This window comes from Lissotriton helveticus, chromosome 2_2 (assembly GCF_964261635.1).
Source record: "Lissotriton helveticus chromosome 2_2, aLisHel1.1, whole genome shotgun sequence".
NCBI lineage: Eukaryota > Metazoa > Chordata > Amphibia > Caudata > Salamandridae > Lissotriton > Lissotriton helveticus.
This window is the reverse complement of record NC_136060.1, coordinates 23,922,961-24,067,139: the sequence shown is the minus strand read 5'-3', so window position 1 is coordinate 24,067,139 and position 144,179 is coordinate 23,922,961. Positions and strand designations below refer to the sequence as shown.

At 47.4% G+C, this 144,179-nt stretch overlaps 1 protein-coding gene across 4 annotated transcripts; it reads right to left on the bottom strand.

Moving 5' to 3' along the window:
- Nucleotides 1-27,102: 27,102 nt before the first annotated feature.
- CDKN2AIP (CDKN2A interacting protein) lies at nucleotides 27,103-118,559 on the bottom strand. 4 transcript variants are annotated; one of them, XM_078677993.1, is made up of 4 exons: nucleotides 118,226-118,432; nucleotides 91,383-91,525; nucleotides 86,527-86,657; nucleotides 27,103-30,210 (listed from the first exon to the last, which is right to left on the bottom strand). In XM_078677993.1, the coding sequence occupies exons 3-4, from the start codon at nucleotides 86,639-86,641 to the stop codon at nucleotides 27,875-27,877; spliced, it is 2,451 nt and encodes an 816-aa protein (XP_078534119.1). In that variant the 5' UTR covers nucleotides 86,642-86,657; nucleotides 91,383-91,525; nucleotides 118,226-118,432; the 3' UTR covers nucleotides 27,103-27,874. The 4 variants fall into 4 exon arrangements, with proteins under 4 accessions (XP_078534119.1, XP_078534118.1, XP_078534121.1 ...); XM_078677992.1 differs by lacking the exon at nucleotides 91,383-91,525 and having other exon boundaries at nucleotides 118,226-118,559; XM_078677995.1 differs by lacking the exon at nucleotides 91,383-91,525 and having other exon boundaries at nucleotides 86,558-86,657; nucleotides 118,226-118,555.
- Between the last annotated feature and the right edge of the window lie 25,620 nt (nucleotides 118,560-144,179).

Below are 144,179 nucleotides of genomic sequence, written 5' to 3'. Positions count from 1 at the left end.
TAAAGTATACAATATGCTTCTTGGGGCCTACAGTATACCATTCACAATGGCAAACAAAAGGACATTTAGGTTCTTTCGGGCGTAGTTTTTACATATGGGTTGTTAGAGAGGTGGAAAATCGAATTTCCTCTCACTTGCTATAGTGAATAACTGCAGTATTCAGACTTTGGGTTACTCACAACCACAGATTCCTGCAAACTCTGGCCATTGCTGAAACCAAGGCGCCAAAAAGACTCTCCGGTGTTGTTGCTTGCTTACATCTGTTGTCTTACCCACAAAACCCTACAAGCATTGAACGTTGGCTAAAATCATCCACTTTTATCACATTTCAGTGAGGGAAAGTTCTGGAATCTCTATGGATCCACAAAATTCCTACCACCCAGCATTAGTACCCTCCCCATAATAAACACAGTGCTCCCACTTGTGCATATTTGAACAGTGCCAAATATCTTTCACAAAATGGTAGTTTAGGGTTTCATATGAACTATATTCTTAATCTGTGACTGGGTTTAGCACACTTGCCTGGTGGCAGTCAGAATGGGTGGTTGATCAAGCTTGAGTTTACTCCTTTGTGCCAAAAAAAATCTTCTTTTCGAGGCAGATCCCCTTACGAAGTCAACTGGTAACTTCCAAGTCACTTCTTCCTACAGCCAACTGGTAGAAATTATCAGTTCAGCCGTTGACCTGGATTTCTGTTAAAGTATGGTCAAAGATATTTCTAGATTAATCTTGTTCTCATTTTGAATATTTTGGTAGATACCCTTGGCATAGCTCACTAACAAAAAAAAACCCAGGCCTCTAAACAAAGCCATGCAACATGCCACATTTAGCTCCTCCCAACACGCCACTCCCGCTTGATAGGTCCAAAAACAAGCTGTTACCTTAATCCCAGGGCAAATGAAAATTGCAGACACAGGTGCTTCCAGGAAGAGCAGGTATTGCACCGAGCTAAAAACGCAAAAGTGTGATTTTTTTTTTTTATCACTACACGCTCCCCAACTAACAAGTTACTTAACTTCTGTAACACTCTTTCTGGTGGATACTCTAGCTAACCGCAGACGCCTCACCTTTTAAATATTTCCAAGGAGTCAGGCTGGATCTGGAAAATCATTAGCAGAACCCCCTGTGCGCCGGTAGATAGCGGTTTGCAGCTCGGCACAAACATCGTTCCACTCTGGAAGTGACATGTGGGCCCACATACAAGCACTAACTATGTGCACTGACGTCAGTTACTTTCTGGATTGTCCGCCCTTCCAGATACAGAGCCCAATAGCAGATTGTATGTGACCAGTGTACTGATCTCTAGACTTGGAACCTTCTTAGATGAAGAAGAGAGCCCAGATCACAGAACAGTGAGGAATCTGTGGTTAGAGTATTCAATAAAAACAATATTACCAAAGGTAAAACAACTTGCCAAAAAGTCCTGCAAGACCAAGTCAGCAAAGTGCTCCTTATGATGAACCTGGCTATCCAGGCAGTAGTTCTTCATAAACATATGAAGAGATGCCCAAGTAGTAGCTAGTGCAGTGGCAACAGCCTTGGCTCTGGTTGAAATGAGCCCGTAAGCCTTCTGGGTGCTGCTTCTTTGTCAATGCATATATAATTCCAAGGGTTTTTGCCCTAATCCCCCAGCACATCTGGGCAAAAAGCAAACACACAAGAAGATGTGTGGGAATCAATCAAGAAAAAATATAAGGTAGGAAAAAATTATATTAACTCCTCCACTTGGGAGCCCAGTCCCCAGGTAGTTACTTTAAATAATTCTACCACTCACCAAACTTTCCATAATTCTTTCAAAACAATTTATATGTCTTTTTTTTTTTAAAGATATTTTCACATAGACCAAAACATCACACATAAAACATCAGAGCTCGATGTTCAAAAACCAAAAAGTGTCCCTAGTCCCTTTGGACAGATAATGTCAAAATTTGCTGAGAAGAACCAATAGTGCTCTCCTCCTCTGTGTCTGGCCATTGCAATCATACGGTCTAGAACTAAGTAGACAACCATGCTTTTAGCAGATGTGCTCATCACCTGCTAGGTGTGTCCCGTATGATAGTAGTCTACATACACCCTGTAGAGATCTACTCACGGTGTTTTGTAAGGAACATTGACTTCAGGCTTGCTCAGATCAGTAAAACCTGAAAGGGCCAACAATTAGACAAACTAAACTCCCAGTCAGGAGCCTGTAATATGCCTCGTGTTCCTGATAAGTACCTCAGTGTGTGACTACCAGTAAGCATGGGCGTCCGCAGGGGGGGGGGCAAGGAGGGGCGCTTGCCCCCCTACCCACCCTGCCCAGAGCACCCCTCCTTGCCCCCCCCTGCGGACGCCCATACCACTATGCATTACACAAGGTCACCGGTTAATTTGTAAAAAAATAAGTGCCAGGGCTCTCATAAGGAGGTAGCATGCACCAGCCAATTTCTTCTGTTAGTACCGCCTAAAACAAAACCAACTACTAACCATGAAAATGGTGACAGTATGAGGCATATTGGCAAGATCTGCCGATTTCGGAGCTGGGCAACGAGGTTCAAGCCACGACGTTGTCTCACAACCCTGTGAAAGGCAAACCCCTTAATCTCCCTGTGCCATGAATGTGTCCTTAACTGGTACTCATGAAAAACTCTGGTGTTGATGATTAAGTGCTGGTGCACAACACCAGAAACTACCGACTTAAATTAAGCACTGGTTCAACCAAAGGCCCATAAGGAAGCTCATCAATAGGACAGATCTAAAGCCCCACTTCTTGTGTGAGTTTTATGAATTCCTTCTTTCTGATGACAGGAGCTCTGTCAGACAGTTAAGGTTGTTTGTACAAGGGCATCAAATGTGTCAGTACATACTTAAAGTGCAATGTTACTGGATCTGTGCAACTGAGGTATTTTTATGGAACAGTCTCTTGCTGTATCGTGTATCATGTTGGGTTTCTTAGCATTGTACAGCTATGTTATCCCCAGTCTAGGGTGTGCTCTCTTCTAAAACATCCCAATTATATTTACTGCGCACTTACCATTAGCTCTGAATCGTGAATAAAATACCTGCTGAAAGTATTCTTCAGGGAGGTATTTGCAAACCATCCTATTTGAATCTAGTACCATCTGTACTTCTCATTGCACCACTAATTATTGATAATCGATGCTAATAATTATTCTATCCCAGCCCGAAACAGTGTGCATATTCTCATGATTTTAGTCGTTCGATAATTAACTTAATAACAACTGATCATCTGACTGGTGTTTGAATCGTATGTATATATATTACGGCGGCCATCTTGCTCACTTTCAGGAAAACATCTGAATGAGCACATTATTTAGATTGTTTTCAATCAGTCACAAAAACATGAACAAATTCTCATTCATAGTCCAGCCGAATATTGTTAAATGGCAAGTTATTAATGAGTAGGATTATTAACCCCGGGCGATCGTGTTATAACTAAGGGTGCGGCCGGCGGCAGCTACTAGGCCAAGCCAGGCAGTGCAACGAGTGCATCTGCATGATCATCATATTAATGATCATCTAAGACAGAGCTATCTTCAAAACTGACACAGTACAATAACTAAATACCAAAATACAGAATAAATATGGTTCACGAAAATAACTTTACACCTAAATCAGACTTTGAAGTGCACGTGGTACTGAACAGTATTTGTTAAAAAATGCATGACTTCCGATGACCTTCACGCCACCACACTCCCAAAAAAAGCATTGGTTTTGCATGGTAATGATGGCATATTATTGGCATCATGGCTACTACTTAACTTAGTACTTAATTTACCTGTACTCGTGTTGGGCAGGGCAGGCAGGCGCCTACCGGGATACACGCGGACTGGTGCCTCCTGGTGCTGCTATGAACTGTTGAGCGGATGACTCGCATTGGAGTAGGGTGTGCGCATGCGGGTATGCTGGGGCGCTGCCTGCTGCTGCACAGCCCCTACCCCAAAAAAAATCCAGCATAATGAATCAGTGTTCTGCGGCCCGCCCACTGGGCACCGGCAACACTGAACTAAGGGCCGTGCCTCCATCAATAAACATTTCACGAATCTCCTACTGGCTGCTCGTCTCAGTCTCACAGCCGCAAGGCCCTCAACACCACTATTGACCGGGACACACTAGCAACGGAAGATTGTCATGAGAACACTCGGTGGCTGCGCGGAGCTAAATAATTAAATACATCAATTCAATATGTGACCACGTGCAGCAGATGGGTGTATACTCAGAGTGTAGACCCGGCCCTGATAAGTTAGTGCCGGTGCTAAGCATCGGCACAAATTAAGCACTGCACATAGTGCTCCAGCCACTGTTCCTCTCCAGCTCGCACTCTCTGTTCTAGTCTGAAGCGCCTCTGCGTCCCAAGGCTCAGTAGGATAAGACACAGAGGCTGTGCTCGGTGCTCCCTTTTCCTGAGCCGTCCCTTAGCACTCTCTTTTAGGTGAACTCCTCTGCATCTCATCGCACGTCACATCATGACAACATCCTTTTTCAACTTTGGGCTGAATCTCTTTTTCAGTCCATCTGTTCACAGTTGTTCTTAATCACAGTGAAGAGTTGTAAATGGCCATGGCACATGTTTTTATTTTTGTATACATTTGACACATGCAGCCAACTAAATTGCCAGTAGGTGCTTAGAAGAATGTAGGGTCTAAATGTAGTAGTTGTGAGATTTGCATTATTGAGGACCCCTATTCCGAGATCCTTCGCATACATAGACCTTCTAGGCAGGGGGCGTCACAATTTGTAACTAACACCCCAAACCTCGGGACAGGAAGAATTCCATGGTAGCACAGGTACTGGTCCAGTACCCGAAGCACAAGTTACTACTTGTGTAACGATATATCTGTAAGAGACATTAGTTAGTGATAGATTCCTTACCTTAGAATATCCCCAGGCGTCAGACTGGATCCAGAATTTTTTTGCGTAGCAGTACCCATGCGCGTCGGTAGGCGTCGTCCGCGGCTCCGGGTCCGTCGTCTGCGTCGTGGGCGCCGTGATGAAGTCGTCGGAGTACTTAGATGCCGCCGCCGCGTGCGGACGTCAGTTCTTATACACAGCTTTTCCGCACCAGAAACGCAGAGCCATGATAAAAACCAACACTGGTGCCATGAAACCAGGGCCCTGAAAGGGGATGACCTTAACCCTAGATATCGGTTCGCAGAACGGGGAGGATGGGTGGGTCAGTAAGGAATCTATCGCCAACTAATGTCTCTTACAGATATATCGTTACACAAGTTGTAACTTGTTCATCTGAAAGAGACACGTTAGTGATAGATTCCTTACCTTAGAATAGATACCCCAGCAATACCAACCCCGGTGGTGGGTCTGCGAACCAATAATCACACCAGAAAGTCCTGGAGGACGGAAAGGCCAAAGAAGCCATCCCTCCGGACTTGCCTGTCCAGGCAGTAGTGTCTTGCGAACGTGTGCAGCGAGGCCCACGTAGATGCCTGACAAATGTTCTGTAAGGGGACTCCCCGGCCCAGGGCAGTAGTAGTCGCCGTGGCCCGAGTGGAATGGGCCCTCAGCCCAACAGGTGGTTCCTTTTTAGCCAAAGAGTAGCACCCCTGGATGCACAACACGATCCACCGAGAGATGGTCCGCTTGTGCACCGCCCGTCCCTTCTTAGCGCCCACGTAACCAACAAAGAGTTGGTCATCCACCCGTAACTGGCGTGTGCGATTCAGATAGTATGAGAGCACACGTTTTGGGTCCAGACTGTGGAGCATCTCTTCCTCTTTTGAGGGATGCGGAGGCGGAAAGAAGGTTGGCAAGGTGATGGACTGCCCAATGTGGAAGGCTGTGACTACCTTGGGCAGGAAAGAGGGCCTTGTCCGCAACACAACCTTGTCCGGATGGACAGAAAGGAAAGGTTTAGAGGAAAGAGCCTGGAGCTCACTCACTCTCCTGGCAGAGGTGATGGCAACCAGGAAAGCAGTCTTAAGCGTAAGAAGACGGAGAGGACAGTTATGAAGCGGCTCGAAAGGAGCGCACATCAGGTAGGTTAGAACCAGGTTCAAGTCCCACTGGGGCATCACGAAAGGAACAGGAGGGAACATATGAGTGATGCCCTTTAAGAATCTGTTAACAATCGAGGACTTGAACAAAGAAGGCTGATCAGGTAGCCTTAAGAAGGCGGAAAGGGCAGAAAGGTAGCCCTTGATAGTGCCCAGAGCAGAGCCCTGCTGGGCAACAGAAAGAAGGAAGAGGAGAACCTCAGAAAGGGGGGCAGAGTGTAGATACACAGCCTTTGCTGTGCACCATGCCACAAATCTGTTCCACCTGCAGGCGTATACCGACTTTGTGGAGGGACGCCTGGCTGCCAGAATCACATTACAAACTTCAGGAGGCAAGTCAAATGGCCTCAACTGTCGCCGCTCAATCTCCAAGCATGGAGGTGGAGACTGGACAGGTTCGGATGGAGGACCGTCCCCTGTTGCTGCAACAGAAGGTCCTCCTGAAGAGGCAGACTAATCGGGGGATCGACAGACATGCTGAGTAGCTCTGGATACCAGTATCTTCGCGCCCTGTCCGGAGCCACAAGGATAACCTGGGCCCGGTCACGCCTGATCTTCTTCAGCACTCTGGGCAGAAGTGGTATAGGCGGAAAGGTGTACAATAGACCGCAACTCCACTCGCGACGAAAAGCGTCTCCGAGGGAGTGCCGCCTTGGAAATTCCAACGCGCAGAAGTGATGACATTGTGCGTTCTCTTCTGTGGCGAATAGATCTAACCAAGGCTCTCCCCACTGCTGAAAGAGGCCTTGCGCCACATCTGAGTTCAAACGCCATTCGTGACCCATCATGCACCGACGGCTGAGTTTGTCCGCCCTGGGGTTCAGCGAACCTGCCAGGTGTTGAACCACCAGGGTCACGCCCTGATGTTCCAGCCACTGCCAGAGGCGCAGAGTCTCCTGACATAGGGTCCACGACCCCATCCCGCTATGTTTGTTGCAGCACCACATGGCGGTGGTGTTGCCCGTGAACACCGGCACTACACTCCCCCGGACAGAGGGGAGGAATGCCTTCAGTGCAAGCCGGATCGCCCGCTGCTCCAGAAGGTTGATGTGGAGCCGGGACTCCGCCGGACACCAGAGGCCTCTGATCTCCGCCTCTCCCATGTTGCCCCCCCCAGCCCTGGAGGGACGCGTCCGTCACAACTACGTGCTCCGGTTGGGGTAGGGAGAGGGATCTACCGCTGATCCAATCGCGGTCCGGGAGCCACCACTGCAACTGTCTTGCAGTGCCCTTCGAGATCAAGACACGGTCGGACAAGTTGCCCTGATGCTGGGCCCACTGAAACTTCAGGTCCCACTGCAGAGCCCGCATCCGCCACCGGGCGTGATGCACCAGAAGGATACAGGAGGCCATCAGCCCCAGAAGCCGCAGCGTCAACCTGACCGAGACTCAGGACAAAGGCTGAAAGATCAGAACCAGAGCCTGAATATACCGAACCCGCTGTTCGGGAAGATAAGCCCGAAACTGCGCAGAGTCTAGAACCGCTCTGATGAAGAGGAGCTTCTGAGAGGGACACGGTGTGACTACGGCACATTGATGGAGAACCCCAGCAGGTGCAGGAGGTTGGCCGTAGACTGGAGGTGGCTGACGACTGTCTGGGGCGAGCCCGCCTTCAACAACCAGTCGTCGAGGTAGGGGAAGACTGAAACCCCTAACCTGCGCAGATGAGCTGCGACCACCGCCATCACTTTCGTGAACACCCGTGGGGCGCTGGTAAGGCCGAAGGGGAGCACGGTAAACTGAAAGTGCTCGTGGCCTACCGTGAACCGCAGGTAACGCCGGTGGGCCGGCAGGACAGGGATGTAAAAATAAGCGTCCTGCAAGTCCAACGCTACCATCCAGTCTCCATGGTCTAGGGCAGCTAAGACCATGTCAGCATCTTGAAGTTCTCCTTCCGGAGGAAGCTGTTGACGTTCCGTAGGTCCAAGATAGGGCATAGGCCCCCTTTGCCCTTCTTGGGTACCAGAAAGTAGTGGGAGTAACAACCACACCCTACTTCTGGCCCAGTAACGCGCTCGATGGCCCCCTTGGCCAAGAGGGCCGTAACTTCCTCTTGTAGAAGTTTCAAGTAATCCCCCGACACGCCGTGGTACTGCGGTAGCATGGCTGGAGGGGACGCCTCGAAGGGGAGGGAGTAGCCCCTTCGGACGATTTGCAGCACCCACCTGTCCGAAGTGACAGTGCGCCAGTGGTGGTGGTGATGGCGAACCCTGCCCCCACTGGCGTCAAATGGGCCTGAAAGCACAGACTAGGAGGGTTTTGAGGCGGATGCTGCAGTGGTAGGTGTGGACTGGTCCCCGACCGCCGCCACGGCTGTCTCCACGTCCGCCACCACGCTGGATGGTAGTCTGCCGCCCGTGGCTGGCAGGACGTGTGGGGGGGGAGGAAGATGAGAGAGCAAGTGGAGGGGTGGTGGGGGGGTCTGGGTGAGGGAGAGCAGCTTCAGAGAAGTGAGATCTGTGTCCTAACTCCGCCAGTGAAGACAGCGAGTCCAAAGGAGAAAAACCAGGCCAGAAAGAGTAGGTCCAGACAGTGTGCACGGAGGCAAGTTCGGTGGGTCTGAAGAGGGACAGGGCAGGCAGAACAGCTCCCGAGAAGGGCGAGCATAACAGGACCAGGGCGAGAAGATCCGGACCAGCAGAACCTCCTGAGCATGGAGACGGCACGATACACAATCAGAATGAAGTGTTCAGCTTTTGGGGTGCCAGGGAGTAACTTTAGGGTTCAGGGTGGGAGTGGGTTTTTTGGGTGCCAGGGAGTCCCTTTTAAGGTTCAGGGTGGGTTAGGAATTGGGGTGCCAGGGGGATAATTTTAGGGTTCAGGATAGGTATGGATTTTGGGGTACCAGGTGGTAAATTTTGGGGTTCAGGGTGGGTACGGGTTTTGGGGTGCAAGGGGAAATTTTAGGGTTCAGGGCAGGTATGAGTTTTGTGGTGCCAGGGGTACACCTTTAGGGGTCGGGGTGTCAAGGGGGTTATTTTAGGGTTCACGATGGGTATGGGTTTTGGGGTGCCAGGGGGTAATTTTAGGTTTCAGGGTGGGTATGAGTTTTTGGGGGCAGGGGTAATTTTAGGGTGGGTATGGGTTTTAAGGTGCTAGGGGGTAATTTTAGGGTTCAGGGTGGGCATGGGGTTTGGGGTGCCTGGGGCCTAATTTTAGGGTTCAGGGTGGGTATGAGTTTTGGGGGGCAGGGGTAATTTTAGGGTTCAGGGTGGGTATGGGGTTTGGGGTGCTAGGGGGTAATTTTAGGGACCACGGCGGGTATTGATTTTGGGGTGCCACAAAAGAAAGATGACTGTGGCACAACAACCCTATGGCGTATGAGATCATATGCGGCCTGCTTCCTACCCTCCATGGCTCCTCCTGTGCCCCAGTGTTTCTTGTGCCCCACCTGGCACACATGTCGGAGGATGGTGATGACGTTAACATTTTGCACCCCCCCCCCCTCCGAAAAATTTCTGCGGACGCCCATGCCTGTAAGTACCTGGAAGTGTTATGGCTGACCGTGGTGGCCTCTCGCATTATTCATCAAGATTGTGGTATATCAGGCTCAAAAGGGGCAAGTCTTACCTGGGATAAACTTCTTAGCAGCCAATTAGGGCAGAATCAGTTGGAGCAGGAAAATCCGCAGTGCGGGCAAAAACGTCCACGTCAAAGAAAAGATTTCTGCTGGCAATATGTTCGGCATATACATCGCGCTAAATACGTAAACCAATCGGGAATACTGCAAACTTCTGCAAGGGAGTGTGTATAAAGATCTAGAACACCCTCTAATCTCCAGGGGACAGCTCAAAACAGGCACCTTTGGCTGTCAGGCAACTTTATTCAACTTGCTTGTGCCTGCAATAACAAGTCATGTACTCATGGGAAAACTACACGCTTCTGCAAGGGAGTGTGTATAACAATCTAGTACACCCTCTAATCTTAAGAGGCCAGCTCAAAACAGGCACCTCTGACTGTCAGGCAACTTTATTCAACCTGCTTGAGCCTGCAATAACAAGTCAAAGTAATCACTAGAATGTCAGGCCCCCCGGGGGCACCTCTATTAGTCCCGCTACTTTATTAAGTCAACTCGTGCTTGCAGCAGACACTGCGTATTGTAAAGGAATGTGTATCTAACACCCAATATTAAAAACACCACCGAGGACACAACCTGAACAGATATTATTGATCAGACGTTCGTCACGTGTAGGAATAAAATTAACAAACATGGCAGATTCCACATTGGATATTGTCCAAATTAATAAGGAGCCATATTCAAGCTGATACGTTTGCTGCTACTTCAACAACATAGTACACCAACCAGCATCCTTTTTACAGATCTGCATAACTATATATTGCAACAGTCATCACACCCATATAGATTCACCTATGGTAATGGAAAGACTTCATCAGGGCATTAACAATACTATCCTTAGAACCAATGATGACATCAAGCGAGACACTAGCCTCAATAAGCCGAGTTCCTTATATCCACAATGTAGCGTGGCAAAATTCTAAAGGATCTAAGATTTCATCTTCAATGGTGTACGAGTACAGTAGAAAAATTATCCTTCGGTTGCAGCATCACGAAGTATACTCGAATTAAGATACCTTCACAAAATACACAGTGTCACTATAGACCGAAATATCCTTGAATCGGCATGCAGCAACAAGTCAAATGTGCGAGTCCTCATTGGCGTCTGAGTATTGTTAATGCCCTGATGAAGTCTTTGGCTAATCGCCTTATAGACTAAACACGTGTTGGCAATCTTGTGGCTTGGACAACATATATCAAGAAGCTTGGACTTTGTGGATGCTTTGATCTTGGAATAAAAGAGAAAATTAGTTTAACAGAGATTTGTAAATGTATATGTGTGCTTTTACTTCATATGTTTGTTGCTCAGGCTTTCAACGGTTAACCTGTATTTTATGTAGAGTTTGCTCCTCATTTTTACAACGTAGGGCAATCGCTGTACGTTAGCCTTGAGCATTTGCAGCTCTGTGATTTTGAATTGTGATAATTTTTACACTTTCCTGCACATGTTTTCCCCTACTGCCTTCCCTTGCTAATTCCTGTTTATTTGTAAAGTGGCCTTGGTCGTATTTTGTACCACTAGCAATATTGAACACTGAATGTCATTTTCATTGTGGCACAATTGTTGGTAATGTTGAACCAATGGAGCACCTTGTGTTCCACATCTTATTCTAGATTTATGTTGTTAAGATGCATGTTTTTACCAGTTGTGTAGTTTGTCCTTTATAGAACAACTCCTAGGGACACTTGAGGCAATAAATTATGTTCTTCGTATTACAATTATAAAAAACTAAAATTGATGGTGTTCTTTGCCATTTAATCATGACGCATTTGGAATCCTCAGTCATTAGTCATGCAGTACAGTTATGACATTTATAATGACCAATTACAGGAGGGAGACCTAACATTCCTCTGAGGTCTTTATTTCTCCAGGTCGTGCGGCTCTGACCACTTGTTAGCAAATATTATTTCCTTTACGCCAAGCAAAGAGCAGCTGAGGGATATCTAGGTGACTGATCATTCTCCAGTTCCATTGTATAATCCTTTTCAGTTTGTTAGCTTTCGGACTAAAAGTCAACACACAGATCAATGGATTAGCTTCAGGGTGAGTTTTTGGTACCAAAAGCTCCTCCCTCGGTGTAAACTAAGCTCTTTTCAGAACATTTCTGACAAGTTTTTTAGGGTAACCTTGTTCTACAAGCTTAGCTGTAAGGCATTCTGCATTCTGAAAATAGTCTGGCTTGTTGGTACAATTCCTTTGAATTCTGAGAACTTGCCAATAGGGCAAATTTTCTTTCAGACTTCTCGGGTGCCCACTAGTGAAATGCAGGAGTGTGTTCCTATTGGTGGGCTTGCTGTATAGGCGCACCTCCAGTGTGCCTGCATTATTTAGAATCCATACATCCAGAAAGTTGATTATTTCACTACTATGTGAAACTGTGAAATTAAGATAAAATGTTCTGGCATTAGTCCATCCATGAAAAAGTTGCAGTCTTATGGTCACCATCTCACAACATCAAATTGTCGTCAATATATCGGAACCATGGAAGGGATTCTCTAGACTATAGATCCACTTTTTCCCCAAAACAATCCATCAGTAGATTCGCTAACTCAGGTGCGAAGCAACATACCATTGTAACCCCCTTTATTTGGGGGGGGGGGGGGGGGAAAGCATAGTGGCTAATGCTGTAACAAAATCGGCGGGCACCAAATGTGGACGTTGTCTCTGATTTAGGGTATTTTTCAACATAATCAACGTCTCGTCTTGCTGAATATTTGTATATGACAAAAGAGGGGCTGGGCCCAATATCACACCCAAACAGGGCCTCACCAATAGTTTATTGGAAAAATAAATGTGAGGTTGTATGTCGCAAATTACTATCATTTTGACAAAAACCACTATGGCAAATAGAGTGGTTTAGTGGTTTGGTGTTTTTATATTTATATGTTGGTATAAAAACACCAAACCACTAGTTGCCATAGTAGTTTTCGTCGAAATGATATTAATTTGAGACACACACCCTCACATTTTTTTCAAGAAACTATTTTTTTCCAATAGAATATTTGTATATACAGCTTTTATGTCAAATGACACCAATAGCTATTTCTCCGGGTCAAAAGGTAACTTTTCTATTTTAGTGATGAGATCCATTGAATCTCTCACAATCTGCAAAGTTTTTGTCACAAAAGGTCTTAAAAAGGTTCCAATATACTTGGCAAAAGGCTTCAAAATTGAGCCACATGCTGAGATAATTGGCCTTCCTGGAGGATTCTCTATACTTTAGTGGGCACCCTTTTCTGTAGTACAAGTCAAGAACTCGTAATCTAGTTTACAGATCCAACCTTCAAGTACCTGTGTCGTGAGGCTCTTTATTTCCGACTTGAATCGCTAAGACGGGTTATACTCTATGCGTCTGTGGAGCGAGATGTTGTCAAGCAGGCAGTGCCTCATCACCTTTGCATCATAAGCTGCACTGTCCCAAATCACAATTCCCCCGCCCTTGTCAGCTGACTTTATCACTACTCAGGTTGCCTACATATTTGTATTGTTTTGCAACCGGGAATAGAATAAATGGGTAGGATGGAACTAGGAACACTTTTTATTACACATCGAGTTCTCATGTTTTATGTGTAATGTTTTAGCTGTGTGAAAATATCTAAAAAAATCAAAGACATAACAATTGTTTTGAAAGAATTGTGGAAAGTTCGGTGAGTGGTTGAAATATTTAAAGTAACTACCTGGGGACTAGGCGCCCACGTGGAGGAGCTAATATAATTTTTTCTCACCATATTTTTTTTCTTGATTGATCCCCACACATCTTGTGCGTTTGCCTCTCTTTGCCAATGCATACCAGAATTTGCTACAGAGTAAAATCCAACAAGAGATGGTTCTCTTCTACACAGCCTTGAACATTTTTGCTCTGGTGAACCATCCAATAAAGATCAGATTGTTCAATCAATGGGGTTTGGTACAATCAATGAAAAAGCTGAGAGCTCCTTTATGATTCAACTGATGTAGCCTTTCTTCCTCAAAGGGATGAGGTAGAACGAAGAACGTTGGGAGAGTGATTTTTTGTCTATGTGAGGATGAGGAGTCTATGCTTTTGAAAGAAAGGAGGCTTGGCTCCTCAGGACCAACTTGTCCAGAAAGAAAGTTTATGGTGGTTTCACAGAGAGGGCTTGTAGCGCTCTTGCATGCCACTCCAATGTTATGGAGATAAGTAAAACAGTTTTGAGGGTGATAAAACATAATGGACAGTTGTGCTGAGGTTCCAAGGGCGTGCACTTAAGGAAAGTATGGCCTAGATTTTGGTTCCACTGTGGAATAATACCTGGGATTTTCAGGAGCCACACTCTCAAGGCCCAATCCAGTGTCACTAGGATGACTTGGGCTTGGCTGTTCTTGTTCTTCAGAACACTGGGCAGACGTTCACGGCATAAAGCCATACAGGAGTCCCAAGCTCCACTCCGGACGGCATGAGTCTCCAAGAGGAAGCAGTCTGGTAGACTCCTGTGCACAAAAATGTTGACAAAAAGATCGAACCAATGTTCTCCCCATTTGCAGGAGATACATTGTGCATCTCCAGGTGCAACTACTATTTGTGATTGACTAGGATTCAGCGGCTAAATTCATCCACCTGCCTTGCTTGACCAGCAAAATGGCGGAAGCCATCAGTTCCAGTAATCTTTGGCACATCCAAACCGCAAAATGGTCTGAAACATCTAGATCATAGTTCAAATGTCCAGGACTCTCCGCTCCGGGAGGAAGGATCAAAACGGCACCATGTCCAGAATAGATCCGATGAAAGGGAGAGTCTGTGAAGGAGTCAGGTGGGACCTCAATAGGTTGACGGTGAACCCAAAATATGTTATAAGGTTCTTTATATCCTGGAGATGGATGAGGATTCCCTGGGGAAAACTAAGCCAGTTGCATAGGTAGGGGGGTGTGTGTGTGTGTGGGGGGGGGGGGGGGGGGGCGGGGGTGGGGTTGAGGTAGAGGGGGTAAGCTGGAATCCCAGGCCTCCGAAGATGCACTGACACCACAGCCATCACTTTTGTGAATACCAGAGGTGCCCTAGTGAGAACAATGGAGAGTACAATTAAAGTTCTCCTGCACCACTGTGAACTGCATATAGACATGTGGGCCTACAGGATGGAATTGTGGAAATAAGCGTCCTGCGTGTCCACTGCTACCATCCAGTCTCCAGGGTCAAGTGCAGACAAGGCCTGGACCAGAATTAGCATCTTTCTTCAACACCAGAAAGTAGCGGGAGTTGCAACCAGAGCCTACTTTTGATTTCAGTACCCTCTCTTATGGCCCATCTGGCCAAAGGTGTCTGCACTTCTTGCTGTAAGAGGCACAGATGATCCTCCGTCAGCCACTGCTAAGGTGGTAGAAGGTGCACATGGTGAGGTGAAGAGAAATGGAAGGGCATAACCTAGCTAGATAACTTGCAGGACCCACTTGTGATGGCTTGCCACTCTGGGAGAAAATGTTGGATCATGCCTTTGGCCTGGTGACTGTGTGGCTTTAAGGACACACTAAATAGATTTTGCAGCTGCAGCAGTTGCAGGGGCATTTGAAGTTGGCTGTACGCTGCCCCGGTTGTCCACATGGTCGGTGGGAAAAGCCGCTTCGGCCACAAAAAAGATGTAGGGTTTGCTGGGCTGGTTGCATGGGTGGGTGCTGGCGGTAATGAAAGCCTCGGCCATTGGCATAAAGGGAGAGAAACTACATGGTGGAACCAATGCTCTGGGTAAACCGGCCGATGGAGGACTTTGTGGCCCTGCTCTCTTTCAAGTGCTTGGGAGCTTCTTGCCAAAGAGGCGAGAACCATGTCCACTAGGGAAGGCTCACCAATCCGGAGAAGCCACACTCCTAAGTGTCACACTGCTGCAATTGTCTAACCAAAGCAATCTGTTAACCAACCCCCAACTTATTGTTAATTTTGTCACATCGCGACCACCCTGAATGGCGTGTGCAACGTGCGGTGTGTCATGTCGTACAGCAGGCAGGACCTGAGTAACGGAATCCCAAAGGGCACGAGTACAGCGGCCCTGTGAGCAGCTGGTGCTGACAGATTGTAAGGCGCAAGCTGGTTGCAGAAAACATGCGTTTCGAAAAAAGGATTCAAGGTGCTTCGCTGCTGTATCCAGTGTGTTGGTAGGAAAGCCAACGGGGTTGACCTTGCTGCTGGATACCTGAAATGTTAGGAAGGCCAGATTACCCAGGGCAGGGCGGTGGCACTGTGCTATCTGCTTGTTCACTGGGGTTCGGAACATGATGTTTGCCCATGTCCCAAGAAGAGGGTCTTTGAGAGAGTCTTTGAAATGTAGTAGGGGTGTTCCTTTATCCAGGTTGATGGACGTCAGTGAGGACATCGGTTTTCACCTACATGGTGGGTAATTAGAGCAGTCCTCAGAATAACTACCACGAAGGAAGCACTTTTTTCAGTATCCAGCCCAGGTGTCTAGAGAAGTATCAAGGCAACAGGCATTTCAAAGCTCATCATATCCGTTGCTAAAAGTATAGGGTTGAGTAAATTTGTCCCATTCACCATAATGCTTATCAGAGTCTGTGCCAAATAGTTTATAGATGATCTGGGCCCTTCTTTGAAGCAAGGTTCAATGTATCACATTTGAACGGGTTACAGGAAGTCAGCGGCACAGTGGGATTAGGGCGCGGCTACGGTCAACGTGGAGACAGATAGCACTAATGATTGCGCTTCGTCGTTCAGTGTTGATGCACCAGGGTCTGGCTGTGGTTGTGGCACTAAGACAGTTGTGAGCACCAAAGCCAGTATGGGGCCCAAACAGGCCCATAGGGTTCAGCAGACAGAGGATGGACCTGCCAGCTTAGTTCCAGGTGGTGGTCTTCGAGGTTCTTTGAAGCCCAGATGGAGCCAGCAGCACGATGAAGAGATGCAGCACACTCCCCCTGAATGGCGATTGAAACACTTGACCTATCTGAGCAGATAGATCAGGGGACTACATGTTTGTACTATATGGTGGCTTCCACTCTTTGGATACTTTCCTGCTTGATTTCTGGAGTCTGATACCCTACATGACTAGATGCTATTTGCTACTGAAAGCCAGATAATGGAGCGACATGTCTGAGGGAGGGGGGTGGGCAAGGGATGAGGTGGGAGAAGGGAGGGCGAGTTTTGTTATTTTTATTGTTCACTGAGATTGTCATGAGTGAGGACTGGAACGGACAATTGGGATGCCGATCCCCTGGTGCAAGTGCATAGAGCATGGCTCGCCTGAGAACTCGGATGGGACTGAAGACTATAGTTCCCCTTTGAGAAGAGGGACGTACGTGGCGAGAAGCTGTGAATGACAATGTATGACTAATAACTATGACTGGTGGTTGATATTACCAGAGTAAGATTGTCACTCTTATATCCCATTGTATTGCTTCTACTTAAGTTGGTACAACTGAATAAAATTTGTTTACAAAAAAAATAAATGAAGAGATGCAGCACAGCTTTGTGTAACTCATAGATGTGCTGTGGCAACATTGATGGACCCGGAAAGTCGGGTTGCCCCAGAACGTGAGTAGGAATCGGCTTTGAAGGAGACTGAGTTGAGATAGGAGAAGTAGGAGAAGGAGAAGCCTCCACTGTTGCTTTAGTGGATGCAGGAATGTGAGCGAGGGTGAGGGGGCGGCGCGCCGGGGTCTGGAGGGTTGGTGGAAATTCAGCAGTAGTTGATGTCTGCCGGTCCTTGATCATGCAGGGCTTTGTAGGTGTGTGTCAGCATCTTGAAATTACACCTCTTGTGGATGGGGAGCCAGTGGAGCTTCTTGAGTCATGGGGTGATACAGGTCTGTCTGGGGAGGTCGGGGATGAGTCTAGCCGCCGAGTTCTGTATGGTCTGTAGTCTCCTTAGTATGTTGGTGGCGATTCCTGTGTAGAGTGTGTTGCCGTAGTCCAAGCGGCAGTTGACGATGGCTTGAGTGACAGTACATCAGGTGCTGATAAGAGGTTTCGAAGCATGCGAAGGGTGAGGAAGCAGGCAGAGACTGATGACCTGGTTTTTCATGGTGAGTTTGCTATCCAGGACTATGCCAAGGTTCCAGGCATGGTCTGTAGGAGTGGGTGAGGGTCCTACTTTAGCAGGCCATCGAGAGTCATTCCACAGTGAGGGTTTGTTCCCGAAGATCAATACTTCGGTTTTAGTCTGTGTTCAGCTTGAAGCATTTGTTTTGCATCCAGTCAGTGACCCCGGTCATGCACAGGAAGCATTTGGCCTTTGCGGTGGACGGTTCTTCTTATAGAGAGAGGATGAGCTGGGTGCTGTAGGCGTTGGATATGTATGATGTTCAGTCCACGGATTCTAACAATGTTGGCCAGGGGGGTCATGTAGGCGCTAAACAGAGTAGGGTTGAGCCTTGTGGGACACCGCAGATGTCTTTTGATTCTGAGATGAACAGAGGTAGACGGATTCTCTGGGTTCTTCCGGGCAGGAATATGCGATCCATTTGACGGCGTCAATCTGGATTCCGATCTGATGAAGCCTCTTGATCAGTGTGTGGTGGGATACGATGTTGAAGGCTTATGAGAGGTTGAGGAGGATCAGGGCAGCCATCTCTCCTCTGTCTAAGAGGGTTCTGATGTAGTCTGTGGCTGCGATAAGGGCAGTTGCATCGACTGATATAATGAAACGATTTCTGGAGCGGGAACAAGACCTTCCCTTAGACTTCAACCAGTCACAGTGCGCAGCAATCTGGTAGTTGGTAACATATAACTTTGCAAACACAAGGAGATGATGGACGGAGTGCTGAAACTTTTCAGACACTGTTAGAAAGGCGAACCCGGGGAGGCAGAAGGTTTCTGACTGACCACCCCTAGGTCTACCCCTCCTTCAGAGAAGGGACCGAGCGATGTCGAGAGGCCTCCGACAGGAGGGCCCTCTCCTAGAATCGTACAGCAGAGTAACCACGCCACTACAAATATACACCACACGTAGATAGAGTTTTCAATCTTTATCGGGCAATTAGCATCGTTTCAATATATACAGCAGATCCCGAGATCTGGAAAGTCTTGTGGCAAGGGGCAAGGTAGCGGGACAGTCTTATAGATGGTCGGTTGCAAGGAGACCCTACGCACAGCTCTCAATCCTCGAGCTGGGGGGTTCCGGAAGGTTGGGCCGCGGCAGCGCCAGCAGGCTCCAAGATGGTTCAGCGAGTGTGGACCACGGCAGCGCCAGCAGGTTCCAAGATGGTTCAGCGAGTGTGGACCGCGGCAGCGCCAGCAGGTTCCAAGATGGTTCAGCGAGTGTGGACCGCGGCAGCGCCAGCAGGCTCCAAGATGGTTACAGCAAAGATGGACCGCGGCAGCGCCAGCAGGCACCTAGATGATTCAGCGAGTGTGGACCGCGGCAGCGCCAGCAGGTTCCAAGGTGGTTCAGCGAGTGTGGACCGCGGCAGCGCCAGCAGGCTCCAAGATGGTTACAGCAAAGATGGACCGCGGCAGCGCCAGCAGGCTCCAAGGTGGTTACAGCGAAGATGGACCGCAGCAGCGCCAGCAGGCTCCAAGGTGGTTACAGCGAAGATGGACCGCGGCAGCGCCAGCAGGTTCCAGGTAGAGCAGCAAAAGGAGTTCGTCTCAGGGTCAGCCGCGACAGCGTCAGCAGGGCTTCTCGACTCCGGGATACAACTGCCGTCCTACTCCGGGGCTGGCCCAGATATAGGTCTGGAGTCCTTTGATGTCCGGACCCTCTCGCCTGGGGGTCAGAGGGGCCGGGATGATGGTGTCCAGACACCCAGCAGGGGTTGGGGCCAGCGCTCAGGGAGGCCGGAGGTCGATCGAAACCAGGCATCCAGGGACGGTTGGAGAGCCATCGAAACTCCCCTTTCCTTGTCTCTGGTTGAGTGGCCAATCTACCACCCGGAGGGTTCATGGTGCCTCGATGGCGGGCTCGCTGGGGCCGTGGCTGGTCCGGGACCACGTGTCTGTGACGTGATGGGCCCAAGATGGCGTCGGGCCTGGAATGTGGGTCCGGGGTGGGCACCGGACCGGTAATGCTGGGGCGGCCAGAGTGTGCCGTGTCAGTGGTTGTGGGCCGCCGGGTGGCGGATCTGGTGGTTTGGAGGGCGTGCAGAGGTGTGCCCGAGACCGACCCGGGCTGGATGGAGGGCCGATGTCATCCGGGGCCCGCCATGTGGGAGGGGTAGGACCATGCCACGAGGCCGGGTCCAACACACGTCCCCTCCAGCTGAAGGCGGGGGAGAGTCACCCATCTTCTTGGGGATTCTCCTCGCCAAGGCGGAAGAATCTGGAGAGGCCGTCAGCGTTGGCGTGGTCGTTGCCAGGGCGATGCTCCACGGTGAAGTTCATCCCTTGGAGGGAGATGGACCAACGTAGCAACTTCGGGTTCTCGCCCCGCATCTGCATCAACCACCGCAGGGGCCGGTGGTCGGTCTGTACTCGGAAGTGGGTGCCGAAGAGGTAGGGCCGGAGCTTCTTTAGGGCCCATACGACGGCGAATGCTTCCCTCTCGATGGTGCTCCATCGTTGTTCTCGGGCCAGCAGGCGCCGGCTGATGAAGGCCAACTCCGTCAGAGTTCATTTGGGACAGTACGGCCCCAATGCCGTGTTCCGAGGCGTCAGTTTGGACGATGAACTCTCGGCTGTAGTTGGGGGCCTGGAGCACCGGGGCGGTGCACATGGCAGTCTTTAGTGTCTCAAAGGCTACTTGGCACTCGGGGGTCCAGTGCACCTTCGGGGATAGTCTCTTGGAGGTTAGTTCTGTGAGGGGTCCCACAATGCTCCCATAGTCCTTTATGAACCGCCGATAGTATCCAGTGAGCCCCAGGAAGGCTTGGACGGCGGTCTGGGTGACGGGGGGCTCCCAGGCCTGGATGGCGTCGATCTTGGGTTGAAGGAGAGCCACTTGGCCGCTCCCCACTTGGTGTCCCAGATAGGTCACAGACCCTTGACCGATCTGGCACTTGCTGGCTTTTATTGTTAGTCCGGCCCGTTGGAGGGCCGTCAGGACCTTCCAGAGGTGGGTCAGGTGCTCGTCCCAACAGAGGCTGTACACTGCAATATCGTCCAGATAGGCGGCACTGAACTCTTCCAGCCCTGCCAGCACCCGATTCACTAGTCTCTGGAAGGTGGCCGGAGCATTCTTCATGCCGAAGGGCATTACGTTGAAGTGGAAGTGGCCATCGGGGGTCGAGAAAGCGGATCGTTCTTGTGCCCCTGGCGTGAGGCCGATTTGCCAGTATCCGGCCGTGAGGTCGAAGGTGATGAGGTACCTGGCAGCTCCCAGGCGATCGATCAGTTCATCCGCTCGGGGAATGGGATGGGCGTCGGTCCTGGTGACGGCATTCAGTCCCCGGTAGACAACACAGAAGCGCAGCTCCGGGGGCACCCCGGGGGCGGCGGCCTTAGGGACCAGGACGACGGGACTGGCCCATGGACTGTCTGAGGGCTCGACTACCGCTAGGGCTAGCATCTTGGAAACTTCGGCTTGGATGCAGGCCCGGACTCGGTAGGCTCGGTGCCGCACGGGCAGACTGTCCCCGGTGTCGACGTCGTGAACACACCACTGGGTGACTCCAGGGGTGAGGGAAAATAAGTTTGCAAATTGACCCAGCAGTTTCTGGCAGTCCTGGCGCTGTTTGGGTGTCAGCGCGGGAGAGAGGGAGACTCCCTCGACGGAGCCATCTTTCTCGGAGGTGCTCAGGAGGTCTGGTAGAGGCTCGGAGTCGTCCTCTGCTCCGTCATCGGTAGCCAGCAACAGGCTCAGTTCGGTGCGGACAAAGTGGGGCTTGAGCCGATTGGCGTGTAGGACCCGGAGGGGGTTCCGGGGGGACTCCATGTCCACTAGGTAGGTGACGGGGCTCTTGCGCTCCACCACGTTGAAGGGCCCCGTCCATTTGTCCTGGAGGGCGCCGGGGTCGACCGGGGACATGACCCAGACCTGCTGGCCCGGTTCGAATTCAATGGACGAGGCATTTTCATCATACCAGCGCTTCATCTCCTCTTGACTGGCCTTCAGGTTGGTTTCGGCCAGTTCCCGGAACTTCCGAGTCTGGTTGCGGAGAGTCAAGAGGTATCGGAAAACATCGGGCGGAGTATCGGAGGCGGCCAGCTCCCAGCCTTCCTTGACCAGGCTGAGGGGGCCTCGCACCGGGTGTCCATATAATAGTTCAAAGGGGCTGAACCTCAGGGACTTCTGGGGTACCTCCCGGTAGGCGAACAGGAGGCATGGCAGCAGAACGTCCCATTTGCGCCAGAGGGGCTCTTCTAGGCCCTTGATCAGTCCTTTCAGGGTCCTATTAAATCGCTCCACTAGTCCATTCCCTTGAGGGTGATACGGGGTGGTGAACTTATACGTGACCCCGCACTGTTGCCACAGGACCGCATATATTTCGATATAAAGTTTGTGCCCCGATCACTGACGACCTCTCGGGGGAAGCAGACTCTGGAGAAGATCCCCATTAGCGCCCGACCCACTACGGGGGCTGTGATAGTCCGGAGGGGGATAGCTTCTGGGTAGCGGGTGGCATGGTCCACCAGGACGAGGATGAAGCGGTGCCCCTGAGAGGTTGGAGGATCCAGGGGCCCCACGATGTCGATCCCTACTCGCTCGAAGGGAGTGGTCACCACGGGAAACGGTTGGAGTGGGGCCTTGATTTTCCCCCCACTCTTTCCGCTGGCTTGGCAGGTCGGACAGGTTCGGCAGTGGTTGTACACATCGCGGCGCATCTTCGGCCAATAAAAGTGGGTCACCAGGCGGCTGTAGGTTTTGTCCTGCCCCAGGTGCCCGGCGAGGGGCACATCATGTGCCAGGTTTAAGAGAAAGTCTCTGAAGTGGAGGGGGACGACTAGCACTCGGCCGGCCCCCAGCTCGGCAATCTTTTGTTCACTGTACAGGAGGTCCTGGTCCCAATAGATCTAGTGGGACCCAGAGGAGTCTCCTGTGGCTTGCGTGGCGGCTTGTTGTCGGAGTCCCTCAAGGGAAGGACATGTCTTTTGTTCCCGACGGAACTGCTCACGGGTGGGGCCCCCTTCTTGGCGCCACTGGGCTAGTTCGGGAAGGGGCCCGAGCTCGGGAAGTTCTTCATGGCTGGGGCCCTGCGGCCCCAGTTCGGGTTCGGCCGTGGCGGGTGGCGGAGGTGCCGGCCATTCAGGTTCTTCGGGCAGATTGTCTTCGGTTGTGACGGCGTCCCGGGTGGACATGGATCGGGTCGTTATGCAAACCCATTCAGGAAGGCCTAGCATCCCCAGATGCTCTCTTCGCTCGATCTGTGCCCAGGGGGAACTTTCCAGGTCGTTCCCTAGGAGGCAGTCCACCGGGGCATCGTCTCGGACGGTGACTTTCAGCATGCCGGACACTCCTCCCCACTCGAAGGGGATGCGAGCCATCTGGCACAGGCTCTCGGAATTGTCCGCTGACCGGACAGGGCACAGAACGTGGGGCAAGATTTGTTCTGGGGTCACCAGATGACAGCGGACGGCGGTTATGCTGGCCCCCGTTTCACGGAGAGCCTCGGCCCGGCGTCCGTTGATGGTGACCCACTGGCGGTACTTCTGGGTGTTGATCGGAATCTGGTCTCGGGGGATCATGTCTTTGTCGCCCAGGGAGGCGAGGCACATGGCCGCGGACTCCCATTCTTCTGGTTCCAAAGGGACCTCTTCTTCTTCATCCTTTTCATCGCTCAGAGCAGCTGCAGTGATTTGTCGGCCGGGGGGCCCGGTGGTGCCGGGCCGCTGGTTCATGGGGCAGAGAGGATCATTGGCATAGTGACCCAGCCGCTGGCATCTATGGCACGTAACGTTGGGGCGTGGCCCCGGTCGGGCTGGATGGGCACCCCTCGGGCTGGAGGCTGGTGTAGAGGAGGCGGGCGAAGATTCCGGCGGGAGGTCTCGGCCGATGCCAGACCCGCCGCCTCGCGGCCGGTGGTTCCCCGGGGACCCTCGTCCGTATTCTCTTGTGGTGTTCCAGTGGACGCGGTTGCTCGCCCACCGATCTGCTTCGACCGCTAGCTTTCGCGGCTCGGTCAACTTGCTGTCGAGGAGGTGCTGTCGTAGTTCAATGAAGCAGTTGTTGGAGGGGTGCTCCCATAACATCAGGTCGACCAACTGCTGGTAGGTAGTGACCTGACTGCCTTTGACCCACCCCTCGAAGGCTCTGCTAAAAAAGTTCACATATTCTACCCAAGTCGAACCGGAGATTTTTTTACAGTCTCGGAACCTCTGCCGGTACATTTTGGGGGTGAGTCCGTAGCACGTGAGTAGGGCCGTTTTCATGTGTTCATAGGAGGTCATTTCGGTGTCAGGGAGTTCCAGCAGGGCGTCCCTCCCTTCGTTGACGAACTTCCCCCACAGGCCGGCGCCCCAATCCTTCCGGGGCACCCGATGGGCGGTCATGGCCACCTCGTAGGCTTTGAACCATTGTTGGATATCATCGTTCTTGTAGTATTCTTTGACTACATCTTTCGGTAGGTGAACCTTGGTGTCCACGGGAGGGGCCGAGGTCTTGGCCCCGGCCGCGCTATCTTCGTTGATCTTGGCCTTGATTTCTAGTTCTCTCAGGCCTCGTTCGTGTTCATATGCTAGTCGTTTTTCTTCGAGGTCACGTTGTCTCCGTTTCTCTTCTAGATCCCCCTCCAGCCGTAGTTGCTCGAGGGCTATCTTTTTCTCCGCTAGCTGGAGTTCTCCGTCTAGCCGGAGTCGTGCAAGCTCCACTTCGTGTAGCCGGTTGCGCTCTCGTTCTCGAGCGTCTTCATAGATGAGGTCCGCGTTTAGTGTTGCGGTTCTTTCCCCCGTTGGGGGTGCGCTGGTTTCCTGTTGCCCGTTCGGGCCATTCTCCTCTTGGGGTGGTCTGTCTCGGGTTTCCACCCAGGCTTGTAGGGCCGATTTGAAGTCCTCTTTTGTGCTCAGGCCAGTGGTAGCGATACCTATGTCTTTACAGAATTGTTTTAGTTCTTTGTGGCTGTATTCTTCTATCTTCTCTTTCTGGAATTCGGCAGGTAGGTTGGTTCCTTGGGTCGTCATGGTCTCTGTGTGTTTTTCCGTCATATCGGGTAGATCACTCTCTGTACGATTTTGTGTTGGCTCGGATCCCACCGCTGCCACCAATGTTAGAAAGGCGAACCCGGGGGAGGCAGAAGGTTTCTGACTGACCACCCCTAGGTCTACCCCTCCTTCAGAGAAGGGACCGAGCGATGTCGAGAGGCCTCCGACGGGAGGGCCCTCTCCTAGAATCGTACAGCAGAGTAACCACACCACTACAAATATACACCACACGTAGATAGAGTTTTCAATCTTTATCGGGAAATTAGCATCGTTTCAATATATACAGCAGATCCCGAGATCTGGAAAGTCTCGTGGCAAGGGGCAAGGTAGCGGGACAGTCTTATAGATGGTCGGTTGCAAGGAGACCCTACGCACAGCAGGATCCAAGATGGATCAGCGAGTGTGGACCGCGGCAGCGCCAGCAGGTTCCAAGATGGTTCAGCGAGTGTGGACCGCGGCAGCGCCAGCAGGTTACAAGATGGTTCAGCGAGTGTGGACCGCGGCAGCGCCAGCAGGTTCCAAGATGGTTACAGCAAAGATGGACCGCGGCAGCGCCAGCAGGCTCCTAGATGATTCAGCGAGTGTGGACCGCGGCAGCCCCAGCAGGTTCCAAGGTGGTTCAGCGAGTGTGGACCGCGGCAGCGCCAGCAGGCTCCAAGATGGTTACAGCAAAGATGGACCGCGGCAGCGCCAGCAGGCTCCAAGGTGGTTACAGCGAAGATGGACCGCGCCAGCAGGCTCCAAGGTGGTTACAGCGAAGATGGACCGCGGCAGCGCCAGCAGGTTCCAGGTAGAGCAGCAAAAGGAGTTCGTCTCAGGGTCAGCCGCAACAACGTCAGCAGGGCTTCTCGACTCCGGGATACAACTGCCGTCCTACTCCGGGGCTGGCCCAGATATAGGTCTGGAGTCCTTTGATGTCCGGACCCTCTCGCCTGGGGGTCAGAGGGGCCGGGATGATGGTGTCCAGACACCCAGCAGGGGTGGGGGCCAGCGCTCAGGGAGGCCGGAGGTCGATCGAAACCAGGCATCCGGGGACGGTTGGAGAGCCATCGAAACTCCCCTTTCCTTGTCTCTGGTTGAGTGGCCACTCTACCACCCGGAGGGTTCTTGGTGCCTCGATGGCGGGCTCGCTGGGGCCGTGGACGTGGCTGGTCCGGGACCACGTGTCTGTGACGTGATGGGCCCAAGATGGCGTCGGGCCTGGAATGTGGGTCCGGGGTGGGCACCGGACCGGTAATGCTGGGGCGGCCCGAGTGTGCCGTGTCAGTGGTTGTGGGCCGCCGGGTGGCGGATCTGGTGGTTTGGAGGGCGTGCAGAGGTGTGCCCGAGACCGACCCGGGCTGGATGGAGGGCCGATGTCGTCCGGGGCCCGCCATGCAGGAGGGGTAGGACCACGCCACGAGGCCGGGTCCAACACACACTCACCCCCAGTCACAGATCTGGGTTCAATCCATCATCGTTCTTTAGCTCACTTCGCCACCCCAGTTCAGAAACAGCTATATGCAAATCTGTTTTGACTCTGTGCTTCATAGGAACAGTACAGCCCGACCTGCCATGTCTTCCCTGGACTGGAAACAAGCATCCTGGACTGGAAACAAGAATCCTGGGCTTGGTTTCGGGCTAACAGCCCTCATTAGTCAGGCTAGCTTGAATCCAGTGGCAAAATAAACCAGGGACCCACGTCTGGGCAATCGGGCTGGACGGTTCCCATGAATGAGGCACAGGATCAAGACTGATTTGCTTATAGCTGTGTCTGAACTAGGGTGACTGGGGGTGAGTGTCTGAAAAGTTTCAGCGCTCCGTCCATTATCTCCTTGTGGTTGCTTTAATCGCCCTAAGTTGGAAGGATATGCCCATATGTGGGTCCCTTGCTCACTTTGCCATTGGATTCAAGCTAGCCTGGCTGAGGAAGGATGTTACCCAGAAACCGGTCCCAGGATGCTTGTTTACTGTCAAGGGGAAACCGGGCTGGACTGTTCCCATGAGGCAGAGGGTTAAGACTGATTTGCATATAGCTGGGTGTGGACTGAGGTGGCGAAGTGAGCTAAAGAATGAGGATGGATTCAACCCAGATCTGTGACTGGATGTGAGTGTCTGAAAAGTTTCAGCGCTTCGTCCATTATCTCCTTGTGTTTAACATATAACTTTGCATCAAGATCCATAATGGCTTTTGGATTCATCAAGGCGAAGTGTTCCAACCCGAGCATCAAAAGTACATCTAATGTGGATCCGTCACCAACATTTGCTTGTGACAGTCAATTTCAACTGGCACGCTGCAAACCTAGATCTTTATCTTGATCTACCCGAGTTTACATGATATTTTGTTTGAATGAGTACAGAATGTGCGAGGGCTAAACCTTGAAAAAGCATAACACAAAGTAACTGAATTACGTTCTTTAGTGAGTGTGCTCAAATAATCAGTTGTTAGTGCTACGTTACATTGTTGCTTCTGAGTGACAGTAACGCCATACCACAAACAGTCTATTAAACCTAGAACTGGGAAACAAGGTAAATTAATTTGACTCTTTTAGAAACAATGATATTAATTGAAAAAACATTTTAATGGCATTAATTCCCAAAAACATTTTCCCTGCATTTGGCAACAGTGCCATCCTGCCGTTTTCTGGCAATTAATCAGATTCACAGATGTGTTGGAAACATTAAACATCTGTGCTTAAAACTTAACCAGTCCAAAAAATCCTTTGCTATTGAGACGATCCAGTTTAGGGAAAACTATATCAACTAAGTGGATACTTCTTCATTTATTTTGTTTAGAATTGTATCTATTTGTATGAATGCATTAATGTTGATTGTTTAGTCACTTTCACTTCATTAAAACAAGACAAATAACATTATCTTTCTATTTGAATGCAAAACTACAAATACTTCCACACCTTCATTAAAATTAGGAAATAAAATAAGCATTTTATGAAATAATGTACAGTATTCTGCCACTGAGGCATAAAATTAAATAGATGGTACCCCATCCTGCAGGTCAGGCTCTGAAGTGGCCATGTTAGCCAAAGTGAATGCCTACCATATGAAGAACAAGCCATCATTACTGGCCCTTCTCTGTGGCACACAACCTACAAGCAAGCAGAACTGGGTCCAACTTTTATTTTTAATAAATTATTTTAACTGCCAAGGAGTAAGAAGAACCAAAATATATTTTTTCTGTAAAATTGGAAAGGAGGAAGCAAATACAAAATATCTTGAAACAAATTTGTCTACAAAACAAAAACCAATCATTGAATTTCCCCTTTATCCTTAGACTATAAAACACTCACAGAGCAACATATATGATTTGGGTTACATTACAATAGATCCTGAGGAATTCTCAACGCAGGAGGCAAGCCTATGGGTCGAGCAACTTCATCAAGAAGCACAAGGTCTTCAATTTCCCGCCCGCAATACTTTCTTTTACAGATTGTAACTACCACCTTCTTTTTGAGAAACACCTTTAGAGCTTCCCTTCCAGCAACAGCTTTGGCATTCTCCTTACTCTTCCCACAACCTGTACCCAGATACACAGACTTGCATCTCAGTTCACACACAATATTCTCTTGAGAAGTTTTATTCTGAGGCAAATCTGCCAGTTCTTTAAGTGGGACAAAATCAACATCCAATGTAGATTTCAGAGACTCTATTGCTGCTCTTAGGATCTCCACATGATTCACAGAGGGGCTAAAGCCCCCAACAGAAACAAGTTTCCAAGCAACACTTTTATAGAGCTTGTTGAAGAAAGTCTGTTTTTGTTTGGTGTCTTCAGCTGTTAACTTGCGAGGCACCTTAACAGGACTGACCATAGTTTGAGAAGTGCTTTTAGATGCGGATTCATGTGGGATATTGGAAGAATGGATAATTTCATTAGCCACAGCATTTAGTTTTGATCCACTGTATTGTGCTGGGCGATAACTTGATGTAGATTCGATGCGAGGCAAAGCTGTTACTGTGGATTCATTCCTAGGTAATGCCCTTGCCACAGATTGGATCAGATTCAACGCTGTTGTTGTGGAGTCGTTACGAGGTAAAGGTGCTGCCATGGATCCGCTCTGTGGCAAAGGTGCTGATGCTGACCCACTTAGAAGCAAAGGTACTGCTGTGGAGTTGCTCCGAGGCAACGGCACTACCGCAGACTCACTTCGAGGTACCAGAACGGACTTAGACTCACTTCGAGGCAATGGCTCTGCCGAAGACTCAGTTGAAGGCAATGGCACTGCTGCAGGTTCAATCAGAGGCAGAGCCGTTGCTGTGGTATCAATCAAAGGCAGAGCCGTTGCTGTGGAGTCAATCAAAGGCAGAGCCGTTGCTGTGGTGTCAAACAAAGGCAGAGCCGTTGCTGTGGTGTCAATCAAAGGCAGAGCCGTTGCTGTGGTGTCAATCAAAGGCAGAGCCGTTGCTGTGGTGTCAATCAAAGGCAGAGCCGTTGCTGTGGTGTCAATCAAAGGCAGAGCCGTTGCTGTGGTGTCAATCAAAGGCAGAGCCGTTGCTGTGGTGTCAATCAAAGGCAGAGCCGTTGCTGTGGTGTCAATCAAAGGCAGAGCCGTTGCTGTGGTGTCAATCAAAGGCAGAGCCGTTGCTGTGGTGTCAATCAAAGGCAGAGCCGTTGCTGTGCTGTCAATCAAAGGCAGAGCCGTTGCTGTGCTGTCAATCAAAGGCAGAGCCGTTGCTGTGCTGTCAATCAAAGGCAGAGCCGTTGCTGTGGTGTCAATCAAAGGCAGAGCCGTTGCTGTGGTGTCAATCAAAGGCAGAGCCGTTGCTGTGGTGTCAATCAAAGGCAGAGCCGTTGCTGTGGTGTCAATAAGAGGCAGTGCTGTGGTTGTCTCAATCATAGGCAAAGCTGCTGCAGAGGGCTCAATCAGAGGCAGAGCTGTTGCTGCCGTCTCAATCAGAGGCAGAGCCAAACCTGCAGGTTCAATCAAAGGCAGCACTGAAGCCACAGGTTCAATCGGGTCAGCTTTTGCCTCAGGCTCAATCAGTAGCAGAGGGGTTGACACAGGCTCAGTCAGAGGCAGAGACTTTGCTGGGGCTTCAATCAGAGATGTTGCCTCACTCTCAATCAGAGACAGAGCCGTTGCTGCAGGCTCAATCAGAGGCAGAGACATATCGGCAGGTTCAATGAGAGGGAGAGCCAAAGCTACAGGTTCCATCAAAGGCAGTGCTGGAGCCAGAGGTTTAATCAACTCACCTGCTGTTGCAGGTTCAACCAAAGGCAGAGCTGTTGCCGCAGGTTCAATCAGAGGCAAAGATGTTGCTGTTCGTTCTTTACTGGGCAGAACTTTTGCAGCAGATTCAATCAGAGGCAGAGACGTTTCCGCAGATTCAGTAGTAGGGGAAGCCATTACTGAGGATTCAAGAAAAGGCAGCGTTAGGGCGTTGTCAGACTTTTGACATCTGTCATCTTTTTCATCAACTGGGCAACTTGTCCTGGCTGTGTTCAAACACTTTTCTTCATAGCCTGAATTCAAAGATGACACGTCCGAATTTAGGCTTAGTTGTGAATCACATACTTTACTAACTTTTGTTTTCTGCATTAACTCACTAGTGAAGCCAGAAACTGTCTCTCTTTCATCTTTCAACGTACTAGGAATAGTTTTAGCAGATCTACATTCTGTAGACATTTTTTTCTTGCAAGGTTCCTCGTGCTCTTCTGTAAAAAGGAGAAAAATAGTGTTACTTGACACCAATTACATGCGTGTAACATTTCAAAAATGCTTCACAGAACAGTCATTTTACACTTTCCTTTCAAAAAGGACTAGATGAAAAATAACACATTATGAAGTGGAAATTCATTTGTAGGCACAGATGTGCTGAACCAGGTTATTCTGGAAGCAGAATCAAACTACTGTGAAGAAGAAACTGGGTCGGATGGTTAAGAAAGTATAGGAGTTCTTAGGTGAACAACAATGGCAGAAGAGGGAGGGGGAAAGGAATAAAGGTTTGGATCCGTTTTTAGGTCTTGCCTAGGCAGTGCTTGCCCTGTCTTTTCGAGACATGCAGTATTCAGGTATGGATTTTAAGCTCTGCCCATCTGTTTAATTTGCTACTGTTACTGTCCGTTGTAAATGGTGGCTTTTGATTCATCAATGGGTTTAGTACCTCCTTTTCTCCTGTTGTAACCTCCCATGAGGACTGCCCATGTTACATGTATTGTTACTCTGGATGTTTTAATTATAGTCTGTTAGCAACATTTTCTTAAATGACTTTCTCCTGCCTGCTGTTGCAAGCAGGATAAGCTCTCCTGCAAATGCACCACTTTGCCTCATGATTCAAAATATTAAAATAATGGCATGGCATGCCACTTCCGGCGTGCAGTGATACAAAAAGAAACCAGCTTTTCTTTATTATTTATTTTCACCACTGTGAGCGAGCATTTGTTGTTAGGCTTTTGTAGCCTTTTCAGTATGCTGCACTTTAACTTAAAATGTACAAAAGCGCGCCATGCCGTCAATGGTAAAAAAGAAATTAAATACACAACAAAGGAGGGCCGCTGCCTTTACATCATTGTCTGCATTACCCGGTTAACATGGCAGCCGCCCGCCTTTAATTTCTATTTATTTACTTTTCTACCATTGAGACAGCACTGCACTTTAACTTTAAACATATAAAGTTCAAGCGTGCTGCAAAGGCTACAAAAGCCTAAAAATCAAATGCTCATGCTCGTTCCTTAAGCCACTGGGTAATGGAATTTAAATATTAGGTCTGAAGGAAAGAGTGCAGTACCACAGGCTGTTACTAGGTGTGCCCCGGATGCCTATTAACAGCCTGTGGTACTGCACCCTTACCATAACATCTAATATAGTAATTCAATTACCCAGTGGCATAAGAAACAAGTGCGAGCAGTCACTGGGTAATGGAATTGGCATGATGGTGCCAAGCACCTGCTATTGTGATAGTCACTTTTTTTTTAATGTCCATGAAACAATCGCCCACATTCATATATTTCTGCCTTTCATAACGAGTCTCAAAACTACAAGACATGCTCCAGGTAACAGTAAAAAATGATTGACAACCTGCTACAATCACAGCCAGTTCTCCCCAGTCCAATACTTTGGAGCCAGAAATTACATTAGTTGACCCATATTTTGGTTACCTCTTAAGCGTGAAAGTATTTCTCCCTTCAGTCTTCTATTGTACCAACAAACACCTTTTAAAGTCCTGAAAATTCTTATGTTGACTAGAGAATAGAGCTTGTTCCTTAGCAGGAGAGAGGTAAAGGGGTTCAGTCTTGATTCTTTGAGGTGAAGAGAAACAGCAGTCATCCCTCGAATGTGCATGTACCCTGCCAGTTGTTAACTTTTGGATTTAGACTATTTAGAAGGAAATCTGATTAATGGCAATTCGTACGGCGGACACACAAGTCATACTTTGGACAGACTAGGCAGATTTATTCACAATCCTTCACAAGTGGACTCTGTGCCTAGCAGTTCCAGAGTTATTCAAGTGTTGTTACCCTTTGGGTGTATTTGTGGATAGTGTATCCAACCCGGGGACTGGCCGCCCTGAGCTACATAGACTAGTGACACCCAGCACGCATAATTGAGCATGCAGTTCCCATCATTCTAGCCCTGTACATGCACCAGCCGTGGTCTGAGCAGGTAGCAGCGGTGTGGCAGTGTAAGGGGGGATTTCGAGAGACGATGTCAAGAGAAAATTAATTATTTATTTAATTTTCCCTCTGGATCATCCCTGGAAATCCCCCCATACATGGCCCCCCGCCCAACTGCTGTTACCTGCACAGACCGCGGCTGATATGCACCCTTTGTCTCGAGCCTCAGTATATGTAATTTACTTATATTATTAGAGGGAAGATTCCGAAGACACGTATCAGATCTCATCAGATTAATATGCAGCTTTGACTAAGGGGAACAGGGTGGGGAGATTGGGGCAAAATAACTGTACGGTTCTTAAATGACTGACAGATGAATAACGACTGTATAGAATCTCGTGACTGGTGTATAAAATCCAATAAAATCTGTTTACAAAAGTGCTGAGTTACCCTATTGACTTGTTTGGAAGCTTGAGTTCACTAGTGTCTTTTATTTACATAGTCCTTGGAATTATAAATTGATGCCCAATTAATTGTTTGCTGCGTTGTCACACGATCTGCCATCTGCTGCCTAGTTCCAGTTTAAAAGACTGCTGCTAGCTCAAAAGCATCTGAAGTTTGTAACTGCAGCACGTACAATGCAGTTCAGTAGTGTCACGCTACAGACATCATAAAGAACAGAGGAATTCCATTACCCAGTGGCTTAAGGAACGAGCGCTCATTCCTTAAGCCACTGGGTAATGGAATTAAAATCTTAGGTCTTCAGGAAAGGGTGCAGTACCACCAGGGACACCTAGTAACAGCCTGCAGTACTGCATCCTTTCCTTCATTAGTGGAATTGCTTTTCTTACTATGCTACTGCTGGCATAATTTAAAAAACAAAACAAAAACATTAGCATTTGCAATGCCAAAAGCTCACATTTTCACTAATGCGAAACCTATCGCATTGCAAATGCTTGTCTTTGTTGGAATTTGATTTGAAAGATAGAAGAAACAGAGCGATGACTGCCATTAGATTTGGTTTTAATACTGTACATCCATATAGAGCATTTTCATCGAGCAATACCCCTACATATAATCATTTTCATGTAGTTACCCATGAAAACAGATCATGCACAACAGGAGGCACAGGCGATGTGCATCAGTATAACACTGGAAATTCTAGACGGAGTTCAGGCGCAGAGGAATAGTCATAAGAGTTATAGAGCAATATGAAACCCACGTAGAACATGAAATGTAGAAGCCAAGCTTCAGTGAACTTACTTAGCCTATGGAGAAACAGCAAACCGTATCGCATGTCGGCAGAAAACGCAAAACCAGCACCCGCCCCCCTCAAGTGCTTTGTACTATAGGCACAGTCCGATACAAGTTATATCCTTAACAAAGGGCTCCATAAGGAATGTAACATTGTAACTTATGTTTGATATGCACAGGACCTTTACAGTAATTGGATCTCTGAGCATAGATGTTCTTTAGGGAGACATTATAAATTGAGGATTAGACATCAATTGAGGTGTTTCACTAAAAGGAAGAAATCCTACATTTCAATCAGCAAAACCTCTTTTGCCTTGATGAGTTGTTGAAACTGGATTGATGCAGCCTTCTCTTTTTAAAATCAGAGGGATGTAGTTATTATTGAGTAGTTCTACAGACCTTTGCATTCACAACCTGTTTATACAACAATGGAGTTTTTTTTAATCATTAACATTGGTTTGGGGGCGTGGTTTCGATGCCGATTATGGCGGACGTGTTAGCAGCCAGCTCCAACCAGCCCAGCGATTATCCTGCTGCATTAGCTTGCTGGTGTGGCCATAGCAGGTTCTGGAGGACTCGGTAGGTGGGCCCTTCTACTCTGCCATTGGTATTACGGACGGGAGGGGAGCTGCCGAAAAAAACTTAGCAGCTTTTGACATTGTAAACCATACGGTGTTCATAAATAGGCTGGGAGTCAATGGCAAGGCCCTGACCCTTCTCACATCTTTCCTCGATTCCAGGGAACAAATAATACACTGGGATGGCCTGAGATCGGAACACTTCACCCTCCTGGGTGGAGTCCCCCCAAGGCTCGGAACTTTCGCCCACATTGTTTAACATCTATGTAACACCATTGGCTAGACTAATTAAAAGCCATGGTCTCACGCTTGTGTCTTACGCCGACCACACGCAACTGGTGGTGTCGGTCACTCAAAATTACAGTATGTCAGCGGGACGGGTCCGTGATTGCCTTTCCTCTGATATCATGGATGAATGTCAACTTTTTAAAACATAACACCGAAAAAAACTAAATATTGGAATTTGGCAAGAAACCTTCAATCTGGAGCCAGTGTTGGTGGCCCCCTGAAGCCGGTACACGTCCGTTGCTGGTGTCTCAGGCTAGAAACCTCGGTTTTCTAATTGATAAAGATCTCACTTGGGCCCCCAAATAAACCAAGTAGTCTCTGTCTGTTTTTTTACAGTCAAGATACTGTGCAAAATGCTCCCATTCATCCAGTTTTCCCTCAGGAAAACGGTGGTTGGTGCCCTTATCCTATCGAGGATTGACTATTGAAATGCCCTTTACATGGGCGCTGGAGTGAAACAGCTCAATAAGCTTCAGTCACTTCAAAATGCTGCAGCTCGAGTTCTGTATGGTCTATCCAAGCATCACTCCACTTCGGCCAGCGTTCAACAACTTCACTGGCTTCCAGTGAGACGACGGGTGGAGTTCAAAGCTCTATGCCTAGTGCATAAAGCCCTCTATGGAGGTGGGGCGGAAGACGGATAATTACTATCCCCCGATACATTCCATCACGCTGCTTAAGGTCTATGGACACTGGGCTGGTTCTTCCTCCCAAGATGAAAAGGGTCAATTGGGGAGGGAAACGTTTTTCATTCCTGGCAGCCAAATTATGGAACTCCCTCCCAGTCACGCTCCGACTTTAGCCCTCATGCACCATCTTCAGGAAAGCTATTAACCACATCGCTGCTTAAGAGTTTCCCCTGCTGTGCTGGAGAGCAACGAAAACGGGTGTGGTCATGACGAGCTCAGCTCGTCATGAGCACCTGAGAGGTATATGCCATGACGAGCTGAGCTTGTCATGAGCATGGAAGTGGTTAAAACCCGGCTCTTTACACAATGCTAATCTTAGTGCAACTCTCAGATCACTCTACCCAGTGCCAAAATGCCTCAGCATAACTGTGCTCTACAAATACCCTCAGTCAGTCAGTCAGAAGTGCGGTTAGAGCAGACTGGTGATGGGCAGCCTCCTGTCGTGGCAGCCTGGGCTCGCCTGCAGTGGGGGCAAGACTCACAGGAGTGTGGGGACCGCAGCGGTCAACAGAACGGCAAATAAGGAGGATCTCTCCTGCCCATGGCCATCAGAGTGCGGCTATTTGCATCTAAGCGCAGAGGAGGCCCGGTGCAGACTGCGGAGCTACCCACGGACGGAGAGGGCCTGTGGCAGCCACCGTGGATATTGCTAATCGGCGGCAGGCCCAAGAAGCTGGAGGCGTGAGAAGGCAGAGAAAGGGCACGACGGAGCCTCAGCAGGAGGCAGGCTCACAGGACCCGAAGGTGAGAGTACTGCAGCAGCATAGGAGGTTGGGGCTAATATAGAGGCCTGTGTGGGGGATGGATGCAGCACAACAGGGAGGTGTGTTTAGATTGGGGCCTGAGGACACTGCCTTCCTGCCAGAGGAGGATATCGTGAAACAATGTGAGCCTGGGCAGAGGTCCAGGGAGCTGCTGGGCTGAGTATTGAGAAACGTACATGAGGCTTGAGAACCACTGGCCTTCCTAGGACGGGGTTAGATTTTCAAATGGAGTAGTGACACCCTTCCCTCGTGAAAGACAAGCGGGTGAAGAACCCTTCCCCCCGTCAAAGACAAGCGGGTGAAGACCTTGGGGGGGCCTGATGCTACACCTTCCACACCAGCGGACGACTGGGGCTGCGAAACAGCTGGGAAGAAAGGTGTGGCCTGGTGCCCATAGAAGTCTAGCTGAGGCCCATCAGGTGCAAGGCAAGACTGTGGGGAGGGCACCAGAGGAAGATAATACCTTTATGTAAAGAAGGTGAGCTTGTGAGGACCAGACACCTGGACCTGGGTAGTTTGGGCTCAGGTTACCACTGATACTGGATCTGATGCAAGGGCATACCCCAGGTGTTAACTATACCCGAAGGACTGCCACTCAGCTAAATGTTTTGGAGGTGAAGCTCACTTACCTGGCACTGGAGTGCAGGGGTAGCTAGCCCAGGACAGCAATTGCTACAAAGTCTGGGAGTCAGGCGATAAGGTTAGTGAAGCCTAGAGCAGAACATTATCAGAGTGCCTCATTGAGTTCCCGACTATCTAGAATTGGACCCCTTTGAAAAGATGGTGGCCATCATGGGTAAACTGAAGAATAGACAGGGGAGCACACAACAAGAGGCGAGTAACCCCTCACCGGCTCCCTCGGGGTCTAAAAAAGTAGAGAATAGTACTACAGACGCCTCGACATATACCCACGTGTTAGCTGCCATAGCAGACACAAAGGCCACACTACATCAAGATATCGGAGCGGTTTCTGTGGGCCTGGGACTGTTGCAAGCAGAGCACTAAGCTGGTAGACCGGGTGAAAGTTGTGTAACATTCGGTGGAGGTCAAACCGGACCAAAAGGCAACATCTTGTAAAATAGATGAGCTCGCAACGAGGGCGACTGTGGGAAAGTGGGTCTATTGTCTTGCCATTCACTCTGCCATTTTGATTCACTCCACCATTTTGTGATGTGCCTTTGTAACTGACCTTCTCTCTGTATCACAAACACTCTCGAGCTCCACTTTTGACCTGCCACATTCCACCCTGTTCGTGCTTTGGCCTGCTACAAACTGACCAGCCCGTGCTCAACTAGTCGGACAGGGAGTTTCTCAGATGTTTATCGTCCTCATTCTGTACATTACGCCCTGCAGGCGTCCATCAACAGGGCTATTCCTGCTTGCTGTGTAATCATACCTCTCACCTGTGCCCTGCAGTGGTCCAAACAACTAATATTTGTGGACTTATTTGTATAAACATGCTTTTCACCTACACCCTGCAGGGGCCTCACCTTTACCTGTGCTTACCAGATTAACCTTTGTTTGACATGTAATCATGCTATGCCCTGCAGTATCACCTAATCAGATTGACCTCTGTGTACTATGTAATTATAATGTTTTGCCCATGTCCCGCGAAACCCCCAAAAGCTACTCACCTGCTGATTCTCCAGATTGACTATTGTTTAGGAATGTAATTAAGTATTATTGGTACAACTCCCTTACATGCCTGGGGCAGGATAGAGGGTATATAAAGTGCAGAACCAAAGCACTGATCAGACTGCCTCCTCAGACAGCTGTGTGTGTCTGTTGTTGATGCACCTCTCCATCTCATGAGATTGCAATAAATATCCTTTCTCTCTGGCTCCAGCGTTGGTCTCAGTTTGTATTCCGGGCGCGTGGACTATAGGGTGATCCTGCACCTTTGGTGGTCTGCCAAAAGACCCCCAAATCCACAATTGGCGCCCAACGTAAGGCCGATCAGAGACGCGGTTACCCGGTCATGGGGTCCCAACGAGGAAGTTGAACAGACGGTGGTGGGGCCGGCCTACGCGAAAACGACCCTCGCCCTCGTAGCCAACACCAGACCTTCACTACATCCTAAAAGACCCCTGAAGTGGCTCTGGTCCTGACTCGGGCCCTCGATAGACTTGGATGATATTTGCAGTAAAGAGACCACCTGGAGAACGAGACAAAGGATTCTGGTAGGGGCGCTGATTTGCGGCACCTTTTTGTTTTTACTTTGTTTTGGTTGTCTGGTTTGTTTAATTTCACTCTTTGCAAAGATTGAAGATAAAACGGGTAGTGTGGAATTTTTGTCCGACCTTTGAAATTTGTAGAAATATTATTGAAGATAACATAGAAAAGCATGCCGTACTTGGTAAATCCGTTTGATAAGGTTGTTGATGACACCTTTTTTGGTATTCTAGTTATCCAGACTTGGTATTTCGATATTTGCAAATAACGAAAGTTAAGCGGGTAAAGTGGATTATTTGTCCATTTTTCTAAAATTTGTAGAGCCGTTTTCAAGAAACTAGAAATACATGCCGGCGTTTAGTAAATTTGCACGATGGTTAGGTTGTTGTATATCTTGATCGAGGGTGCTAGAAGATAGTCAGCCAGCTCCCCCGGAAGGAACCTCAAGTACATAAAGTTCGGTATTTCTCCCATAATGTTTCTCCCATAATGTATAATTCATTATGTCATAAATACACGTCCAAGGATAAAGAGACTCAGTGGCCCATATATGGTTCTTTTGAATCTCACAAAATTGAAGCTGTAGAAATCCAGCTCTTTAAACGAAGGTCACAACAAGCTATGTTTGACGCCCTAGGCCAATGGAAATAGGACGGAGCTGAAAGAGAGAGAAGGGCTCAGGCAAGGTTACAGAAAGAGGCTAGAAAAAGCGATAAACAGAAATTGATAGAATTACAACAGGAAAAAGTTGCATCCAACCTTGTGTGTACAGATAGAGAACACAGGTTGAATGTGTCTGGTCAGTATCCTGTGCGTCACACACCACTAGCGCAAGCAGACCCACATGAAGAGGAGCTTCTCCTCCATCCATTACCACCACCATACTATGGCCCTTCCCATCCTATCCCACAGCCGGCCGATGGAAATGTACCCTCCGAAAATGCCCAACCCCTACCTCCCGATCCCACTGCCCCTCCCGCTCAATCTGATCCAGAGACCACAATTTCTGAGCGATCCCACACACCCTGCATCACATCTGCACAGAAACAGGCCTTGGATGGTCTAGTTCGCACCTGCCTGGAGGATCTTTTTACCTGTAGCCAGATAAGTGCTATCTATGAGGCTTATGCACCACCTCAAAAGGGCTACTTCCTACAACAGTTTACTTATGAAATATTCTCTCTTTATGAGAAACGCCACGAAGTGACACCAGCAGACCATGTTAGAGGATTGTATCGTAAGTTGACGGAGGGGAGAGAAAGTGCTGAGGAAAGCAACAGTTTGTTAGCGCTCACTCTACAAATGATGGAGGGTCTAAGAAGAGACCAGGAGGAAGAGGAACAACCACTAGTAAATGAGGGTGCGACTGGAGGTCATATGGCACCAATAAGGGAAGCAGCTCCAGTTTTTGTCCCCTCTCGGAGGGCAGGTACTGCTGATGGACTGGATAGTCCAGATGCCAAAAGTAGGACATTATATAATTGGGTGTACACTCTGTGGCTTCGAGCTGACATCTTCGCTTTCAAAAAGGACTTTCCTGACCCCCGGAAGAATCCTATCGGATTCTATGAAGGGTTGGACACGGTTATTACTACCTATACCATGACACTGACTGACATAGACCAGTTCTTTGGGTTAATTCTACCCCCAGATATTTGGAGACCCATAAGGAAAGTTGACGATGAGGCCTTGTTCAAGCATAAGTGGGAAGATTTGACGACAATAGATAGAGATAGAAAACCAGGTTAAAGGCCTGCAGAAGCTATTTTAGAGCTGCCAGGTAATATAGTAAAAAAATTGAAGGCCACAATTCCAGCTAGGAAGGTAGATTGGACAGCTATCACTGCTTGTAAACAAAAACCTGAGGAAACTACATCCGACTACTTCTCCCGCCTCAGCAAGGTGTTTATTGACTATAGTGGACAGGACACGACGACTGAGACAGGTCGACACTTACTAGTTCAGACTTTTGTTAAAGGATTGTTGCCACCCATCTCCACAAAGTTAGTTAGAGTAGAGAAAGCACATTGCCTGCTGCAACACCCACAGAGATCTTGACTATGGCCCAATATTATGAACGTTTGCAGAATAAGATAGAGGAAGAAAAAGTTAAGAAAAGAACTCAAAGAAAAAGTAATGCTTTCCCAAATAAGCATTAGAGGGGGAAGAAACGGTAGAGGTCCACAGTATAATGTTATGCCCGAGCCTACCACAACCTCACACAGTGGATCGTCAACAGCACCAATGCCCTTGCACCACTGAAGAACCCTCCAGGCAAGCCCAGCAACCGGAAAACAACATGGTTCACAGACTACCTCAAAGAATCGAAAAAATCCTGCCGAACCCTCGAGAAAACCTGGCGCCGCGAACAGACGACAAAACATGACAGCCCTCAAGAACGCCACTCGCAAACATCACCAGCTGATCCGCACCACCAAAAAGACATTGTTCAAAGAACGGTTGGACAACAACACACACAACAGCAAGGAACTCTTCAGCATCGTAAAAGAGCTCTCCAATCCCAGCGCCAGCAGCAACGACATCACACCATCGCAAGACCTCTGCGAGTCCCTCGCCACGTTCTTTCACCGCAAGATCATCGATATCCACGACAGCTTCGGCGCCCAGACCCCGCCCAAGACACCGAACTAACGCCCCCTACAACAACCATCAGCACCAAAGACACCGCCAACGCTATTAACACCATCCACTCTGGCTCTCCCTCAGACCCATGCCCTCACCACATCTTCAACAAAGCCAACACCATCATTGCTCCCCACCTACGGAACGTCATGAACAACTCCCTCGCATCCGCCACCTTCCCAGAGAGCTGGAAGCACGCAGAGATCAACGCCCTACTGAAGAAATCCACAGCGGACCCTAAAGACCTCAAGAACTTCCGCCCCTTTTCACTTCTTTCCTTCCCTGCAAAAGTTATCGAGAAGATAGTCAATAAACAGCTGAACGCATTCCTCGAGGCCAATGGATCCCTCAACCCATCCCAGTCCGGATTTCGAGCCAACCACAGCACCGAGACCGCCCACTTTGCAGCCACCGACATCAGGACCCTGCTTGACAACGGGGAAACAACCGCCCTCATCCTCCTAGACCTCTCAGCCGCCTTTGATACAGTCTGCAATTGTACCCTAATATCCCACCTCCACAACGCCGGAATCCAAGATAAAGCCCTGGACTGGATCACCTCGTTCCTCTCCGACAGAACCCAGAGAATCCGCCTCCCTCCCTTCCACTCCATGGCACCAAGATAATCTGCGGCGTACCCCAAGGCTCGTCGCTCAGCCCAACCCTCTTCAATATCTACATGAGCCCCCTCGCCACCATCGCACGCAAACACAACCTCAACATCATCTCATACGCCGACGACACCCAGCTGATACTCTCCCTCACCAAAGACCCACCCACCGCCAAACTCAACCTCCAGGAAGGAATGAAAAACGTCGCTGAATGGATGAAACTCAGCTGTCTGAAACTGAACTCAGACAAGACGGAGGTCCTCATCCTCGGACCATCCCCATCCGCTTGGGACGAATCCTGGTGGCCCACACCCTGCGCATGATCCGCAAGATCTTCTGGTGGATCCCTACCGGAACTAGAAAGATGGTCACCCAGGGCCTCGTCACCAGCAGACTAGACTACGGAAACGCCCTATACACAGGAACCACAGTCAAACTTCAGAAAAGACTCCAACGCATACAGAACTCCTCCGCACAACTCATCCTCACATCCCCCGCCACAGCCACATATCAGCCCACCTGAGAGACCTACACTGGCTCCCCGTCAACAAAAGGATCACGTTCAGGCTCCTCACCCACGCACACAAAGCGCTCCACGACATTGGTCCCGAATACCTCAACAACCGGCTCACGTTCTACACTCCAACATGCAAACTCCGCTCTGTCAGCCTCGCCCTCGCCCCACAGATCCGCAGAACCACCGCCGGAGGAAGATCATTCTCCTACTTGGCGGCCTAGACATGGAACTCCCTCCCCGCCCACCTACGACTGACCCAGGACCACCTCATTTTCAGGAAACACCTCAAGACCTGGCACTTCGCGCAGTAGCGGCTTCACAGTAATAGACCTCAAGAACGCCTTCTTCTCCATACCAATACATCCTGATTCACGCCATCTTTTTGGTTTCACCATAAAAAATAGATCGTACAGATTCTGTCGGGATCCTCAAGGGTATACTGAAAGCCCTAGTATCTACAGCCAGACCCTTAAACAACAGCTCAACCAGATACAGTTACCACCCGGCGCTGTTCTCATCCAATATGTCGATAACATTCTGTTGGCTGCAGACACTCCGGCCCTGGCTTGCACTGCCTCTCTTACTACACTACGCTTTTTGGCATCACAGGGCCATAAGGTATCCAAGAATAAGCTACAGTATTGTAGACAGCAGGTGACCTACCTCGGCCATCTGCTGTCTAAGGAGGGACGTACTCTCACACCTGACCGCATCCAAACAATACTACACCTTTCCTCTCCCACCACCCAAGAGATGTTCGTGCACTAATAGGACTCACTTCCTTTTGTCACCAATGGATACCAAATTTTTCCCTCATAGTTAAGCCACTCCTTGCTTTGCTTACAAAAGATACATCCACACCTCTTCCTTGGACACATGGACACGACCAAGCCTTTCAAGACTTACGCCACGCTCTTTGCTCTGCGCCAGTATTGGGCACACCTGACTACTCTAAATCCTTCTGTTTCTACACCCATGAGCGCTCAGGAGGTGCTCTCAGTCCTGACCCAAATTCACGGCACCAAACAACGCCTATGCGCTTACTTTTCCGCCACCCTAGACCCTGTGGGCAGAGGTCTGCCCTCTTGCCTTAGAGCAGGTGCAGCAGCTGCCGTCTCTATCCGAAAAAGTGAAGGGATTGTGTTGGGATCTAGATTGACGCTATTAGTCCCACACGCAGTCGACATATTACTGAATCAGACAAAGACACAACACCTCACCAGTGCACAACTAACAGGATACGAACTTACGCTGTTAGCAACACATCACGCTAAAGAGATGTGCGACCCTGAACCCTGCCACACTCCTGCCCACATCAGATCCTGACATCCCAGACATCCCACATGACTGCCTCTTTCGAATAGAAGAACAGACTAAGGGACGGGTAGACTTAAAAGACACCACTCTCACAGAACAGGATGGGCAATTGTGGGTGGACGGGTCTTGTATTTAACTATCAAACTGTACCACATCTCCTGCCTATGCTGTCACCACTACTAACACCACTGTTGAGACTGCACGCATACCTCAGAAATCAGCCCAGGCCGCAGAACTTATAGCTCTCACCTGCGCTTGTATCCTTAGCCAGGATCTCGCTGTCACCATTTATACAGACAGCCAATACGCCTTTGGAGTAGCCCACAGTTTTGGTATCCTTTGGAAAGAGAGAGGGTTCTTAACATCACATGGTACGCCCATTCAGCATGGTGATTTAGTCACTGCATTGCTCCAAGCCTGGACACTACCCAGAACATTAGCTATTGTTAAATGCAACGCACACAAGAAGGTCACAGACGAAATAGGGTTAGGAAATGCTTTTGCTGATGAGACAGCCCGGGCTACTGCACAGGAAAGAATACATACCCTTATGTACATAGTAAAATCCCAAGCAGAGAAATGGCATGATGTTAGACAACAGATTAGGAACATCCAGTCCACTGCCACCTCTGAAGAACTTCAAAATTGGGAGAAGGAGGGCATGCTTGATGAAGAAAATTGTTGGCGATCCTAAGATGCAAAACTTTGGAAATTACCAAATGCTTATCTACTCCCACTGTTGAACAGGACTAATTTGCCAGCACACACCAATGCTGCCACCATGCCTAAATTATTACAGTAGTGTGGGATAACAACCAACTTCGGTCTACTGCCTCCAAGCTGGTCCAACAGTGTTTGGTTTGTCTCCGCTACAATGTAGGCAAAGGGACTCGGGTACCACGAGCAGGATATGCCATCCCTACATCACCTTTCAAAGTCCTGCAGATGGATTATATCCAAATGGAACGATGCAGCAACCTTAAATATGTTTTGGTGGTTGTTTGCGTGTTCAGCAAATGGGTGGAGGCTTACCCGGTCAGAGACAACACTGCCCTAACCACTGCCAAGATATTGCTGAAGGAATTCTTTCCGCGCTACGGCCTTTGCCGGGTCCTATGGAAAGACAGTGGGAGTCACTTCATTGGAGAAATAGTCAAGCATATACTATCAGGATTAGGGGGTTCAACAAAAATGTCATGCCGTCTTCCACCCCCAATCAGCAGGCCTAGTGAAAAGATACAATGCCACGATCAAATCCAAACTAGCCAAAATAGTAGAAACTACAGGGCTAAAATGGCCAGATGCGCTACCACTGGCCCTTCTATCAATAAGATCTGTCCCGCATTCCCGCACCTCATTGACTCCATATGAGGTGGTCTTTGAATGCCCAATGAACATCTGGGGCGCACCCCCCACTACCACATTGTCCGATTCCCCTTGTGAATTATTGAGTGATTATTTGTCAGTACTTACACGAACCTTGTCTTCCATTCATCAGCAGGTCCAGGAAGCATTGCCTGATCGATCCACCGGGAGGGACACGCCATCCTACCCAGGGATTACGTACTGGTAAAGAACTTTGCCCGCAAAAAGACGCTGGAACCCCGGTGGAAAGGACCCCTCCTAGTCCTGCTGACCACCAGAACGGCCCTGCGAGTGAAGGCAAGAAATCTTGGATCCATGCCATACACTGCCGGAGGGTCCCCAGCATCACTCAAACTGATCCCACCTTGTCCACCTACAAGGAAGTTTTAACGTGCAACACCCCTGTGTGTGGTCTCCCAGAACCAGAACTGGAATTGTTCAAAGATAACACCGTGCCAACTAAAGAAAGATACAATCTCCGCCCATGCACGGCCTCTGGGGCTCCAGCGACCGGGCAGGGGAGGTGAGCCAAAAAGTTGCAGGGCGGTAGTATTATCTGGAAGGGTGGATTGGTATTCCAGGGTAGCGGAGTACTGAGAAGCCTAGCCAGGGAAGCAACCACCAGCTACCGGCGACGCGTAGGGCTCACCTTCACTTTCCAACAGCTGTAGACCCCAAAAGAAGACTGATTATGACAGACAATGAAACAAATAAACTTTCCAACAAGAAGATAGTATTAGGTAACAAACTGCATGATAACAGGTCAATAGCTTTAACGACAGTTCTCCTTCTCACTATTATCTTCGCCATACTCTTCTGGATCATAGAGGAAGGGGCACCAGCCAAGGATACCATATTCCCACTGATGCCAAGCCTCCTGAACACTCCCACATCTCCTTGTCCCCTGATCACAAAAATGGGCAACAAGAGTTTTGGAACAACACCTTCATCCAAATGTTGAATCAACATAATGAGGTATTGAATAAAACAAACTGTTGGGTCTGTGGTCTCCTGCCTCACTCCACAGAGAATAACATACCCTTCCTACCTTACTCTTACTCTATACAGGCCTCTTGTGCTGCCTGGATGTCGCTCATCATGGGCGCCCATCGGTCCAGCTGCCTTGCCACCATCACTCTCCAACAATTGCAAGATGAGTTGTGGCAGGACAAAACGGACAACGCTGTTTTCCCAAAGAACAGTTCTACAAGCATGTCTAAGGACGAGAAGGAGGAAATGCTAGTATTCGACCCTACCAATAGAATACACTTCTCCAGCTTCAAAGCAAGGACACTCGCCAAGAGGACCCCACCACTAGCTGTTGTTCGCATTCTGGACTAATGTGTATCAGAGGCTTAGGTATGGAGTACGTTGGGGACAGCTCTTGTTCCACGACAATGACTCTGAATACGACATCTCCACCGCCCCTTGTTGCCTCCCCAAACACCTACTTCGTGTGCGGAACAAAGGCGTACACTTGGCTTCACGAGAACTGGGGAGGCACATGTTACATAGCTTTCCTCCTTCCCCTTGTCTACATTGCTTCTCCTCTTCATCATTGCACCTGCCGCAGCAACAATGTGGCCGAACAAACAGACACAACCTCTCAACAATTCCTGGATGCCATGAAGGGCATCCTTCCCTTCTGGGGACCGATGGCAAACAGTGGAGCCATTCGCCATCTCACCAGAGTCATGGAAGCCACCGTCAACATCACAGCTGGTATTCTGGCCAACAATACTGCGGAGCTCCAAGTGGTACGCCTCGTCACTCTTCAAAATCACATGGTCCTTGATGTCATCCTAGCTGACCGCGGAGGAGCATGTCGCATCATTGGCACCAGCTATTGCGTATATGTTCCGGATCATTCATCATCTGTCTACGAGGCTATTTTCACACTCCATCGAATAGCCTCCGACCTTCATCAAGATACAGGCTCATGGTCTCTTGGTTCTTGGATAGGGCAACTCCTACTGACATGGGGATGGAAGGTCCTAATGATTATCCCAATACCTCTTGCACTGATCTTCTTCTGCTGTATTTGCCTTCAATGTGGCCCCCCCACTCTGCGGCCTATGTGCAAATGCTATCAAACCAGTCCCCATGAAAGCCCATGTCAAAAACAAAAAAATAATGACTGAATGTTAGACACAGCTATTGATGAACATTGTAATTGACTAAAATGGTTTCGCTTATGGCAAAAGGAGGGACTGTGGAAAAGTGGGTCTATTGTCTTGCCATTCACTCCGCCATTTTGTGATTCACTCCACCATTTTGTGCTGTGCCTTTGTAACTGACCTTCTCTCTGTATCACAAACACTCTGGAGCTCTACTTTTGACCTGCCACATTCCTGCACGGACACTCACACCCTGTTCGTGCTTTGGCCTGCTACAAACTGACCAGCCTGTGCTCAACCAGTCAGACAGGGAGTTTCTCAGATGTTTATCGTCCTCATTCTGTACATTACGCCCAGCAGGCGTCCATCAACAGGCCTATCCCTGCTTGCTGTGTAATCATACCTCTCACATGTGCCCTGCAGTGGTCCAAACAACTAATATTTGTGGACTTTTTTGTATTAACATGCTTTTCGCCTACACCCTGCAGGGGCCTCACCGTTACCTGTGCTTATCAGATTAATCTTTGTTTGACATGTAATCATGCTGTGCCCTGCAGTACAACCTAATCAGATTGACCTCTGTGTACTATGTAATTATAATGTTCTGTCCATGTCCTGCGAAACCACCCAAAGGCTACTCACCTGCCGATTCTCCAGATTGACTATTGTTTAGAAATGTAATAAAGTATTATTGGTACAACTCCCTTACATGCCTGTGGCAGGATAGAGAGTATATAAAAAGTGCAGAACCAAAGCATTGATCAGACTGCCTCCTCAGACAGCTATGGGTGTCTGTTGTTGATGCACCTCTCCATCTCATGAGATTGTAATAAATATCCTTTCTCTGTGGCTCCAGCGTTGGTCTCCGTTTGTATTCCGGACCCGTGGACTATAGGGTGACCCTGCACCTTTGGTGGTCTGCCAAAAGACCCCCAAATCCACACGACTACCCTTGAATGAAGGGCTGATGATTATCTCATAATATAAGAGTGATGGGAATGTCCTAGGGAACAGAAGTACCGGACATGGTAACTTACCTGGAGGACTGGCTCCTCATCACAGTTGCCCTGGGCCAGCTCACACAGTTTTTCACTCTTGAAAGGACTCATCGGTTAACAGGCGGGGCGGCCCTCCCGCCCGGTGGTAGCATGGCTTCTCTATTATAGGGACAGAGTCTCCCTACAGCTGACCATCTCTGAATATTTCCAATTCAACTAGGGCATGGCTGGCACCCCACGAGTCGAATGGGATGCCTTTAAAGAAGTGGTAAGGGGTAATTGTATGGGGGAGATGGTCAGGGTGAGAAGAGAATTACACAGGAAGCTTTCTATGCTGGAGAGCAATCTACACAAACTGGGCAATGAGCGGAGTTTGGCGACCCCCACTCGGGCACAGTTCACGGAAACAAGAAGCAAATACAATGCTGCTCAGGAACGTCTATGGTGCCTTGATCTATGAGACTATCAAGTGAGAGTGCAAGATGAGGGAGGCAGATGGGACAGACTTCTGGCATGGCTGGTGGCTAGGTCCTAAAGGCTTAGTAGACAAACAGGGACTGTTGTTGGCGAGACTTCTTCATCGAAAAGTGGCTATCTCCGCACTGGGAATCCTGCTGCAGGTGGTGCTGAAATGTTGGCGGAGGTGCTTATGGTCTACGTCCAGACCCCCTATCTATACACCAGATCTACCCTGGTGGGGCTTCCACATGGTGAGACCATCTCCCCATTTTCGAGAGGCAAATTGTCAGAATGGACATCAGCCGGCAATATCACGGTGCGTACCTGTTTCCAGGATGGAGAGCTCGTCCTGTTGAAAGACTTCTTATTGCAGTATGATCTGCCCCCCTGGCAAGTTTTTGACTTATTGTGCACTGGTGAGAACATTTGGAGACTTATGGCCAGGTAGCAAGCAAGAACCCAAGACACATGGTGTTCTCCAGGCACTGGTGATTCTGGGGGCGGCAAGCCACCATGTGAAATGGTTGTACATAGCACAACAGGAATTGGTCACACAGCCTTTAGATATGACTCAGGAATGGTGGGGAGGGCTTTTGGGTAGGGACTGATCAGACATGGAATGGAGTAAAGTGTTGGAGAGCCCAAAGCGTATGTCTAGGAATACCAAATTTAAACTCATCCAATGTAATTACATACACATGACCTATCTGACCCCGTACAGATTACAGGTCATGTATGAGGGTGAGGAACAGTGTTGTCTCAGAGGTGGGGAGTTGGATGCAGGGTTTGCGCAGAGGGCATGGGGTGCCCGAGGTTGGTAGACATTTGGAATAGGGTAGTATCCGCGATCAACGGAGTGTTGGCTCACCTGCTCCCCTGCACTGTAGAGGTTTGTGTCCTAGAGCGAACACTAAAAAATTAGGCTCAAGATTTGCGGACCTTGCTTTGGTCCTGGCACGGCGACGTGTAGCATTGAAGTGGATGTTAGAGACAGGCCTCATAACGGTGGCTTGGGAACGAGATGCTGAATTGTGGGAAACAGCAGAAGAGAGGGCATTGATGAGGGAGGAGTAGCAAAGGGTACAACGTCGCCCGCTGGCGGGACTGTGGGCAAAGGTGATGCGAGCCTGGGGTGGCAGGGGAGAGTGCAGTAATGATAAAAGCACTAATGAGGCACATCGATCCAAGGGCTGTACTATTACCCCAAAACACACTGCCACCTTAATGAGGTAGACTTTGTAGGAAACTATGGTTATATACAAAACTCAGAATCCCCCTCAGGCTTATTAAAGTATATAAATTAGTGTATTAGGAAATCACCCTATTAGAAAAGTAGAGATCCTAATGATTTAAAAAAAATATATATTTTTATTGCCATTTAGATTAACATCAAACGGTAAACAGGCATGACTAGGACGCTGTTCTCAACTTTGACCATATCATAACTCCTAACAACCTGGTGGGTAGCATAAGCCCAGGAGCAAGAGTCTGTGGCAATTCCCACATAATTGTGGCAGCCCAGCACATTGACTAATATTGATAACATTTACAACTTTCGATTATATGCAACAGGATATGGGACGGGGACCTCAATGGAAAGTGACCCAGATTATAGAAATTAGAGAAAAATTAACTATTAACAAACTTTCTGTGCAGGGGGTTAAGTTATGTACAAGCATTTCAAGGAAAAGGAAGAAGGCTTGGAGGATGCGGCGGGCAGGGAGGGTGACCAGTCAATCCTGGTTCATGTCAGTTTGGGGGACGGTCTTTCTCTCCAAATCTCAGACAGGTCAGGGGGGTGACTCACCAAGGAGGCATCACCTATTCTTTTCATAAGTGCCCATGTGACACCGACTTCCTCGCGAGTATTTCTTTTACTCCCCGTTTTAGTCATTGGCCCGATTAGGGTCTCCAGCTACCCGGGTGTGTTTTTCACCCTATTGAGAACCGTCTCCGCTTGCCTCTATTCCATTAGGATACCTTTCGGGGTTCTCCCATTTCTCAAGGACCTCCCTCCAGGGTTCCGCCATAGGGCGGCATCTCAGTACCAGTGCTTCTTCCCTAGCCAGGGCCCTTCCCTGCGCCCCTGCCTAGTAGCTCACATCCCACTTCCAGTTTCCGATCGTGGGGCCACTGGCAGATTTCCAGGCTAATGCTAGCCTCCTCCTAGATAGGACCAAAGCTAGATCCAGAAATCTAGTTCCCACTTTCCGTTTAAGTGGTTGGGGGAAAATACCTAGCAGGCAAACTCCAATCGTAGGTTTGAGCGCACACCCCACAGTGGCACCTGCAATATTAAGCACTTCTTCCCAGAACCTGCTTATTGTAATACAGCCCCAGGTCATGTGCATGACATCAGAGTCGCTATAATTACACCTCTGGCAGTTACGTATTTCACCACAGTAGGCGACATGGAGCCTATGGGGTGTCATGTATGTCATATGTCTAGAATTAAACTGCATTTTAATGTATTTTTAAGTATTTCATCCTGGTATTGTGGGAAACCTTTTTGAGGTATGCTAAAATTCTGCCCCATTCTGGATCTGAAAGTTCCCTATTTAGCACTGCCTCTCATCTACCACACAGCTCTAGTAATGGGGTACAGGACATCTGACCGTGAGGCAAAAAAAACCTCACACTGGTGTTTTGCCACACCCAAAGTAAGCATAGAATGCAACACCACATGTGTCATAGGTTCTTCTTGTCCTTTACTCCACAACACCCTGAATGTCGGTCCACAGCTTCCTTCTGCAGGAACTGGCCCAGCTGAAGCCCAAAGTCCTCAACCAGATTCTCCAAGGGGGCAAGGTCGGATTGCTGATAGCAGTCCCATACTGTTCCAGTCCAACTTCAACCAGGCTGACAGTTGTTTAGGGGTGAATGGCGTTCAGGTGTTGCAATATGGTAAGCCTATCAGGGGCAAGGCCGCGCATACAAGGGTGCCTCTGCTCTCTTACCGACACAGCGTTTCCAACGCTGCAGGGCCATTGTCTGTAGTAGGGATTGGTGAGGGATCACCATAGCTGGATCAAGCATTCAGACTAGCAATAGTGTCACGCAGTCTCTGTAGTCCATTAAATCTGTCCCCTCTGGGCCTATGCCATCCAACCATTGTGCTAGCCACTGTGTTCAAAGTTCGGCACCCCCAGACCACCCTCCGTCATGGGGTGCTGCAGAGCTGCTAAGGACACCCTCAGACACTCCTTCTCCCATATAAGACCCAGCAACACAGCATGTAGCTGCTGGAATCACCCCACAGCTAGCACAGTCGGAATATTAATAAAGAAATATAGTAAATGGAGGAACATGACTCTCTTTGATGGAGAATCTTGGGCCATACGTGGGAGGCAAAGAGCACTAGAAAGGAACACATGATCTAAGAAATCTAAGTGCTCTCCCAAGATTCCCCTCTCTCAGATCATCAAGTGAATGGAAGATGTGAATCCCTAAATATCTAAAGGTGGATGGAGCCCAATTAAGGTCTAGTGGAAGGTCTATGGGGTGCAAAAGGGCCACAGCCATGGGAAACAGGTAAGTCTTGTTTTTGTTAACCCTTCAGCCAGACATGAGCTAAAATCTTCCCAGGTCTAATGCCACTGCAGAGCCCATTACAGCATCCCTAAGATATATCAGGAGATCATCTGCATAAAGAGAAATGATAGGATCATGCCCCCCCCCCCAACCACAGCCAGACCCACTCCATCGCCTCCCTGTCGAAAAAGCGCAGCTAGCGATTCGATCACCAGAGCAAATAAGAGGGGTGTTAGTGGGCATCCTTGTCAGTTGCCACGGAAGACTCCATATTGAGCACTGTTTTGCCTGTTGTAGGACTTGGCTCTTTTGGCAGGTTCACCCCTGAACTTTTTGCCTTAAGCTCCGACATGGTGGTAGTGATTTTAGACCCCTGGGGCCAGTGTAAAGTGTGTGCGCTCTCTGAGTGCGTGTGGTGAGATTGGCTTGCCTTCCCATAGGAATGCATGGGGGATGTGTGTCCATGGTAATTCCTGGTATGAGGAGCACATGGTCGAGTTTAGTGTGAATGAACCCGTGAGGGTAAATGCTGCGCAATGGTGTGCTGTATGTCTGCCTGCCTGATGTGAATTGCAAGGCTGGCTTGTGATTGACAGGAGCCGAGAGGTGTGGCTGGCTCCAGGAGGAGCAGGATGAGACAGCTAGGCTGAATGGGACACCTGGGCTGAGAGTGGTGGGAGGAGAAATCCACTGACTGAATAAGACTGTGCCCAGGCGGTACAATGCTGGCTCCGCCCCCTGTGGTGTGTCTGATCACTGAGCCCCCACCTGACAGACGGGAAGAGGAGCTTTGAAAACAAAGTGCTCCAAAGCCCCTCTAAACCAGTTCTGACTGGTATACCCAAGCCTTGTGCTGTGACACAAAGGGAAATGTTGATAGAAATATAGGGGCTGTGACCCCGAAAATGTTCACTTCTTGATCCTGTACTCGTGGGGGGCTTTCTGCTGATGGGGCCCAGGAGGAACCGCCATGGGGGCTGCCTCACTGCTGGAGGGTCCTATTCGCTGGTCTCCCTTGGCCCAGCTATGCACCTGAACCTCTTCTGGACTTTTTTTATAGGAACTGTGGCTCCTGGCCCCAGGGAGCGATTTATTTCACTTACACCTTGGAAGAGGAGTGTGGGCTGCGCATCGCGGCGCTGCCCGGCCCTGTTGAGGGAATCCCCCATTGGAGGGATTCCCCCGTGATGGCTGCCGAGCGGGAGCACACCCTGCGTATTGATTTGAATTACGAGGGAGCCTGCCCCTCATTGCCGCCAATCGAAGACCGCCACCGCAATCCGCGGCCCGCCTGGTTGTGGGCGGGGCCAGACGGACGGAAGCGGGAGAAGTGTGGGCGCAAGCTTAGCTGCGTACTGGGGAGGACGGGAGCCTACTTCCGAATGCCGAGTCAGAGGTCCGAGGAGGGGGACCGGGTGAAGAGAAGAGGCGGCAGGTGCGGGGCTCCCAAGAGTGAAAGGAAAGCCTTGCGCTGCATGAGAAGTGCTGCCAGTCCTGCAGCGCAGAGAGGAAAAGACCGGAGGCCTTGCCGGCCCCGGGTTTTGCAGCAGGACACCGGACGAACCCTCCCCAGCGAGAGTGAAGGTCCCGATCCTGAGCCCCAGTGAGAAGGGGCTTGGCCCTAGTATGATGGTGCCTTTCGAGGCACAGGGTCGGTGCTTGGGAGTGTGCTGAGCGGACCCGCCGCTTGGGGGCACGTTCTTTTTCAGAGCCTGTGTGGCTACAATGAGGGGCATATTTATTGTTAAAGGGCCCAGAGGGGCCCATGCTTGCCCGTACCTTCCTCAATTTTTCTCAGCTGCCCCGCCAGACAGTGGGCAGCTGCAACGATTAGCATACTTTTACTTGAAGTCCCAGAATGGGGCTGGGGGGTGGGGGGGGACAGCTCTTGACACAGTTGTGGTGCCGGTCCGAGGGCACCAATGTGCCAGGGCCGATTTGCTTTATTCCCAGGTGCGCCGCACCAGCATGGGCAGCTGCAACGTTTCTACCTACTTGTCCAGAGGACACATTGAGTGTCCAGGCCTCATTTTGATGTTCACAGCTGCCCAGTAGGTAGTGGGCAGCTGCACCGTTTAGGCTATTCTTTCTTCGGGGCATGCTTGAAGTTAGGAGTGAGATGCACTCCTGTGCCCCATACTTTCGAAGCTGCGCGGCACTTCGTGCCAGCTGCAACATTTAGGTCTGCGCAATGGCGCACCCTTGACTTCTGCTGCATTGGCAGCGCTGCCTGACTTTTGGACATAGGGCATTTGAGGCTCTTTGAGATGGCCAGTTGGCCAGGGGGGATGTTAGGTTAATAGGGCACCAGGCTCTAATGTGATTTATGGGTACACTACCATTACTACGCGCCCACTACTTCGAATAACCATTTGTACGCTTCTTTTACTTTGCAGCTACCATTACTACGCATGCTTCTAATATGAAAATACCGTTACACGCAACTAATAGCATGCAGAAGTAGGTTCTGTAAGTCCGTGAATTAGATTTTTCAGAGCAGGTCTGGCTCGGTTCTCATAAGTTGGGTCTGTGTGTTTCGGAAGAACTAGTAGTCTGAAGTTATCTTTCCCGGCTTCTTAATTGGACTAAACGGGTGACTCTCGACACAGCTCTTAATATGCAACTAATAGCATGCAGAAGTAGGTTCTGTTAGTCCGTGAATTCGATTTTTCAGAACAGGTCTGGCTCGGTTCTCATAAATTGGGTCTGTGTGTTTCGGAAGAACTAGTAGTCTGAAGTTATCTTTCCCGGCTTCTTAATTGGACTAAACGTGTGGCCCTCAACACATCTCTTAATATGCACGTATTTCAATAACAAGCATTGAAAATGCAATAGGTCTCGCAATAGAAGAGTTTGACATTTTTCGTTTTGCAAATGGATGAGTGGCGTTGCGTGGATGAGTGGCGCTGCGTGGATGAGTGGCGCTGCGTGGCTGAGTGGCGTTGCGTGGCTGAGTGGCGTTGCGTGGCTGAGTGGCGTTGCGTGGCTGAGTGGCGTTGCGTGGGTGAGTGGCGTTGCGTGGGTGAGTGGCGTTGCGTGGGTGAGTTGCGTTGCGTGGGTGAGTGGCGTTGCGTGGGTGAGTGGCGTTGCGTGGGTGAGTGGCGTTGCGTGGGTGAGTGGCGTTGCGTGGGTGAGTGGCGTTGCGTGGGTGAGTGGCGTTGCGTGGGTGAGTGGCGTTGCGTGGGTGAGTGGCGTTGCGTGGGTGAGTGGCGTTGCGTGGGTGAGTGGCGTTGCGTGGGTGAGTGGCGTTGCGTGGGTGAGTGGCGTTGCGTGTGTGAGTGGCGTTGCGTGTGTGTGTGGCGTTGCGTGTGTGAGTGGCGTTGCGTGTGTGAGTGGCGTTGCGTGTGTGAGTGGCGTTGCGTGTGTGAGTGGCGTTGCGTGTGTGAGTGGCGTTGCGTGTGTGAGTGGCGTTGCGTGTGTGAGTGGCGTTGCGTGTGTGAGTGGCGTTGCGTGGGTGAGTGGCGTTGCGTGGGTGAGTGGCGTTGCGTGGGTGAGTGGCGTTGCGTGGGTGAGTGGCGTTGCGTGGGTGAGTGGCGTTGCGTGGGTGAGTGGCGTTGCGTGGGTGAGTGGCGTTGCGTGGGTGAGTGGCGTTGCGTGGGTGAGTGGCGTTGCGTGGGTGAGTGGCGTTGCGTGGGTGAGTGGCGTTGCGTGGGTGAGTGGCGTTGCGTGGGTGAGTGGCGTTGCGTGGGTGAGTGGCGTTGCGTGGGTGAGTGGCGTTGCGTGGGTGAGTGGCGTTGCGTGTGTGAGTGGCGTTGCGTGTGAGTGGCGTTGCGTGTGTGTGTGGCGTTGCGTGTGTGTGTGGCGTTGCGTGTGTGTGTGGCGTTGCGTGTGTGTGTGGCGTTGCGTGTGTGTGTGGCGTTGCGTGTGTGTGTGGCGTTGCGTGTGTGAGTGGCGTTGCGTGTGTGAGTGGCGTTGCGTGTGTGAGTGGCGTTGCGTGGGTGAGTGGCGTTGCGTGGGTGAGTGGCGTTGCGTGGGTGAGTGGCATTGCGTGGGTGAGTGGCATTGCGTGGGTGAGTGGCATTGCGTGGGTGAGTGGCGTTGCGTGGGTGAGTGAATGGTTAGCTGTTGCTTATGCGACGTATAGCACTTAATACTAAAGTAGGCAGACCTTAGCCTTTGTGAGAATAATAGCAAAATAAAAATAAAAACCAGATCAAGTCAAGGACGCAAACGGCACCATGCTATTGTTTATTTACTCAGATGATTTGCATAAAAATGTAACTTGTGAGTACGTTTCTCTAACTCTCCAATAATCCCATTACAACACTGCACAAATGAGATTGGGACTCATCCTTCCGAAGTCGAGAAAAATGTGCAACGCTGTGTTGTAGTTAATTTTTTTAATTAACAAAATGCAAATAATGTGGAGAGATTTCAAGTGATTCAGGAATGGGCGCCCGTGTAAAGAGAAAGTACGGCCGGCCTGGGCGGTGATGGTGACCAATTAATGGCACTTAAGACAACTTAACGAAAATTTCTGGAAAGGTAGAGAAGAATTGAAAACTTTAACAAGCAGTGAGACATACAGCTTATATTTTGGATGCACTCTGTTAAAACGCAGCAAATTATTTGAAAAGCGCAGTAAACATAGCGCAGCAACATGTACATGTTGATACAGTCTTATGTCCGGTAAAATATCAACATTAACCTTGCCTCATGTGTGGCTGATAGAGACGCCGTCGGGCATGTGGAATTTCTTTGGCAGCGGAGACCTACATGATAAATTAAAGTATCCGATCCACTACTGAGCATAATGCCGAATGAAGCAAGCATCGCGTAAAAGTATTGTGAGCACGTTTCTCTAACTCTCCAATAATCCCATTACAACACTTTGCACAAATGAGATTGGGACTCATCCTTCCGAAGTCGAGAAAAATGTGCAACGCTGTGTTGTAGTTAATTTTTTTAATTAACAAAATGCAAATAATGTGGAGAGATTTCAAGTGATTCAGGAATGGGCGCCCTTGTAAAGAGAAAGTACGGCCGGCCTGGGCAGTGATAGGGGAGGAGGGAGGAGAAATGCAAGTCACGGCAGCAGCAGCCTTTGATGTGCCTGCCGGCCGGCCGTGAATAATTAGGGGGTGAGAAATGCGCTCGGAGGGCTGCCTTTGATGTGGTAATGCGAGGCAGGCAGGCAGGCGGCTGGTGGCATTGTGCACGCGCTTTTTAGGGCTTGCGCAAGCGCAATGACCTAAAAAGCACATGCACTTGAAGGAATCGCCAGTGGAATCGCCAGTGGTGGTTAACCTCTGTTTAAGCCACAATAGAGCTTCGCCAGCTATGCGCTGAAGCGCATCAGCAGGCGAGCCCTAAAAAAGATGCAAACAGGGAATCTCCAGTATTAAGCATAACATGTATTTGAAAAATCTTAAATGTAATAATTACGTCTGCTCTTCGAATCTCTGCTCACTCTCCAGGTGTCCTTCTTAGCACCCTGAAGTCTGTCCGCCCTGCTACGGAAATATAATGGATGTGGCACAGATAAGGTGGTTGCCCCGGATTGGCTGGTGTGTGTTTTCTCATGGAGGTGTCTCCCAGCAACACGCTGCTGTCCAGGTCTGTCTTAGTACTGGTGGGTTTATGTCACAGGTTGGGCGGTTGTTATACATCGGTTCTGATCCTGCAGTGGTCTGGTTCAGGAACAAGGATGGGCAGATTCTTGGGTGGTGGAAGTTCCTCTATGGTGGCAGGTAACTAGTTTACCAGGCTCAGGTTCAGTACTTCTCTCATTCTGTCCCAGGCTTGACTAGTCTTGGTGGGTGTATGGTGGCGTCCTCCAAATCTACGATGACCCCGGAACTGTCACAGGCTGGTGTCTGGGTCAAGGCAGTGCCCCCTACGGGTGGCTGCGCCCAGCCCCTCTGGAAGTTGCGGTGAAGTTCGTGCTGTCTCCACTTGCAGGATTATTCTATCCGCGTGTGAAAGGAAGGAGCCGCTTGACGTAAAATAAAGGAATGAGCACGCACCCCTCCCGTCTTTCCTAAGTGCCCTCCCTCTCCACGCACAGCACCCTCAACTAGGCTTGATGAAAAAGAAAAAAGAAAAAGGACAAATAAAAATAATATATTAAATTAACACTCCCCCACCCAAAACCCCAATTTCCCTGGCCTCCCGTCCCAGGGGATAGGTTAATAAAACCATTAAATTATTAAAATAAAATAAAAGGCGTTGTAGCTGTTTGCGTGATATTTAATTGCGTAGTAATAGCATTTTTAAAACATCTAAAAAGGAGTTGCAAAATAAAAGCATGAGCAATAAAAACGTGCGAAGTAACGGTATTTGCAAAGGAATAACTTCGTAGTAAAAGCTTGCAAAGTAATGGTTTACGAAATAACGAGTCATATTCGATTTATATGGTGCTAGAGGTGATTCATGTAGTATGATTTACGCACCCTGTCTGATGCCTCTAACTGTGGTTCAGGTATGAGGTTATTTGCATAATATGGTTTATGCTTGGGAACCCCTCCACTGTGATTTATGCCCCTAATGTGAGTTATGCTTAGGAGGTTAGGGTCTAATGCGTTTAGACTTATGAGATGATTGCATAATGTGTTTATGCTGGTGAGGTTGGCACAGAATGTAATTCCCGCCTAATGTGATACTGTCCATAATGTAGTTTATGTTACGGACTGATGCCGAATACAGTGGTTACTAGTGATTACTGGTTGTACGTTTATGATATGTTTTACTTCTACTAAGTTCACCTTGTGATGGTTCTGACAGTGGTCCGGTGGGCCCTGCCAGGTGTATATAATCCCTTGTCGATAGGACCTAGTACCAGGTGGCACCATGTATATTATGGGAGTACTATTCTAATGTGTTATGAGAACACAACGGCTATTTTTGATATAACCTTGTGTGGAGTTCCTTTTGTGATGTGCCTGGGATGTTGTTGCTGTGTGCGTGCGCAAATGCTTTACACATGGCCTCTGGGAAAGCTTGACTGCTCGTGCCAAGCTACCAAGGGGGTGAGCAGGGGTTATCTTTGGCGTGCAACTCCCTTGCCCTGACTAGAGTGGTGGTCTCTGCCTGGCTTTGGCACAAGCCTTAGCCAACCAGAGATCCCATTTCTAACACCGGTCTTGACTCTTGCCATGAGATGTTCATAAAGCACCTTCACCCATTTCACCCAGGTATCCCCAAGACCCATGTGCCCCATGGTCTCGAACAGGTAATCCCACAGTACAGTGTCAAAGGCCTTTTCCAAGTCTATTGACAGAAGGGCCACCTGGGGGAGAAGCCTCACTCCAGGGTGATACAGCCCGAGTATAGTCTGCGTAGGTTAAATGAGTTACTCATGGCCGGAATAAAGACGTTCTGGCCAGTATAAATCAGTGTAGATATATATGGGAGTAGACAGAGCGCCAGTATCTTGCTAAGGATTTTAAAATCCATGCACAGTATGGAGAGTGGTCGGAAATTTGTAACGCGTGCCCCCTCAGTAGTCGCCTTGGGGAGCATAATCACGAACTCTTCCCGGGCTGACCCAGGGAGCTGCCCGTGCTGCAAAGATTCTGCTTATAGGGTTTCCAGATGGGGAGCCAGTTTCTAGGCATACACAAAGTCAAATTCTGTGGGAAGGCAGTCCAGACCTGGGGGTCTTAATTTTGGCCGTACAATAACCACACAGATTTCCTGAGCTGTCACCGGTCCACCTACCATTTTCCTCGCTTGTTGGTCCAGTGACTTAAGATGTAACAGGTCAAAAAAACTCTGCTGCTGCTCTTGGGAAACCTGAGGAGGCACTCGAACAAAGCATTAATGGCCTCTTGGTCACGGACAGAATCTCCAATACTAGTTTGAATGTGGGTAATTGAGGATCATCGTATCTCTGGTCTAATTAGCCACACCAGTAATCGTCAAGGTCTCCCTTCTTCCTCTTGCACTTTGGTAAGGTACCACCAAAAGTCATGACAATTCAGCCTTTCAAGGGCTTGATGATATAGTGCTTGTGTTTACTTTAATAGTCCCTGGTCTGTAATTTCGGATACCTGTGCATTGTCCAACCCATGTAGCCTGTCCTCTAGTTCTCTCTGTTCCTGGTACAGTTCTCGCTGTGCCCCCATTGACTGTCCCAGGCAGTGCACCCTTGTCACCACCTTAAATGCCTCCCACTCCACCAGCGCTGTGGATGCCATTTGTCATGGTAGAAAAGTAGGCATCAAAGCAGACACACAAGGTTTTCTTAAAACAAGGGTCTTTTAACATCAGCAGATTGAGTCGCCACCAGAAGGGGACTATGATCGGAGAACATGTGTCCCAGGTACTCTGTATAGGTGATAAAATGTCCTAGGCCGAGGAGAATAAAAAAGCATCTAACCTTGTATGTAACTGATTTATGGATGAGTAATAAGAGTAATCTCTATCTCCCAAAAGCTGTGTTCTCCAATCCTCAGTGCCCCATCCAATCCCTGAATCTCACCGCCGTGCGGTAAGGCTGGGCTCCATGGTAGTGGGGGAAGTGACCGATCTAGTGTGGTACAGTACACTATAGTGGTGGTCGTGGCAGTATTTTTTGAGACAAACGATGGAAAAGCATTCACCACTTATAACTTCAGTACGATGCTCAAAATCAGGAATTGAATTCCAAAATTAGACAGGCGTTGTATGCAATATAAAGTCAAAGCATTAATGATTTACAACACAGTTGCTCCAATCAATAGTAGTGCAATCAATATTTATAGTGCTCTTGTTGTGAAGGAAAGGAAGGGTAGAGTAGATGGTAGTGAGTGTGTAGGTAGGGACAGGGTAAAGGTATAGTGACATACACACATTTCCAATCAATAGTAGTGCAATCAATATTTACAGTGCCCTTGTTGTAAAGGAAAGGAAGGGTAGAGTAGATGGTAGTGAGTGTGTGGGTAGGGACATGGTAATGGTATAGTGACATACACACATTTAATAATACATAGAATTAAACCTTTCCGGCCTAACATAGGGGGTCTTTGTCAGGACAGGGCTGGGAAGAGCACCTAAGAATAATCGAAAATAGGGTCAGTGTAGTGGTGGTATGTATGTTAACGGTGAATGCTAGGAGAGGTAGGTAACTATTACCTACTTGCAGAGGGAAGTACGGTCAGTGTGCATTCCCGTGTGGGCTATCAAGTAGCTCCTGAGATCTAAAGGAAAGTAAATATATCAATGTAAGATGTCAACAGTGGTGGTGGTGAATGTGAGTGAAAAGTGCACTGAAGTGTTACACTATTCAGACTAACCCGATATGTGTGCTATGTTGGAATAATGCCTGCGAAGCATTTACAATGAAATAATGAAAGTGGCCTAGCCCCTATCCGGCTGCTAGGACTCCAACACGCTACTACGATTTGAAACAATTTTCAAATTTAGCAATTTAATGCATCTTAAATCAAATACATCAACATGATCATCATACTGTTACAAAGAGAATTCAGTGTGTAAACATTATTTTAAACGAAATACAAATACATGAATAATCAAAAACAGTCCACTTTGATATGAACTCAATGCATTTCGGGACTTGTTGTCCCTTCATCAGGGGTATTCTGTGGAAAAGAAAAGGAAGCATTCAAAAGATGCACATGTCAAATATTATACAGAGTTTTGTAGTTTACAATGTACGACATTCAGCTATGTATCAGTGACTTTAACATCATCTAGCAAGGTCACTATATGTATTAGCCTCTTTAGTTTAAAGCTTGCAAAGGAAAGCAAACAAAATCGGTATTTTTACAGGGTCTGACAGAGTAGAAGACACACGATAAATCAACAGAGTTCGCTGGGTGACGGACACCTTAAAGAGGTCAGTTGAAGTATGTGTACGGTAGTACTCGAAATACGCATTAACACAGAGTGAGTGTGACAACTTTCTCGACGTATCTTTTCACACCGAAGTAAACGATCAGTGTATTTAATGTTTCATAGATGTACGGTTAAACACAGGAGATTGTTCTTGAGAGCTAGTAGATATATGTGTAAGAGGCTAATCCATATAGTGACCTTGCTAGATGATGTCAAAGAGGTTGTGGTGGTTTCCAACAAGCTCCTAGGGGTAGGGGACGTGGTGTGTTTCCCCAGAATGAGCGTTCCTTTCACCCTCAGAATTCTGCGAATTATTTTGACGGACAGAATGTTCCGACTGTTCAGTCTGCTCAGCACTACGCTGATGATTATTGTGTCGAGAGTGAGAGTACTGGTTATAATGATAGTTAGGACAGACAAAGTGAGGGAGTAGTGTCAGTTCCAGTAGACCAGAGTGGACCTTATGTTGAAGTGATTACATCAGGTGTGGCAGAACCTTATCTTTTGGATACTGGTGCGACGAAGAGTTCTATTATGCACTCTAAACTTCCTGGTGCACCTTTGTTAGGCTTGACCAATGTTTCAGTAGGATTTTCTGGCGCTCCAGTTCGTAATCCGGTTTCTAGTCCTTTGCCCCTTTCTATTGGTCCTTGTGAATTGGAAGCTCCCCTTATTCTAACGACTGGTTGTGGTGAGAATCTGTTGGGTTTGGACTTGCTGAAAAGATTGTATGCGACATTACATTGTTCTCCTTCGGAGTACATCTTACAGTGGGTAAGAAAGTGATTTCTCCGATGTATTTGTCTAAAGATTGTCTTCCACTGGAATTGCGTTCTCTTCCTGACACACTTTGGGCTACAGGTCCCAATGATGTTGGTCTTTTGCAGATTTCACCCTATGTTGTTACCCTTAAGTCGAATGCTAGGCTACCTCTTATTCCCCAATATAAAATATCTAGTGATGGCGAGAGAGCTCTTTTAGCGATTATCTATGATTTGGTTGAGAAGGGTGTAGTTGAAGAAAAGAGAGGTAATGTGTGTAACAGTCCTGTTCTGCCTGTCCTTAAGTGTACTGATGCTTCTCAGCCACCTGTGTATCGGTTTGTGATCGACCTTCGAGAGGTTAATAAAATTGTTGTGCCACAGTTTCCTGTTGTCGCTGACATCACTGCTTCGTTGACTCTGATCCCTGCTTCAGCTGCTTGGTTTTCAGTTATCGATTTGAAGAACGCTTTCTTTAGTATTCCGATTGCTGAGGAAAGTAGGGATATTTTTGGCTTCTCTTTAGGAGGTCGAAGCTTTCGGTTTAAACGTGCTCCTCAAGGTTATTGTGAAAGTCCCTCCATCTATAGTCAGGCGTTGAAAACTCAGCTTGATGATTTTGTATTGCCTTCTGGTGCTACTCTTATCCAGTATGTTGATGATCTGCTGGTTGCTGCTGATGACGAAGAGATTTGTAAAGAGGTTACTCTTTCTTTGTTACGACATTTGTCTGACCTTCATCATAAAGTGTCACCTTCAAAGTTACAGTATTGCCGCCAAGAAGTAACCTACTTAGGTCATCTCTTGTCGAAGGAGGGAAGACGATTGACCCCAGAACGAATTCAAGCAATTGCCCAAATGAGTGTGCCATCCACACAGAGAGAAGTGCGTGCTTTTTTAGGTATCACTTTGTATTGTAGACAGTGGATCCCGAATTTTTCTCTATTAGCAAAGCCTCTGTTGGCTTTGACTCTTAAAGATACTCTGCATCCTCTCCCTTGGTCTGACGAATGTCAGAAAAGTTTTTCTGAATTACGTGATGCATTGTGTTCTGCTCCGGTGTTGGGTACCCCAGACTACAGTAAACCTTTTACACTGTATGTACACGAGAGAGAAGGTTGTGCATTGTCAGTGTTGACGCAACAATTTGGAGACAAGCAGCGTCCATGTGCGTATTTTTCAGCTACGTTAGATCCGGTAGCTAGGGCGTTGCCGAGTTGTTTGAGAGCTACAGCGGCAGCGGCTGTTTCTATCCGACAGTCTGCTTGTTTGGTATTGGATAATACGCTGATTGTGATGGTCCCACATGCAGTGGATACTTTATTGAATAGGACTAAGACACAGCACCTTACTAGTGCACGTTTGTCAGGTTATGAGTTGACGCTTTTGGCTAGCCATGTGCACATCAAAAGGTGCAATGTGTTGAATCCAGCTACGTTGTTGCCGATTTCTGTAGAGACAGATGTTCAGGAACAACATGATTGTCTTCTCCGGACAGAGGAGGAAACGAAGGCTAGAGTTGATTTAAAAGATACTCCTCTTCCGAATGTTGATGGTACTCTATGGGTAGATGGTTCGTGTTTTAAGCTTCCGAATGGAGAGACGACGGCAGCATATGCTGTCACAACTTTACATACAGTTGTTGAAACAGCACGTATAGCACAGAATTCAGCACAAGCAGCAGAGTTAATAGCATTGACTAGAGCGTGTGTGTTGTCAGAAGGAAAGCGAGTGAATGTTTATACTGATAGCCAGTATGCGTTTGGTGTGGCTCACAGTTTTGGACGCTTGTGGAGAGAGAGAGGATTTCTTACTTCCCATGGTACGAAAATTCAGCATGGGCAATTAGTGAATGAACTTCTTGAATCACTTACTCTACCAAAGCAGATTGCAATTGTGAAGTGTAGTGCGCATAAGAAGGTTGTGGATGATGTGGGCAGAGGAAATGCGTTTGCGGATGAAGTTGCGAAAGAAACGTCGAAGGATATGATGAGTCGAATGTATGTTGCAGGCCCTGCTAACTGGGTTATGGCTGGTGGAATCTGTGAAGACACAATAGAAAGTGTGAAGTTGATTCAGGCTGAAGCTACGGAAAAAGAAGTGAGTGTGTGGAGAGAAACTACGGGTATGTTGGATTCGACAGGTTGTTGGGTTGAGTTGTCGGTGCACCAGCGATGGTTGTTGCCTGATGCGTATGTGCTCCCAGAGGTTACTATGGCTCATGGAATGGCTCACATTAGTTCGAAAGGGATATGCAAGTTGTTGGCTCCGGTATGGCAGAATGCTGGAATTCCTAAATGTGCTGAGAATGTGGTGAAGCATTGTATAATTTGTCTGATGTATAATCCTGGAAAGGGAACTCCAACTGCAGCTGGTCATTTTGCTCCTCCAACGTATCCCTTTGAAGTGATACAGCTCTATTACATTCACATGGAAAGATGTAACAACCTGAAGTATGTCCTTGTGGTTGTTTGTAACTTTTCCAGATGGATAGAGGCCTACCCCCTAAAGGATAATACTGCCTTGTCTACAGCCAAGGTTTTGCTCAAAGAGTACTTCCCTAGGTATGGTTTGCCGAGAATTGTATGGAGTGACAATGGAAGTGAATTTGTGGGTCAGATCATGAAGAAAGTGTGTGCGGGTTTGGGTATCAATCAGTAAATCCATGCTGCGAATCACCCACAGTCTGCTGGACTTGTCGAGTGCTATAATGGCACTCTGAAATTGAAGTTGGCTAAAATACAAGCGAGCTCTGGTCTTACATGGCCAGATGCCTTGCCGTTGGCCCTTTTGTCAATGAGGACAACAGTCCATTCTCATGTGGGACTTAGCCCTTATGAAATTGTTTTTGGTCGTCCGGCCAATGTTTGGGGTGTGCAGAGGCCTAAAAAGTACAGCGATATCGAGTACCCTATGATGGTGGATTACTTACATGACTTGACTGCTAAATTACGTGTTCTCCACCAACAGGTCTATGACAGTTTGCCGACAGCGACTGCGGATCCAGGCCACACGATTCAACCTGGTCACTATGTTCTTACCAAGAATTTTCAACGAACTAAGAACTTGGAGCCAAGATGGACTGGACCGCGTTTAGTCTTATTATCAACTCGGACTGCAGTTAGGGTAGCTGGTAAAAAGAATTGGGTACATGGTACCCATTGTAAAAAGGTTCTGTTGCCCTTACTGTATGACAAGTGGGTGAGGGGAGGTATAGCTGATTCTGAATGTGAGAGAATTCCTAGATTCGTACCTTTTAGTGACGCACATTTGGTATGGACTCAGTCAGAACGTGCAGACGATGAAATTTTGCAAGCTGCTGTGCCATCACATCGAAGGTTGAATACCACGGATCCGGAAACACTTTTTCAAGAGCAAACTGTGCCTGGCAAAGAGCGTTACAACTTGAGACAGAGAAAGGACAAATAAATGGACAAATAAAACTTGAATTTTTTTTGTTGTGAATTACACCTTTTCAGATAAAGAGACTATTTTTCTTTTTTGAGTCACCATCTGGACTCCACTGCAGGGTCGCGGTACAGTCTTAAGGGGTGAGCCGCAAATTGACGAAAGGTCTGTGGTTCCTGGTCGTTAGTACGATCTTGACGCACACTTAAGTGAAGAAGATAATAGCCGTGAGCAGCACGTTAGAGGATGGAGTCTTTTGAATCTGATAAGGGTGTTAAGAGAATTGATTCTAAAATGAGAATGTGTACATTGGTCCGTAGCAAATGTTTTTTGATATTGTGTTTTTAATGCTTTTGAATATTATATTGGCTTGTGTGGGTTGGATTGTCTATGTTACACAACAGACGCTTGCATATACGTCCCAACCTACTCTTTCTTTTTCTACTGTTTCTCCACATGAATTTCACACGTTGCCTGAACATGAGCAGACACAAAGATCAGATTTTGTTAATTCATTTATACAAATGTTGCATCAGCATCAGTTATTAGTAAATACCACGAATTGCTGGGTATGTGGTCTTATGCCGCATACGACAGATAAGGGAATGCCATATTTAGTTTTGCCTTTTTCGCCTAATGGGTCAGTATGGGCACTCCAAGCAATGTTTATCTATGCGAATGAAGCATCTCCTGTATGTTCCGTTAAAGATAATGCGAGTAATAATGCATTGATACAGGGAATAGTAGATTTGATCAGAGCTATTGATGCGTATAATGCTATCCCTAAGGATGAGGTATGAGCATATATTGGTTGGAACAAGACTGGATATAGCATTAGCCTGACAGAGAAGGAGAGACGAAAAAGGTCTCCCCCTATTTGGATTGTACCCCACCGAGGTCATTTTTGTCTGCAAGGTAATGGTCAGAATCCGAAAGCTCAGCTTGGTAAGAGTGTGTGTGTTCACACCTATGTCTATACATCCCAGAAATTTCCACCGTTCGTGCCAGCTAAAGGTACGTATTTTGTTTGTTACGACAGAGCATATACATGGTTGCCTCCTGATTTTTCAGGCACATGTTATGTGGCATTTTCGCTTCCCCCTACATACACTGCTGCTTTCAATTACCATAAGACAAGATATGGTAGAGGTGTCATCGATGCGAGAGACACTGTCGCACAAGAAGTTGGAGACTTCTTTAAGGGTTTCGTGCCCTTTTGGGGTCCTATGGCTAATAGTAGGAATATTTGTCAGCTTACGAGAGTGGTTGAGGCCACTATAAATGAAACTGCTGGTGCCCTTAGCAATATTACAGCTGAGCTTCAAGCGGATTGTCTTATGACATTACAAAACCGTATAGTTTTAGATATTATACTTGCAGATAGAGGTGGGGTATGTAAATTGATCGGGTCTAGTTGCTGTGTTTTAATACCAGATAATGCCCCGACAGTGTACCAAGCCATCTTGAAGTTACATAACTCCGCTGAGTCTATACATGTAGACGAAGGGAACTGGTCATTGATGGGATGGTTTTGGGGACTGTTGTCCAGATGGGGATGGAAGATTCTGATGTTCCTTGGTATGGCTTTAGCTATCCTTTTCCAGTGTTGTTTATGCATCCAGTGTGGTCCCGCCCTTTGTAGTCTTTGTGCTACGATGTGTGTGAGAAGACCTATCCCGAGAGAAGCAAAGGATAATAAGATGATGCTACAGCAACACCTTGATGACCTGATGAGAATAGACATAGACCTGGATTCAGATTGACACGAGTTTAGGTTATTGCCTACGTAATGGCAAAAGGAGGGTCTGAGGTTCCGTGATTCTCGGGACCAGACTCCATTTTGTTTGAGTTGTTCGTGACGCCATTTTGTGTTGCCCTCACTTAGGCCGTGGAGGTAACCGAACGAACAAAGTTGCATTGGCTTCGTTGTTCATGTACGCATTAACTAGGCCTTTTCTGACTTGTGAGTGAACTGCAGGACGCTGACCCCGTCACCTGAAACTGACCCTTTTGCGAGGCCAATTTCTCTAGCTGATCGTTGTCTGAGATTGCCAATCAATGTTCAGGAGATCGTTAACTTTAGTTTCCTTGCACATATCTTATCCTATTCAGCATCTGAATTGTTTCTTTTCTTACGACTTTTCATTACATGGGTAGTGCTTTCAATTATGGGTTTGTCCGGCTTGTGGAAATTGAATTTGGGACATTCCTAATAATTAACTTGTGGGTTGGTACAATGTAAATCGAGCTTTTGCAATGTGATAATGTGTGGGAAAATTTATTTCATTCGTCAGTATTTGTCGCAGTGGGTGTGCATTTATAATGAGTAAAATGTGGATAAAAAGTGATGTCTTGCTCTAAGAAATTGAGCAGTTTCCTGAGTTGTACACCGTGTTGTATTGCTGGGATTACTGTTACTAGCTGCAGCTAATAAATTTGATCTCTGACGCCACCTAGAAGTATTCCGTGTCTCTGTATACCAAGACAGCTGAATCCGAAGACTTTGGGCGTGCCCCTGGCGCCGCTGGGTTCTAAAACCCGGTTCTTCAGGAAGGCCAATGGTAGGAGAAAGGGGCGTGATTAGCTGTTGAGCAAAAGCTCCCGTAACACAGTGGGTAAAAAGTCTCATGGTAAAACCATAATTTTAGGACAAACGTAAAATCTACTGAGGCGGTTTGGCTAATGCACAAAAACACTTATCATCGAAAGTTTCAAATATGCGGACCTGTATGTCCTTCTCCGGGTACTGATCTCCCCGTGATTCTCGGGTTGGAATCTCACTTGCCTGAACCTACAGGTGGTAACCCATGAAAGGAACCCTAACATCAATCTATCCACTCACAGGCTATTCACTGAAGAGACCAGCATCCTAAACAAGGGATTGTCATTTGTGCCAACATCCCATGCCAATCGTTTCAACATAAAGGCGGAACTATACAGTTTCTTCCGGAAGATTCTCCTGAGACACTTCTTTAAACACTCACTACCCATATCATCCACAACATATACTGGGATGCGTCCACCATCTACCTTCATGCCTCCAGTGCACACAGTATCCCACAAAATCCTGACCTTTGAGAGCGTGGTACTACGTGACGTCATGAAAGCCTGTGCCAATGAAGCTTACGTGAAACACAATATCACTAGAGGTGAAAGCGAAGCACTCAATACCCTGAAGAACAACAAAACCATTGTCATCAAACCAGCAGACAAGGGGGGGAGCCATTGTCGTGCAAAACGTCCTAGACTACAAAGAGGAGATATAATCTCAACTACGAGATGGTATCAGTTACACCTCTGTCAGTGGCGATCCCACCAAAAAAATCCGCAAGAAAATCAGACATATTTCTGAAAGAGGAAAAGAAGCAGGTTTCCTTTCTGAAAAGGAATTTAAATACTTGAACGTTAATCAAACACATCCCAACTATATATACCTTAGCAATCATCTCTGGCTGAGGCTCGCTCCTGGAGCCGGTGAGTAAATACGTTGAATTCTTTCTCAAACCGCTGGCTGAAACAACGAAGACATATCTCCGAGATACAATGCAAGTCATCAACCTGGTGGACGATATGAAATTTGACACTAATAAACAACTGTTGGTGACACTGAATATCGTCACTATATACAAGTATCCCTCAACAACCAGCATTGGACTCCATGACACTGGCACTTGACAGAAGACCTCAACCAACTTCCCCAAGGAATTCATAGTGGAACTCCTGGAGGTTGCGATGAAGAACTACTTTGTTTTTCAAAATGAATTCTTTATACAAAGTAAATGTGTGGCTATGGGGGCAGCATTCGCCCCAGACTTCGCGATCCTTTATATGGACAACTTTGAAGATAACCATATACTGTCATCAGAGAACCCATTTGTGAACCACATCACCGAATGGAGCAGACGGTGTGCTCCTTATTTGAACAGATGACGAGACCGAATTGATGAATTTCTTTGACTGGCTAAATACTCGGTCCAACAACATCAAGTTCACCATGCATTGGGACAGGCATACAATTGATTTCTTGGCTATAAGTATAAAAGTAACAGGTGACCGCCTTTATACCACTCTCTACAGGAAACTGGCGGAACGAAACAAATTATTGAGGTACACGAGCCACCACACCCGAGGACTCCGAGATAACCTGCTTTTTGCCTCTGGATATGGAGGAATTGCTAGCTGAAAGAAGATTTCTTCAGAGAATCGGACAATCTGATCGCCCGCCTCTTGGAAAGAGGATATCCAAAGAGACTGGTCAAAAGGGCAAGAAAAAGAGCTTGGTATAATACCAGAGAGACTTTACTGACACCATAACAACGCCCTGCAGATCACAATAGAATGATATGTGTAACTACCTACTGTCCCAGGAGTAACAACATTAAAAAGATCATCAACGGACACTGGGGACTAATTTCAGACGACCTAGAAGTCCAGGATTCTCCAATGCATGCTTTTAAGAAAGCTAAGAATATCAGAGACCAAGTCGTCCGCTCACTCTTGGACATGCCACCCAAAACGACCATCCAAACATTGTGGAACCTACCAGAAGTTGTAGGACATTATAAATGTACCAAATGTAAGGCATGCACAATGTCTATCGAAACCAAAACTTTCAGTTACAGACATCACACCATAATCTGAAGGTACACGCCACCTGCAATACATCCGATGAAATCTATGCAATCCTGTGCCCCTGCAACCAGCTGTACATGGGACAAACTAGGCAGAAAATAAAGACAAATCCTACAGCATTGTAGTGCCTTCCTGAACCTGAAATTGCTCTACAAACTAAAACCATTCCTCCCCACAAAAGACTTGAAACAGGCCACGCAGGCTCTGGTCCTCTCCAGAATTGACTACGGCATTGCCACTCTGACTGGAACAGCCAAATCTCACCTACGTCCTCTGACCTCCACCCTAAACGCAGCTGCAAGAATGATCACGGGAACAAAGAAATATGAACACATCACCCCAGCTCTAAAGGATCTGAAATGGCTCCCTATTGACCAACGAGCTAGCTTCCGCACAGCTTGCCTCACACACAAGGCCCTGCATACGGGCAAACCGGAATACCTGGCCAATAAGCTCAAAAGGGCCGGGCAGTCTAGAAACCTCAGAAGCTCCAACACGCTCCTACTCATTCCTCTGAAATCCCAGAAACTCTCAACATCGAGCAAATCCTTCGCGGGCAATGCTCCCAAAATATGGAACTCCATTCCACCACACATCAGAATGACCACATCCTTCCCGAAATTCAAGAAGCTACTCAAAGTCCTCTTCCTTGAGCGCTCCGGAACCAACTAGAACTAAACCTAGACTTTATTGTTTCATGTCCTCGCTCACCCCTGAGCTGATTGACTTGCCTACGAATCTCCACCTGGGTCACGCTTGGCTGCTATTGTATAGAGTGTACTCACACCTGTGTGCATTGACCTGCTTTTTGTCCGCATTATCTGTCTAACCCATGTATATTTGCTGTGAAGCGCTCTGATACCCTCGGGTCCAGCCAGCGCTATACAAAACTTTAATAAATAAATAAAATAAAAAATAGTAGAATCAGATGGGGGCCCCCATTGTAGAACATTTTACGAATCATATGCACACCCCTGAATCCATCAAGTGGCTGGTGCTGGAGAAGGTATCTGTGGGACAACGAGGCTGCGACATATGCCCTGTTCTCAACATAAGAGATTGCAAGTGGATGTACCTGTTGGACAGTGACTAATGGATTGAATGAGCCAGATGGTACAAATGCCCAGCTGGTGGGACTATGAACGGAGTGACTATGTGACATCCATGGGTATACGGACCCTCACACCAGTCTTGCACTGATTGCGCACACTTAAGTGCAGATGTGAATGAGACTCTTGCTTTGGCACACATAGCCCAATAGCCAGACATACTAGACACACTGGTGAATAACAGAATTCAGACTGAGCTATGAAATGTGTGATGATAGCAGTGAGCACTGATTTTTACTGCAATTTAGGCGATTTTTGTATTGCATTTCTTAACTACCATGCAGACTCCTAGTTCAATCATTTTTATGCAACTATGTCGCTACACAAACCAACCGAAAGTATGTACAGATACATATTTACTACGTGGACACGCAGGAACTACTTGATTGTAATGCATGTCCTCGCCACTCACTCTGTGACAGAAGGGACAAATGTGATAATAGCTTAGGCCATACATCATACAATATTTTGACTGTGTATTGTTTTTAATGCTGGTGCCATCCACTTACTTTGTTATAAAATAGACAAATGTGATAAGGGTTACATCTGAGAATAACTTTGGCCACACATTATATCTTGTAACAATGTTGGATTGTTTTTACTCCACATCACGTTACTATGTTGCCACGATGACTTTTCAAATGACTACGCTCCGCATATTTAAAACTTTCCATGATAAGTGTTTTTGTACATTAGACTAACCGCCTCATTATATTTTACATTTGTCCTAAAACGATGGTTTTACCATGAGACTTTTTATCCACTGTGTAATGGGAGCTTTTGCTCAACAGCTAACCACGACCCTTTCTCCTACCATTGGCCGTCCTCTGATGAGCCCTCGGGAATCATCCAGCAGCTGCACCACGCGGTGCACGCGTGCTTTGTCGCTCACTACAAGATGCGTGAGACTTGTCTGTCGGGCTAATTTCAGAGTCGAGCGGTCGTCAGAGAGGTAAGCACGAGTATCACACTCGCCATGCCCGGCAGTCTTTCCCTGCTTTAAAGCGCGCACTCCCACTGTTGTATGACTAGGTTCACTGGTAGTAGTCCGCAGACCCTTTTCCTTAATTATCCATTCAGGATTTGCGTATATCGACAGAGTATGAGCTCACTGCTAAAGTTAAATGGCTCCAAGACGGAACTTATGCTGCTGGGGAACTCCTCTCCATCTCTGTCCCCCAGCAGCTGGCCTGACTGTCTGGGCCCGGTACCCACCCCCAAGCAGGAGATCAAGAGCTTGGGTGTGTGGCTGGAGCAGGGCCTCTCGTTTAAAACTCATGCTAAAAAGACTGCTGGCGTGTGTTTTGGCCTGCTCCGCTCAGCCCGGAAGATCTTACCTCGGCTCCCTGCGTCCACTAGGAGGCTCCTCATCCAGGGATTGATCGTCTCGCGGCTGGATTTCAGCAACGCGTTATTCCTGGGTGCACCTGAATCTACCCTGAACAAACTGCAGCAAGTGCAGAATGCGGCCGCCAGGCTCTTGACGGGTCTCCCCAGGCGCCAGTCTGCTCGCCCGGCGCTGAGGGCTTTGCATTGGCTCCCTGTTAGGGACAGGGTGAAATTCAAATCACTCTGTATAGCCCATAAAGTTCTGCATGGGGTAGGCCCACCTATTCTGGGGGAGATGGTTCAGCCTTACAAGGCTTCTCGCTCTCTTCGCTCCGACCATCAACATCTCCTTCAGGTCGGGAGGGTGAAGAGGGCTAGAACCGGTGGCAGAAGGTTTTCGATAAATGTGGCCACTTTGTGGAATTCACTGCCCCTACAACTTCGCTCGGAAGCTAGTCTTCTCCGGTTCCGCAAACTTTTAAAGACGTTTTTGTTTTCTGTTTAACCCTGCATTATTCTTAGGTAGCGTTATTATCTGGCGAGCGCTGGGATGCCTATTTGGTAACCAGGCGCTATACAAAACTCAGAATAATAATAATAATAATAATACACTGTTTCCCGCGCTGACCGTACAGACAGTTCCATTACCTGCAATTGTGCATCAGTGTTTTACCCGACCTCCCTTCACACGGACAGCAGCGCGTAGACAATTTCATTCAAGCAGCTTTTTTTTTTGTCATAAAATGATTCACAATGTATATGGCCTGGAATCGCTAGATGTTCAGGACTCCAGCGTGCACTACAGTAAAAAAGTTTTCCAATCAAACGTTTTTCACAAGAACATTTATCAATGATATATCAGAAATTATTCATTTGAAATGTATATGCTTTTTATACAATCATTCAAATCATTGAACTGAACAAAACATTATATCATGTATATATATTTCATAATGCAATATATTCTAAAAACCCAATGCATTTTGGGGTCCATACCCCTTCGTCAGGGGTCTGCTGAAAGAAAGAAAAGAAAAAGGAAACTTAATAACTGAGGATGTCGTGGGGGTTGTTGGGCTATTCAGAATGGAGATTAGTGGATCTTACCATGATCCAAGGGTCGTTTGAAGAAATTTGTAGAGTATACCGTTGCTTTGGGATCAATCTAAAAAATCAGTTACAACCAAAGTCAACTTAATTTTCGATTCATTTAAACAGGAGTTATGGAAACTCTAAAGGTAAGAAAGTAATTTACCTGTATCGTAATTTCAGGAGGTCTGTAAAAAATATTTAAATATAAGTATTTCATGTATCACGTCTTAGCGTGATATAAACACCAGAAAAATTGTATGACGACACCTTAATAAATATTTATTGCTCACCAACGGGTCTTGTTTGCTGCCAATATAATAGTGGGTCTAGAAAAGAACGAACATTTTTTTCAGTGTTGCAAAAATTACCGGGTTGTAACCGCAATGGACCTGGGTCCTGATAGTTATGAAATAATTACCTGCGAGCCTTAACGCTGTTACCAACGGTCTCGCTTAAGAATGCTCCGTCTTAGAGGCTGAAACTATGAAAAAAAGGGAAAAAACGCATTTTAATATGCAGTTCATGCATCAAGTATCTTGTATTTACCGCATAAAGAAGCAATATTTTGGCGGCCATTCACTACGTATCCAACAGTCCTTCTTCTATCTTAACACCCCTCATTATACACAAGAAAAGGGACTACGGCAACAACGTTTGAGCACGATTTCGCAAACCGGGCAGGAACGCCGTTCGCAGCGGGATTATTAAGGCAACCGGTAAGAGCATACGCGAAAATATTGCTTCTTTATGCGGTAAATACAAGATACTTGATGCATGAACCGCATATTAAAACGCGTTTTTTCCCGTTTTTTCATTGTTTCAGCCTCTAAGACGGAGCATTCTTAAGCGAGACCGTTGGTAACAGCGTTAAGGCTCGCAGGTAATTATTTCATAACTATCAGGACCCAGGTCCATTGCGGTTACAACCCGGTAATTTTTGCGACACAGAAATTTTTTTTCGTTCTTTTCTAGACCCACTATTATATTGGCAGCAAACAAGACCCGTTGGTGAGCAATAAATATTTATTAAGGTGTCGTCATACAATTTTTCTGGTGTTTATATCACGCTAAGACGTGATACATGAAATACTTATATTTAAATATTTTTTACAGACCTCCTGAAATTACGATACAGGTAAATTACTTTCTTACCTTTAGAGTTTCCATAACTCCTGTTTAAATGAATCGAAAATTAAGTTGACTTTGGTTGTAACTGATTTTTTAGATTGATCCCAAAGCAACGGTATACTCTACAAATTTCTTCAAACGACCCTTGGATCATGGTAAGATCCACTAATCTCCATTCTGAATAGCCCAACAACCCCCACGACATCCTCAGTTATTAAGTTTCCTTTTTCTTTTCTTTCTTTCAGCAGACCCCTGACGAAGGGGTATGGGCCCCGAAATGCATTGGGTTTTTAGAATATATTGCATTATGAAATATATATACACATGATATAATATTTTGTTCAGTTCAATGATTTGAATGATTGTATAAAAAGCATATACATTTCAAATGAATAATTTCTGAAAATGTTCTTGTGAAAAACGTTTGATTGGAAAACTTTTTTACTGTAGTGCACGCTGGAGTCCTGGACATCTAGCGATTCCAGGCCATATACATTTTGACACACAGTTTGCAGGCACTGATCTAGCGTAGCACACCTATCTTACAAACGATTAAGTACACATTTAAAACAGAGTGCAATACCTAAATCTATTCATTATAAAATGATTCACGACACAGATATCTACAATCTGTTCAATTGTATCCTATACCATTCATTGGTTTACGGGACGCAGAGATCATGTTCGCACGGATGTCCGGTTAATTGCAGAGCCCAGCAACTACTTAAATCATACGATCACTGGTCGGATTGGCCCCCTAGAATCGTTCATAGAACAACTTAACTGCTCAGGGACTGCCAACCCATCCATTGTTTAACTCAGTTCCTCTTCCCCCTTGGGACCACACAGGGACGATTCAGAGCCTGTTAGTTTCTTTTTTAACTTGTTGTTCATTCATGTTTAAACCCACGATTCTTCCTAATTGACCCCTCTCCTTGTATCAGATACTGTTTTGGATTGATTCTTTGCTGTGGGAGATTCATCACCCATCAGCAACCTCATCTACCTAGTGAGATTGCACTTGGTTGTCCTAATTGAATCCAGTGAGTGAGATGTCCCACCACCACTGTTGACATCTTACAATGATATATTTTCTTTCCTTTAGATCTCAGGGGCTACTTGATGGCCCACACGGGAACGCACACTGACCGTACTTCCCTCTGCAAGTAGGTAATAATTATCTAACCTCTCCTAGCATTCACCCTTTACGTGCATACCACCACTAAACGGACCCTATTTTCGATTATTCTTAGGTGCTCTTCCCTGTCCCGACGAAGACCCCAACGTGAGGTTTAATCACCCTCTAAATCTAAGGGTCGAAACGTAGACAATCTACAACCTAATCACATGCTCAAAGGACTGACTAATAAGAACAATATGTAATTTTGAGCTATGTTTACATGTGGGAATAATTGACCTATGTTAGGCTGGAAAGGTTTAATTCTATGTATTAATAAATGTGTATATGTCACTATACCTTTACCCTGTCCCTCACCCACAAACTCCCTACCATCTACCCTACCCTTCCTTTCCAACAAGAGCACTGTAAATATTGATTGCACTACTATTGATTGGAGCAACTGTGTTGCAAATCATTAATGCTTTGACTTTATATTGCATTCAATACCTGTCTAATTTTGGAATTAAATTCCTGATTTTGATCATCCTACTCAAGTTATAAGTGGTGAATGCTTTTCCATTTGTTTGTCTGAAAAAATACTACCACAACCACCACTATAGTGTACTGTATTACTGACCCAGGTCGGGTAGTTTTACATGGGTTTACCACGTTAAAACTCAACAATCTAGTGTGGTGTCAGCTGCACAATTAAAAGCACCCCCTACCCCCATGCTCCCCTCCCCCAAGATCATATGTGCCACCGTTATTTCAGCTATGTGGGCCGAGAGGCTCTGGAGGAAGGGCACCTGGTCTTGATTTGGGGTATACACACTGCCAAAAGTAATCTCACGATCAAGCAATCTCCCCTTCAGCAACATGTATCTGCCCTCTTCATCCACCAAGAAATGCAAGGGTTCGAAGGGTACTTCCGCCCTTACCCAGATTAACATCCCGTAGCATACACACAATAAGAGGTCACAAATACCTGCCCCCTCCATCATCTGCGCAATTTCTCCACTTCACTTTGTATAAGAGGTCTTTCTTGCAGTAGGGCTATCTGCATCCCCCTTCTCCGTAGACATCTATGCACGTCATTTCTCTCAGCAGCTGACCCCATCCCTCTAATATTCCACGTCAGGAATTTCAGTGTGTAATGAGTGGGTGCCATGGTCAGGAACTCAACCCCAGCTCTCCATTCCCCCCCACCCCATCCCCAAGAAAGGATCTGGTACCTCCCCTGCAACAAAATAGAACAAAACAATTTAAAAAAATACACCTGCAGACAAGAACTCCCCTTCCCCAGAATAGTCGGACAATGACCAGCTGCTGAAACTGCAAGCGAAGCATTAGACTCAAAGGTAGACCGCAACCAGCCATAGGCGCAGTCTTCTAAAAGGGGGTGGGCTACAGCTCTTAAGCAGCAGTTCTCGGATCAGCCCGCGCCGGCCCGGACACCAGTAACTTCCAGCCCATCTACTTCAGATATCAATAGAGCGTTCCATATTACCCCGATGGGCGACTCCATCTAGGAGGGCCCTATTGTTCAAAGATCATCTGCTATTCTTGGGGAGACAATTGGCAGCGGGACACTGGCTGCTCTGGAGGAGTCGGAGTCCCCTGTTCCCTTCACAGAAGGTGAGCCAGCCTCCAAGGCAGTTCTCTAGGTTTCATGATTTCAGCCACAGCTTGGAGTGCAGCAGCTCTTTCTTTCTCTGTTTGAGATGGGCTCTGTTTCTTAGATAGTCTCAGTTTGGACCTTTTCAGGCCCTCTTCCTGACGTGGAGACCCCGGCCCTTGGCAGCAGTGCCCGTCTTTGGCTGGTAGGTTTCAAGCCACTCCCAGGCCGCCCCAAGATCATCGCAAAAATTAGTTTTCCCATCCAGCATTATGTGAAGCCTAACAAGGAACATTAAGGAATATTGCATGCCCTCTTCGCGTAGCACCCTTTTGAATTCGAGGAACGAGGCCCGCCGCTGCTAGAGTTCAGGCATGTAGTCAGGGAAAACTGATACCTTGCTATTATCCATCACTAAAGGATAATCTATTCTCGCCTTCTGCAGGAGGGTATCAATGTCTCTAAAATGCAGGAGTCTCACCACCACTGGGCAGGGTGGACGAACCAACGCGGATGGACGGGCGGGGACCCGGTGTGCCCTCTTAAGAGTATAAAAAGTCGAGGCTTTCTGGAGCACCACGGTGCTGAGCCAAAGTTCAAGGAAAGCGATCATGTCTTAACATTAGGTTCCTTCTAGAAGCCCAACCACTCTGTTATTTCTCTTATTGGGTCCTTCGGCATCTTCTGCCCTGTGTTCCAGTGTGTGGACCTGTTCAGTGAGGACTGCTACCTGATGTGTCAATGATGGTTGTGCAGAATGCTGGTCTGCGATGGAGGCCTCTGCAACCTCAATCTCTCTGCTAGTTTACGATGTTCAGTTCCAAGTAGTTCCAAATCCACTAACACCGTACTAATATCTTGGTGTAGAGTGGCCTTAGTATCTACTATGGCTTCGAGTATCCTGGCCAATTGCTGCTGTACAGGGTCCACCACAACAGGTGCTTCTTGCTGTTGTTTGAACACATCTCCCCGATCAGATGGCACTCCGGCTGCCTTCACTTTGGCCTTTCCCATCACCACAGAGTGATTCTCCAAGATCCTCAGCAGGATACCAATAGGGGACACTACCAAAGTATTGCTCTGTATATTTGTTTATTTGAACAACTTATAAAGCACGCAAATAACCATAGGTGTCTCTGCGCTATGTGCAGCAGAAGGTAAGGCTTAAGGCAGGAAAGAAACCTATCACTTGTAAAGCCAAGTTTTTATTTGTTTCCTGAATGATAGAGTAGGACTAGACTTAATCTGCGAGGGACGAGAGTTCCACAATTTAGCAGTGGCAACTACGAAACTTCTGTCGCCCCAGTTGGTTCTCTTGGTTCTAGGGACGACAAGAAGATTAGCACCTGCAGAGCGAAGGCATCTGATGGGACTGTATACCTGAAATGACTTCTTCAGGAATTCCGGTCCTGTATTGTGAATGGCCTTATAGGCAATACAGAGAGCTTTGGATTTAATTCTGCTTGTTATAGGCAGCCAATGGAGCGGTCGCACCACATTAGAGATGGACTTAAATATGGGAGTACCTGGCAGTATCCTAGCGGCAACATTCTGCACCAACTGGAGCTTGCTAAGGACCCTTTCCTGTGCATTAATTAGACGGCTGTTGCAGTAGTCAAGTTTGGACATAACAGGGCGGAAATAAGCTTTCTCCTGGCACCAGCCGGGATGAACAGCAGCAATTTCTTTATCATTCTTAGGACATAAAAGGATGAGGAGACCACTGCGTTAGCAAGATGTTTAAAAGACAGCTTATCATCGAGCATGACACCTAAGTTCCTGGCTTTAGTGACCGGGATTGGGTGTGATCCCAATTTAATTGGCCACCAGCTCGCAGACCACTCCGGGGACACATTTCCAAAGACCGTAACTTCGGTCTTGGATGAGTTTAATTTAAGGCAATGCCTTGACATCCAGTTACTTATGGCCAGCATGCCATCGTGAAAGCTAGCCAAAACTGTGTCCCCGTTTTTATTAACGTGAGCACCAATTGGGTGTCATCTGCATATGATGAGACCCAGTCCAAACGATTTGATTACTCGTGCTAAGTTGGTTACTTAAATGTTGAACAGAATTGGTCTTAGCGAGGATCCTTGCGGAACTCCACATGGAAGTGAAAAGACTGGGGAATTAAAGTCACCCAGACTAACTAGCTCGCTACGATTAGATAGAAATGAAGACAGATGGGCTTTTGCCTGGTTACCAATGCCTAGGGTGGAGACACGATTGAACAGCGGATTATGCAGCATCAGTCTGAAACTGCCCACAGCTGCACTTCTAACTCCGGGGAAAGTGCAGGTCTCCCCCTCCAACAGATGAGGAGTACAAAAGAAGCAGTGCTTAGATGTCTCCAGGGAGATGGCCCCTACTACAATCTGGGGTTCTCTCTGAGCCACGTAGTCAAAGCCTGAGATTTACACAGGGCAATTCGAAGCCTGAGATCTACGCAGGGGCTCCCAGCTGTCCCAAACAGACATAAGGAACACTTCAAGAGGTGTGGGTGGGAGCGCTTTATCCAGGTAAGACAATCTAGGGCCAACAGCAGCGTGTGGAACCCACGTGAGTAGCCTTAAAAAGGTAACACAGACCTGCCATTACTGAGTCTGCGCGCAGTTGGTAACTGTCATGTCGACTTGGCCAGTGCACACACTTGCCAGTACCTAACCTTCCTTTTTCTGACATGTCAGGCACCCCTAAGGTAGGCCCAGGTATGCCCAGGTATGCCCTGGTGTGTGTGGCATGCCCTGATAGTGAATTACAGCCAATTTCGTTTTTCAATATTGAACGGCTACCTGTTCCCCATAGGAAAGAATGGGAAATTTGTTTATAACATCATATAAACATAACTGGTTCTGGGAACTAGGTAGGAAAATAACATTTAGTATGCCTGAACTCAGAATCTAAAGAGGAATCTTTTAGGGAAGGTGATTTTTATGTTCTGTGTTTGAAAGTACCACTTTTAGAAAGTAGGTATTTTCTTGCTCAGACATCCCGTGTGCCTCTGCTGGAATATGGATTCCCTGTCTGGGTTTTGGAGGACAGAAGGCTGGGGAAGCAGGAGAGGGCTGAATAGACCTGGGCTGCGATGGGGGAAGGGGGGAGACGATTTCCTTGCACCTCAAAGGGCCTGGTCTGCCTCTAACAATGCCGTCTCCACCCCCTGCCAGGGAATCACACAAGAGAAGTAAGAACTGGTTCCGGCTCGGCATAGACACCCTCTGCCTAGAGGATGAAAGGATTTTTGGATACAAATACTGCGGCCCGACCGCTGAACTTTAGAACTCTTTTGGATCAAGGACACTGCCAAAAAGAGCTGGAGAAGCTGTGAGGAGGAACTAGTGCTTTGCTGTGTTGGCATGTAGTGGCTGCTTCAGTCTTGGGCAGTGAAAGAACTGGACTTGAACTTTCTGCAATCTACTTTTGTGAGTTTCTACAAGGGCTTGAGGTAGAGCTTGCCCCCGGTACAAGAAGTCTCAGGAACAGCAAAAGCTTCAAGCTCTTCTTCCCTCAGCACTGGGGACTGTGTGTTTTGTGCTGCAACAGAAGAAAAGCAACCCGACGATGTCTACGATGCCTCTGCCAATACCGTGTTCTGAAGGCACCGCAGAGGGCACCGCCGCTACACGACCCTGGTCTCACTGACTACGACGGCTGATGCCACCACCGAGCCCGCTGCTCTCACCGCGACCTGTGGGCACTGCACTCCGCACAGCCTCGCTTCACGACGATGCCTTGGCCAACCCCGGCGACGACACTCCAACCAGATATAGACGCCACGTTTGCACCGTGGTGCAAGGGTACCGCTCGTAAAGTTACACGCCGCACCGCCCTCATCCTGCACCGCAGCCTTGGCCTACCGATGTCGGCGCCATTGACTCCAGTTCGTCAGCCTACAAAATCGCTTCAGCAACGACGACGCCGCTGCTTGCACCGTGACCTGCCAGCACCGTGACGAGCACCGAATTAATCTTGCAACGCGACCCTGGTCTCACTGACGACGTCATCCGACGCCGCCACTGCTCGCACCGCGACCTGAAGGCACCGCACGCCGCACCGCCTACCGCAGCACACGATGCCTTCAGACGCCAGCGCTCCTGACTCCAACAGAGAGGAGATCGACCTGCAACTTGTGTGACTTCAAGGGCCCCCAACGACTCCTGTACCGACATCTGGAACAGACGCCTGCGGACACCGTGTTTTCGAAAGCTCAACGAGAGGTCGCCAACGCCCTGCATTTCTAAAAGGTACTATTTGGGGATCTTCCCGACACCGTAACTGGCCCGTAACGCCGCGGTCAGCCAGAACTGTTTGGATTTGTTTGCTCATGATTTTTAAAGCATGTTTTGATAAGTGAAGATGTTGAAGTACTGTATTGTGGATTTTTATCTTTGGTCTGGCCTCTAGTATATAAAAATATGGGATATTTTTCTAAACTGGTGTGGTGTCCTTTTGTAGTGCTTACGCTGTATTAGTGTTGGTTATGTGCAAATGCTTTACACACTGCCTCTGAGATAAGCCTGACTGCTCATGCCAAGCTACCAAGGAGGTGAGCAGGAGTTATTTTAGCAGTGTAACTCTCTTATCCGGACTAGAGTGGTGGTTTCTGCTTGTCTTTGGCACATGCCCTAGCCTGCCAAAAATCCCATTTCTAACGGACATCTACAAAGAATATGCAGCGGGGTGTTTCCAATGTTTATTAAACAGTAGTGATTTTTGCACAGAGAAAGTGGGCTGTGATGATTAATAGACAGATGCAACCGAATATCATACTGAAGGTCAGAACAGTGAACAAAAATAAATAGCTCCACCATTTTGTTGAGACATATATATATATATATATATATATATATATATATATATATATATATATATATATATATATATATATATATATATTCAATAATATAACTATGTAGCGCACTACTACAAAACAAACGCCATACCTAAGTTTCTAGGGTGTAAATGTATGTTTGCCAAGAAACCTCCTTCTGGATGATCGAACCCCATTACTAATGGGTAGGAGTGTGAAACCCAGTCTTGGTCACTAACTGGACACCCCTCACAGAGATGTTGGTCAGGTACTAGGCGAAAGCTTCGGCATGCAGCGACCCCTCGAAGCCGGCAGAAGTGTCTCCGCAGATAATGTTAGGAAACAAAAAGGTTATTGTTGGACCTGGCCCTTTTTGGCAGGTTCACCCCGAAACTTTTTGCTTTTTCCTAGCCTGTTTCTGGAACCTGGTGTTGGTGATTTTAGGCCTCTGCGCACCTTTTCACTGTGGTACAGTGTAAAGTGCGTGAGCTCTCTGTGTATGTGTGGTGAGTGACCTGCCCTCCCATAGGAATGAATGGGGAATATGTATGCCCATGGTAGTTCCTGATGTGTGGGGAGTGCAGGGTCGAGTTTGGTATGTGCAAACTCGTGAGATTGAATGCTGCGCAATGGTATATGCGGCATGATTGTGTCTAGTGGAGAAGTGCCACTTCCAGAAGTTGGCATATTTGTGTAATTTGTGCCTGGCGTGTGATTGGCTGGTGAGCCTGGCCCAGAGTGCCTGGGCCTGCTTGTGGATTGACTGTCTGGTTTGAGGGTGACAGGGGCTGCAGACCCCCAGGAGGTTGTCTGAGTCAGCCCGTGGATGAAAGGCTGCATCTAATGCCAGGGAAGTGGGAGGAGATAGCACCTAGGAGTGAATAGGGCTGTACCTGCCTGGCCACAATACTGGCTCCACCTCCCGCTGGGCGACTGTCACCTCCATCCCTGACACTGAAAGGAAGAAGGAAGCCAGGAAAGCCCCAGTGCTCCAGCAACACCCAGAACTGGTTTAGACCGGGCTCAGGGCCCACTTGCACAAAGACTTCAAAGAACTTCAAAGACTTTTAGGGGTATAAGAGAAGGACCCCTACAACAGAAAATTAGATTCTACAATCAAGAGGAACCTCTGCTGGAAGAAGGACTGCTGGAGAACTGAAGGAAGATTGCCTTGCTGTGTGCTCCAAGGGCTGACCTGTTCTGCTGACCAACTGAAGCTGAGGAGAAGAGGGACTTTGCTGTGTGCTGTGACCCTGCTTTACTTGATCTCCAGAGACTTTGCTGTGTGCTGTGTCTCCTAATTGAATCTCCAAGGGCCTGGGAAGAGCTGGCCTCCTGTTTGGTAACTCAGGGACAGAAAGGTTACCAAAGACTACAAAGCCCTGCTGTGTGCTACAGAGATCGTGAGCTGTTTGCCTAGACCGTTGATCATCTGCCCGTGTGGAGCGCTGGCTGCCCTCTGTTTGGCCTGAGAGCGCCACGCTGAGTATTGCCTGCCCACCAGCTGCCGTGCCGTGGTATCGACGTGCTCATCGGCACGTGGGAAGTGGTGGCAGTGAGCTCGAAGGCATCCCCAGGACGAAGGAATCCTTGTTGAGGATTCGCGATACTCAGATTGCCCTGCTGTCCTTGGGCGCGTTAAATTCATCTGCCCGCAATTCACCGCCACGGCCCGGGGGGCATGAAACTGATCCGAGTGGTTCCAGGAGCAGCGGAGAAAGACACGAAGAGGCAGCGACCTGATTGGCCGAGCCACGAGAAGAGCCACGCTCTGATTGGCCTGGGCAGTAGGCCTGCCCCGAGAGCCGTGCTCCGATTGGCCGAGTCGCCCTGCAAGTGCCCCGCGTCACAGGGGCCTGGTCCAGGAGCCGCGCTGTGAGTGGCTGACTCCTGGAAGCTGTGCGTCGTCATCGGGAGGCTCGTCGGTGGAGCCGCGACAGGATTGGCTAGCGGGACCGGGACCTCTAGGAAGATACCGAGAGCCGTGTTCAAAGTGCCGAAGCCGGGGGAGATTGACCCGACCTCGCCGAGGGAGCAACGTGAGTGCCCCCCTGCCCCTGGCCTATCTGCCCCTGGCCCATCTGTCCCTGCTCGGAGCGCCGAGCTAGCTCCCCGCCGCTCCCCGAGGATCTGAGAGCGGGCGGAGGACTGCTGGGACCGGCCGGGGCTGGGAGCGAGTCTGATCTGGTCGGCGCGCCCGAAGTCCTTGGTGAGGTGCGTCTGCATTGCGGGGGCGCAGTAGGGTAAAAGGCTGACCCCCAAAGTGAATTACTCGCTGGCATTATTGTAGCAAAGCAGATTAACAGCATATTTGAACTTCCTGATGATACAAGCACAGACGAGCCCCGAGAGGCTCATGGGGGCATATCTGTTCAAGAGCCTGTGTGGCTCCTGCCTTTGGGCGCAGTACTGTTCAAGGGCTAGTGAGAGCCCATGCCCTAGGTTGCTTGTTATCCCAGCTGCCCAGCAATTAGTGGGCAGCTGCACCGTTTAGGCCCTGACATTGAGACACAGGGCGTTCTAGCCCCAACAAGGCCAGTTGGCCTAGGGACTGCCACAGGTAGTGGCTTATGTAGGTTTTGCGTTGCACCTCTGAATGTTTTAGGCATCATGTGTTTTTGCGCTATTGAGTTATGTTCTGGCACCTCTGAATGTTATTATGCATCATGTGTCTTCCTGGATTTTACACCTCTGAATGTGTTGGTTTATGAGTCATGTGTTTTTCCTTCCCTGCACCTCTGAATGTGTTTTTGATGCATCATATGCCCTGTTATTACACCGCTGAATGTATGTTTTATGCATCATGTGTTTTCTTTCCCTACACCGCTGAATGTGTTTTTGATGCATCATGTGTAATGTGTTCTTGCTGATACCCCTAGATGTATTTTATTCTTAGGTGGTTGTTCTTTCCAGTACAGGTGGTCCTAGTGAGGTCCTGGTCCCCTGCGTGACATTCTCCTAAGGTGGTTAGGGTTGCGTAGGTGGTACTTACCTGTTACCAGTAGTTACTGGTTGTGTGCTAGATTTGCTAATTTGTGTTACAGTGATTTTATATCCTATATTCTATTTCTAAAAGTGTTGATTCTGACAGTGGCCCATGTGGCCCTGTCTTGTGAATAATCCCTTGAGAATATTGCCCGTGCCCGTTGGCACAATGTACATGTGTGATTTCTATCTGATGTGTTTTGACAATACAGAAGTTATTTTTATATAATCTTGTGTGGAGTTCCTTTTGTGGTGTGCCTAGGATGTTGTTGCTGTTGTGTGCTGGCGCAAATGCTTTACACATTGCCTCAGAGTTTAGCCTTACTGCTCGTGCCAAGCTACCAAGGGGGTGAGCAGGGGTTATCTTGGCGTGTGACTCCTTTGCCCTGACTAGAATGGTGGTTTCTGCCTGGCTTTGGCGTCAGCCTGAGCCTACCAGAAATAGCCAGTTCTAACAGTTATATATAGAAAATAGTAGCCTTGCCTCGGGCCGAGATTCTGATCTGCCTGCCATTGTTTGTATTTCACAGATGGCTGTATTGCCACATGGACTTAATAATAAACACAATTGTGTCACGCACATGAGGGCCATGCCCCTAAAAAGTTAAGGCATTGTGATAGTGTGCTCAGTGTTTCGAAGAAACTAGTCTTAGAGTCACAAATGCAAATGTATGTCAAAGGTTGATGTAGCAAAGAGAAGGCAACTTTAGGAAAGGACCGTGTGCATGTAAAAAATGGCACCAATTTGTACGTGGTCTAACTTGAGCACATGACTTTTTCAGAAAAACAAAATAGAAAAATGGCAACACACCTCTATAAAAACAAGCAATGGATGTAACAGTTTGAGAACCTGGCCAACAATTCGTTTCAAAGTGCACTCACTGCAAACAAATAAACCCCCCTATTGTTTGGGTCTCCGTAAAACGCTTAGAGAGTAACGTTGATTTCAAACAGTAGCATCCCTGCATCTAAATCTGCCATCAAGTGCTCCTCTACCATGGAAGACAAAACCTTGGGCCCATGCCACTGCCAAAACCTTTCAAGAGTAAGGCAGAAATGGGTTAAGGTAAACACCTGTCTAGCTTTCCTAGAAGAATCTCGAGTAGTGAAGGAACAACACATTTCTGGAACTTGGTATCAAATTATAGCAAAGCACCAGAGTCTTCTATGTCAGTTCAAGTTGCCCTTCTCAATAGGGCTCAAATATAATGGACAGTGACAAGAGATCGGTAGGATTTTATTTTCACGATTTTTAAGAATAGTAGCTTCCAAGAGTAAATGTTAGCACAAATCAATACTCAAATCTATAACCAACTGCATATCATTAAGTTTATATTTATTATTTGCTAACCATTGGAATCTGAGATCCCTCTTTTCTTCACCTTGGAAACCAGATCATCTCTTAAAGTATGGGTGGGAGCATCATCCACTTTGATGCCTTTTGCCATGTCAAGCACTTTTTCCATTACCGTCGGAGGATACCTAGAAATAAAAAGAAAAGTCACGTTAAGACATTCAAACTAAACTTGCACACATTGTTAAAAAGGTAATGGAAACAATGTGAAATGTTCATTGAGGCTAAACAAATAAACACAAACTATAGCCAGAGCCACTGGAATTATATGGCAGAGGAGGATAACATTATGTGGCAGGGGTGACTAAATTAAGTGGTAAGAGAAGGCAAAGTATACGGCATAATGTGGCATATATTGTGACAGTCCTATTGCATTTTTTGCATATGTTAAAACTGTATGATCAACGGTTCCAGTTCATCAGTAATAGTTTAACACTGGAATACAGCAATAGGAAATGGAAAGGTGGTCAACATTTGCGTAGGGCTTTCCAACCTGCGATAAAAAACGATTTAGTAACTTTTGATCCGTTTAAGTAACGGACTTGTTTTTGGGCAAAATCTGAAATTATGTAGCAGATGATGAATTACTCAGCAAATCCATGATTATGCAGAAGATGCCACAGTATAGTAGTAAAGAGCGCATTTGTATGTATTGTATGTATACACCGTAGATTTAAGACTATGAAACTGGGAGATTTAAAAGCTTTTATGCACTGAGGGGGGCCTAGAGAAGTGTACCAGTGAGTACCAATGTTAATTACAACCGTGTTTACCAACGTATTTTGTGTAACATTACAATTTCAAAACCTTTAAATAAAAAATATTATTTTCCGCTGTAACATAAGACATGTTCACGCCACAGAGGTCATCTTCAAATGAGGTTTTTCTAAGGAAACCCTATTCCAAGATGGCGGCTGTGACACAGACTGTTAGCAACTAAGTAGTGATGAAGGCATGAACCACAGCAGCTGTCTTAAATGTAGTTTTTTCCAAACAAGACCAATTGACAAAAGGAATCTGGCCAGGGAATATGATGCACTGGCGTCCATTCTGGAACATATTTAAAAAAATTATTTACCATTCAAAGCTACTGTTTTTGAATGCTAAACAAATTACCAAACAAAAAGCACAGGCAAACAAAAAAAAATAATAAAGAAGCAAGCAACTACTGGGCCCTCGCTACTGGAAAGAAAAAAAAATTAAGAGGAAAAATAAAGTTGAGAGGGAAAAGGGAAAGAAAAGAAGTTGCCTGATGTCAGCAGTGGACAGATACAAGGCATGCAATTTAAAGAATGGTATAAAGACAAGCATTATTGTAGGTGAAAAGAGACCAGCAATGTTAAAATACATAATTAAAACAACTACAGAAAGAAACATAATCCTCTTATACCAGGGGTACTCGCAAACATTTTCACAGGGGCCAATAATGTTGGTCTGTGGTATGACTGAGAGCCACATTGATAACAGCAAGGTGGCAGTGGAGGGGGATGGACATAGGGGACACAATGCATATATATCTAGTGGCTGAATTGCACAATGTGAAAGCAGAAAACCCGGATCAACCCCGGCTTCCCCTTGACCAAACTGTGTGATCTTAGACATTTTCATGTTGTCTCTTTATTCTTTGTAAAGAATTCTATTGAGGTTTTACAGGTCAGGGGGTCACATTTACAGTAGTATATTTGCACTTAAGAGATCGTCTCTAAAATCAACATTGATACAGTTTCATAACTAATTCCCACAGATTAATAAACATTTTTGTCCCCCCTCCACCCATCCGTCAGTACATAGTTATCCGGGTCCTCAATGAGTTGTGTGTCTTTAGTGCACAGAAGCAGAGCGCTAGAGAACTGGGTTGTCATTGCTTTTCTGTGCGACTGAACTCTTAAACCCTCTGGGCGTGTCTGGAATATTTATATTGGCGTGGAGGGCCTAAATGTGAAGCAAACATCAGCGGCCCCCAGGTGAGGCTATGGGAGTGTCCGATTCTGGGGCGATGAAACTATCCACTAGTGTGTCCCAGACTCAGGCTGCAATCTACTTGTCCACCTCGTACCCTTGCAGCTTGACCATTTCTCCATTTCCCTTCCCCATGTAGTTACTAGGGACCCCACCGTTGATTTTCAATTCCTAGTGATTTCCCGATAGGCCAGGATGAATGCCACGTCCTGGAATTTGATTGTGACCTCCGTTTTAGATGTATGTGGAAACCATCCCAGGAGACTGGCCGGGAAGTGAGGAGTCTGTTTCTCAATGGGAGCCGCAACAGTAGTTGTAATTTCCTCCCATAAAGCGCAGAGTGAGGGGCATGACCAGAGCATACGTAGAAAATGAGCTCTTTCTTCCCCACATCTGGGGCAAGCCGCATCAGCCAGGCGGAAGTTTTATCCTAATGTGCTCTGGGGTAAAGTATGATCCATGAAGGACATAATAATTGATTAACTTGAAGCGCACATTTCTGGATTTTTTCAGAGTTGTCTGTAGTATAATGTCCCAATTTTTAACCGCTATATGGATTCCCAGGTATTCTTCCCATCGTAATCGCAAGTGTTCCAGAGTTCGCTGAAGATCTTCTTGTATTGCCTTATATAGGCACGGGTATACTTTGACAGGGCACGCCTGCACGCAATAGGAAGAGCAGAGACACCAAACTGCTTGCGTTGTAAGAAGGATAGGGACACATTTATACTCACACTTTGGGAATGTCAACATGTCAAGGCCTATTGGTCCTAGATACTGGAAGAGCTTAGCGAGATATTGGGGCTGGAACTCCCTATGGATGCTAATTAAATTTTTCTAGCGGTGCCCTCAGATGTAGATCTCCCCAGTAGTAAACTTCTACTATGAAATCTAGGTTTGGTGGTGGCGAAAAGAGATGTAGCCCGACACTGGGGAGTACCCAAACTCCCGACGTTGACAGAGTGGAGAATGAGCATGGACCTGTATATGGTCGCTGGGAGGGTGACATACAAGGCGGGATGATGCCCCAAAAAGTTCCATACAATCTGGTCTCCCTGGTTGAGTTTTTATGGACTAGAGATAGAAGGAGGGATAGAGTCCCCGTTAACCTCCAAAGCCCCGGAGAGGCAGAGAAGGTCATCCCCAGAGAGTAGGCGCGGTATGGAAGCTATTAGTACTGTGCATACTCAGGTGATGGATAACGGTTTTGTACATTTTATACATTCTACGGCTTCTGTGTTGTCATGTGACCTTATACTGTAATGTGGTAAATACGCAAGATGTATATCCCAATGTACTGGCTCATTTTGTGTTTATAATTAAATCAAATAAAAACAGTTTTAGAAAAAAAGGATCATTTCCTATGAAGAAAGACTAGATTCTAAGACTAGAATATGCACAACACTTAGCACTTATTCCTAAATACATGGCTCAAAATCCATATTTCTTGTTAAGCTTTATTATTTATTTATTTTTAATAAATTTTGAGATATGATTACATATCCTCACCTTATCCATAACGGAATATAGGGTGAGGTTGGTGAGATAATGATAGTCTCTGTTGTCTTTAACCCCTTCCACGCTCATGACGAGCTGGGCTCGTCATGAGGTAGCCTCCTCGCACGCTCATGACGAGCCCAGCTCGTCATGTAACATGCGCTTTACAAATTCTCAGCGTGCGAGCGGAATTCCGCCCGCACGCATGCGGTTAATGAAATCAAGATTCTCTTTGCATGTTTACTGGCGAATGTCAATTCACAGCGGTACACTGTGTAGAGAATCGGGGGCTGGGGGGATGGGCGTGACTTAACGTCCTGCTGCCTGCCAGAGCATGGGAGTGATGTAAGAAGCGGAGGACAAGGCTTGTCTGGCAGACTGGCCAGCAGCTTCTCACTGCCTGTTAGCGGGGCACCGTCGGCAGGGGCAATCATGGTGCACAATCGTGCTCGGCCCAGGCTGGCTCGGAGGTGCTTCGAGAGCACTCAGGCTCTGTGTGCAGCTCGCACCTGCAGCCTGGCCGAGCCGCCCGCACTGTGGGGGCAAACTATTGTATGGCAGCCGGCGAACATTTTTGTGCCACCACGGCCAGGGCCGAACTGGGAACCAAAACTGGCCCTGGCCAAGTGCACGGCCGCCCCCCGCCCCTCCCCACCCGCCCACCTCCGGGGGTTAGGTGTGCGGCCGAGCTCTTTGCCAGGGCCGGTTTTCTGACGATTTTGTTACAGAGCCGATGTTGTAGCTATGCTGCAAAAACGGCCCTGTAACAAAAACGGCCCCCAGGGCCCCCAAACCGGCCCCACCCGTTCGGCACACCGGGGGGAGTGCCCGGTGCCCGCTACGGTCAGTCCGGCACTGACCACGGCGGTGGCCCGGACGAGCGTCCCAAACTGAGTGCTGCAGGGTGCAGCTACTGATTGGTCACTCGTCAATGGAGTGTCACACACTGTACCCCCGACGTGCCCACGAGCCGCACTCAATATGGAGTTGCAATTGGAGCAAAGATCACTTCACTAAAGAGAGCGCTGTGCAGAGACGGTCTCGCTTGCTTGCTTTGCAGTAGGGAGCGTACAATCTTTCGCCATGTGTCTCTTTGTCCATTGCACAAAGCTCCATGACATGACAATCTGTACATAGCGTGACGTGTAATCCTCCAACTCCTCCACCCAGGGTCAGACTGGCAAAGAGAAAAGACCCGGGTCATAAAAACAGCTCTGGAGGCCATGTCACAAAGCGCTACGACCAACATCAGTTTCACATTCATACATTTATTCAGCCATACATAGACTGCATCAGAGCAGAGACCAGGGCCCAGGTTTCAATTACAGAGCGACTTTTCACAAGAAACGAAAGTAGAAAGGTTTAGATGTATTCTCAATGTAGCATCGGAAACAAACCTTGGCAACACTGTGCTTTAACCCTTTAATAAGGTCTTCTCACTTTCAGTGTCCCCGAATCATCTCTGACCTTGTGTGCTGAGCTCGGGGTGCGGCCTCCCTCACACGGTTCAGAGACGCGACTGTATACGCCCCCAGCACCCCTGCACGACAAACAAAAACCGAAATATTGTACATTGTAAATGCAAGGGGTTTCATGATTAGATTCTTATTTTTGAAACCAATACAAATTATTACATACCATAAAATCAAAACTGATATCTACACTTTATAAAGATGCACAATTTACAAACAAAAAAAAACAAGAAAATGGTACAATGAGCCACTTCCGTTTATTGGGAGGCTGACATAGGAGAAATTGCTCTAATAAGACACTTTCAGATTGTTGTGTTTTGTGATGGCGAAACGTCCCCTTAGGTATTAAACTGATCAGTGTATAGAAGATACGTTTGTTTACACATAGACATCCCAATGAAAGCCGCACAGCACGCTCTATGAAATTATAATTTCAATATTCTATCAAATATACTGACCAGCGTCTACAAGGTGCTATTTAACGACAGGTTTGCTAAGCACTAGTAAACAAAGACGTCGAACAGAACCACGCGTGGTTCTAAAGCAACGCTCGCATCTGGGATGTAACTATATTTTAAATTTGTTATAATATATATGTACGGCGCTATTAAAACTATGTTTCGGCTCTTATGTACACAAGCCTCGAACACAGACACAAGGGCTGACATCTAACGTGCTGGAAGGGAATTTAGTTCAGATATGAATATTGAACAATACAAGTAAAGCGACCGCCACTAGGCGCTATTATAACATGTTTTGTCCCTTTTAAAAACAAGGCTGGGACTTACGTACGGGGGCAGAGGTTTGAACCTGCAGTTCTTGTTTGAAATGACATTTTAAATACTGAACAACATTAGAAAACCAACCTCCTTCGGGCGCTGTAGAAAAATGTTTCCTGCACACTCATATAGGTAAGACTCTGACAAACATACGGAGCTGGGGCCTGACGGACCGGTTCTGGTATCCAACTATAACTTAAATATTCAATAATATAAGCACACCAGCGTCTGTAAGGCGCTATAAAAAATTACCACAAGCTCACATCCCCATGGAGATTCTTAATTCCCTCTAATACCTACTTATAGCTGGGCTGAATCTCACTTGCTTTAAAAAGCGGGAAAGGGCCTCCCTCTCTTCTGAGGTATTCCTCGGAGCACTGTTATCCGGTGTGTCTTTATTCTGGTTTGCCAGGGCCTCCAACACTTCAGGGGGCATTGCCATTCAGTTAATGAATGTCATGAGACACAGGAGAATCAGAGCCCTCATCCTATTCTGCAGTGTGTGTGTTAGAGGGGTTGGTGGGGGGGGGGGGGGGGGGGAGGGTCATCATTGCTTTACACCACTGATTTGGTTGCAGTGTGACCCACCCTCTCTTTGGCTCTCAAGCCACGCACCTGCTGCACTATTGACAGCTCTCCCCTGCCACAGATGTTAAAGGGTTTTGTGGATACATCTGACCGGCAGCATAGCTGCCAAGGTTTCAGATTGCTATGTGTGACATTTACATAATTTCAGAGTAATTGTGAGTGACATTTCAACGACTATGAGTGACACACTCGCGCGGGCAAAATCAAGCAATAAAGATGAGGGAATCATATAAATATCAGAAATTACACTCATTTGAGCAACGAGAAATTCTAGGAAGATTTTAAAACATATCTGCAAAGCACCAGAAACGGGAGGAAGGGCACTAACCAGAGACAGACTGCGTGACTGCAGTGCTCAGTAACTGAGGGCAGGCAGGCACTGCTGATAATCTCATTGATGTGATCATTCATGACCTGAGCTAGCCCAAAAAGTACATTTTTTTACTATAGCAAGTGCAATTAGAAGATTAGGCCGTCACTCAGTCACAGGCATACTTGGTTGCTAATGTAATAAGGTAAAAAAGAATGGTGGGAAACACCAGCGTAAAACTTGGCAGCGTTTTACTCTGAACATGTGATAGTGCAAACAAATACAAATTGCACTGCCAGTCTTTTATTAATTTTAAAAAGAAGCTTTTGCAGTCATGTCACTATTTTATCAGATCACTAATGATGAAGAAACCAAGCCACCCACAATGGTATTATCACTGGTCAAGGATGCAGAAACCACATTACCCGTGGCGAGACATTAGGGTTATCGCACACTTTGAAGCTTACCAGGAAACTCCAGGTATTTGTATCTCTGTGGGCCATATTTTATAACACTTCCGACATGCCGGCCTCGTGACTCTTCGCTGTTTGTAAAATACACTCCCATTCCAACCTGGCCCCGGACCACCGTGCATATGGTCAGCCAATAAAATGAGGAGCCATCTGATTTTAAAGCAGTTTGTAATCAGATTGATGGAGTGGGGATTGTCCAGAATAGACTATTCTATCCTTGCTCAAACTACGACTCACAGTAAGTAGCGCAAGTCTATGATTGCATGAAGCTGACAGGAAGCCTTTATTCTGTGTTAACATTTTATCACTCAGAAACCAGTGGTGTAACGAACCTTGAGGGGGCCCCCCTGCAGGGTACGTGACGGGCCCCCTCTGGACTCAATCTAGAGCTCCCCCGCAGAAGTGCGGTGCTGACGGGGCCGCCTGGAGGGTGAGGGCCCCCCGCACCGCGGGGGCTGCAGGGGCCTGTGTAACGCCCCTGCAGAAAACAAACGGCTGACAAGTGGTGCAGTACTATTCATGCAATATAATCACCATGACCTGGTAAAATGAAAGCGGATACAAATTAAATGTTGAATTTGAATTTCATGTATAGATTTTTTCACTGGCTCACATATCGTAATAGAGATGTGACTCCTAGTCCTAGGCTGTCCAGTACATCCCGGGCAGCGAACCCGTCAAGTAACAAACTGTCTTGCGGCTGCTGTAACCCGGGTCACTGACTCCACTGTCTCCCTCTGCTGCGTTAAGAAGTGAAATATTCGGCAGGGTGCTGCAGCACAGCATACTGCGGCCCGGGCCGGTGCGACCTGCAGCAGGACACTGCAAGGGCCACGATTGGTTTGCGGGCGCGCAAATTCAGCCTCCTGCCTTCTACACCGGCCGGCAGGATGTGACGTCCCGCTCACGGCACGCAACACACAACCTGACTGTGCCAGGTCATGACGTCAGGCAGAAAAGTAAGAGCCCTGCCGTGGGAAACATTAATAAGGAAACACAGTCCTGCCAAGTCAAAGGTGTCTTAGGAGGTAATGTGAACCTGCCAGCGCTGAGCAGCCTTAGGTCAGCTGTGAGCCCCAAGCCTGGTTAAGCAGCGCGCACACCATATTCTGCGCGCTGCCAGCTGCCCCACTTAAGTTTTAGGCAGGCTGCGCTTCAGTAACAGACACCATTCACATGCATGACAATGCATTTCAGTGCGGTAATGCGGAGTATCACACTGAAATGCGTTAGTCTAACGCATGATGCGTGATACTTGGCAGGACTGCGGCAGAGGATGCCCACCTCACCCCATCCCGTGCCGTGAAGTAGCAGATCAGACATGTTTGTCCTTATTGATTTGGAACATATGTTAGGGAAACCGTCTCGTGTAGGGAATTACATCGGCCTGGGAGTTTGGGAATGCAAAGATGTGTCCTGAATGAAAACATAATACAGTGATGTCAGAGTGACTTCATCGGTGGGGTGTGCCTTGGCGCCTTTAATGACGTGTTGGGTGATGCTGGCTTGCTGAAGGCGTTCGGGCTCAGGGACGCTTCCAGAGTTCCCAGTGACCTCCCAACAGATGCTTTTGGTTACACTGAGGTCCGAGCGGCTTCCTGGGTTTAGTACAGCTTGCCTTCCAGAAACACTTATACTTTCAGCGTGGTTTTATTTAAGTCCTGATGTCTATCTTCGATGCACACTGTGCTTTTCAATGTCAACCCAAAAGGCTTTGTTTTATGCTTGTGCATAGCACTATGCCCTTTATATAGCGTCTGCAGCTTCAGAGCACTGTAATAACGTTTTTCCTGATGTTTATTTGGTCAAACAAGGAACAACTCAGCACAGAAACTGCATCAGTCAGCACCACTTGAGCACCAGTATGCGATCACCTGAGCACCACTAAAGTATCACTCAGCACAACCGGAGCACCACCTGAGCATTAGAGCAGCACCAGTCAGCGTCAAACAGCACCACCTGAGCATCGATCAGCAGCACCTGAGCACCACCTCTTCACCAGTGCATCACGTAACACAACCTCCGCACTAGCACAGAATCTGATCTGCATCACTCAACACCACCGCAGCACCCACAAAGCCCCAAAACAGCACGGGTACAGCCCCACCACAGCACCAGTGCAGCAACATCCCGGCACCAGCACAGCACCATCTCCGCACCAATGCAGCATAACCTCGGCACCAGCACAGCACCAACTCAGCATTACTCAGTGCCACCTGAACACCAGCTCGGCAACACTTCTGCATCACCTCCGGCTCACTCAGCACCACCTTAGCATGAGCGCACCTCAGCATGGGCGCAGCACCACCTCAGCATGGGCGCAGCACCACCTCAGCATGGGCGCAGCACCTCCTCAGCATGGGCGCAGCACCTCCTCAGCATGGGCGCAGCACCTCCTCAGCATGGGCGCAGCACCTCCTCAGCATGGGCGCAGCACCTCCTCAGCATGGGTGCAGCACCTCCTCAGCATGGGCGCAGCACCACTTCAGCATCAGCGCTCCACCAGCAGTGCATCACTGACTGCATCAGCACAGCATCACCTCAGCACCACCTCAGCATTAAAGTGGGGCTTCCTCAGCAGCAACTCGGCACCAGCGCAGCACCACTTCAGCATCAGCGCAGCACCACTTCAGCATCAGCGCAGCACCGCCTCAGCCCAGCACCACCTCAGCATTAGCACCACCTCAGCATTAGCGCAACATCACCTCAGTATAACAGCAACTCACCATCACCTCCACCTCAGTATCACTCAGCATAACCTCCGTAAAAGCACTCCACCATCTCAGCACCACCTCAGAATGTGGCATCTCTTGATTCTCCCAGAGTGTCCGTCCACTGCTCGTGTTGTAATTCAGGTACTATTTCCCAACCTCCACCCTCCCATTGTTAATGTCTATCCCCCATAACAAAAAAAGCTATAACAAACAAGCATTAAAACAGGGAGGAACAAGATGCCAGCATTGCAAAGACTAAAAAACTAGAAGACATTTTATTATGTTAATTATTTTTTTAATAGGGTCGTTCAGTTGTACGTAATGTCATTTTGGTTATATATAAGATAGCAAAAATACTTATAACACTTTTATTATAACTTTCCAGCATGCTGCTCTAATACATTGCTTAAAACATTGGCAAAGCTCTGGCTAAACACTTATAAGATCCCAAAGGCGAGACCTATTGGCTATGCCAATGCTCGTCTATATTGCGAACATGACCCAAAAAAAACAGCAGAGCGCAGTACACGGTCAAAGACAAGCATAAAGTTAACAATTGTTAGAAGAGGTAGCAGAGTTGCGGAGATTAATGCATTGTGATACCAAGAAATCTACAATGGGTGCATTGCCTGAATGTTAAGTGTGCCTTCAAACTTATCCATATCACTCGTGATCTCAAGTATCAGTCACTCATCCTGCCCACCAAAAATCCTGAAGAAACCAGTCCAAAGATAGTACTAAAACAGCCAAAACCCATTTGTTCATAAGGTTGCCCCCCCAGCCACAAATCGGACCGAAAAGTCTCCTATAATTTCCTGAGGCAATGAAAATCAGTGTCTTAGCTCATATCTGCAATAAAAAGCCACTGCCCACAAACTGTTTGAAATATGACTTTTGATGACATTTATATAGCAAAGTTATCCTCTTCTCTGTCCCGAATGCACAAGGAGCCAAGATTTGAGCCAATCAACCTCAGTATAAGACAGTGACTATGCAAACTTATACATTATGTAACCAAGATGAAGGTATGTAAGTAACATACTAAGCATGCTTTTCTCACTTAGTCGGTTTGTCAGTGGGCAATAACTACAGGGGTGGTACATCTGAGCATGTTATAATACAATAGGCTATTGTGGGGAAGAAGCAGAGGAATTAAAAACCAAAGCGTCAACCCACTAAACAAGGAACCATGGGATTATGACGTTTTATTACTAAAATGAGACTGGGACATAAACCATACAATATAAAACAAAATATTTAAGGATTAAGCTGAAGGTTAAGCAAGATTTCACGGAGAAGGGCTGTGGTGCACATTCTGTACAAAAGTAAGACTTCAACAGGGCTACTCATAAGACTGCCTTTCTGATCCTAGGATAGTAAACTCCTGATATAAATAGGTTTCTTAAAATTGATAATTATCCCGTCACCCACCAAAGTTTCTTACAAGGCCCTATCCAAACAAATCTCACCGCCAAAATCTGTTCATAATTAACAGTATTAAATCTAGGTTCTTTTGACAGCCAATGTACAACTGTATTCTTGAGCTGAGAAGCATCTACGCTTTGTGAATACCTAAACTTGAGACACTGTTGAGAATCAGAATGTAGTACGAATCGGGAAGGAGGCTTTGGTCGGATGGTATGGCCTGGGTCTATAAGACTGATATTGTTAACAAGAATGCGACTCATGGGTTAAATTTAGTTAATATCACTTATTGGGAAGCTATGCTGGAGAAGCAGATTCTAAAATATTGCAGAAACTAGCAGAAACAGACAGGGCCACTGGGGTTTTCTCTGATAATGCAAGAGGCGTGGATTGGCTAGTGGAACATAATACGGTTAAGTGTGAAACCAGTGCAGTAGTCAGTTGCAAGACTGTAGAAACTAATTGAAAAGTTAGTTGTGCTGTATAGCGCGAATGGAAAAAACAACAGGTGATGGACAGAATGCAGAACAATGTCATACATTCACCCCAGTACAGAGATCTGGGCCTAAATCCATCGTTTTTTTGCTCCCCATACCTTTCCAGTTTGAACCCAGCCATATGCAAATCAGTCTTGACCCTGTGCCCAATGGCACCAGTCCAGCCCGAACTGCCAAGCCAGGTCCTCCCTGGACTGGAAACAAGCATCCAAGGACCGGTTTCGGGCTTTCAGCCCTCATCAGCCTGGATAGCTTGATTCCAATGGCATGGAGAGCACGGTAGAATAAGCATGGAGAGCCTTGTAGAATACGCTGCAAAGTGCAGTATTATCTGTTTGACCGGAGTTGGGACTGCAAATGACAAGTGCAGGTCAAAACATGTGGTTTCATCCGTGTGGATGAGGCACTTCCAGTACTCGTTGCAGAGATAGAATCAAAACTGAGTTAATACTAACATTTAACTAATCAAACTGTGTCCTAGAACAGAAAAAAGTCCTCTTAGCTCTAGAAGCAGGAAAGGCAGATTGTTAATGAATGCACTATCAACCCAGATCTATTAATAAACGTGACACATTGGTGACCCCGTGGTAACACAGGGTGCACTATAATGAGTTGCATTGTGTGTGGCACTAGGCAGTACTGTGGGACCCTACAACACTGGTCAGGCCTGCTCCTCGCAGAAGCGGCCGCTCCCCTCACCTCCCCCTCCTGCTGGTATTGTATGCGTGACTGATATTGTGCAGCGCTCGAGAACGGTGCTCATTTGGACTCCTGGCACTTTAATTTTAATTGAGTCTGTGCAGCGCTCGTGTCCTGTGCTCATTTGTACTCCAGGCACTATTCTTATAATTGACTCTGTGCAGCGCTCGTGACCTGTGCGCTTTAGTGCCTCTGCAACTGCTTTAATTAATTATTTCACGCAGCGCTCAATAACGCTACTTGCCTCGCATTTGTTTCTGCTAGCGCTTTTATTGTTGTGCACCTCGAGATTGTTGTCGGAGCTTTGCTGATTAGTCTGTTTACTGTGCAGCCATTTTGTTGGACCCCTTGCAGACCCTCCCTGCTCCGCCCCCTCCACTCTCCATTTATGTCAGATGTCCCAACGCGCAGCGTCCACGCGCTACGGCCGCGCCAAAGGTGCGCCAAAGGTAAGCCCGTCTACGCCCGTCCGCGCCTGGACCGCGCCTGTCCCCCTGGTCCCCGCCGCTCCCAACCCACTAGACTCACATATGATGCCGAAACTCTCCTCGCTCTCAACCCCGGACGCACTCCACTATGCTGCGAAGCTACCCCTGGACGTACCCACGGCCCATTCTACTGCCTCTCCTGTAAGTTCAACTGCTTCAGGACCCTCACCAAACACACTTCCTCCACACACAGCTCCGAACCCAACAACTTGAAGTGCATCCTACTGAACACCCGCTCGGTCCACAGACATGCAACCGAACTCTGGGACCTAATTGACACTGCGTCACCTGACATCGCCTTCCTTACTGAAACATGGATGAACGCATCTTCTGCCCCCGACATCGCCATAGCCATACCGGACACTTACAAGATCATTCGAAAAGACCGCACCGATCAAACTGGAGGAGGCATCGCCATCGTCCATAGAAACACCATCAATATTACAACCAGCTCTGACGTCAATCTTGCAACCGCCGAACACCTCCACTTTCAGATCCACACCGACCCCAGGACCACACTTAGAGGAACCCTCATTTACAGGCCCCCAGGCACCCGATCTCAATTCAGCGACGACATCGCTGACTTCGTCAGCCCGCACGCCCTCGCCTCCGAGAACTACATTCTTCTAGGAGACCTCAACTACCACCATGACAACATTCTCGACAACAACACCACCACCCTTCTGGACAACCTGTCCAATCTCGGACTCAAACAACTTGTTGACACCCCCACTCACATAGCCGGACACACGCTCGACCCTATCTTCACCTCCAGCAAGCACATCTCTTTCGATCACACTACAGCTCTCCACTGGACGGATCACAGCTGTGTTCACTTCAGCTACAAAACAACCCTGACCCACAACCGTCCACAACCCATTCCCCGAAGAAAATGGAACAAAATCACCACCGACCAACTCCTCGCATCACTCAGTCAAAACACTCCCACCCTAGCAACGGACCCAGACCTAGCGGCCACCAACCTCAGGCAATGGATTACCCACAGTGCGGACGAACTAGCACCCCTGAAAAAACACCAGCCGAAATCATCCAGCAAAAAAGCTCCCTGGTTCAATGATGACCTTAAAAAATCCAAGAAGACATGCCGCACCCTGGAGAAGAATTGGAGAAAAGAACCAACCTCAGACAACATGGCCTCCCTCAACACAGCCACCCGCAAACACCACCAACTGATTCGATCCGCCAAGAAATCAGCATTTAAGGACCGTCTCGACAACAATTCTCATAACAGCAAGGAAATCTTCAATATCATCAAAGAATTCACCAGCCCTCCCGCAGCATCCAACGACATCACCAAGACCTCTGCGATGCGCTATCCTCCTTCTTCTACAACAAAATTGCCGACATCCACAACGGCTTCAAGAATTCTCCCAATGACCAACTCACCCCACCCCCTGCAGATCCCACCCCTCCAGCTAACTACCTCAACTCCTGGAACCCAATCACCATTGAAGACACCATTCGCCTCATGAACTCAATCCACTCTGGCTCACCTTCTGACCCCTGTCCCCACTACATCTTCAACAAAGCTGACTCCATCATCGCTCCCCAACTCCGCGATGTCATCAACTGCTCCTTCAACTCCGCCACCTTTCCAGAAATATGGAAACACGCCGAACTCAGCGCCCTTCTGAAAAAACCAACAGCAGACCCCTCAGATCTGAAAAACTACCGACCCATTTCCCTCCTCCCTTTCCCGGCCAAGGTCATCGAGAAAGCCGTCAATAGCCAACTCGCAGCCTTCCTTGAATCCAACTACTCCCTGGATCCCTCACAGAACGGCTTTCGAGACAAACACAGCACCGAAACCGCCCTCATTGCGGCGACCGACGACATCCGAGCACTCCTGGACAGCGGTGAAACAGTGGCCCTCATCCTACTCGACCTCTCCGCCGCCTTCGACACTGTCTGTCACAACACCCTCATACAACGCCTCAACAACATCGGCATACAAGGAAAAGCCTTGGACTGGATCATCTCGTTCCTTGCCGGGAGAACCCAAAGAGTCCGACTCCCCCCTTTCTACTCAGAGCCCACCGAAGTCATCTGCGGCGTACCTCAAGGCTCCTCACTCAGTCCCACCCTCTTCAACGTGTACATGAGTCCCCTCGCATCCATCGCACGTCAACACAACCTCAACATCATCTCCTACGCCGACGACACCCAGCTAATCCTTTCCCTCACCAATGACCCCAACACCGCCAAAAACAATTTTCACGAAGGTATAAAAGAAGTAGCCGAATGGATGAAACAGAGCCGCTTAAAACTCAACTCAGACAAAACGGAGGTGCTCATCCTAGGATCCTCCCCCTCAGCTTGGGACGACTCCTGGTGGCCTTCCGCTTTGGGATCTGCGCCCACACCCACAGACCATGCACGTAACCTTGGCTTCATTCTAGACTCCTCCCTCTCAATGTCTAGACAAGTCAACGCCGTATCGTCCTCCTGCTTCAACGTCCTTCGCATTCTCAAAAAGATCTTCCGCTGGATCCCCCTCGAAACAAGAAAGACTGTCACCCATGCACTGGTCACGAGTCGACTGGACTATGGCAACACACTCTACGCCGGAATTACAACAAAATTGCAGAAAAAACTCCAGCGCATCCAAAACACATCAGCGAGACTCATATTAGACATCCCGCGCCAAGAGCACATCACAGGTCACTTAAAAAACCTCCACTGGCTTCCCGTCAACAAAAGAATTACTTTCCGCCTTCTTACCCACGCACACAAGGCCCTTTATAATCTTGGACCCGAATGCCTCAACACCCGACTGTCCTTCTACTATCCCACCCGACAACTAAGATCATCCAACCAAGCCCTCGCCGCAGTCCCGCGCATCCGAAAAACCACCATGGGTGGCAGATCCTTCTCCTTCCTGGCTGCCAAGACCTGGAACTCACTCCCCACCCACCTCCGCCTTACTCAGAATCACATCTCCTTCAGAAAAGAACTGAAAACATGGCTATTCGATAAACAATAAACCCCTCCCTCCAGCGCCTTGAGACCCTCTGGGTGAGTAGTGCGCTTTATAAATACATGAACTTGAACTATGCCGGTACAAATTCGACCAGGTGTCAACTTTTTTTTTTTTTCAAAACCTTAATTGTTCTCATCAATGTGTACACTGCTATTTAGCCAACAACCCGGAGGCAGGCAGCTTATTGACATAGCGTTACACCATCTATACGGATACATGACGTACACTTGTGCAAGTCGTTATCATTTGTACAGAACTTGGTAACCAAAAGAAACAACTGTAAGCGAGTGTCGTAAACTAGCGAGTAGTACTCCGAGTGAATGTACATGGATATAACTTCATTTATCCGCTTTCCAATATGGCTGGTCGTGAAACGTGGTCCACACACTCACATTCCTCAGTCTAACCCCTCCCGCACTCCTCAGTCACTGTCATTCCCCTCCGCCCTAGCCAGCCAGTCCACCAATGGTTGCCATATGTCTGCCGGCCTTGAGCGCAGCGGCATCATTTCCCAATAGGCAGACAGTTGGTCCTTACAGTACATTGCAGATTTTACCCAGCTTGATATTTTCGGTGGAGCCCTTTGCTTCCAGTGAATTGCTATTTGCCGCTTGGCTAGCAACAACAGAAGGGCTACTAATCTCCAGGATGCACTTGGTACCTGCATTACAAATCCCAGGAGTGCCACTAGCGGGTCTGGGTCTATAAGTGTTTCCACTATCTGCCCTATGCTACGGAAGACTATTTCCCCAAATCTGTGTATTGGCCCACATACCCAAGCTAGATGATAGAACGTAGCCTCCTTCTTGCCACATCTCCAGCAAGAGGCATCCGCCTGCAGACCCATTTTAAATAACTGCTTGGGTGTGCGGTACGTTCTGTGCAAGTAGTTGAAATGTATAAGCCGCAATCTATAGTTTGGCGAGAGGTGTTCAAGTTGTGTGCAGCAAAATGTCCACTGTTTTTCTGTAATACTAATGCCTGCTTCTGCCTCCCATTGCACCCTTGAGTCAATGTGCGGAACAGGTGTTGCATTCTGTGTGGCCCTATAGATGCGTGTTATCAACTTATGTGAGGAGGTGTTCGAGAGTATGTCCTCCAGAGCCGCTAGCGATGGTGGGGCCGCAGGGAACACCGGGTACCTGTGTTTGCACGCCGCCCTGAGTTGATAGTATAGTAGTAGTTCTGAGGCCGTCGGTTCGGACGACACAATCATATCTTGTAGTGTAATGAAAATGTCATCTGGGTACAGGTCGCCTGCTACTTTCAAGCCACATTCATGCGCCCTCCGTACTACTGCCGCGTCCGTGAGTGGTCCCAGCAGTGGGTTACCCTCCAATGGCATGCTCGGGGCATATAGTTCATTTACACCCGCTCTTTTTGCGATACCCGACCACGCCCATCGCACCACCTCTACCGTATCAATGTCCTCTTGTGACCGTTTATATTTCCTGTACGCCGCTGCCTTTAGGGGGCAGGGTGCCGCCACGTCAGCCTCTATTGCCACGTGCGGTTGATAAGGGATCGGGTGTTGCCAGTAGTGCAGGTATTGGGCCTGCGCACTATATGCATACAGCTCGAAATCCGGAGCTGCCAGACCTCCCTGGCGGAATGGAAGTGTAAGAAGATTCCAGGCCACTCTAGGCTACCTGCCTGCCCAGACTAGTTCGATTATAGCAGACCTAAGGCGGCGGAAAAACGCCATAGTTAAGGGCAAGGGTATGTTTATAAATAAAGAAATTTTGGGACCACCACCATTTTTGTGATAGCTATGCGGCCAGTCAGTGACAGCGGGAGTGTCTTCCATTTCTTCACTTTGCTCTCAAGCCAATCCATTGCCACCCCGAAATTCAATAGCCAAATATCCTGGATAGAGCGGCTCATTTTAATTCCTAGGTATTTGACTTCATCCGTGACCCAATCTATCTGGAATTCAGTGTGACATTTATTCGTACCATCCGTTAATGGCAGCATAGTCGATTTCGACCAGTTTATGTTTATACCAGTGAGCCCACTGTAACGTACCACCTCTCTCATCAGCGGGTCAAAGTTCTCTGCCGGATTCATCATATATATGGTGATATCGTCGGCATACATGGATATGAGCAGGCTGCGCGATGTAAAGCCAATGCTTCGCTGAGTATGATGTTGACGCATACGTGCCGCAAGTGGTTCGGTGGCAATAGCGAACAGCAATGGTGATAGCGGACACCCATGTCTACTCCCTCTTGTAATAGGGATAGGGGCTGAGATCTGTCCATTTCCCCGCACTCTAGCGGTCGGGTTGTTGTATAGTATGCTGATTCGTTTGGCGAACAGTGGACTGAATCCCATACGGGCGAAAAGGGTAGTCAGAAACTTCCACTCAAGGGAATCAAATGCTTTTCTCGCATCCAATAATGCGGCTGCGGCTTGCACCTTGGGGTCTAGGTAGTGCAGGAGCCCAAACAGTACCCTCAAATTATGCGAAGTGGACCTCTCCAAGTACAAATCCTGATTGATCGGAGAGCGCTATTTGCGGCAACATGTATTTAAGGCGGTCCGCGAGCAACTTCGCATAGATCTTGGCATCTATATTTATTAGCGAGAGTGGGCGATAGGAGTCCGGGTTAGTGGGGTCCTTATCAGGTTTAAGTAGTGTGATTATCATTGCTTCGCGCATCGACTGTGTGAGTATGCCTGATTCAACTGCTTCCTCAAAGACCCCGTGCAGTCTGGGCACCAGGATATCCGTATACTCTTTATAGAAGTCTGCCGTTAGCCCGTCAGGGCCTGGTGGCAGGCTAGCTATTATCGCTCCAATGTCATCTTGTGTGAACGGCAAGTCCATGTATTGTCCGGCCCCATTGTTGAACCATGCTAAGGCTATTGTGTCTAGATAATCTGTAAGGACCTGGTCGTCCGGCGTCACCCTGGTAGTGTACAATGCTGTGTAGTAATCAGTCATGACTAAGTATTGCATGAGGCTCCCTGACCGTGTCTCCTCCCTCATCTTTGAGTTCCAAGACATAGTCCATCCCTCTCGGCGCTCGAAGCATGTTCGCCAGTGACCTCCCAGCCCGGTCACCCTCCCCATATCGTCTAGCCTGACTATCCTTGGCCAGATATGCCACTTCCCTGTCCGCCTCTTCCTGGTATTGATTAAGTTTCCCTCTGAAATCAGCACGAACTCTATCTGTTGGCGCTTCGGTAAGTAGAGCTTCGAGCGCCGCAAGTTCTGCCTCTAATTTACTTAAGGTGTCTCTTGTTGATCTGAGTACCCCAGTTTTCAGCGACATGCAGTACCCTCTCGTCACCACCTTGCAAGCCTCCCACAGTGTGCCTGGGGAGTCCACCGAGCCTTCGTTGAGCTCAAAGTACTCCTCTAACTGGTCTCTCAGTCCTTGCTTGAAAACCTGATCTCGTAGTACCCGGGAAGGGAATTTCCAACTGAATGGTTGGACATACTGTGATGGGGTAGACAGTGTCAGACAGACCGGGGCATGATCAGACAGCGATCGCGGCAGGTGTGTTACCTCAATTGTTAAGGCGTGGGCATCTCTGGACAGAAGCCAATAGTCCAGTCTGGACCACGCAGCTCTATGTAGCGTTAAGCATGTACCCTCCCGGGTCCCGGGGTGTATCTCCCTCCATGTGTCTACCAATTGCGCATCAGTTATGATTTCACCCAGCGCCTCTGCTGCCCTAGGGTGGTGTTCTCTGACCACCCCCTGTCTGTCCATGGTGTCCGACAGCACAACATTGAAATCACCACCCCACAGAATCGCGGCCGGGCCACAAGTCTGAATCTTATGCCATAGATCACAGTAGAAATCGGGGTTGTCGTCATTAGGGCCATAGACATTCACCTAGATTATTCTCATACCACACAGCGTCCCCACCAACAGTATGAACCTGCCTTCTTCATCCTTGACTACCTCAAATGTTTTCCATTGTAGACCCCGTTTTACCAGTATCGCCACCCCACGTGAGTAGTTAGAATATGATGCGTGTACAATCTCACCCCATCTATGGTGTCTGAGCAAGGGAGCGGCATTGGCAGTCAGATGAGTCTCTTGCAGGAAGCATATGTCAATATCCTTCCCGAGTAAGAAAGCTTGCACCAATCTAGCCTTTCGTCTATCATTCATACCCCTCACATTCCAGGTTAAACATTTTATTTGCTTCACGTCTGCATTAATGAGTTATATGTTCCCCATAGCGCGTCATATCCATAAATCTTCCCATGTTCCTGTCTCCATGTGAATAGTGTGGCACATCCCAACAATTTCCCCGGCTGCAACACGTCTAACCAGCCGTAGTACGTTGTATGATGTCGTTGCCAACCAGGCAACTCGTGCTTTCCAGCATTCAGCGCAGTGCAATTATACGCTCCATACGACTTGTCGCTTAAAATCAAACATAAAACAACATAGCACCCCAACCTGAGGTCATCGCAGTCCCCACCCGCTCCAACCCCCCAATTAGGTTGTGCAATTTCCCCCCTACACCGCCCCCGACTATCAGAACATCATCAACAGTCCCCTTTAGTAACAATGCAATGGGAATCATCCCTGGGGGTACGCAGGTTGGCCTCCTACTAACCCTGTACTTTTGCCAGGGTGATCGAGCGCTGGCCTGGGTGTGACCTCTCAAGGACCCCCGAACCCCATGCGCGTTCCTGAGCTTGTTAACTTATCTGCACATGGCAAACCCGCAGTACTCCAGTCAGGCCGTTCGGACATCTGCAAGCGATCACTGTTGAGCCCCAGTGCAATTTCTGAGCCGCACCTCCAAAATTTACTCAACGTCACTTAGTCTCTCCTGCGTTTCCGGTTCCTCAGAGTGTGCCTGATTTTTGTGATCTCTTGCCAGTTGTTTAGCATATTGCAAAGCCGCTTTTGCGTCCACAAAGAAAGATGGTTTGCCCGGGCCATGTACTCTGAGTTTCGCAGGATAGATTAGCGAATATTTAGTTCCTATTTGCTGGAATATCTTCTTCGCCGGCACAAATTCTCTCCTAGCTGCCTGAATCTGCATGGTGAAATCCGGGTATATTGCGATGCGATTGCCCTGATATTGCAGATCTTTCATGTCTCTTGCCATGCGCAATATCGTGCCACGGTCTCTATAGTTCAAGACGCGCGCTATGATGGGTCTGGGTGGTGCACCTGGCTTGGGACCAAGTGTTCTGTGTGCCCTTTCCACCAGGAACATCTGTGAAAGCCCCGATCCAAATAGATCTTTCATCATTCCCTCGACATCCAGTTCCATGCTGGTAATATTTGTCGATTCCGCCACTCCTGTGACTCGAACGTTGTTGCGCCTCGAGCGCGTCTCCAAATCTTCGTTCTTTTGTTGGATTAGCGCTAGAACTTTGTCCATGCCACGTATTTTTTTGTCCATGTCAGTGTGACTTTCTTCTGTTTCAGTCACTCGCGTTTCAAGCACTCCTACTCTTCCCTCCTGTTTGTCCATTCTTTTGGTGATGCTGTCCATGCGTGCGGCCAAGTCGTCCATCTTGTGATCTATACTTTGCAGGCTCGTTTTCAGTTCCTGGAACATTGATTGTATGTCCGCTGCCTGCGAGCATCTCTGGTCTTCCTGTGACGCTACATCCTCTTGTTGGTCTTGTCTAGCAGTTTTCTGTTTGGTTTTGTCAAAGGTGAGTCTCGGCTGTCTCGTGTCCAGCTTGCCCATTGTCGCTTATTGACGCAGCTTTTGGGCAGGTGTGACGGTGCCTCATCAATAATCAGCCAGGATCTCGTCTCTTCAAAGTTCTCTGCACACTGTGTCGCCGATATATTCCAGCAGCAATGGCTTACGCACCCAACCGCCAGCAGGGCTCTACTTCACTTCGTCTGCGGAGCACGGCACCTCCAGCTATGTATACGTGGCGTGTCCCCAGGGCTGCCCCTCAGGCGTTCCTCTTCCTAGGAGCACGTAGCTTTCCTAACCGCTCCCAATGTCGCAGACCCACAGTACATCAAGTGTCACACCGGCCTTCCCAATGGGTTTCTGCGTCAGAACGGGTGCAGGACAAAATGGCCGTTCGCGCCTTTTTCTCGTTCTCCTTTTCCCCTTGACCTCATGCGCCGCGAGCAAGTGCTCCAGGCCGCAGCAGCCCCTGCCTCCGGCCACCGCGTTGTATCAGGCCGCCGTTTGTGTTACAGCCTCAGAGCGGCCGCTGTATGCTGGAAGTATTGTCTCGCTAGGGGTGAGTAGCCTGCGCGCACTCGTCTTCAGCTACACCGCCGCAGCCAACATGGCCGCCCTCTCTCACAACACCCAGGGACCGGTGCAGTCTCGTTGTCCCAGTACAAGTGTTTCCGGCTAGTGCAGGGTACAGCAGCAGATAGCGTCCAGCTGCCCGTGCCCAGCTCAGGTCGCACGCCAGCAGCCACCCGACCGCAGCTTGTATCCTTACCGCTCATCTGCAGTGGCTCGCCTTAGTCCTCGGAGCGCGATGCAGCGCAGTGGCTTCTCCGCACGTTTCAACTCTCCTGTAGCTTGTCAATTGTAGCGCTTCACGTGCCCCAGTCCTCCGGTATCTCAGTCGGTTTGGTTCGCGCTGTTGGTCCGTTGGCGCAGGAACCACCCGTCCAGCAGTCCGCCCGTCCGCGGCGCAGCGCCACTCCTCACCGGGCTGTGAAATCACGCCAGCTCCCGGCTACCGCCCGTTCGCCAGGCCTCTGCTCAGCGCGCGGTCCGCCTGTGATATCTGCACGCCAGCTTACGTTACGGAGCTCAATTTTTCACCAGGCAGCCCTTATATCTTTGCGCCTACTCCTGGGGTCGCAGGGTCCGAGATTCCACACCAGAATCGCCGATAAATGCCGGATTAATTAGCTTGATTGGCGGAGCTGCGAGTTCAGGCAGCCATTCCGCTCCGCAGTCAAGCCACGCCCCCCGACCAGGTGTCAACCTTACTTGCAATAAGCAGATTACAGATTTGTATTTTATTTAGAGCACTCAATAGGATACTGCGTTTGTTACGAAGATCCTTTAGTTACTGGCAGTTAATAAGTTAACATCCTTCTAATATAGTACAGTGAGCAATGAATGGGCATCAAGGAGCTGTATGCAAACTGTAAGGCATAGCTTTGGTCCTTTCCCTCAAGCTTTCATTATTCCAAGGTTGCTAAAAAAGGGTTAATTTTGGAAATAATGAAGTCTTATCAGCACATGCAACCACTGCATTTTTAAAGCCAGACTTTGTTTTTCTCCTGACCACATACTCTTAACGTATGATGCCTAACAGTATGGATGATATGTGACTCCAACACCTTGTACACACTTGTACAATTCAATGTCTATGTATAATATGTTTGCCTGTCGTAAAGTAATTTGACACTCTACATTAGGATTAACAGCGCTATAAAGAATTAAATACAAAAATGAATTAGTGAGTGGCATTTACATCACTGGTTTAATCACTCAAATCAAAGATAGCTTTATTCGATTTTACGTTAAAATCATAAAAGGAGTTAGAAAGATTACATACAATAAAATGATAGAAATTGATTTAAGGGAAGCTGTATACAGTGCATGATTCATGAGTAGCAGATATCAAAATTCCCCCTATACCGAAGTGCAGAAATAGATCAGCAGTTAATAAAATTCCAATCATACCATAGTCAATCTGCATCTAATAACATATTTCAGGTACCTGGACACAGCAATAATAGTCGTTTCATCGACTAAAGTCATTAATTTAAACAACGCAGGTCTACATTGTCTTAAATTCCAAACTTTAAAAAGGAGGTAGTAAATATCTTTTCATTCATTTTGATAACTTTATTGCGGTCATAGACCATAAAAGCACAGATAAAATATATACATACACAAGATAAAATGCATAAATAATTAAGAATACGTGGTTAAAAAGTTATTAAACAGTAAGTTATCAAAGGAAAGGTAACAAACATCACGATTAATCACAATTTATCGCAATTCATTAGAGTGAGCCTTCTGCGCCACATTCCATATAAAAACCGGGAGACCGCAAACACAATAAAAGGGGAGGTGTCATATCTTAAGATTCTAGCAGCTTGTGCACATTGTCTTAGACCAAAACTTCTGCATAACGGTGCCAACCAGCATCTCCATATTATACTATAAGCTGGGCAGAAGAATAAAACGTGAACAATATCCTCTTTATTATTATTGCAGACTAGGCAAATTCCCTCCTCTCGTCCATCCCATTTACAAGTAAATGCCCCAATAGGTAGACAACCATGTCTTAATTGTGTATAAAGTTTTCTTGCAAGGGGAGGCTGTATTAAGTCCAAGAACTCCTCCCTCTTGGACACGAGTTTTACCTGCAAAAATTCTGTGGACAATCTGCCCAGAGTTGTCGAGCTATGCAGCAGACTTAGGTTGTAGTATCTCAAGGAGGCCAAGAGCTCTATTCTCTTTACTTTCCGCCCCCACTCATAAAATTTGCAAAATAGAACAAAATGAATGGTTGATTGAGTGGAATGATCGTCGCACGGACAAGTTGGTAATTGTGACGTCCAATCATTTTGGACAGGAAAAGTTATCATCCTAAAAAAACTTCCAATTCTCAAGCGTGCTAGAAGCATTCTGCTATAGCTAGTCTGATCCGGTGATAAATAAAGTGGTAGCCCAATGTTTTGCAGCAGAAAATGATGATGAATAACAGAGGTCTTCTTGCTCTCGAGGTACCAGCGTTGATCTTCCAGATGAGCCAGGCAAAGTTCTTTCAATGCCCGTCTGGAGATCAAAGACAGTGTCTCAGGGGAATCATAAAATTCAGGGTGCCCGATACTTATAGAAAATTCCCGAACATAAGACAACCATTGTATCCTATTAGAACCTTCAAGTTTAGTACAATCAGCAACAATCGCCCTGTTAAAAACAGTTTCTACTGTAGTCCAGATCTTATGCCACAACAACATAGGACTAATTTTAATTAGATCAGAAATAAAGGACAACGCTAATTCTTTGTGGCAGACATAGGTGGAGGTGGAGCGAGGAACAGCAAGCAGATAGCAGAGAAAACCATTTTCTTTTGTTTGGATTTCATGGCAATCTGCAACTCCCCAGATGCCAGCTCCATATGTGGCCGTCGAGACACATTTCGCTTTATATATATCGATCAAAATGCGCACTGGCCTGTCCCCCAACTTATTTGAAAATTGCTTTAGAGCACCTAATGCCCGTGAAAAGGCTAAATTTGTTGTAGTAATTGCAGATCTCCATGTACCCTTTTTATTAAAAACAATTCCTAAATAGGAAAAAGTGTCAGATAAGCCTATCTTGGATTTACCTAAATTGATATTACAAGTGATATTTGCCCTTTTAGCGGAACACATAGTAAAAGTCTATCCTATATTGATCCTAAGGCCCCTATTACCCATGTATGTCGCGAAGCTAGTTAAGGCCTTTTGAAGGCCAATTTGTGTTCGGGCCATAATGACCACGTCGTCGGCATATAGGAAGATAGGGACACTTTCACCTTCTATTTGTGGGTAGTCCGCCTTTAGTTTTGATAAATGGTCTGCCACCCCATTTATATATAAATTAAAGAGAAAAGGGGCTAGGATGCATCCCTGACGCACCCCTTTCTCAATCGGGAATTTGGATGTACATTCTCCCAGTTTTCCAAAACGGACCTTCGCCCCTACTCCTCTATAGAGCTCTTTTAAAAAATAGAGAATGTTAGGATCAATACCAAGATCTGCCAGGGTAGCCCACAGGATATTGTGGTTCAAGCAATCAAAGGCCGAGCTAAGATCTACAAAGGTCATAAATAAATTGCCCCTCTTTGCTGACGAATATTTACCTATTACTAAGGCCAAATTTGGGCCTTGTTCGACAGTACCGAGGCCTGACCTGAAGCCGTACTGAAATTTAGAAAGAACGGCATTCTCCTCGCCCATAATTGAAGACGGTTTAAAAGAACTCTACCCGCTACCTTCATTAGTGAATCAAGAAGAGAGATAGGCCTATAGCATTTGGGATCATTTCTATCCCCTTCTTGAATATGGGGACAACAATAGCTTCCTGTCAGGTGGTTGGGAAACCTTTGGTATTACAGCCGTTTAAAACGTTGGTCAGGAGTGGTGCCCACAGGGCGACGTTATCCTTATAGATGTCAATTGGGATACCGTCTGGTCCCGGGGCTTTGCTGTTAGAACTCTCTGCCAGTGCTGTTTCTACTTCATCTAGAGAGAAAACTACATTGAGGGGGAATAAATCTGAAACATCAGATTCTACGGGGATCATATCTTCCCTCACTAATGTTGTTGACCCAGTGCAGGTCTCTTGTTTATATAAATCAGTAAAATAATTTACCCAGAGGGTTTCCTCAATGACAATCTCTATCTGATCAGCATTTCTCTCCACAAAAAAAGGAGCGTTAACTGCATTCCAAAATGCAGTAGTATCCTTTAGTACACTCGCTTTGGTTAAAGCTTCCCATGCAGACTGCTTCAGTTCCTTCCTTCGTTTTTTAGAGCATCCTTATAGGAAGCTCTAGCTACTCTGATGTCCAGCTGATTTCTCGGGGCTTTTTTTAGGGTCTGAATCAAATGGCAGTGGGCTTTGGAACACTCATGATTGAACCATCCCTCTGCTCTGCTCTGGCCCCCCTTTCGTGCTGATCCAGTTAGTTTATTACTAATATGGGCTTGAATCCTTTGAAATGCTGCAATGACCTTAATGGGGTTGGGATTCTCTTCTAAACAGATCATAAAATCACTTATCTGTTCCACAACCAGATTCTCTAAAAAGCTATTTGGGTTTTTGTTGCACCATTTAATTGCATATCCATTGGTTCTGGCCAGAGAAATCCTGTGTAAATAGATGTTTTCCGCTACATTGGTTACTTTACCACCTCTCTGCCCTATTTCATAACTAGAACCAATTGGATAGTGGTCGCTAAGTGCGATGTGCTCTAGTGTAAACGAGAGCACACTGCGATGGTAATTATTAGAGACCAATGTGAAGTCAATGATTGTACGGGACCCCCGCCCACAAAAAGTAGGTTCAAATTTAATAGGAGGAACACAGAGTTCGTTTGCGAAGCCCAGGTCCCAATCAAATAATAAATTGTTTAAAAGGTTTCCGAGTACAGAGTGCTCAAAATGTGTGCAAGGGTCACCCCTTAGGTTCACCAAGCCACATATCTCCGTGTCACCATACGTACATAGACGGCAATTAAAATCCCCCGTCAAGATAATATGTTCTTTCTGGTCTGATCCCAATCCACTGCGGACCGCATTATTTAATTTCTCCAGGACCCTTTGTAGGGCCTCCTTTGGGATGTTATTATAAAAATTGATCAGGAGAATAGGATGGTTTTCACCTGACCTTAACGTGAGAAGTTGATAATATTGAGCTTCCCCAGTGGGTAAGCAGTTGCTGGTTATACTGCTTTTATTGGATATGTAGGTACAAAGCCCCCCGGAACACCTCCCTTTGGTATTAGGTTGAGCAGCAAGGAAGTGTGTACGATACCCCATTATATGTAACCCAGTCTTCTCCCAGCATTCCTGCAGGCAGATCACTCCTTACTTTTCCACAAAAATTGGGTCCCTAAGTTTATTTGAAAGGCCCGCTATGTTCCAAGATAATAACTCCAACTTTACCTTTTGAGCACATCGTGGTGATCCTGTGTCTCGTATGGTGTGATTTGGAACACTTGCTGGATTTAATGAGGGAGCCAAACTCGCCACCTCATCCCTTGGGATCTCCACAAGTGGTATACTTTGTGATAAACTATCTTTCCTAGTCAGCTCAGGGGAGGCATTGTGTTCTAAATGTGGACGGGGTTTTTCATTTGCTAAAGGGCAAGGAGATTTGGGAGGTACTGATTGTTCTACGACCTTGCCCTCGGAGACCGGGGCCAGTCAGTCAACCATATCCAAACACTCGTATCTATTGGATGTCTGAATGCCTCTCCAAGGTTCTCTAAAGGCTCGCATCCTATTATAACCATGGTTACCACTCCAGTCCCCCCAGTCACCCCCCAATTTCGTCTGCCTACTCTGCGCCAATTGCCCTCATAGGCATCATAATCAGAACCAGGACGCCAAATGGGGGGATAGAAGAAAGAGACATTTAGTCTCGATCCCTTCAATACCTCCATGTGAGTCCCAGGAACATATGTATTCTACCATATATGGATCCTCAAAATTTATCACAATACAGTCTTCCTGGGTTGTTTTCATTTCCTTCCCTACCCAATGTACCCTACGGACCGTTAGGATCCTACTAGAATGATTTGGTGGTGGTGGTCTGTTGGTATTCAACCAGTGGGTGACCTTATTTTTCAAAGACCAGTTTGATTCTTCCACTAGCTCAGGAACCCCTGTCATCACTACCACATAAGGGGCTGACTCGGGTGGTAAATCTATAATAGGTTTGCCAAACCCTCCTCCCCCAAACCGTGCTTTGGTTGGAGGTGGTGGCAAAACCCTGTTTGACTTCACATCCTGAAGAGGGTGAGTAGTGGTATTCTTAGAGTTAGTTCCCTTATGGTTATCTGTGATTACGGAAGTCTTTGGTCTTCTCTGTAATTCAGTGGTAGATGTAATTTTAGTGTTGGCAGGGGTCCCCTCCGCATTTTTACTTAATTGCTTAGGGGGTCCGTTTACTTTAGCGACCGTTCTTTTAGGTAACGTTCTAGGTGTTCCATTTTTAATAAGAGCATGTAGTTCAGATAACAGATTCTCCACCCGAGACAGTCTAACCTCAAAAGGGGAAAAGTGTGTTTTAATAGCTTATCTAATTTGACTAGTAGACGCCCCTCTGCTTTATCAATGTCGCTATTGGCCACAGAGATAGCAGAGGCCTCGGGACTCATGGGTCTTATATCCCCTATTGTCAGAATCATTTCAGAGTGTGGTTGTCCTGACAATGCTAGTTGGTCGGGTTCCTCTCTAGAGTTATCTATCACTTTTTGTGTAGCTCTAACTTTCTCAATGTTCTTCGTTTTTTTAGTTTTTTTCTTTGGAATTGCACCCTCCCGTGTCCCCTTTGGTTGTCTACTATCATTAATTTCAGTAGATAAATTCAAACAGAGGTCCGGGGTTTTTTCCAAGGCAAGACTTTGCTGGGAATCGGTTAGAACATGTGATACCGATAAGTCTACCTCAGTCGGTACACTATGGATTTCTACCTGTACGGGGGCTCTGTCTTTCACTTTATCAGGAGTCTTTGCAGCTGAGATAAAGCCCAGAGACGATCTTCTTGCAAATTCAAGATCTTGCGAAACTCTTCGTTGTAACTGAGTTATCTCCTGATCAATAAAGGAGTTTGCCTTAATTATAAAGTTGTCAATTGGCCCAATCAGCTTTTCCCCACCCGCTGCAGTTTTACTCCTAGTGCCTCGAGTAGACACTGTGCCAATAGAACACCAAAAAAAAGATAAAAAGCTGTCTCTCTAGTAGTAATAAGTGAGAGGCACGTTAATGTACTCGATAAATTACTTACAAACACAATGAGTTTTCAGGGACCTGTCCAGTCTCTATCAGGCACTAACGGGCCCGCCCTTTGTCCGGGCTTAGTCCCGGGCTACGTCCCGCGCGCGCGTCCCGCGATCGCGCGGTAGTTCCACCTTATATACAAGAAAGGAAGGAAGAGGAGGAGTCACGGGAAGAGGCGGCAGTTGCGCGAGATGTAGAAAGCGCACTGCCCGGTGGGCCTCGCAGTCCCGGTCCCCAACAGTCCAACAAAGTTCAGGCTCAACAGCCACAGGTCAAGGGTCCAAATTCGGGCAGGTCTCCTCCACCACGGTGATTTCCGACGGCAGTGTAAAATCTGACTACGAGCGGCGCCCGCGTAGCGGGGGCCACGAGTCGTGATTTAAGGTGCAAGAGGCTCTGCTGGGAGGAGTCACGGGAAGAGGCGGCAGGTGCGCGAGATGTAGAAAGCGCACTGCCCGGTGGGCCTCGCAGTCCCGGTCCCCAACAGTCCAACAAAGTTCAGACTCAACAGCCACAGGTCAAGGGTCCAAGTTCGGGCAGGTCTCCTCCAGCACGGTGATTTCTGACGGCAGTGCAAAATCCGACTACGAGACTCATGCAGACATACATTGGGCATTCTTACAGGGCCCCCCTCATGTAAAGTCCATTGGGGGTGATAGGTATAAAGTAGCTGCACAGGCTCATGCGATTGCCCAGGTCAGCAGTGGTATGACGGTAGGACAGCCCAAATGATGAAGTGGAATTGATTGGGGTGGAACGGGGGTTGGGGGGGTGATGACAGTGTCAACAGAGTTGAGAGAGTATTCAGATATTGAGGGGAGGATGTTGCCGAAAGTTCTGGTAAATTGGGTCCTTTAGACCCCAAGCAAACACACCGGTTTCATGACAAGACTGGGAGCCTTACTCTAGTTTTTGCTGCAGCACGAAGCCAACAACACTGGTACTGTATCACTTTCAGTGCCAGATTATGTGGTCATGGTGAAGGACTTTGGAGTGGAGAGCAGAGAAGGGAATTGGTCAGAGCAAGAGACTGTCTTTTCAGGCCTCTTCCTGACATTTTAACTGAAGGCTGTGAGCCCGTCATCTTAATGTAGTGACCCTTGCAGCTGTCAAACAATACTTTTCTCCTGCTGGTCTTTAAATTTTTACCCCGTCACTTCATATTAAGCACAATAGTTAGTAGTCTGGTACAATGTTTATTTTTGTTGTCCTATACTGTTATGAATGCCTTCTAAAAAGAAGCTTTTTGTTCAAATACCTTCATGTAAATCGATATAATGGAAACCTTGCAAGACAAGTCCTCAGGAATTACTTTAACACAATGGTTGTGTCATTAAACATATATCATTGTCATGAATGGCAACATTTTAGAAGAGTAAAGTGGAAGATTTTTAAAAAATGATTGGGAGGCAATTTCGGGAGGCAATTTCAGGCGGGACACAGCAAAAATATACCAAATTTTGTCATTAAAAAGTGGGAGTCTCCCGTCTTAATCTGGTCCAATGGCATTCATGCATTGTGTGGTGTTACTTCTGATAGATATATCCTGTGTTATTTATTTGGAGCCACAAAGCTGAAATAGCATTGATGTTCCAGTTCTTAGATTTAATTAAGACTGATTATAATCTGCTCTTATAGATGCCTTAATGCCAGGCGGAGTGTGGATTTATGGTTACAGTAGTGCCAATTAAAAGTTGCCAGTGGGCATTAGTCTTCAAAATTAGTGTTGTTAATAAGAGTCTGTGCACGATTGCCGGTATTCATTGGAGTCTATTGTATCTTCTCTAACTCTATGTATACTGAATATACTTTAGACTTATCCTTAAAATGTTTTCTGAACGCTATATGTGCTTAACTTGAGAGTTGCACCTTTGGGCTGGTGCTTGGACTCGTACTGCTCTGCGTTAGGCTGAATTTGGGCTTATGCTTGGACAGGTTTGGGCTTCGGACGTGTCTCAAACTATGGCAACACTGTCAACAACCCGGCGCCAGGGTAAATTCAAGGGTGATAAGCCTCGCTCTACAAGAACTGATTGATTGATTGATTGATAGTATGCCTTCACATCTAGGGATCTAGTTCAAACAGTAATACCGCATGCGTCTGAACCTTGGTGCAATATATGACTTTCCCCGGTCTATCCCAAAGTACCTGAATATCATAATTACGCTAACGTTTAAACAGGTTACATAAACAGGTTAAAATAGTAGAGATACGGAAATGGAATTTATAAGCCAAACATCAGTCCCTTTTCTGCATGTCGCGCGACTAAGACAACCCTTGACGCGATCAACATTCCATCCTTGTTTTGCTCTCACCCTCTTTTATATCTTTAACATGCACAGCTGGCCCTCTGTACTCACCGGCAGCCCATGAAGACGTGGTTGGCCCACACCATGGAGTAGGCCAACAACCGGTCTCGGCGAGTACCAGCAGGTACGTGTCCACTCCCGTCGTTGCGCAGCAGAAACTGGCGACGGTGCATCCACTGCTTGTCCGATTCACAGTCACCGCGAGCTGACTCTACCCACGCAGCCTCTGCTTCCCCCTCCCCGGTGGCATTCATGTCCGGGGCTTGCCGTCTCACCCCGCCGGATGTGGGGCAGGCGACCGCTGCCTCTCTGGAGCACAGATGGTACGCGATTGACAGCCTGTTGCGACACAACAAACTCCAGGCGCGCACTTCCGGCGTCTCATTATGACGTCACCCTCTGTATTTTCCCATTCTGTTTAGCTAGGGTATTAGGACAATTTAGGAGGGGGCGAGGGGGGATGATCATGATCTAGAGCGCTACCTTAATATACACAATTTGGCAGGCGTGGGCGCCATGTTGTAGGTCGTAAGACTATGTTGTCATTTAGAATGGAACTAAATGTTTCTTGTTCTAGAACCAGCTGTAAAAATAATAGTATTTAGCGCACTCGTGCACTTCTATTTTGCAGTTAAATATAACATGAACTAGATTCGTAGGTACTGAAGCTTTACACGAGCACCAGTTACATTACTAAGGTCACAGACATTTTTTTGAGGGGAGGCGCAGGGTGAGTAAGTGATTTTGCCTAGAATCACACGATGTTGAGGACGTTGACGCTCGTACATGAATCCTCGTTCCAATGTTGGCAGCTTTGGACATAAGGCGCCACATCCTCCTTGTTATCTTATTTTCATAATTTAGTCAAGAACAGTGTCAGTGACACTAGAGAGGAAGGTTGCCGGCTTGGTTGAGCGATCGGGTTGTCACCTTTCTAAGACTAACATTGGCATAGCCAATAGGTCTCGCATTTGGGACCTTATAAGTGCTTAGCCATGTAACAGTTGATGTTGTTGCATCAAGGATATTGTGCTGCATAACTAAACACTTATAAGGTCAGGGCCGTTTCTACCATTAGACAGGACTACCCAGGTCAAACTGAATGACTTTAGAAGCATGCCTGTCAAGCATCACGCATCAGCCGTGACGCTCATGCATTTCAGTGTGGTGTGTCGCATCACCGCACTGAAATGCATTGTCACGCATTTATGCCACTCTGAAATGTTGGCTATGCGGTGCCAGCGCGCGCCACCGGCGGCGCCTGTGTGCCGGCTCTGCTGCTGAAGTGGCCGAGAGCGCAACAAAGATACAAATCTGTGCAGCCTAGTGCCTGGAGCCAGGCTGCATTTCCTGCAGAGCGGCGGTAGTACTGCCTTTGTAACGTCCGGTCCTGGAGGAAGGGGAAGTGACGAGGCAGAAGCGGCGGGGGATTCAATGTGAGTCCACGAGTCCTCTGGTCCACTGCTAAAAACAAATTCTGCAGCACACTTATAGGAAAAATAAAGTTAAGGCGATGTCTCAATGGACATAAGATGCAAAGTTCAAGGGCGAAGAAGTTGTCCACCAAATTAAAGAATCTTCTTTTATTGTTCGTACATGAGCCAGCCGACACGTGTTTCGTCGCAAGAAACCACACTGTTTCTGCGACTCCTCAGGGCTGTAGGAGAGAGGTGTAAGAACAGCAGGTCGCGGTGCCGGTGATAATTCCGACCCGGCTCCGCTCGAGACCGGGTAATGTTGAAAACACGGGTTTCGTAAAATGGAGAGATGTTTCTCGCGCAGTGCTGTGATGGTCCTTAGTTGGAAGACCTGGTTTTTCGAAGTGTGCGTATTGAGGCTGAGCCGGACCTCCGTGTCTTCAGAGTTTAAGGCAAGGGGCCTTATAGGACAGTAAATATAAAAGAAGATTCTTTAATTTGGTGGACAACTTCTTCGCCCTTGAACTTTGCATCTTATGTCCATTGAGACATCGCCTTAACTTTATTTTTCCTATAAGTGTGCTGCAGAATTTGTTTTTCGTGTACTTGGTGTGTCCCAAAAACACATCGTGAGGGGTTACAGGGCTTTTCCTCTCTTCTGCATGCACCTTTTTGCCTTCAAACATCCAACTGTGCGCCATCCTAGCAGTGCGCCCCTTTAGTGCCTCACACCTGAAACCCTGCTTTTTTCTGTTTAACTCTGGTCCACTGCTGACTGTTTGCCACACTGGTGGGGGCGCCGAGACCCAGAGTGAATGAATAATGTGTCACACACCGACAGGACCCTCCCGCCACCCGCCGCACATCAGAGGCATCGGGTGATTGCAGGTGCAAACGAGTGCGGCCGGGCGGGCCGGGGACGAGTTAGTGAGTCAGGCAGGGTCTGGGAGAAAGAGCCTGCTCTGCTGCAGAGTGTATCATGCAGTGTGCTGCAGCGATGGGTCCCTGTGCGGCTCATGTCGCGGCCGCCGGACGTCAGCAAAGGAGCTAGATAGACTTTCATTTCTGTGCTTGTAGGGTTTTAGGATTTAGACGGAGTGTGTCAAAGGTCGCGTGCAGACGGCATATTAAGAGCAGATAGGGACGCATTATTATCCAGGCTTCCTTAGACGAAACTGAAGGCCGTTGTACAAGAATTGCTGCTCCTCGAGTCGAATCACACAGTAAGTTGCCTCAGTGAGGTATCAGTTTTCTTCAAACTGTACTTTCAATTTTATTAAAAGCGTTAGCGCGCTGCCAGTCCTACTACTTTCAGTGCCAGAGAACTCAGCTCACGTGCTTAGTATCTATGTGTTAGCTCTGTGACAGCACCTTCTGAAAACAAATGTGTGCAGGGGCCCTTCTGTTCTGGGCAGTGTGCGGGCTCTGCATTCACATTATGTTACGCAATTATTTCATAACCTGTTGCAGAGGCTTGCTTGTGAATTGTTTAGCAGTGACACTAGTGTATTTAATCTTGTATTACACATACTCTGGTTCTTATCTAAACGACTGCGTTTTTGTGTAAACTATTGCATTTGCAATTTCTATCTCCATGGAGTTTTTTAGACAAGACTTTTGCTAGCATGAATTATAAAATGGGTCCACTCATCCCCTTCCTGTAAGTTAACATTCAACTTAGAAAGGGGCAGTAGGTTAGTAACTTTACAATTCAGAGACTATGCAGCAGCTTGAAAGACTTTTCAAAGCTTATTACTATTTTAAAGGGGGTAATTTCTGATATTTAGCTTTTTCCATGGGCTTTTGTGTTTGGTTTTATTTCAGGGGGAAAATGTCACTGTCACTGAGAACTGCAGTCATGCAGTCTGTCTCCGGTTTGAAGACCTTGTTAGAGTTTTTTGTTGCTCAAGTGGGTGTAATTTCTGATATTTATCAGTTTCCCTAATCTTCATGAGTTGATTTTGCCAGCGAGACAGTGTCACTCATAGTCATTGAAATGTCACTCATAAATTCTCTGAAATTAGGAAAATGTCACACATATCAATCTGAAACCTTGGCAGCTATGTAGAAGCCATCCCAGAATCATCGAATGATCATCCAACTACTCTAGAAGTCATTTCCTCAACATCAGACATCATCAAGCTCTTGAAGTCATCAGCAGACTTTAGAAACTCAGCATGATGATTTCAGGATGACTTGAAAATGGCTGTCTGATTACTTTACAGGATGTGATTGCTCTTGATGACTTGACGATGATTCTGAAATGAGTATCTGATGATGTTACTTTGTGGCAAAGGGTAAACATATCTCATATATAACACAGAGAGCTATGCATACAAAGTGCACTCCAGTGCTTTTGAAAAAGATACACTTTCAGTACATACTGTTCGAAGTGTTCCCCAACATGTAATTATTTTTTTTGCATTGAAGAACAGGGTAGGTACTGTTATTGGTATTACGCTTCTAACATGCAGAGTAAAACAATTTCACTATATCAAATAAAAAGTTACACTTAACATTCAATGCCCTCTACAGTACGACGGGCCTTCCCCATGAGACTAACCTTCAGTGCTCACTGATGCCCGCTCCACTCCCCTCCCCTCCTGGTGACCCCCGTGCCCCCAGGGGGGGCCTGCAGCCCCGCACCACCAGTCGCTCCCATTTACCACCTGCACCAGGTGGTAAATTGGAGCGATAATTTGCACGTAATAGCGAATTATGTGTGTCATTTCATTGAGAGAATCCAGTACGCATAGTTATTCCTTATTCCGTGGATTTACCAAAACATAAATAACAAATAAACTGTGTGTGGGTGGAGGGGGAGTGAATTGTGCTCTGGCAGGAGAGGGGTGAGAGTGACTATATTACATTTTGAGAAAACACATTTGTATGTTTTTTGTTTGTGCGCTTGGACATCTGCATTTATTTAAATACACTAATACAAAATTGCACGTCAAAATGGTCGCAAAGTATAAAAATAGATTATTTTACACAAATATACATATGCATAAAAACGAGAAATATTTACAACAGACAGGTTATATAAACATATGACATTATATTAACATGTTTTTCACACATAAAAAATCACATACTAAAAGTAGCAAAATAATACAGCGGTAACTCTTCATTACTGAAAGAGCAAATTGATTGTATCTTCGGGAATCAAAATGTGTCAGTGGGCTATCAAACCCACTGTTGTGCTGCACAGAGCCAACATTTAAGAGGAGTCTCTTGGAATGTTTCTTGCAGCATTTTGTTACCTGTGCGATCGGCTTGGAATTGCTTTTTACTGTGAAATTATTAGAATGCAGGTGAAGATTATTGAATCTTGTAAAGTCACTTAAAAGCTCATTATTGCAATGTGTGGTGTTTTCCTTCGCTGCATGTGCTGGGCTTTTCATTTCGGTGAGAGTTGGCCTGCCAAACAGATCTACACTTTTATCTTTCGTAAGAAGGAAGCCGGCTGCTGAACTCTGCCCAGAGTACAAGGCTGCACTTGAGCGTCTGCGGTCCTCACAGAGGTCTCTCTTTGCACAGGGTGCATAAGTGCCAGCGAGTTACTGTCGACTTTCACAAATTCACTCAGTGCGCTCCAGTCACTTGACATATATTCATCCCTTACCAGAGTTTCCTATCAATTGGACATCTGCATGCAACACCGTGTTAACTACAAGTCCCAGAATGCAATGTTGAAGTGCTTTGAAATGCACTTCTGTTGGCGCCGGAAGTGACGTCATGCTGGAGTGTCGGACAATCGTTAGGTCAACACCCGTGGGTCAGCTAGATATTTACAAAAGTGGACATGGCGCCTACTCAACCTCTACTTCGAGAGTATTGAAGATTTCTTCAGCGCTTCTCGACCATTTGCATGTTCGTGTGGGAGAAACCCTTATCGGGACAGGAGCAAGAGATCGAATTACTGCTTCTCAGGTAATTGAGGGACATGTGGTTTTGGTGGTTCGGGAAGGTTTTGCTTTGTTTAAATCAGCCCTCTAATGAAAAATGCCTACAGCAAAAGCTTCTGTTTTGGTATTTCTTAAGCACTTGCAGGGCCTAGAAGTAAAGGACAGTGAAACATTAAAAAAAAACCTGAATAATATCTATTTTTAAAGGAACTAACCCAATGCGCAGCACTCTTGAGAGCAATATCGTGCTGTATTTGCCTAAAATAACTCGACATCTTAGCCTCCAGATTGACCTGCAGTTGTGGGCAATGAAAAAGGGAAAATTGTATTACTTTCAGAGGAAAGAAATAACTGGCCTGCAAGAAGATGATTCTCCCACAGTCTGCATTTGTGGGACTACAGAACCGTGCATAAGAGAGAAAGTGGGTTATTTGTGGCAAAACTCTAGTCTTGATGACCGCCTAAACGGTGATTTTATGTAGTCAACACGATGTTCTTCAGCCGTAGATCTGTAGGAAGGCATTTAAGTACACCTTTTTATATGATTTAGATACATTGTTTTACTCTCTTTTAGTCTCTTAGGCACTGAAGCCCTTCTGCTGCATTATCTAGCTGGCACAACATGCACTCCAGTCTGGACAAGGAAGAGTGGAAATTAACTTCTGGATTTCGTTCTGTGACAAGAAGTAGGCATTACATATCACGAAAATCCTTTCCTGCAACATTACTGAGTGTAATGTTTAGCATTGCATGGTTTGATATCAGCGTATTTAGACTCTCTTAATCCTACAAGCATATTTGATGCTTGCTTCGTGTTATATTCAAATTGATGGCCTTTTAGGTACTCATGTACCTGAGTCGAAAGGTCCTTTCGGTGTCAGTTATGTTGGCACTTGAATGTAATTATCACGTCACTCACTCTGGTATGCTTTTTCATGGACAGTGGTAACACCTTTTAAAGCGCTCTCATAGGTCTATTGGAACAGTATGAGAGCGCTTGTTGGCATAGCTTAACCATGGGCTTTAGCAGTTCCCCAAGAAGCAAATTGTAAACCAGTAGTGTTAGAGAAAATGTTATAAGATTTAACAACTTGAGAATGTGAGGTATCTTATTCTGTATTACATATTCTGTATTGTAATAATTATTTAATGGCTTCAGTATACATTTTTGTTGCTGAACTGTTCTTTCTCATCATTGATAACTTGTGAGGGGAATGTTTTGAAACTGAAAACTATTAAGGTGGCAGGAAACTACTAGAGGGAAGCATTAGATATTTCTCAGTTCTCTCCCCATCCTTTTATAACTCACGTCCCTCTTGCCCCTTTTTCAGCTCATTTGACCAAGAGAGTATGGAATTCGTATAATTGTCTTTTAAGTAATTACGGGAAATTTCAAGAACATTATGTGAAATGCAAACCTGTCATTTATTTTTTGACACAAGTGTAATGTGAAATTTGAAAAATTGCACATGATTTAAATTTCACCCAGGCCTGTTTCTGACCCTCCACCCTCTCGAATGCAAATGTAATGGAAATGTGTTGTCTTTAATGGCAGTGTGCTATCACACCATCATACTCCACTTCATACTACTCCTCTCTACACCACTTCACTCTGCTCCACTCTATGCCATGCCACTCCATGAAACTCTACTGTAAGACACTTTACAACACGGCTCCCAACCCCACTATACTCCACCCTGCTACCCCACCCCACTATATCCAACTCCACTTCACAAAAATCTACCCTACTTCAATCTACCATACTCTAATTCACTCAATCTACTCTACTCCAATGTATCCCACTCCAACCTAAACTACCCCAGTCTACCCACTCTACCACAATCTACCTCGACCTACTCCAACTTCCCACTTCATTCCAATCTACCCATCTCGAATCCACTCTATCTGCCTTACACCACCCCACCCTATTCCACTCCACCCCAATCTACCCAATTCCAGTCGACCCTAATATACCTCACTCGACTGTACCCTGATTTACTGTACTCCTATCTACCCCAGTTCATCCACATCTACTCCACTACAATCTACCATGCTCTAATCCACCCAATCTACTCCACTTCAATGTACCCCACTCTTCCCCTAATCTAGCTCCACTCTACCATACTACACTCTACCCCAATCCCCCACAATCCACTCTATCCTACTCCAATCCACCCAGCCTACCTCACTTCACTCTAGTCCACCCCACCCTTCCCAAATATACCCAGCTCCACTCTACCTCAATCTGCCCCACTCCACTTTAATCTATCCCACTCCAATCTACCCCTTCAATCTAGCCTAATCTAGTCCACTCCTCTTTATTCTACCCTACCCTATTCCACTCCATCTCCTCTATCCTACTCCACTCTATCCCCTCCATTCCAATCTACCCTACTCTAATCCACCCAATTTACCTCATTCCAAGTACCCTACTGTTCCCTAATGTACCCCATTCCACCCCCAATATACCGCACTCCACTCTGTCCATTCCGATCTACCCAAATCCTCCCAGATCTACGTCACTCCACAGTACACCCCTCTACTCAAATCTAGCCCACTAAATGTACCGCACTGTACACCCAAGTAAGCCCACTCAACACCACTACAGCCTACCCCACTCCAGTCTACCTCACTCTACCTCAATATATCCCAGTACAATCTACCCCACTTTTAACCAATCTACTCCATTCCATGCTACCCAAATCTACCCTTACCTACTCTAAATCAATCTCCTCCAATCTGTTACCTCAATCTACTCCACTCCAAGTATCCCACTCCACTTCAATCTACCCTACTCCACTCCAACCTACTCTACTCCTTTGCAATCTACTCTACTGTAATCCACCCAATCTACCCACTTCACTTCAGTCTGTCCCACCTCACCCAAATCTATCCCACTCCAATCCACCCCACTCTTCCCCAATCTACCCCAGTATATCTGACTTCACTCAACTCAAATCTACCCTACTCCACTCCAATGTACCCCGTTCCACCTTTTCCTCCATCTAGCCCACTCTACACCACTACTGTCTACCCCACTCCATTCTAATTCACGCTACCGGACTACAATCTAATCCACTGTATTCCACTCCACTCTAAATCAATCTACCCTACCCTACGCTACCCCAATCCTCTCCACTCTACTCTAAATCAACCTACTCCATTCCACTCTACTCCACCCCAATATCAGAAGGGAGCAACTGTGCAGTACAGCTCTTAAGCGGGGCACAGGTGCAAACCAATGCAGGTGTTGTTGCTCTCTATAATGCAATTCTTTGCAACTGCCGTATTGACCGAACATTTAACTTATTCAGTAGCGTAACCAAAGACCTGACTGCCGTCTGTAGGGGCATCGGCTCCTCATTCCACCTGAACACCGTGAGGGGAACGGCTGAACGGCTGGAACCGCAGCATAACCCGCAGCGCCGTGAGGGCAACGGCCGTAGTTCATAACAGGGAACTACATATCCCAGCAGCCCCGGGGGCGGTGCACATTGTCCACACCACCAGCGCCGCGCCCGGAGGCGCTTGAAGAGGCAGGAGCACCGCGAGCTCTCTGGGGACTCACCAAAGACCTGACTGCCGTCTGTAGGGGCATCGGCTCCTCATTCCACCTGAACGCCGTGAGGGGAACGGCTGGAACCGCAGCATAACCCGCAGCGCCGTGAGGGCAACGGCCGTAGTTCATAACAGGGAACTACATATCCCAGCAGCCCTGGGGGCGGCGCACATTGTCCACGCCACTAGCGCGCCCGGAGGCGCTTGAAGAGGCAGGTGCACCTCTCGCACCGCGAGTCGCGACCGGGAGAAGCCCGGGATAAGGGCGGGGCCGTCTGCGGCCGTCAGAGGCCAGAGGAGGCCGGGCTGGGCGACGGACTTTGGGTCATCTTCTCGGGACATTCTGTGAACCGTGAGTGTTTATTTCTGGGTGTTCTCGACAGGCTGGTAATTGAGCCAGTCCTACATGGCTAAATTGCGTTCTTCAAAAACGCCATTATTGTCTGGGCCGATAGATAATTATATGGTAAAAGTTGTGAGTAATATTAACACAGCACGCCGCATGTCTTTAAGCCGAATCAGCCCGCCTGCTTCACCTACAAGTGGTTTAGTACTACCAGAGACTTTTGATCTAGCTCCAGGGGGTATTCAAGGCACCCAAACAACAGTAGATATAGACACATCTGCCACCTTAGTACCTACTGTGGCGATATTAGATAACTCCCTGTCTTCTACATTACAACCTTTACCAACATCTTCTCCGGAACCCTCTCCGGTACCCTCTCCGGTACGAAGAAAAGTGAGGGCCTGTAGAGGGTCACAAAGTAAACGAGGAGGGTACAAGAGAGCCAAGAAGGCAGATACCACACCTGATAAAGTAGGAGTCTTCCCTGATAAACTAAATGAGGCTGATACGACTAAATTGAATAGTGATCAAATCGACTCCCTGGTTAACATGTTTGTGCTGAAAATGGAGACTATGTTTAGACCATTGGCAGACAGAGTGGAACAGGTCACAAAAGAAGTATCTAGATTGGGCACTCTTTTAGCTTCCCATTTAGCCACTTCACAAAATTCCCAAAAATCTAATGTGAACACCAAAGAAATTAAGGGTGCTGCTGTTCCCAGTAAATGGGTTGGGAACAAAATGGACCAGGTTTGAAAGGAGGTTTCTAGGTTGGGTGTACTTTTATCTGCACATTTGTCCTCATCTAAAACAGCCAGGAATACTAATATGGGCACTGTTGTAAACGAGGGGGCTGTAAGTTCCTGTAGTGGGGATCACAAGGCAACATACACCGTGCCAGTTGTAACACCTGCTCAGACCCCTAGCAATCAAACCACTCCCCCACCCATTTTGAAGGCTAACTCGCAACCTAATGTCGCAGGCGACAATTCGGGGCTGAGGGAAGGCAAGCAAAGACCCCTAGTTAATCTTCCACCAGATTGCGCCCCATATATAGTAGTGCTAACCAACGTCCCCGGGGTAGACTTGCGGTTAAATGATGCAAGGGGGGAAACGACTGATTCCTTGAACTATAAAGTAGTAGTGTGGCTGAGTAAATATTGTGGCTTCCATGTTGCATTTTGTAACGATATTATATCGACACGTAGAGTGGGCTGGATAGGTAATTCAAGAAAAACGATCAGGGGGGACTGCATCATTGTAAACTTTAAGCACCCACAGCATGTAGCTACTGTTCTGCTAAGGGCTGCTTCTTTACCAATTACAGATGATTCTATATGTGCGTGCCCCCTTGGATTTTTCTACAATCACCTTAGTAACATCGCCAAACCATATGCTGTCCTACAAAATCCATCAACATCTTCATCCATGCAGGGCACTGTGCCATGTGCCCATTTTGGCTATCGAAACTCCATGCCATCGGATTCTTATTGTTATAGTTTGTGTAGGCCAAACTTTCAAGCTGAACAAATTCTCCCATTGTTCAATCGGTTTACGCCCTTAGCCTCCTTGGAGGAAAACGATTGACTGGTAAACAATTCACGGACTAACGCACAATCTTGCAGAATTATGACCTGGAACATTGCCAGGATTAGGGGTAAAGGTGAGAATGAAATATGGATTGACGTTTTGAAATCTTTTGACATTTTGGCATTTCAGGAGACCTGGGACCTATTGAACAGCTTTTCCCTAGATGGATACAGACATTTTCTTATTCCGGCCACAAGTAGTGTGGCAGGAAGACCAAAAGGAGGTTTATTAAGTTTGTTCAAACTTGATCTAAAAGGAGTGTTAACCCAGCTTGACTCAGGTTGCCAAAATTGTCTAATTGTAGAATTGAATTCCCCAGATTCATCTAATATTTTGTTTATTAATTTTTATAATGCAAATGCTAATGAAAGTACCAGATACAATCTGGATTACCTCGATAACTTTTTGTCAGTTTATAGAACCAAAGTAAATTGCTTTGAGATAATTCTTTTAGGTGACTTCAATATTCATCCCTGTAAGCAGTCCTGTGCCAACTCAGTAGAAGAGGGACCACCCTGTTCTACAGTTACGCATTTTGAACATTCAAAAAGAGGGGAGGCCCTTGAAGATTTCTTGGCTGTGTGGAATCTGTATGAATCTGGATGCGGTGAGGGTGAAAATAAGGTCCCTACTTTTAAAGGACCTGGTGATGGTATAATTATTGATTTTATTTTTATGTCTTGTTATATATTAGGTAAAGTGGTAAGGTATAAAACAGTGGTCTCAGTTTTTAGTGACCACAACCCGGTCCTAGTGGAGGTATTGTCCAGGGACTTTTTAACCTTGAAATCAGTGTTACATAAGGGAGGCCAAAATGTGATTTCCATTGACCAAGGCCGTAGGTTAAAGTGGTCGAATATTAATCCTGAAACTATTGTACAGGATGTTTTGGCTAGGGCGGCGGATGATGTAGCTATTTGCCTAGACACATGGGCATTAAGTACACAAGTAGTTATGGCGTTTGATAACATCTGCAAACAGATCAACCAAAGTTTAACTGGGGCAAAGGGACCCCCTAAACAACATGCAAAGAGATGGTTTGATCATTCATGATCAAGAGCACATGCTGATCTACTTAAGGCCCTGAAGACTAGTCCAAAAGACCGTGCCCTAATAGCTAAGTTAAGAGCATGTTATAAAAATACTATACAAACTAGGAAGAATGAGCTAAAAGAAAAGGCCTGGTTAAAGCTACTTGAACCAGAGACATTAAAAAACAGCAGTCATTTCTGGGAAGTAGTAAACCAGCCACTTTTCTCAAACGAGGAGAATCGCCCCCTTGAGTCCAATATTCCTGATGATGCTTGGATTAAACATTTTGAGAACATATACTCTAATACCGCCCAGCAGGACCCATTAAATGATACAAGCTATAGTAAGGAAGGTTCCTGTGTTACCTTTGAGGTCTTAGAAGTGGAAAGGGCGATAGATCAGACCCTGAAAAATAAGGCACCTGGCCCCGATGGGGTCCCTGCCGATATTTTTAAATATGCCCCAAAATTGTGGTCAAAGATCCTGTGCATGGTCTTTAACGCATTAAATCATAATAATATCCCAGCATCTTGGAAAGAATCCATTATCGTCCCAGTTTTCAAGAAGGGCAACAGGGTAGACCCAGCCTGTTATCGACCGATCTCTTTAATAGATTCATCGGTTAAAATCTTGGGACGGGTTATTTTGTGGCTTGATGACAAAGGGATACTGTCAAACGTGCAATGTGGATTCAGATCCAAAAGAAGCACTTTGGACCAGTGCCTTAACTTACAACTGCTGGTTGATAAATACACCAAGGCCAAGGATGGGTCACTATATCTGGGGTTTATGGACCTGTCCTCGGCCTTTGACCTTCTAAATCGCACAAAACTTTGCCCAAACTTAATTGATTTAGGTCTTGATCATGCCCTGGTAAACTTTTTAGCGGACCTACATTCTGGTCTCTTGGCTTCTGTTAGGGTGAACGCAGAGGGGCGTTGTTCTAGCCACTTTAAATCAGAAAGGGGGGTCAGGCAGGGGTGTATTATGGCCCCCCTTCTGTTTACAGTTTATATAAACGCCCTTGAACCCGTACTTAGGGAGGCCACGCTTGACATACCGCATATAGGGGAACTTGGTATACCGGTTCTCCTGTATGCGGATGACGCGGTCCTCCTATCACGGACCTGGGTCGGGCTTCAACGTTTGCTGGACGCTTTTGGCCTTTTTATGACTTCCCTGGACCTCAAAATAAATGTAAAGAAATCTCAAATCATGATTATGGGAAGGGGTTCAAGAAAGAAAAACTTGAAAACGTTTCTCTATTGTGAGGAGGAACTTAGCAGAGTCCATACATTCCCGTATTTGGGGATTACCTTCGAGGAGAAGGGGAACTGGGGACCGCAGATTAAAAATAGAAATGCTGCCTTTGCTAGAACCTCCTCAGCAATCATGGGCTTTAGCAAAAAACTGGGGGCTAGGCCCACAGTAGCTCTGTTGAACATTTATAAAGCCAAATGTTTGACGGTAGCCACATATGGCTGCTCATTATGGGGTCATAGTGCCATAGACTGTCTACAAGTCACTGAAAATAAATTTATGAGATCGATCTTATCAGTGCCACAGTCCACTCCATCATACACGATCCACTCAGAGCTAGGGGCCGGTTTTATTACAGACATGATAAGAGTGGCCCCCTTAATATCCTGGCTGAAGACCTGGTTGAATGATGAACTTTCCCAGAATCATGTTATTCTTAAAGATTGCCTCTTACTAGACAATGTAAATAAAATTAAGTGGTTATCTTATGTTAAACAGTGGTTTCATAAACTAGGGAGATCAGAGCTCATTTTCTCACCAGATAAAATAACTCGCCAGGACATAGCATTAACGAAGGGGGCCATGTTACAGATGCTGTCCTTAAACAGAGAGGAAATTGAGCTCAGAAAACCCACTGTAAGGGCTAACCTTATTGTTGCCAATCCCCCAGGACCTGAACTTTACCTTGTTTTAGTTAATCGCTCTTACCACAGGTTTCTTTTAACACGTTTCCGTCTAAATATGATCTATTTGAATTTAGGTCATCTTCCTGAATGGAGCAGTCCTGAACAGGCACCACCGTGTTCTTGCGATAATTTTTCCAAGCAGGCCACAATGCATTTTTTGATGTGTGGTCATTACACGGCTGTAAGGACGAAGTTTCTTGTTCCCATCCTTAAGGAGGCAGGGTTTTTTCAAGTTAAGCCCGCTCTCCTATATTTACAACTATTAAATAGCCCTATGGTTATTTTTCATGTTGCCAGTTATTTGGTGGGTGCTGTTAGGGTTAGGAACAAGAGAATGATAAATTGTAATTAATTGTATTTTTATAAGTTGGATTTTCTGTATTGTATATATTTTTCTTTTTATTGAGCAATGTAATATGGCAGCTAATTTTCCTGTAAAATGATTTTTTAACATTTATGAAATTTGTGGGATATTTTTAAACATAATAATTGTAATTGTTTTTAAAGTGTATTTGATTGTATAGTATGTATCACAGTCTTTTTATGATATTGAATTATCGAAATAAAATATTTTGACTGACTGACTGACAGTAGCGTAATTCTAAATTTCACCACCCTGGGAAAAACTTTACAGTGTTGTACCAAAGGATGGAACTGGGTTCAGATGCCCTGCCAGCATTCCACTCCGAGCCCCAACGCCCCCTTGTTCCACAGTGGGGGCTGGAGGTTGAAAGGAGGACATCGATGGTGGGCACATTAGGGTGGTTGGTTGTACACATAACTGAAGAAGGTGTCTAGTTACCTCCAGTTGCTGTTGTGGCATGCCCCTGGGTCCATCAGTTTAACACCAATGGGAAGCGGCTTCAGACTGCAGCCCACAGACCACGTGTGGTGTCGGTATAGAAGGGGAGCAATGGCGTCCTAATCACCATACCAGCCACCTATGGAAATAACAATTGAATAGCACAGAGAGTTAGGACAGAACAGGCACACCCAGGGTCCGACCCCCTGCGTGCCTCTGAATGGCTGTAAAAGATAAATTGTTCAGATATAAAGGGATAGATGGAGAAATGGAAAACACTTCCCTGACACCTGTAAGGTGGGTGCCACAGAGCTCATTGAGGCAGGAAAAGGAGGCCTGGAAGGGGCAGCCACCATACTGACCCTTAATATGAGAGATCGCGGAGGCCAAGCACTTCTGGTGCATCAGTGGTATGTGTATCAGGGGGCATGAATAACTCTCAGTAGTCCTAACAAGAGGTGAGAGGATGTAGTCTTATGGCTAGAGCGGTCGACCTCAAAGCTGGAGAACTGGGTTCGAGTCTCGGCAACGATGCTCATCATCCTGTGATTCTGGGCAAATCACTTAATCTCCTTGCGACTAACAAAAATGAATGTGTCCATCTGTAACGAAACTGGTGCTCATGTAAAGCGCTCTGATACCTGAAATCTTCGGGTCGTGTTTGCGATATATAAAACTCTTTAAAAAAAAAAAAGTAGGTTATTACTTAACTTCCCCAAACTTCACATGTTAGTCCTTCCTAACCCTACAATGTCCTTCATTTTGCCTCTTATACCTTATTCCTCTTCATCGGGTACGTCTTCCTCATTCCTCTTGCTCCTTCACTTCCACTCAGTTGTTTCTTGCCAGGATTCTTCGGTCTTAGCCTCTCCTTCATTCCTCTCCAGCCTCCCTTCTACCCCCTTCAACGCTTCCGTCCTGTTCTGCTCAGCTCTGACTCTTCTGCCTGTAGTCCGTTTTAATACATCCAGTCTTCTTCAGCCTCGGCTTTTCTCCCTTTCTGTGCTTCACATACCCTTACCATTCATCTCCCCATTTTGCTTACTTCATTTACTTCACTGCCGTGACAACCCCCAGCAAAATCAACACAATGGTTATCTTCGATGGTTTTGGGAAATCTTGCAATATATTTCTACATAATGTAAATCATTTGTATATGTTTGTTTTTATTTCGTATGGTTAATATGCATTTTTTTAGGTTGAGCTTTGGCAGCGTGCAAGCGTTGCTGCAAGCAAGACCTTCTGTAATTGATACAACCGCTCTATTCTTGCCTACAATTGGTTTATTCCAGCGTTGAACTTCTTTGCCGCCTCCTGTCTTGTTCCCACAGCCGATGCCTCACTTCCTTTGAAAAGTCAGGCGCACCAGTGTACTAGGGCTTGCCTTCCTTATAGCCTTTGTGTAAGAACTTTTCTATGTATCTTTATTAATGCTTTTCTCCAGTCGCTGCTTCTGCCCGTTTTCATTCCCCTTCTGCTTCGCATTACAAAGCCCTCCCCCCACCATACGAGCGCACACAGCACCTACAGCAGTGGTCTTTTCCCCATCAATGCTTAGGTTATTTTTTGCTGCTTTATGCCCTCTTCATGATGCCATGCTTCTTGTTTGGAGAGCATTTGCCAATCCGTGTGTAATAAAGTAATGCAGCAGTAGCGCAGACACAGCCTCCTTTTTCTGAGCCCTTTCTTTCCTCCACAGCAGTCAGCAAGCTGCAACGGATGGGTATGATTGAGATGCCACACAGCATGCCACGCCCACCCTGGCTACTGGGAGAGGCCTTGTCCAGAGACCATGCCGTTCGCAAGCACACATTAGGTAAACCTAATCAGTGCAACCATTAAAACATGCGTTTCAGCTGTTGCAGAGTTAAAACGGACATTTGCTGTGGCAGCGCACAGTTAATTATGTTTATAAAGCGAAAGGAAAAAAAATTACCTTTTAAATTTCACAAGAGGAGAGGCAAGACAGGGCGGTAGCCCAAATAATTATTTTTATATTGGAAAAAGTGTGTATAAAAGCAAAAAGTAAACCTTTGTATTGTGATGCTGTCCTTCTGTAAGTCCACTAGCCCCTACTCCTGGTCTCAGGGCGGCTTCACTGAACGCAACCCAAAAAACGTGGCACTATTTATTATTGTTTTGTCCCCCTAAACGTTACTGTGTAACATAGGCTAGTTCTGTGGGTGAAGCCAGAGTATGAAGCATAGACTTATATATATATTATAAATGTAAGCTCTTGTGTCTGGCACAGATCAGTGGGAAATCAACAATCAGTGCTCCACATCTAGTGTATATAGCATGAATTAAATGTGTTCTATACAGCTAAGCACTGGTATATTGCATTTGAGCCGCCTATGTTATGCACCTTCGGCCAGGGCCCTGCTTTTTCTTAGCCTGGTTATGCAGCATGGCTGAGAGCCCACATCTTTGTTTATTTGCCTGGATCTGCAGAAATTAGACCCCCAAAATATACATCCTAGTTAAAACTAGGCAAACAACATATTTTCCTAGATAGGATGTAGTATGAAAAATCTACACAAAAAGGTACTGGGTCAGATAATATAGCGTGTCCTTAAGAAATCAGGAAACTAACTGACATATATCTCTCTTTATATCCAGTCCATGTTAAATAAGGGAAACAAAGGAAAAACTGTTTTTCCACTCTCCGTGGATTAGATAAATCAGATAAGTAACTATGTCCTTCTAACCATATATAACATCATCATCCTACCATGTACCTGGGGATTCTTTGGTTAAATATATCTTTCTTCTCTCATTGTATTCTGTACAGGACCAGAGGCTGAAGAAACTCCGGCGCGAAGAAACAGAGCTACACAAGCAGGTACCTCCGGCGAGGGAACATGGATGCGGACAGGAACCCGGAAGAAGAGATCAACGACCTGTAAGAGGAAGACCCGCATGAAGGAGCCGTAACATGTCAGAGACATCCAATCAAGGTACCACAAATTCCCGACTGCGGGACAACAGGATGGAGCAGGTAAGTCGACAACACAAAGGGAGTGCGGGAAATGCTAGGCAGGTCTGTGACTGAACGCGAACCACATTCTTGTCACCGACCAATTTATCCACACTTGACTCCATCCAGCTCCCTGTCTGCAATAGGAGTGGGCTTGACTGACAATGCCCGCACCCTGCTCTCCTTGAGCCTTGTTCTGTCTAATTCTGGGTGTTTAGGGCCTTGTTTTTTGTGAACCAGCTTTTGTGTCATAGATTATGGCCATCTTCAGTATTACCTGTTTTAGATGCTGAAAGGAGGATGTAGAATGGATCCTTGTTCAACAAATTTGAAATGCTTTGATAATTATGGAACAGATAGATCACTGGTATCCTGGAAAGCTATCACGCTGTCCTGATAGTATTTCCAGAGGCATATTTGTTTGAATGAGTGGTGAAGGGGCTTGGTGCCACAGTCATGCAACTGTAAAGGGACAACATTGAATCAGTCAACTGTTAAATGCCAAACTTGTCACTTCCCCAAGCTGGAAAAGAACACACAGGATATCTCTCTCCTGTCTCTGGATGTCTTAGACGTCTATTTCTGACCTGCATCATCACTTGGCCATGTGAAAGCCACTGCAACCGTGGCTATGCATTGAGGTTCAGTCTTACAAAAATGTTTGAACCCTTGCAGCGATATTACCTTTCTCGTGCTACCTTGGCAAAAATGTTAAAGTATGTCCATGTGCTAATATATAGTGAACCCTTAGTATTTCCAAGTTTTTCTCAGCCAGTAAGACTAATCAACTTACAACCTGAAAAAAGAAATAGCAACTGGTGACCTGACATGATATATCCATTGTCCATGGTCTGGAACACAGAGTTGTGCCCTGTTCCTTATAATCATGAGTCCATTAAGTTATGTGGTCAGTGCCACATTCCGCATGGCGGTGAACAGTGCCATGGGGCAAACTTGCCTTGCTTTGCTCTTACTAAGCATGACCTCATGGCTCTGTTTGCACTTGTCAACTGGTATTGGGGGATTCTGTTGCCCAAGCAGAACCACACCCAGCCACTACTGGCACAATTTCCACTCTGATTTATTTAGGACTATGAAAATACATGAATATACATACAGTGTTAAAATATATGTTTGCATATGTGGTCCTGGATCATATTATTGTACATGGACTCCTTCACACTTAACTAACAGCCGTCTGCAAAAGAGCCATGGGGGAGGGGTTGTAACTCATTGAGAATTTGCGCTACAAATGGCATGCAAATCTGGTGCATAGCCTTGAGTTGGGATTTAATTTCAGCTCTCCCAATAATTAGATCAGTTGCCCTGTTCCTAGCATTTGGTTGTAAGCTCCTATTTGGATTTCTGGTCAGTATGGTACATTTTTAGACTGTTTTCCAGATGAGAATACTGTAAGTAGAGTTCAGGCTAAACATGGCCATGATGGTTTTGTAAATGAAATCTGATATTGATTGCTTTATGTTTGCGGAGGAAGTGTGACAGCATCTGGTGAACAGCGGTGGTTTCTTCACTTGGACAGGTAAGTCTTCTTTCTTTACCTCCTGCCCACCTCTTCATCAATGCCTTGCTCTTACCATTACCTCTTTGACCAAGTAACCTTAATGTTAAACTTATGAACCCTTGTAACCATATCTCATCGGGCACACTATATGAAGTAAAAGGATTGGGACATTTTAAAGGCAGCCCAGTCCTATTAAAAACCTAAAATAGCGGTGTTAATATGTTACTGATGTATGTTAATTTCTTTTTCCTCCAGACTCTATGAAGTCTATGTGCAGGGATGAAGGCTGGCCATAACTGGATTAGAAGGAAGCTGGCTATAAAGATTTGCAATACTGGAAGAGGACTAAAGAAAACTCTGAATCTAAAAATAAACATTGACGTTGCTGGCTTTCATTAAGCCTTTTTGTTATTTTTGTAGTATTCTGGCATGTTTTCCCCTCTTGGACAGTGTCCTCGACTTTCTTTATGTTATCTTGTTCAGTATCTTGGCTCCTATTGTAGTGTAGTTCCTATATTCCCAATAGGCTCTGCGCATTGGAATAATATATTCAGCAGTGTAGACGTAGGACTGAGGTTATCTAGGTCTCTACTGACTATATTAGACTTAAGGTTTGTCAGCTAGCTCAGAGGTCACTAGAAACTTTCTCGAATAAACGAGGAGGAGTTTAACCTCCCTGGATAGACAAGAAGGGATTAGCTTCTGACAACCATAAAACATGACAACTTTGCTCTCCCTGAATAAGAGTGTATCTCTAGAGTCGTGTGAAAACAATAGACAGCTATTTCACTCAGTCAAATGTGCGTACTTAGTTTCACCAGAATGCAGAGAAAAGAGAGACGGGCGTTTTCAATAAAAGGTGGTATTTATTGAGCAGTCTTCTTTCTCATACAAGAGAAATGAATTGCCACAATTGTAATACTCATTGTAAAGTGAAGTGCGCACAGTAAATGGAGAAGTATAAAATAATACTGTAAAAGCATTGATATGGTTTCTAAGCCATATGATACTTTAAAATAGAGAAAATATATACATACATATATACATTGACTAATCGTACTCAACTGGTGCTTCTAAATAGTACAAAGCTTTATTTCGATATATTGATATCTTAAAAGCACATTACAATAAAAATGCAGTTCATATTATTAAAAACACTCAATAAATAATTAAAAAGACAGTTTAAAACAGTATTAAACGATTTACAGCTTTGAGTTTTTAAAAAAAAAGAAACGAGGAACCAGGGATTGCCTAAGAGGGGGTTCGTCACATAGCTTTGCATCTGATCACCCACGCCCAACCAAGAAATTTGGCTACCCCACACGCCAGTACTGTGTTTGGATCAGATTGCAAGATTCTTAGGGCTGGGGCGTGACGTCTGGTCTCAAGAAGGAGACAAACAGGTTTTAACCATTTGTATCTGGGCTTGTTATAAGCACTACAGACAAAGAAAACATGTGGGATAGTTTCCAGTTCGGTGCTGCAGTGCGGGCAGGTGGCAGGCGTCTGGTGCGGGGGTTTCCATTTAGAGGTGCATTCACGGACTGGTAGGGTTCCTATTCTAAACTGCACATACAATGCCCTATCTCTTGGTTTTCTAATGAAGTCCATGTAGGGTTCAAGAAAGGGAACAGTTTTGTGCAGACGAAACTCGTTGGTGAGCCTGCCCAAGTTATCTGCTCTAGATTCCTGGGCATCGACCCACCCCCAATAAGCCCGCTTGACCTCTAGTTTGGACAATGAGGCACCGGACTCCCATGTCACCCAAAGACCGATGGCCATCAGGAGTTCCTTAATTTTTGAGAGCCAAGCTATTTTATATGACCCCTGCAAGCTCATGATTTCTTTAAGGCCGTCTACGTAGCTACCTAGCTCTGGTGTACGCCATAGACGAGCCCAATAAAGAAGCGGACGCAGAGTTATAAGGTCTTTGATAGATCTGTGTCCAAGATCGTATTGAATGGGCTTGCTTGGGGAACTCCTGGGGATGGACAGCAGGTCTTTATAAAATTGGTTTTCAGCCATTACTAGCTGGTCAACATTACAAAAGCCCCAGAGCTCTGCCCCGTACAATGCACTGCCTACTGCTTTTGCTGCATGGATCTCAAGGGCAGGGGCTATAGGTCTGGAAACTGATGATCTATGCTCCCTGCTTATGGCACCCACAACCCGTTTATGGTTTAAGGCCAGCTTCTAAATAGGTACCTGACCTAAGCCTAATACGTGGGAAGGAGTAAGTAAGTAGCAGTTTAAGTTAAGTTGGTTTTGCCAAGAATCTGACTCAAGAATTCTCTGTAAGGGTTTAGTCAGTTCCGTACCTGGGTAATAGAAAGCAGGAGGTCTTGTATCTCTTTCTCAGGACTCGATATCCCAGTAACCCGCGAAGGTATCTGGAAACACCGGAGCTGGATTTCTCGGCAGGAGAAAAGACAGCGTCTCTCTCAGTGCGTCAAAGGGGAGGGCCAGCGTCCGTGGGCTCTCGCATCAGCTGGGCTCTCGGGCAAGTAGATAGGTGCTCTGCTCCCGAATCACCACCATGTGTTTGCTTAAGGCAACATTGTGATATATATTTACATGAAAGGTGCCTGGGTTTGACGTAAGGTTGGACATAAGACGTCAATAAAGATGTCACTAAGAAATGGCCGTTCTTACAGTGCTTTACAGGAGTTCTAGGACGAAATCAAAACAAAAGCAAGGGGGATTTCCCAGGTTGCTGGAGGCTTGGTTTTGTTTAGAGAACTCGGTGTGCTTACTAGGGGGCCGGAGAAGTAGCCTTGCTTAATGTGACAGCATGTGCTACGACTGAATTATGGATATGTTTATTATGCCGTTGTATGGATAGTATTGATTATAACCGGACAAGGGCATAAAATAGGAATATCGATTCAGGGTCCTAGATAAAACACTACACTATGGGGCCAAAGGTGTGTTATAGATCAATAAAATTACATGTTAACATATCCCCTATGATGCTTTTTCATTTAACCATTACTTTTTTCAGTCTTTTGCCACTGGTCACCACATTAAACAGCTTTAGATAATGCTATGTACCTCAAAGTAAGGCAAGTCCCAGTGAGTCAGGAGTATGGGAGTCGCTGCACAAGTTGTTAATCTTATCTGAATGCAAAATATAACATTGTTGAAGCCACTACTTTTGAATGCATATGGTATTGCTACAGCACAAAGCTAGCCAAAGGGAATCTTTCTAAGATTTATTTTGTACAGTGCCCCCTCTCACAGTAGAGTTTAAAAAATAATCTTTCCAGAGTAGGAGAATATTGATGTTATAATTGGGACCAGATTTATGGAAGTATTGTTTTTGGTTTGCTTAAGTTTTATAATGCGGACTTGACACACAATCTTTTCAGGATTTATAAACCAGAGAAAATTGGTATTTGTTGCAACACTCCTCCACATGGGAAAAGTTTTCAGGTTTTTCTAGGCATAGTATTTTTTGTACTGCAAGGGGGCCCGTCCAGTAAAATACCTAAGCTAGACTCTCGCAGACACCTTTGCACCATAGTGAAAATGTGTGTGCATGGTGCTCGACTGCCTAATTGTGCAGTGGTGCAAGGGAGAGGGGTAGACATGGCACTTTCCTGCTCTCTCCCTGTGATGCAACGCAGCATATTTGGGTGTTTTGCTGCGTTAAGTGACACTTTTTTAAATCTAGGCCTTACTTTAGCACTCATGGCATTGCAAATAATTCATGGTATTATATAAAGAAGGCATGTTGTATCCAAGAGGCCTGTTTTTGACCGGAAGGTATCATCCCTACCAGCAAATCCATATTCCTAAACTAATAGCTCCTTACTTACTTATGACGCCCCCAGAGCGACCGCGCAGCGGACGCGCGCAGCGGGAGCGCCGATTGAGCGCCGAAGGTGCGCCAGAGGTAAGCCCGTCTGCGCCCGTCTGCGCCTGGCCCGCGCCCGGCACCAGGACCCCTGGCCCTCCCCGCCGAGGCAAGACGACCCGACTGACCTACGACGCCGCCACTCTCAACGCACTCAATGCCGGCTGCACCCACGCCTGCTGCCGAGCCACCCCGAGACGCACCCACGGACCCTTCACCTGCTGCACCTGCAAGTTCACCTGCCTCCGAACCTGTCCCGCACCCGCCAAGACAAACACCAGCAGCAACCACCTCAAGTGCATCCTGATCAACACCCGCTCCGTCCACAGACACGCCGTGGAACTCTGGAACCTCCTCAACGCTACTTCACCGAACGTCGCCTTCCTCACGGAAACCTGGATGAACGCCTCCTCTGCACCCAACATCGCCATTGCCATCCCGGACGGGTACAAGATCATCAGGAGGGACCGCATCAACCAGACCGGAGGTGGCATCGCCATCGTCCACAGGAACACCATCCGCATCACGACCGACGCCAACGACTCCTTCGCCGCAGCCGAACATCTCCACTTCCAGATTCACACCGACCCTAAGACGACCCTCAGAGGCACCCTCGTCTACAGACCCCCGGGACCACGCACACAATTCAGCGAAGACATCACAGACTTCATCAGCCCGCACGCCCTCCCCTCCACTGACTACATCCTCCTCGGGGACCTCAACTTCCACCTGGGGAACAACAAGGACCGCAACACCACCGCCCTGCTGGAAAACCTCGCCAACCTCGGACTCAAGCAACTGGTCAACACCCCCACCCACTACGCCGGCCACACACTTGATCCCGTCTTCTCTTCCAGCAAGTACATCACCTTCAGCCACGCCACCGGACTCAACTGGACCGACCACAGCTGCGTCCACTTCAGCTTCAAAAGATCCACGACCCACCACCACCCGCAACAGGTACCTCACAGGAATTGGAGCAAGATCACCACAGACCAGCTCACCACCTCCCTCAGCCAGAGCCCACCCGCCAACAAAACGGACCCCAACGAAGCAGCCCGCAACTTCACACAGTGGCTGACCGCCTGCGCCGACGACCTCGCGCCACTAAAGAACCCTCCCAGCAGACCCAGAAGCAAGAAGGCATCCTGGTTCACCGACTACCTCAAGGACTCCAAGAAGATCTGCCGCACCCTCGAGAAAGCCTGGCTCCTCGACCGGACCACCGACAACATGACCGCCCTCAAACACGCTACCCGCAAGCACCACCAGCTCATCCGCACCACCAAGAAGAAATCCCTGAAGGAACGACTGGACAACAACGCCCACGACAGCAAAGAGCTCTTCACTATCGTCAAGGAGTTCTCCAACCCCAGCACCGGCACCAACGACATCACTCCGTCACAAGACCTCTGCGACTCCCTCGCCTCGTTCTTCCACCGCAAGATCGCCGACATCCACAACAGCTTCGGCGACCCACCCACGCACCCAACCGTCGAACCAACGCCCCCCACCGCCACCCTTCGCACCTGGACCACGGTGACCACCGAAGACACAGCCCGCACGATGAACACCATCCACTCCGGATCACCGACCGACCCCTGGCCACACCACGTCTTCAACAAGGCCGACTCCACCATCGCACCCCAACTCCGGAACATCATCAACGCCTCCTTCAACACCGCCACCTTCCCGGAGAGCTGGAAGCACGCCGAGATCAGCGCCCTCCTGAAGAAACCTACAGCGGACCCCACCGATCTCAAAAACTTCCGCCCCATCTCGCTCCTCCCTTTTCCTGCTAAAGTCATCGAGAAGATTGACCGCCTTCCTCAAGACGAACGGATCCCTCGACCCCTCGCAGTCCGGCTTCAGAGCCAACCACAGCACCGAGACCGCCCTCATCGCAGCCACCGACGACATCCGGACCCTGCTCGACAAGGGGGAAACAGTGGCCCTCATCCTCCTGGACCTCTCCGCTGCGTTCGACACGGTCTGCCACTGCACGCTAGTCCAGCGCCTCAGCAACATCGGTATCCAAGAGAAGGCACTGGAGTGGATCATCTCGTTCCTCGCCGGAAGAACATAAAGAGTCCGCCTCCCCCCGTTTCGCTCCGAGTCCACCGAAGTCATCTGCGGCGTCCCGCAAGGATCTTCACTCAGCCCCACCCTCTTCAACATCTACATGAAACCTCTCGCAGCCATCGCACGCCAGCACAACCTCAACATCATCTCTTACGCCGACGACACCCAGCTGATCCTCTCCCTCACCAGAGACCCCGACACCGCCAGAACCTGCCTACACGAAGGGATGAAAGACATCGCCGAGTGGATGAAGGACAGCCGCCTGAAACTGAACTCGGACAAGACGGAAGTCCTCATCCTGGGATCTTCGCCCTCCGCCTGGGACGACTCCTGGTGGCCCCCAGCCCTGGGCACCGCACCCAAGCCAACAGACCACGCACGCAACCTGGGCTTCATCCTGGACCCCTCCCTCTCGATGACCAGACAAGTCAACGCCGTCTCCTCATCGTGCTTCAACACCCTGCGTATGCTTCGCAAGATCTTCCGCTGGATCCCGACTGAGACCAGGAAGACTGTCACCCAGGCACTCGTCACCAGCCGACTGGACTACGGAAACGCCCTCTACGCCGGAACCACAGCCAAGCTACAGAAAAGACTCCAGCGCATCCAGAACGCCTCCGCCCGACTCATCCTGGATGTCCCCCGACGCAGCCACATCTCCAGCCACCTGAGGAACCTGCACTGGCTCCCCGTCGACAAGAGGATCACGTTCCGGCTCCTCGCCCACGCACACAAGTCTCTCCACGACCTGGGCCCCAAGTACCTCAACGACCGCCTGACCTTCTACACGCCCACCCGCCAGCTACGGTCCACCAGCCTCGCCCTCGCAGCCTTATCACGCATCCGAAGAGCCACCGCCGGAGGAAGATCCTTCTCTTACCTGGCTGCCAAGACTTGGAACTCCCTCCCCATCCACCTTCGGCTGACCCAGGACCATCTCGCCTTCAGGAAACAACTCAAGACCTGGC

What these genes read in the sequence shown, in the direction of transcription:
- CDKN2AIP (XM_078677992.1), bottom strand. Translation starts at nt 118,428, where the DNA reads ATGAATGCCACCGGGGAGGGGGAAGCAGAGGCTGCGTGGGTAGAGTCA. An exon ending in CACGTCTTCATGGGCTGCCG is followed by an intron (nt 86,658 to 118,225) that starts GTGAGTACAGAG and finishes TTTTATTTCTAG; the next exon opens with GTATCCTCCGACGGTAATGG. An exon ending in AGGGATCTCAGATTCCAATG is followed by an intron (nt 30,211 to 86,526) that starts GTTAGCAAATAA and finishes TCCTTTTTACAG; the next exon opens with AAGAGCACGAGGAACCTTGC.